This window comes from Tinamus guttatus, unplaced genomic scaffold (genome assembly GCF_059628265.1).
Source record: "Tinamus guttatus ecotype Peru unplaced genomic scaffold, ASM5962826v1 Tinamus_guttatus_pri_ptg000416l, whole genome shotgun sequence".
In the NCBI taxonomy this organism is placed as follows: Eukaryota; Metazoa; Chordata; class Aves; order Tinamiformes; family Tinamidae; genus Tinamus; species Tinamus guttatus.
This window is the reverse complement of record NW_028288950.1, coordinates 294,750-414,468: the sequence shown is the minus strand read 5'-3', so window position 1 is coordinate 414,468 and position 119,719 is coordinate 294,750. Positions and strand designations below refer to the sequence as shown.

The window sequence follows — 119,719 nt, the reverse complement described above, 5'->3', positions numbered from 1 at the left end:
TGGAACTTTTGGTGCTTCACTTTGTGCCCGTTACCTCTAGTTCTGTCGGTGGTCACCAGGGAAAAGAGGCCAGCACCATCCTCCTCACTCCCTCCCTTGAGGTACTTATAGACACTGATTAGATCCCCTCTCAGCCTTCTCTTCTCCAGGCTGATCAGGCCCAGCTCCCTCAGCCTCTCCTCATAGGGCAGATGTTCCAGGCCCCTGATCATCCTTGTAGCCTTGCGCTGGACTCTCTCCAGCAGTTACACATCCCTCTTGTAGTGTGGAGCCCAGAACTGGACACAATATTCCAGATGTGGCCTCGCCAGGGCTGAGCAGAGGGGCAGAATCACCTCCCTTGACCTGCTGGAGACACTCTTCTTAATGCACCCCAGGATCCCATTGGCCTTCCGGGCTACAAGGGCACAGTGCTGCCTCATGGTCAACTTGTCGTCCACCATGACACCCAGGTCTTTCTCTGCAGAGCTGCTCTCCAGAAGGTCGGTCCCCAGCCTCTACTGGTGTCTGGGGTTATTCCTCCCCAGGTGCAGGACTTTGCACTTGGCCTTGTTGAATTGCATGAGGTTTTTCACCGCCCAGTTGTCCAGTCTGTCCAGGTCCCTCTGGATGGCAGCACAGCCCTCTGGGGTATCAGCTACTCCTCCCAGTTTTGTACCATCAGCAAACTTGCTGAGGGAGCACTCTGTGCCTTCATGCAGGTCATTGATGAATAAATTGAACAGGACTGGACCAAGGACTGGCCCCTGGAGGACACGGCTAGCTACAGGCCTCCAACTAGACTCTGCACCACTGATCACACCCTTTGAGCTCTGCCATCCAGCCAGTTCCTAATCCACCTCACTGTGCACTCATCTATCCCACACTTCCGGAGCTTGCCCAAGAGGATGTAGTGAGGGACGGTGTCAAAAGCCTTGGTGAAGTCGAGATAGACAACATCCACGGCTCTCCCCTCATTTATCCAGTTGGTCATTCCATCACAGAAGGCTATCAATCGGGTTAGTCAAGGAGGATTTCCCCTTGGTGAATCCATGCTGACTACTCTTGAGCACCTTCTTGTCCTCCATGTGCCTGGAGATAATGGCCAGTATGATCCATTCCATCACTTTTCTGGGGATGGAGGTAAGGCTCACTGGCCTGTAGTTGCCTGGGTCCTCCTTCTTGCCTTTTTCGAAGACTGGCGTGACACTGGCTTTCTTCCAGTACTCTGGCACCTCCCCTGCTCTCCAGGATCTTTCAAAGATGATGGAGAGCGGCTTAGCTATGACATCTGCCAGCTCATGCAGAACTCTGGGATGCATCCCATCTGGGCCCATGGATTTGTGGATATCGAGTTTTCTTAGGTGCTCTCTGACCCAACCTTCCTCTACCCAGGGCAAGTCTTCCTCTCTCCAGGCTTCTTCTCTTGTCCCTAGGGCCTGAGGCTCTAAAGGGCTGCCCTTGGTAAACACCGAAGCAAAGAAGGCATTCAGCAACTCTGCTTTTTCCGTGTTATTTGTAACCAGGGTACCCACCCCATTCATCAGCAGGCCCACGTTTTCCCTGATCTTCCTTTTGCTGTTAATATATTTGAAGAAGTTTTTCTTGTTATTTTTAACATCCCTTGCCAGAGTGCGTTCCAAATGCGCCTTAGTTTTCCTTGTCACATCTCTGCATTCCCTGACTACGTTCCTGTATTTCTCCCAGGGGGCCTGTCCTTTTTTCCACATTCTGTATACCGCCTTCTTCTGCTTGAGCATTGCCACAAGCTCCTTGCTCATCCACGCAGGTCTCCTGCCCCCTCTGCCTGACTTCTTACGCACAGGGATGCACTGTTGCTGAGCGTGGAGGAACTGCCGCTTGAAAACTAACCAGCTCTCTTGGGCCCCCTTCCTTCTAGAGCTCTAGTCCATGGGATTCTTCCGAGGAGATCTCTGAAGACTCTGAAGTCAGCCCTCCTGAAGTCCATTGTTGCAAGGCTGTTTACAGCTCTGCCTCCTCCTTGTTGGATCCTGAACCCCACCAACTCATGGTCACTGCAGCCGAGGCTACCCTCCACCTTCATATCTCCTGCAAATCCCTCTCTATTTGTTAGCACGAGGTCCAGTAGCCCACCTCTCCTCATCGGCTCCTCCACAAACTGCGTCAAAAAGTTATCGGCAACGCTCTGCTGGAATCTCCAGGACTGTTTGCGCCTGGCCGTGTTGTCCTTCCTGTTGATGTTGGCGTAGTTGAAGTCCCCCATAAGAACCAGGGCCTGTGACCATGAGGCAATATCCAGTTGACTATAGAATGCCTCATCAACCTCCTCATCCTGGTCAGGTGGCCTGTAGCAGACACCCACCACAGTGTCTCCCACATTAGCCTGCTCTTTAACCCTTACCCACAAGCTCTCAACTCGCTCATCATCCACTCCCAGGTTGAGCTCCATGCATTCCAGTTCCAGTTCTCTCACATGAAGAGCAACTCCACCACTTTACCTTCCCAGCCTGTCCTTCCTAAAGAGCACACAGCCTTCCATGGCAGTGCTCCAGTCGTGCGAGCTATCCCACCACGTCTCTGTGATTCCAATGAGACCATGATGCTGGGACCGCACACAGAGCTCCACTTCATCCTGCTTGTTGCCCATGCTTCGCGTATTGGTGTACAGGCATTTCAGGGAAGCAACCAAGCCTGCAGATTTCCCAGGAGGGGTGAAAGAGCACCCTCTGTGATCATTTCCTATCCTCACTTCCCCACCAGCATACTCCCGCTGGAAGCCATCTGACCTTGGCTGTGTGGTACTGTTCACCATGTCTGTATGACACTCCCCTTCCCCCTTCTCATCTAGTTTAAAGCCCTCCTAACCAGGTTGGCCAGCCTTTTGGCGAAGTGACGTGTGCCCCTCTTGCTGAGACGGTTCCCATCATTCCCCACTAGCTGATGGTCATAAAACAGAGTCCCATGGTCAATTCTGATGGAATTAGAATGTCACTCTAGTCCAGGCCAGTCGCCTCCACCTACAACCCTGCAAACGTGATGTAGCAGATAGCCTTGGATGCCATTTCCAAGCATATGAAGGATACGAAGATCATCAAGAATAGTCAGCATGGATTCCCAAACAGGAAATCACATTTCCGCAACTTTCTATATTTAAATGTCCGCCTGGGTAGATGAGGGGGGAGCAGTGCACGTTGTCCACCTTGACTTCAGTAAGACTTTTAGCATGGTCTCCCATAACATCTTTGCAGTCACACTGAGGAAGTACAGGCTAGATGAGCAGGCAGCGAGGTGGTCCTTGTAGTTGCAGTAACTGCAGTACTGCAGTAAAGAAGTTTATTATCTGCTTGTTATCATTATTTAATCTCATTTCATTCCTTAGGGCCTCTAAGCTGGTATTTTTGAGTGAGTCAGCAAGTTCATCCCAGTTGCTGACCTGCAGCTCTGAACTTGGATCCATTCGGACCCCTTTATCTTGCCAGGGCATTTTATGGGAGATATGTGATATTAGGAAATCTCTGGACACGGAAAGCCGAGTTCATGAGAGTTTGCATCACGCTAGCAGATGCACAGGGGATTTAAAAGGATAAAAATGAAACATCAGGTGACTAGTCAGTCAGATCTCTACCTCTCTTTTCACATCCCAGTAGTGTCCAATGATTTTCTGCATCCTCATTTCTGTCTGCAGAAGCCCAGAGTAGGAAGGATGGCTTTATCCTATGTAGCCATGTGAAGGCCCAGGAAAGCTGAACTCAAAGTCCCTCTATCCATCTTCCCCGGGAACTTTCATTTTAAGTTCAACAGAGGCAGGTATTTTGGGTATTCAGAGAAAAGACTAACAGTGCTTAGCCTGAGAAATGTATTAGAGCATCTGCTTCACCTCTGTTCTTTTTCCAAACAAATGCCAAGCTTCAGAAAGTGCATCATCATCCTGTAGAATTTCCTGCCGGTTTGCTGTTTCCTTATTTTCTTTGGGGATTTTGTCTCAGTAGGTGACTGTGCCAAATGCTGCTCCTACCCCTCTGTGCAGCCAGCCCCATTCTTCTGAGAGACAGTTGGTGTGGGTATGTCTCCAGTTCACCAATCCTGCTGCGCTTCTGGGCTCAGTGTGTTGACTGAAGCACACATCTGTGTGCTGGCACTTTGCATCCCGTTGCCACATACCATGTATGGTACAAGCCAGGCGTAGAGGAGTCTTACGTGAAACACCTGTCAAAACAGGTATTGCTGTAGTGAATCTACACCGCTCTCAGTGTTGTTTGAAATAGAGTTATTCTTCTGGTACCTGTCGACATTTTTCCTATCAGCATATGCACTGTACCACTACGTTAAAGTGTAATGAAATGTCTCTCCCTAAAAACATAGTAGAGTATTTTATTTGTTTTTAATTACTCAGTAGACAACAGATATCAGTGAGTCAAAAGTAACATTCAGTGTCCCACCATGCCTGTGAGATTTGAGTAAACTCCCTTGACACAGTTCTCTCTTTCTACGGTCATACAGCCTCCCCGCGAAAGTCCAAACGTTTTCCCCAGTGCCTCTACTATGGTCTCCAAAGCCAAAGGGAGGAAAAAAACTAGCTTGTTTAGCATAGAAAATATTTAGTTGAGATTAGGGGAAATGGTGCATTAACTTCTTTTTCCTACAAATGTCAGGAATGGTTGCTGCAGCCTTGCATGGTTTTAAAGCAGACCGATAGTTACCTACAAAACTGTGCTTCTTGTGTGTGTGGAGAAGCAGGCAAGACTGTGCTTGTAACAAGGCTATGCAATAGCCTGAGCTGTGAGGAGCCCTGGCCCATTCCATCGGGGTTCCACTAGATCCTTGCAGGGAATGTTATTCCCTGTGCTGAGCTGGATCCTCCTGATGGACATTAGGTGCATGTGGTGATAAGGGGGAAGAAAGGAGGCAAAGTGAATTCTCTTTTCCCTTGTCTGGGAAGACTGCTATATTTAAGGGACAGCTACTTGGTACCTAGCAACAGGGAAAGGGCAGGAAATGCAGTGGGGCTGAGGTGCCCCTGTGAAGCACTATCTCAGGCAAAAGTCAGTAACCCTGAGAAGAGCCACCACCTCCATGAGGGTGCGCTAGTGCCTTTGACTGCCTCTTTGCACTGTGGTCCTCCCTCCTGCAAAACACTGCTCTGCTCTGTTTCCAGGCAATCTCCTGTCCCTTCCTCCTAGGCCTCTTTTCCACTTGCATGGGTCTTACTGACTTCCTATTCTACTTGTAATTCTGAGCTGGGTGTTTCCCTATGTCTGTTCCCGTAGCTCCCTTTTAATGGGATGACCTGTCATACTGGTTTGGCAACAGGGATGCTCAGCCTGTCACTAGGAGTGAGGTGATGGCAGTAGGTGTCCCGCTCTGGGAGCAGCTGCCAAATCAATCACCCAAATGTTGGGTCTCTGCCTTAGCCTCTTGTAGAAAGGGCTGTTGTGCAGTACTGCAGTGAATCCTAAATCTATGGAATACCTTTTAATTCTGCATGTGTGGGCACCCTTTTAAAGCGTTGGCTGTTGCCCCTTAGTGTCTGCTTGCTTTGAAGTCCAGGGACAGGGTTGTCCCACACAAACAGCCCCTGTCAGGCATGACCTGTGGCCCCCAGGTCAAGCATGCACCATCCTGTGGACATGGCAGCCTCCCAGGGCTCCTCAACCTCTAACTTAAAAGGGGGAATTCAAGCTTGGTCCCCTGAAGGATTAAAGGAGCAGCCTGCCAGAGCTGGAGACTGTCTCTGATGAACCTTCAGGTGTTTCAAGAGACCTACAGTGCCCCTGCTCTGCTTGCTCCCATGAGTCTGTCCTGCAGCCTGTTTTTGCACGGGGCAGAGCTGAAGTCAAAGAACCTTCACAGAAGAAGCAAAATCAGAAGCAAGAGGTGGAATTGGGAATGGCCTCTTAGGAGATCTTTGCTTCACGGCCTTATTTCTTCTGTTGGATGCCCCCCAGGACAGCAGCTGCTGTAGGTGTGAGCAGAGACTGCACCTCAAACCTCCTAATGGAGGAAGCAGTTTGTCCCATCAACTATTGCTGCCCTTCTCTGGCACTTCTCCAGGTACTGTTGTCTTCTGTAAACTTACTTCAGCTGGAGAAGACTTAACAGCTCCAAAAATCACTAACTTAAAAGCTTCATTAGTTCAGGTTGTTCAGTTCCTAATTCAGGGCAGAGAAAGAGTTGCCGAATCTTATTTAAGAGGCCATATTGGTTATGCTGTTTAAATCTTGACCAGAGTTTATTTTATTTTATTTTATTTTATTTTATTTTATTTTATTTTATTTTATTTTATTTTATTTTATTTTTGCTTTCAGTATATACACACACCTGAATATTGATCTTAATTGGATGCATATTGCAGGAGAAGCAGGTCTTGACCAGCCCTGGACATTGCACTATTGAAGAAATCGGGTAATAGATGTGGTCACTGAGCAATGAGTTAGTAAGGAAGGTGTAAGGGAAAAGCCAAGCTCAGGACACAGTGGAGAGAAGTTTTGAGTCCTTCAGCGAGGGACAGCGCAGAGCTGGTAAACGGGAGGTATGTTTCCTGCTCCACTCAATGTTGGAGTTATGCTGAGTTCCTTAGGATCGACAACAGGCTTCAAGGTAAAGTTCTGCAAGATGGTGGCTACAACTAAGAATATCTCCATGCGTGCCAGGCCCTCTCCAGGGCATATTCGCTTGCCTGAAATTAAAACAACAAATATTGCTGAGCAGATGTTGCAGAGTGGACTGGGATTTGTGCTATGCAACTGTGTTACACAGCATTGTTTATCAGATACAGCCATGGCAGTGAGGTGACTGTGAGGATTGTGGAGCATTTTTGCAAGGGAACAGTTTGCTGGGGAAAAACTAGACACGCTCTGGTAGTTTGCTAGGGTATGTGAAAGAAGAACGTGAGCAGGAGAAGCCTTGAGCACCAAGGAGGCACATTAGGAGGCAGGATGAGAGGGAGCAAGGTGGCATAAAGAGCAGGTGCAAAAGCAGCAGGTTGGGGATATTGCTGAGTGAGTGGTGGCACATAACGTGAGAGGTATTTAAGATGAACTTGGGAAAAGCGGAGTTACTGTACAAAGCACACAGATTTCTAACGTGAGAATGGGTATGATTCATGTCCTTCCATCAGGAGCTCCCAGAGTAAGGTTTGAGAAGCCCATGAGCCCTCTGCAAGATGGGAGGTGTGCTTGGAGAAAGGAGCACTTGGGAGTTATCCAAAGAGTATTGAGTTGTGAGGAAGCCATGGAGGGACCAAGTGGAGAGAGGGCAAGGAAAGTCTGTGTGTGTGTGTGTGTATGTGTGTGTGTGGGTGTGTGAAGGTAAAGGTGGGCTGCTTCCCAGAGGAGGAGGTCAGCAGCTCCTGAGAGAGGAATGAGAAGAGGAAGCACGTGCCTTACCTGCGGAGAAGGGCATGAAGAAGTCGCTCTTCTTAAAGGTGCCATTTCCGTTCAAGAAATGTGCGGGGTTGAACTCTTCTGGGTTTGCAAACTCTTTACTGTCATGGAGGACAGAGCTGAGAAGGGGGTAGATTGTTGTCCCCTGCGGTAACATAAGAAGAACAGAACATAACGTGGAGGTGAGTTACGTCTTGTAATCCGATTGCCTGCCGAGTTAAGGATGAAATTTCCTGCACGTTGTTGTTGGTACCAAAGGGAGAATATCAACTAACCTTGGGAATGACATAGCCTCTGAGGTGAGTGTCTTTGTTCACAGAATGAGGAAGACTCAAGGGGATGAGACTGATGAAGCGCTGGATTTCATGGACCACAGCATCTGTGTAGGGCAGCTGGGTCCGGTCAGCCACACAGGGTCTTCGTGATCGTCCCACCACCTGGTCGATCTCTTCCTGAACTTTCTCTGTCATGAAAGGCACAGACTATTAATAAGAGGGGTGAATAAAACCAAGCCTACTCAGCAAGATCATTCCAAATTGTCCTACTGTTTTACTAGGGCACCAGAGGCCCTAAGAAAACTGGTGCTGATTTTGCATCTCCACTGCAACCTATTGCAAAGAGTGCCCTCCAGCTAAATAGGAGTACTGGAAGATAGAGGTGTGCATGAGCCAAGTCTCAGACTCTCCAGGGGCCAGCTGTATATGCCTAGGAGGGCTGCAAGGTCCACTAAGGCCCACTCTGGGAAATGAGATTGCGAGGACTTTTCCTGTTTGGGTGGAGAATGAGAGAGAGAGGGTTGGGAGGGCGGAAAGCGCGTAGCAGAAAGTGGTGTTACACCTGAGACCAGCGCAGAGGAATGGCTGGAGGGGAGCAGGTCACAGACTGGTACCTTGTATTTTGGGGTGTTTGAGAAGCAGCAGAAGTCCATATCTTATGGTGGTGCTAGTTGTCTCAGTTCCACCAATGAACAAGTCAGAGGTGCTGGTTATCAAGTTCTTCAAGTGGAAATGGGAGTTGGCATTGTGCTTCTCCTAGGAAAACAAACAAAAAAAACAAAAAAAAAACCAAAAAACGCAGGTCAAAACAGCTCTATTTCCTGAGGAACATGCCTCTTTCTTGTATCAGTCCAGGCGTCCTTCTCCATCCCGAGCTGTTATGTTCCCCTGTTGAGGTGCAGCAGTTAGCTGCAACAATACAATTCAATGTCTATGCAGTAAGCTAGACCCCAGGGCAGCTTTCTTTCAAGCTGTGCACGGCATGGCAGCTAGCTGCCCACTTGCCCTTCCTGCGCCCACTGCTTTCTAGCCAAGGAACTGTGACACCAGAGTGCAAATATCTCTGGGCTTTGCGGAAAGCAGATGTGGGGCTTGATGTCCAAGGAGCTGCAGTTAGTGGCCAGTGAGTGGGCAGACCCAGAATGCTGTGCTCTAACAGACGTGGCACCCGTTTTGGGTGTTTTCTCAGTGCACGGACCAGCTTTCAGGGCAAAGCACAGGGAAGGGGTGAGTCCAATGTGTGTGTGACTTGGCAAAGGAAAGGGGCTCCGTGTAGGTGTGCTTGGGGAGGAGATGGGGCTACATGCTGTCTCCTTACCTCCTGCATTTTGTTGAGGAAGCAGTCAATGAAATCCCGAGGGGAGCTGGGGTCTATGGAAGCTTGGTGCGCCTTCAACTCCTCTGCCACGAAGGCTTTTAGAGTATCAAATTCTGTGAATATTCTGTTGTGAGGACCGGGCATGTAATCCAAGATCTTTGGGAACATCTGATAGAGCTGAAAAGACCAGGAAGTTCCTTAGTGTGATCATTTCCCCATCATTAGGAATTAGCAAAAGTCCACAACCTCTCAACAGAGCCAGTCAGAGGGGTGGTGAGGCCTGGACAGTCTGACAGAGAGATGAGGGTTTGCTTAGTAGTAGTAGTAGTATGAAACTCAGAAGCAGAGGTGAAGGGTGGTCAGGACTAGGGGTAGGCTGCACCTAGCCGGTAAAGCCAGCTTGGTTTGTGAGGGCTCCTCTTGCTCTAGAGTGAATTCCCTCCTGCGCAGTGGGATGAATATACTGTATATACTGTTGTGTCCTAGTGTGAAGACTGAAATGGTATTTCACTAGGAAATAAGCCCACTACTAGCTTGGAACTATATACTCCCTGTGAAATGGCTGCTGAATATACCTGTCCCCAGGGGGAGCTGACCATCTGAAAGATGTTGTTTATGTTTTTCATCAGGGCCAGAAATTTCTTATCTCTATACTCATATCTGTTCCCAAAGACGATGGAGCATATGATGTTGGAGACAGCACAGCTCACTATGTAGGTTGGGTCAAAAGGCATTCCTGCAAGGTCACAAAAGGTACACACACACAAATACACAATAAATAAATAAATAAAAAGATATGGCTTTTTCTGTAAAATGCTGAGCCCTGAGGAGGGTATACAGAAATACCACATCACAGTCTGAATGACACGGAATGCTCCTCCAATGGTAGTAGTAAGCAATCATGGAATTATTTTTTGCTTTATAATGAGGCAACGTTCATGCATGGGAACCTGAATTACAAGCTAAAAACATGTGTCACCTTAATTCCTGCATTGGACCAGCACCAACACTGCTTACTTCCTACAGGCTTTCTTAGCAAACATAAGGTGCGTTAAGAATAGACTGTACTGTTTGTTTTGGTGATCTCTTCCAACAGGTGCTCAGCTTCCTCTTGGATCCTCTCCTCAATGCTCCTCTTTCCCATCCCAAAGTTGCGCAGTGTGGCGAGAGCAAATCGGCGAACTTGTAGCCATTCCTCGTTGTTGCTGACAATGATGCCTGCAGAAGAGGAAGGAAAAGGGAAGGCCTGACTGAATGACATGGGCATGAGCTGTACTGAAGCTCACAGTGACAGTGAATCTCGTCGTCAGGAGAGCGCCTGCAGAGTAGCATCGTAGAGTCCTTCAGTGCGGAGGAGACCTTTGGAGGTCGTGTAGTTCAACATCCTCGTTTTGACCCTTTCCCTCACGTAGCCACCCTCACTGTGAACGCACCATTCTCTGTAAGCATGCAGGTCTTCCCTTGCTGCAGCCTGCGCCTGTTACCTTGCGCTTTCCCTGTCCGCCTCTAAAAGGAGCCTGGCTCCATTTCTCTGTTGCCCTCCCTAAGCAGGGAAAACTACCACCAACCCTTTGCTCTGCCTTCCCTTCTCCAGGCTAGATCCAGCCACTTCCCTCAGCCTGCCCCTGTGCACACCTCACTCCAGCCCCTGTCCCTGCCTGTCTGGTCCGCAACCCTTCTCTTCTCAAAAGCACCTCAGCCCGTAAATATACCTAGTCCGTTGTTAGCTCTGTCCCCGATCGGCCAGTGTCCTCTGGGAGCAAACTCGTCTGCGCGGTCTATCAAGGCTTCTTTCACCACTTCATGTCCATGGAGCACCACCACGGGGTCGGAGCCCAGGTGCACTGTGAACACTGGCCCATACTTCTTGCTGAGCTGCCAAAAGACAAAAGAAAACATGGCATGGAGGTGTGCAGGAGAAGTCAAAAAGTGGCCTTGTTGTTGTTATTATTCTGTGGGTAATGTGTTCTCAGAGATCAGGAATATCAAGATCTGGCCTTCCCACAACAAATACGGGTATGTAAAGGCCTTGCAGCCATCGTGCGCTCAAAACCAAGGATCAGAGCATTACAGAGCAGCAGCTGAGATACTCAAAGCTTTTCTCTCCCTCTAGGATTGACCTTCCTCAGGCTCTGGCCACAGGTTCTCCCAGTGCACTTGGCTCACGTATTCCAGACCGTGCAGAAGAAAGTGAATGAGCCAGAGCAAGTGACCTTACCTGCTCAAGGGTTTTGGACAAGTCCTTTGGTTTCACCTGCAGCATATTGCCTAGAATGGGAAGAGGAGCAGGTCCAGGAGGCATCTTCCTCTTTCCAAAGCTGCTTCTCCATGCTGTGAAGGAGAGCAGGCAAATAATGCAAACCAGTAGGACAGAACCTGTTGCTCCCAGGAGCTCCATTTTCCAGGTGGAGAGAGACTCTGGAATGAGTCTGTCCAGCTGTAGAGCTTATATACTCCAGAATTGTGTAATACAACACCCTATGGCTGACTTAGTATTATAGGTCAATCATTTGCTAGCTTGCCCTGTGTTATGAAACAAGAACTGAACTTATATCGGTGTTTATTAGGCATCAAAGCTGTCCCTGGTATCAAGCAATTGCATGGGTCAGTCGAGGTGGAAAACTTCATGGTGATTTAATAAAGTATAAAGAGTAAAGTACCCTTCATGAAAAGGCCTTTTGAAAAAAAGTTTGTTGTTTGAGATCAGCATTCCTCTTGGCAAGGGCTCTGAAAAAATCAGTGATGTTGAAATATCTTACACATACTTTGGTGCCATTTGGAGGTTCTGTCCTCCAAATGACCACAGTGGGAGTGCTGAGCACTGATATGATCAATACTGCATTATATTCTCTGTGGAGTGAGCCATCCCTGATTTTTTGGAAGACTTTCTGACACTGGTACTGATGTTCACAGCATTCACGATGGGCTGAATATATTGGCATGTTGTTTTGTATGCACAGCGATTGCTCGGTGCAACGCTACCTAGCTATATGCGGCCTCACAAGAGACAAAAGTACCAAATTTCCACCTGGTGAGGTGGAGAAAGGTCTCCAGATATGTCATTTTTCACTTATAATGGATAAGTAGCAGTGATAAATTTGGAGTAAGGAATTCTTGCCTTTAGTGGTGGAGGATTGGGTTAGGGATCACTTAAGCAAACAGGTCCATGGGCCCTGTTTGGATCTCTCCATGACTGTTGAGAGAGCTGGAAGACATCATTGCCAGCCCACTCTTCATCATCTTGGAAAGACTATGGAGATCAGATGTGGTGTCTGAGGACTGGAAGAAATTAAATGTCACTCCAGTCCTCAAGGAAGGTAAAAAAGAGACCCCAGGCCAGTCAGCCTCACCCACTTCCCTGCAAATGTGATGCAGCAGATAAACTTGGATGCCATTTCCAAGCACATGAAGGATAGAAAGATGATCAAGAGTAGTCAGCATGCATTCCCAAACAGGAATTCACAATTCCTGTTCCATTGGGTTCCATTCTGCAACCCAATAACCTTCTATATTTCAATGTCTGTCTGGGTAGATGAGGGGAGAGCAGTGCACGTTGTCTACCTTGACTTCAGTAAGACTTTCAACGTGGTCTCCCATACCATTCTTGCAGTCACGCTGAGGAAGTACAGGCTAGATGAGCAGCCAGCGAAGTGGACTGAAAACAGGCTGAAGGGCAGAGCTCAGAAGGTTGCGAGCAGTGGCACCAAGTCTGGTAGGAGGCCACAAGCTAGCAGTGTAACTCACCAGTCAGCCCAATCTTGTTCATCCTGTTCATCAGTTACCTAGATGAAGGGACAGAGTACACCCTTGGCAGACTTGCTGATGACACAAAAATGAATGGAGTAGTTGATGCACCAGAAGGCTGTGCTGCCACTGACAGGGACTTTGGCAGGCTGGAGAGAGAGGCAGAGAGGAACCACGTGAAGTCCAATGAAGGGAAGTATAGGGTCCTATTCCTCTGAGGGAGGAATAACCCCATGCACCATTTCAGGCTGGGGAAGGACCTATTGGAGAGCTGCTCTGATGAGAAGGACCTGAGAATCCTGGTGGACATCAAGTTGATTGCAATGCAACAACATACCCTATTGACAAAGAAAGCCTGGGCTGTGTTAGGCAGAGCATGGACAGTAGGTTGAGGGAGATGGTCCTTCCCCTCTACTTACCCTTGTTGAGGCTACAACTGGAGGCCTGTGCCAATTCTGTGTTTCCCAATAACACAGGGAAGATAGGAGAGATAGGGAGCTACTGAGTGAGTCCAGCATAAGGATACTAAGATTATTCAGGGACTGGAGCATCCCTCATATGAAGAAAGACTGAAAGCACAGGGACTGTTCACCCTCAAGAAGAGAATACTGAGGGAGGGCTCTTACCAATGTGCATAAATATCTTAAAGGGTGGTGTAAAGAAGATGGGGCCAGACTCCTCTCAGTCATGCCTAGTGACAGAATGAGAGGCAATGGGCACAAATTGAAATACAAGAACTACCCTTTGAACATAAGGAAAAACTTCCCAAGTTCCTCCTAGTTGATGACCTGCTGCTCTGAACTTGGATTTATTCAGAGCATTTGGCCTCAACTCAGGTCTGACTTAGATATTGCCAGGGCATTTTATGGGAGATATGAGATATTAGGGATCTCCGGACTCAGAAAGCAGAGTTCATGAGAGTTTGCACCAAACTGGCAGATGCACAGGGGATTTAAAACGCAGGAACATCATGCGACTAGTCAGACCTCTACCTGTGGGAATCTGTGGCTCTTTTCACGTCACAGTACTGTCCAATGATTTTCTACATGATGCATGGTAAATATACTCCACTCCCGGCGTTGTTTCAAATATAGTTATTTTTCTGGTACTTGTAGACATTTTTCCTATCAGCATATGCAAAGTATCACTTGGTTAAAGTGTAATGAAACCTCTCTTCCTAAAAAGACTCTAAAGTATTTTATTTTTTTGTATTTACTCGGTAGACAACAAATAGCAGTGAGTCAAAAGAAACACATGGTGTCCCACAATGGCTATGAGATTTGAATAAACTCCCTTGACACAGTTCTCTCTTTCTACGGTCATAGAGCCTCCCTGCCAAAGTCCAAACGTTTTCCCCAGTGCCTCTCCTCAAAGCTGCTGCCTGGTGCCAGGCAGGGTGTAGAAAAAGCATATTTGCTTCACAAGCTCTACTCAAACATCGGCCACAATAGGCTCTGGGGGGATGGAGTCCCACTGAGCATATGATCACATTCCTAGCAGCCGGGATGGCAAAAGATGAGCAACAGGGCTCCTGTGGTTATGTCCAAACAGCCTTGAATGCAAATAGACTTGTAGTTCACAACCTGAAATCGTAGAGGGGAACCACCTCCTTTTACATGTGCAAAGTCCCCTGGGCCCCCTTGTTCACTTCACTTGGAAGCAGCAGCACCTCTACAAAGGCAGAAAGAACACATAATGGATCTTCCCAGGGGAAGCACGTTCCCTTTTGTGCTTTTATTCTTCTCCTCTCACCATATCTTCCATGGACACACAGCTTTTTCTACTCATGTTGCTTCATGAGTGGTGAAAGTAGCCAAGGGGGTGCATGGGGAAAAAGCAGGTAGGTCTCCTCAATGCACCCTAGATGGGGAGAACCCTAGAAAAAAACAAGCCTTGAAGTCACTTCTACAGCTCCAACATAAATTGCACAAATAAGCTCCTCTCATCTCAGTACTATGAATATAAGCCCATCTCCTAGCATAAGCTCGCCTCCTGTGTTTTTTGTTAAAGGACACAAGAGGGCTGTGAGGGGTTCAGATCCAGGCGAAGGCAATGAAGGTGTTAAAATGGTTGGCTGGGACCACCTGGCCATCCAGGAGTTTCTACCTGGCCTCTTTCTGATGACAGGAGGCCACACAATGTAAAAGGGCTAGGTTAAGCAGAGCTGCTGTATGGTCCTTGGCAGGAGAAGAGGATGGGTGCAGTAGGGCAGGCTGGGACTTTGCTTGGTGCTGTATTCCTGTGGGGGTTTCTTGGCCCCCTTGCTTTGGTCCTGGAGGTCCAGGGTGGCTTTTTTTTTTTGCTGATCCCTCCATGCTGGCTTGTGGTCAAGGAGGCTTGCAGCTCACCCTGCCCCCAGGCTGGGAGGAAAATGCTTCCCTGGTACTGACTGCTTGGGGTAAGTGAGGGTGATGTCCAGAGTTTTCCTCACTGCTGTGTCTTTGCAGAGTGCCAGCTGTAACTGAAATGAGGAGGAAGGGTCTGCTTTAGCAGGGAAGTGCTTGTTGTCTAACCACTCCTGTGCCTGTGTAACTGGGGGCTGACTGTATGGCCAAGCATTTGGCTTGAGTGCTGCACCTGTGTCTGGATGGTCTTGGAAGCCTCATTCTGGCCCAGACCTGAGTGCTAGCTGGGACCCTGCCCCCTACAGAAGGGTCAGGGGTGGTGCTCCCTGCCCTCTCTGTGGGATCTTTAGGCTCTTCCTGCTGTCTCATCTACCCCTAGATACAGAGGGGAAGGCACATGCTGTGCAGAATGACTCCAGCTGTGGTCTCTGGGTGTCAGAGAGTCCAGATGGCTCCAGGAAAGTGTCCCTCTCCTATGCAGGCTGCTATGTCTTTGAATGGGTGAGTGACCTTAGGGGTCCAGCTGGGGCTGTGAGTACAGCTGCTGTGACTGCCCTGACCTGGGTGGTCCTTCCCCAGGAAGGCAACTACTACATGCTGGTGGGGATTGAAGGGACAGATGCTGCTGGGCAAGAGACTCTCCTTGAAGAGAAGCTGCTCAGGTGCCCTGTGGACCTCCCTGGTAAGGCTCTGATATCCCTTTAGACACCTGCCTGTGTCTGAATGCCCTTCCCTTTGGGTAGTTACTCCTAGACAGAGAGTGGCAAGGTTGGAAGGAAACCGGGCTTGGTACTGCATGGAGGGTTCCTGTCATGGAACGAGTGGTGGTGGGCACAAGCTACACAATGCACTTTACTCCTGTGAAAGAAATAGTAATAGGTTTTATTGATAATGACAATGGTTTTATGAGATTCTGTGCCAGGGCCACTTATTTACTGCACGGGGGCTCAAGATACCCGCAGAATTACCAAGTACATCCTCCAGTCAGGTCACTATAGATGCAAAAGATGCTCCAGTCTGGCTTCCAGGTTGTCTCCATGCTGTGTATTTGACCACTCACCTGCGTGAGTTCTCCATTGTGGTCTCTCGGGAGGTGACTCTGCCATCCCTTATTCTGGAGTCCGTTCATCTGGCCAGTGGGCCCAGTACTGGCTGCATTCCTGTAGTGAGGAACAATGCATTTGTTGTGTACAGATTCCCGCTCTCTGCCTGTGGCACTACTTTTCAGGTAAGAGCTGCAGTGGTCTGCAATAGCAGGAGCTTGCAGACCTGGGGCAACCTGCAGTTGTTTTGGTGTTGCAACTTGGAGACTTCCAGAGGCCCCATGCTCTTCTCTAGTATGACTCTTCTGGACCTTCGGTGCCGGGGAATGTCGTAACAATGACTGTTGTTGCAGGTAGCTTGTGATCATCTCATATATGAGAACGAGTTGGTGGCATCTACAGATGTGGAGACTGGGAACCTTGGCTCCATCACTAGGGACAGCATTTTCAGGTAATGTCTGGGGCTGATCTGGCCAGATGGTGCCCTGCCCAGGGTCTCTAGAGAAGCTCCTGCTTGTTGCAATTTATGAACCCACAGCACAGGTGCTGGAAGAGGCTAGGGAGTGGTATGTTCCTCCTTTAGTGGGAATAAACTGATGCTGCTCAGGTACACTTTGCAGACTCCAGTCCCCAATCTGGTGAGAAGCTGAAGTAGTTAAAAGCATGTGTGGGAGATGCTGTGGCAATATGATTAATCAAATGAGGTTGTGAGTTGTGGTGTTGGGGGAGAAAAAGGTCTGTCTGATCTTGGCTCATCTGCCTGACTCTCTCTTGTCTCATGAGGTTACACGTACGCTGTAGTTACTCCATCACTGGGAACTTCATCCCCTTGAGTGTTCAGGTGTTCACAGTGCCGCCTCTTCCTGCCGTGTCCCAACCTGGTCCTCTGTCCTTGGAGATGAGCATTCCTGCAGGTAGGACGGCCACAGGACTTGCTAAAATGTCTAGCGGCAGAGCTCTAACAACAATCTGGTGATAATGGGGCTCTGATGGGCAAATCCTGGCACTGCTTCTCTGCCCCATAGAGAACTTGCTGGCATGGCTGTCCTTAACCGCTCTTCTGGGTCTATAGTGACTCTTGTGTGTTTCTTGTGGTCCAGATGCAAGGTATAGATCCTGCTATGCAGGCAGTGACTATCCTGTGGTGAAGGCTCTGAGAGACCCCCTCTATGTGGACGTGCAGATCCTCCAGAGGAGGGACCCAGACCTGGTCCTTGTCCTGCACCACTGCTGGGCCACTCCCAGTAGTCACCCTCACCAACAGCTACAGTGGCCTGTCTTGGTGGATGGGTGAGTACTTTGGAGATAGATTTGTGGCTAGAGGAGGGCCTGACACCTCCTGACTGCTGGTCTTTTCCTCCCAGGTGTCCCCATAAAGGGGACAACTACCAGACACAGCTGGTGCCTCTCACTGGTGCCTCAGGACTACAGTTCCCCTCTCATTACCAGCGTTTCACCCTCTACACCTTCACATTTGTGGACTCTACTTCCCAAAGGATGCTTTCTGGGCTGGTAAGATCCTGTCCTGGCAGCCTAGGATGTTCTTGAGATCAAATAGCAAGTGGTGGCAGTAGTAAGTGCCAGTCTGCAGCCACTGTGAGCTGCTGTGTTGAGCTGGCTTAGGGAATGTGGTCTAGCCACACTGATAAGTATTTTCTAGGCATTTTTGGCCCAAGGTCTTTAGTAGCCCTTGTAAATTAGGGAGCATCTGGGCTGAAGCTCAAATTTCTGAGCGGGAGTCATGTAAAGTTCACCATGCCTGCCTTGCTTGCTCAGTAGTGCTGGGATCAGTCCTCAGAGCTCGTTCCAGCACTGCCTAGGCAGTGGTCACAGCAGTGGTGTTGGGACAGCTGTGCTAATCCCAGGTATTGGGAGAAGTGTAACTCCAGAGGGGACCCTAGTTTGAAGTCTGTGTGGTAGATATAAAAGCTGCCTGAGACCCCTCTGCTCTTTGTGCCAGGCTAAAGCTGTAGGTGAAGCAACCTAGAGCAACTTTCTTGCCTTCTCATTTTTGAGACCCGCACATCACCTGTCCAGATGCCTGATCCAAGGCCCCTGCCCTTTCTTTCTAGGTGTACCTGCACTGCACTGCCTCGGTGTGCCACCGGTCGGAACAGGAATCCTGCAGCATCGCAGCCTGTCTGGCTGGAGCCAGTATGTGCTCTATCCTTGCTGTCCCCTTGTGCAAAGGGACAACAGGGACCACGTAGTCCCCAGCTGAGGGGGAAGGGCATAAGGGATACAGATAGTACTGACTAGTTCTTTTGGTAGTGCTCTATGGGGGCTTGTTTCCTTCCTTCTTGCTGAGGAAGGGCTCTTGCCCTCATGCCAAGGAAGTGGAGGCCTTCATAGGCTCTTAATCCTATTCCTTGCTCACTTCTGGTATCTGTTGAGCAGCTGATTTGGACAAAATGTGGCAGCCCATGCAGTGCAATGGGAACACAAAACATCTGCTGTCTGTGCCAGAGTGAGTGTTGGCAAGGGTGTGTCTGCCTAACACAGTGTTTGAGGCCACAAGTCCCATTCCCTAAAATCCCTGCTGTTATGTAGGGAGCAAAAGGAGTGCTGAACATGGCCTTTAGCAGGGCGCCTCCCATGTCACCAGTGAAGGCCCCGTGATTCTCCTGCAGGATCAGCTAAGATGGGGGCCTGCCGTGGATGGCTTTGGTAAGTGTGTGGGCCTGCTGCCCTCCCTGTCTGGGGACAGAGGCTTGTGTAAGCCTTTCTCATGGAAAGGGAGTCTGGGGTGTTCCTGCCCCTCAGGGCCAGGGGCCCTCATGGGTGTCTCCCTCCCGCAGGAGTGGCCGTGCTCGCAGCAGCCCCCTGGGCTCTGGGTGTTGCTGCGGTGGCTGCTGGGGCTGTCCTGTGTGCGCTGCTTGTGGCTGCTGTGCTGTGGCGAAGGAAGACCCCTGTAATGCATGAAATCCATGTACTGCAATAAAGTGGCTCTTAAACCTACCTTGTCCCTGGGGGGCTCTTTCTACCTGACCTGGAACACCTGAGTGCAACAGGAGTGTGTTCCATGTCTCTGCCTGTAGGCCCTTGTCTGGGTTAGCCAGGCAAAAAACAACCCTGACAGCTGAGACAGCTTGGCCAATACTGACTTGTGGTCTTACATTGCCTGTTCTGAGGTTAGTGAGTATCTGCTGCTCTCTATTGGGAGCCCTTGCTGTTGCCTGGTCTGCTGGGAAGCTGCAGTGGGAAACATGAGAGCTGCTGTGTGGCGCCCCTGGCTAAGCTGCCTGCAGAAGCATTCCTCTATTCCTTACACTGCACTTCACATCACATTCAAAACTAGCTAAAGCTGACTGTCTGATCTGTTGTATCTGGGAGATGCAGTGCTGCTGTGGGGGCTGCCCTGAGAAGCTGCAGATGGGAGTTACATATGTCCTTGGGTTTTCCCTGATCAGCTGGAGCTGTGCTCTTGTGGCAGGATGTGAATGCAGGCATAGTATAGCATTCTGCTGCTGGGGCTGCCTAGTGTGCTCTAGTGTACAGGGTAACAAACCTGTCTGGCAAAGAGTCAGAGAATAAAAGGGCTTAGGTGATCCGAACTTCAGAAACAAACTGAGCTTAAGGATCGACTCTGAAGCGTTGTATTTGGCAAAACATGAGTTCATGAGCAGAGAGTTATGTGTAGTTCTCAGAGCTTTCAAATGGGTGCTTATTTGATACCACTATAGCCATAACAGTTCATGGAATTGCTTTTGAGATGAGAAATAACTCTTAGTGCTGATGGGGGCATCTTTGTCTAGTGTGCTCAGTTACAGTAGCTGAGCAGATGGAGAGTCATTTCATGTCTGGATTATTCCAAACTTCCTGATGTCCTATGGGAAAACCTGCTAACAAACTTCAGTCCTAGAAGGAAAGCTAGATGCTACTGTTTTCCCCTTCTTTCCAGGTCTGAGGAGTTGTCGTCCTTGTGCTTCAGGATTTTCCTTTTATTAATTGATATAGTAATTAAGTAAGGACATCTGAGTGGAGAAGAAAAAAAGAAAGACTTGTGTTTTTTTTGAGAAGGCTGATTAGAAACTCCCTCAAAAAGGTGGGGGAATCCCTTTAAATATACTGCTTATCTCCCTTTTAAAGAACAGCTACTATGCTCTCCAAAGCCTCTCCAAAGGGAGGAACAAAATCAAACTAGCTTGTTTAGCACAAGAAATCTTTAGTTGAGATTGTTGGAAACCGTGCCGTTAACTGTCAGGAATGGTTGCTGCAGCCTTGCATGGTTTTAAAGCAGACAGATACTTAGCTACAAAACTGTGCTTCTTGTGTGTGTGGAGAAGCAGGCAAGACCATGCTTGCATCAAGGCTGTGCAATAGCCTGAGCTGTGAGGAGCCCTGGCCCATTCCATTGGGATTCCACTAGATCCTTGCAGGGAATGTTATTCCCTGTGCTGAGCTGGATCTTCGTGATGGACAGTAGGTGCATGTGGTGATAAGGGGGAAGAAAGGAGGCAAAGTGAATTCTCTTTTCCCTTGTCTGGGAAGACTGCTATATTTAAGGCACAGCTACTTGGTACCTAGCAGCAGGGGAAGGGCAGGAAAAGCAGTGGGGCTAAGGTGCCCCTGTGAAGCGCCATCTCAGGCAAAAGTCAGTAACCCTGAGGTTTCTCCTTGGCTGATCATCCCCTGTTCCCACAGCCTCCACCTCCATCAGGGTGTGCTAGTGCCTTTGACTGCCTCTTTGCACTGTGGTCCTCCCTCCTGCAAAACACGATTTTCCCCCTGCTCTGTTTCCAGGCAGTCTCCTGTCCCTTCTTCCTGGACCTCTTCTCCTCTTGCATGGGTCTTACTGACTTCCTGTTCTACTTGTAGTTCTGAGCTGGGTGTTTCCCTATGTCTGTTCCCCTAGCTCCCTTTTAATGGGATGACCTCTCGTACTGGTTTGGCATCAGGGATGCTCAGCCTCTCACTAGGAGTGAGGCGATGGCAGTAGGCGCCCTGCTCTGTGAGCAGCTGCCAAATCAGTCACCCAAATGTTGGGTCTCTGCCTTAGCCTCTTGTAGAAAGGACTGTTGTGCAGTACTGCAGTGAATCCCAACTCTATGGAATTCCTTTTAATTCTCTGTGTGTGTGGGCACCTTTCACCCTTTCCAAGTGTTGTCTGTTGGCCCTTAGTGTCTGCTTGCTTTGAAGTCCAGGGACTGGGTTGTCCCACACAAACAGCCCCTGTCAGGCATGACCTGTGGCCTCCAGGTCAAGCATGCACCATCCCGTGTCCATGGCAGCCTCTCGGGGCTCCTCAACCTCTAACTTAATAGGAGAAATTCAAGCTTGGTCCCCTGAAGGATTAAAGGAGCCGCCTTCCAGAGCTGGAGACTGTCTCTGATGAACATTCAGGTGTTTCAAAAGACCTACAATGCCCCTGCTCTGCTGGGCTGCCATGAGTCTGCCCTGCAGCTTGTTTTTGCACAGGACAGTGCTGAATTCAAAGAACCTTCACAGAAGAAGCACCCTCGCTGAATGAGAAGCAAGAAGTGGAATTGGGAATGGCCTCTTAGAAGATCTTTGCTTCACAGCCTTCACAGCAGAGACTGCACCTCAAACCTCCTAAGGGAGGAAGCAGTTTGTCCCATCAACTATTGCTGCCCTTCTCTAGCACTTCTCCAGGTACTGTTGTCTTCTGTAAACTTACTTCAGCTGGAGAAGACTTAACAGCTCCAAAAATCACTAGCTTAAAAGCTTCGTTAGTTGAGGTTGTTCAGTTCCTAATCTAGGGCAGAGAAAGAGATGCCAAATATTATTTAAGAGGCCCCTATTGGTTATGCTGCTTAAATCCTGACCAGAGTTTCCTTTATTTTGTTGTTACTTTCAGTATATATACACACACCTGAATATTGATCTTCAGTGGATGCATATTGCAGGAGAAGCAGGTCTTGACGAGCCCTGGACATTGCACTATTGAAGAAATGAGGTGACTGATGTCACTGAGCAATGAGTTAGTAAGGAAGGTGTAAAGGAAAAACCAAGCTTAGGACACAGTGGAGAAAAGTTTTGAGTCCTTCAGCGAGGGACAGCACAGAGCTGGTAAACGGGAGGTACGTTTCCTGTTCCACTCAATGTTGGAGTTATGCTGAGTTCCTTGGGATCGACAACGGGCTTCAAGGTAAAGTTCTGCAAGATGGTGGCTACAACTAAGAATATCTCCATGCGTGCCAGGCCCTCTCCAGGGCATATTCGCTTGCCTGAAATTAAAATAACATGTATTGCTAAACAAATGTTGCAGAGTGGACTGGGATTTGTGCTATGCAACTGTGTTACACAGCATTGTTTATGAGATACAGCCATGGCAGTGAGGTGACTATGAGGATTGTGGAGCATTTTTGCAAGGGAACAGTTTGCTGGGGAAAAACTAGACACGCTCTGGTAGTTTGCTAGGGTATGTGAAAGAAGAACGTGAGCAGGAGAAGCCTTGAGCACCAAGGAGGCACATTAGGAGGCAGGATGAGAGGGAGCAAGGTGGCATAAAGAGCAGGTGCAAAAGCAGCAGGTTGGGGATATTGCTGAGTGAGTGGTGGCATATAGCGTGAGAGGTATTTAAGATGAATTTGGGAAAAGTGGAGTTACTGTGCAAAGCACACAGATTTCTAACGTGAGAATGGGTATGATTCATGTCCTTCCATCAGGAGCTCCCAGGGTGAGGTTTGAGAAGCCCCTGGGTCCTCTGCAAGATGGGAGGTGCGCTTGGAGAAAGGAGCACTTAGGAGTTATCCAAAGAGTATTGAGTTGTGAGGAAGCCATGGAGGGACCAAGCTGAGAGAGGGCAAGGAAAGTGTGTGTATGTGTGTCTGTGTGTGTGTGTGTGTGTGAGTGAAGGAAAAGGTGGGCTGGTTCCCAGAGGAGGAGGTTGGCAGCTCCTGAGAGAGGAATGAGAAGAGGAAGCACGTGCTTTACCTGCGGAGAAGGGCATGAAGAAGTCGCTCTTCTTAAAGGTGCCGTTTGCGTTCAAGAAATGTGCGGGGTTGAACTCTTCTGGGTTTGCAAACTCTTTACTGTCATGGAGGACAGAACTGAGAAGGGGGTAGATTGTTGTCCCCTGTGGTAACATAAGAAGAACAGAACATAACGTGGAGGTGAGTTACGTCTTGTAACCTGATTGCCTAACGAGTTAAGAATGAAATTTTCCGCACGTTGCTGTTGGTACCAAAGAGAGAATATCAACTAACCTTGGGAATGACATAGCCTCTGAGGTGAGTGTCTTTGTTCACAGAATGAGGAAGACTCAAGGGGATGAGACTGATGAAGCGCTGGATTTCATGGACCACAGCATCTGTGTAGGGCAGCTGGGTCCGGTCAGCCACACAGGGTCTTCGTGATCGTCCCACCACCTGGTCGATCTCTTCCTGAACTTTCTCTGTCGTGAAAGGAACAGACTATAAATAAGAGGGTGAATAAAACCAAGCCTACTCAGCAAGATCGTTCCAAGTTGTCCAGATTCCTACTGCTTTACCAAGACACCAGAGCCCCTAGAAAAACTGGTGCTGATTTTGCAGCTCCACTGCAACCTATTGCAAAGAGTCCCCTCCAGCTAAATAGGAGTACTGGAAGATAGAGATGTGCATGGGCTAAGTCTCAGACTCTCCAGGGGCCAGCTGTATATGCCTAGGAGGGCTGCAAGCCCCATTAAGACCCACTCTGGGAAATGAGATTGCGAGGACTTTTCCTCTTTGGATGGAGAATGAGAGAGAGAGAGAGCTGGAAGGGCAGAAAGTGCATAGCAGAAAGTGGTGTTACACCTGAGACCAGCACAGAGGAATGGCTGGAGGGGAGCAGGTCACAGACTGGTACCTTGTATTTTGGGGTGTTTGAGAAGCAGCAGAAGTCCATATCTTATGGTGGTGCTAGTTGTCTCAGTTCCAGCAGTGAACAAGTCAAAGGCACTGGTTATCAAGTTCTTCAAGTAGAAATGGGAATTGGCATTGTGCTTCTCCTAGGAAAACAAACAAACAGACAACAACAACAAAACACATGTCAAAACAAGTCTGTTTCCTCTTTCTTGTATCAGTCCAGGCCTCCTTCTCCATCCCGAGCTGTTATGTTCCCCTGTTGAGGTGCAGCAGTTAGCTGCAAAATTACAATTCCATGTGTGTGCAGTAAGCTAGACCCCCAGGGCAGCTTTCTTTCAAGCTGTGCACGGCATGGCAGCTAGCTGCCCACGTGCCCTTCCTGCGCCCACTGCTTTCCAGCCAAGGAACTGCAACATCAGACTGCAAATGTGTGTGTGACTTGGCAAAGGAAAGGGGCTCCGGGTAGGTGTGCTTGGGGAGGAGATGGGGCTACATGCTGTCTCCTTACCTCCTGCATTTTGTTGAGGAAGCAGTCAATGAAATCCCGAGGGGAGCTGGGATCTATGGAAGCTTGGTGCGCCTTCACCTCCTCTGCCACGAAGGCTTTTAGAGTATCAAATTCTGTGAATACTCTGTTGTGAGGACCGGGCATGTAATCCAAGATCTTTGGGAACATCTGATAAAGCTGAAAAAAACAGGAAGCTTCTTAGTGTGATCATTTCCCCATCATTAGGAATTAGCAAAAGGCCACAACCTCTCAACAGAGCCAGTCAGAGGGGTAGTGAGGCCTGGGCAGTCTGACAGAGAGATGAGGGTTTGCTTAGTAGTAGTACTGGTAGGAAACCAGGCGCAGAGGAGAAGGGTGGTCAGGAGTGTGTCCTGTTCTGAAGACTGAAATGGGAATTCACTAGGAAAGAAGCGTCCTGCTATCTTGGAACTACATACACCCTGTGAAATGGCTGCTGAATATACCTGTCCCCAGTGGGAGCTGATCATCTCAAAGATGTTGTTCATGTTTTTCATCAGGGCCAGAAACTTCTTGTCTCTATAGTCATATCGGTTCCCAAAGACAATGGAGCATATGATGTTGGAGACAGCACAGCTCAGTATGGAGGTCGGGTCAAAAGGCATTCCTGCAAGGTCACAAAAAGTACACATACAGAGAAAAAAATAAAAAAAAAATAAAAAAATAAAAAAAGGAAAAAGAAAAATATGGCTTCTGCTGTAAAATGCTAGATCTGTAGCTACCTGAGCTCTGAGGAGGGTTAACAGAAATACAACATCACAGTCTGAATGACATGGAATGCTCCTCCAACGGTAGTAATAAGCAATCATGGAATTATTTGTTGCTTTATAATGAGGCAACATTCATGCATGGGAACCTGAATTACAAGCTAAAAACATGTCACCTTAATTCCTGCATTGGACCAGCACCAACACTGCTTACTTAATACAGACCTTCTTAGCAAACATAAGGTGTGTTAAGAATAAACTGTACTGTTTGTTTTGGTGATCTCTTCCAGCAGGTGCCCAGCTTCCTCTTGGATCCTTTCCTCGATGCTCCTCTTTCCCATCCCAAAGTTACGCAGTGTGGTGAGAGCAAATCGGCGAACCTGTAGCCATTCCTCATTGTTGCTGAAAATGATGCCTGCAGAAGAGGAAGGAAAAGGGAAGGCCTGGCTGAATGACATGGGCATGAGCTTTACTGAAGCTCACAGTGACAGTGAATCCCGTCGTCAGGAGAATGCCTGCAGAGTAGCATCGTAGAGTCCTTCAGTGCGGAGGAGACCTTTGGAGGTCGTGTAGTTCAACATCCTCGTTTTGACCCTTTCCCTCACGTAGCCACCCTCACTGTGAACGCACCATTCTCTGTAAGCATGCAGGTCTTCCCTTGCTGCAGCCTGCGCCTGTTACCTTGCCCTTTCCCTGTCCGTCTCTAAAAGGAGCCTGGCTCCATTTCTCTGTTGCCCTCCCTAAGCAGGGAAAACCACCACCAACCCTTTGCTCTGCCTTCCCTTCTCCAGGTTAGATCCAGCCACTTCCCTCAGCCTGCCCCTGTGCACACCTCACTCCAGCCCCTGTCCCTGCCTGTCTGGTCCTCAACCCTTCTCTTCTCAAAAGCACCTCAGCCCGTAAATATACCTAGTCCGTTGTTAGCTCTGTCCCCGATCGGCCAGTGTCCTCTGGTAGCAAACTCGTCCGCACGGTCTATCAAGGCTTCTTTCACCACATCATATCCATGCAGCACCACCACGGGGTCGGAGCCCAGGTGCACTGTGAACACTGACCCGTACTTTTTGCTGAGCTGCCAAAAGACAAAAGAAAACACAGCCATGGATCAGGTGGGCAGAAGAAGTCAGAAAGTGGCCTTGTTGTTGTATTACCCAGTGGGTAATGTGTTCTCAGAGATCAGGAATATCAAGATCTGGCCTTCCCATAACAAATATGGATATGTAAAGGCCTTGCAGCCATCAGGCGCTCAAAACCAAGGATCACAGCAATATAGTTTGGCAGCTGAGATACTCAAAGCTTTTCTCCCCCTCTGGGGTTGGCCTTCCTCAGGCTCTGGCCACGGGTTCTCCCAGTGCACTTAGCTCATGTTTCCCAGAAGAAAGTGAATGAGCCAGAGCAAGTGACCTTACCTGCTCAAGGGTTTTGGACAAGTCCTTTGGTTTCACCTGCAGCATATTGCCTAGAATGGGAAGGGGAGCAGGTCCAGGAGGCATCTTCCCCTTTCCAAAGCTGCTTCTCCATGCTGTGAAGGAGAGCAGGCAAATAATGCAAACCAGTAGGACAGAACCTGTTGCTCCCAGGAGCTCCATTTTCAGGTGGAGAGAGAGACTCTGGAATGAATCCCTCTGGCTGCAGAGTTTATATACTGAAGAAATGCGTAACAAAACACCCTGTGCCTGAGTTGGTCAATATTATGAGTCAATCATTTACTAGCTTGCCCTGTGTTATGAAACAAGGAATGAACTTACATCAGTGTTTATTAGTCATCAAAGCTGTCCCTGGTATCAAGCAATTGGATGTGTCAATTGAGGTGGAGAACTTCATGGTGATTTAATAAAGTAAAAAGAGTAAAGTACCCTTCATGAAAAGGCCATATGAAAAAAGTTTGTTGTTTGAGATCAGCATTCCACTTGGCAAGGGCTCTCAGAAAAATCAGTGATGTTGAAATATCTTACACATACTTTGGTGCCATTTGTATGTTCTGTTCATTGGTGTTGATCTATCAGTGTCAGAGGGGGTGAGCCATCCCTGATTGCCCAGAAGGACTTCAGGAGCAATCAAAGACCACAGTGGGAGCACTGATATGATCAATAGTGCATTATATTCTCTGTGGAGTGAGCCATCCTTGATTTTTTGGAAGACTTTCTGACACTGTTACTGATGTTCACACCATTCACGATGGGCTGAATATATTGGCATGTTGTTTTGTATGCACAGCGATTGCTCAGTGCAACGCTACCTAGCTATATGCGGCCTCACAAGAGACAAAAGTACCAAATCTCCACCTGGTGAGGTGGAGAAAGGTCTCCAGGTATGTCATTCCTCACTTATAATAGATAAGTACCAGTGATAAATTTGGAGTAAGGAATTCTTGCCTTTAGTGTTGGAGGACTGGGTTAGGGATCACTTAAGCAAACAGGTCCATGGGCCCTGTTTGGATCTCTCCATGAGTGTTGAGAGAGCTGGAAGACATCATTGCCAGCCCACTCTTCATCATCTTGGAAAGGTTATGGAGATCAGATGAGATTTCTGAAGACTACAGGAAACGAAATGTCACTCCAGTCCTCAAATATAGAGAAATGCTGTGCTGAGGATCTGCACCACCTGCGCCTTGCTGATAATGTACAGGGGAATGTTAGCGAATTTTCCTTGGCTGGCTGGGAATGAGGAGCTAGCTGGGAAAGAGTAGCTAGCGATTTCGGGTAAACAACTTTGCAGAGCTGAGAAGAGCCTATGCGGCCAGGATCTAGCAACCCCCCTAGCAACCAATCATAGCTAGCCTGGAAATCCCTCAGATGCTTGTAGGTATAAATATACGTGCACTTCAGCTAATAAACGGAGCAAGACCTAACCTCATATTGAGTCCGTGTCTTGTAATCTGGCTCGGCTCCTGGAAGGCCTGTGCAGTTGTTCTGCGCTGGTTTCAACACTCAAAGAACATAAGAAAGAGACCCCCCAGCCATTCAGTCTCACCTCCTTTCCTGCAAACGTGATTCAGCAGATAAACTTGGATGCCATTTCCAAGCACATGAAGGATACAAAGATGATCAAGAGTAGTCAGCATGCATTCCCAAACAGGAATTCACATTTCTACAACCCAATAACCTTCTATATTTCAATGTCCGTCTGGGTAGATGAGGGAAGACCAGTGCAAGTTGTCTACCGTGACTTCAGTAAGAATTTCAACGTGGTCTCCCATAACATCCTTGCAGTCACGCTGAGGAAGTACAGGCTAGGTGAGCAGCCAGCGAAGTGGACCGAAAACTGGCTGAAGGGCAGAGCTCAGAAGGTTGCGAGCAGTGGCACCAAGTCTGGTAGGAGGCCACAAGATAGCAGTGTAACTCACCAGTCAGCCCAATCTTGTTCATCCTGTTCATCAGTTACCTAGATGAAGGGACAGAGTACACCCTTGGCAGACTTGCTGATGACACAAAAGTGAATGGAGTAGTTGATGCGCCAGAAGGCTGTGCTGCCACTGACAGGGACTTTGGCAGGCTGGAGAGAGAGGCAGAGAGGAACCACGTGAAGTCCAATGAAGGGAAGTATAGGGTCCTATTCCTCTGAGGGAGGAATAACCCCATGCACCATTTCAGGCTGGGGAAGGACCTATTGGAGAGCTGCTCTGATGAGAAGGACCTGGGAATCCTGGTGGACACCAAGTTGATCGCGATGCAACAACATACCCTATTGACAAAGAAAGCCTGGGCTGTGTTAGGCAGAGCATTGACAGTTGGTTGAAGGAGATGGTCCTTCCCCTCTACTTACCCCTGCTGAGGCCACAACTGGAGGCCTGTGTCCAATTCTGTGTTTCCCAGTAGCACAGGGAAGATAGGAGAGATAGGGAGCTACTGAGTGAGTCCAGCATAAGGATACTAAGATTATTCAGGGACTGGAGCATCCCTCATATGAAGAAAGACTGAAAGCACAGGGACTGTTCACCCTCAAGAAGAGAATACTGAGGGAAGGCTCTTACCAATGTGCATAAATATCTTAAAGGGTGGTGTAAAGAAGATGGGGCCAGACTCTTCTCAGTCATGCCTAGTGACAGAATGAGAGGCAATGGGCACAAATTGAAATACAAGAACTACCCTTTGAACATAAGGAAAAACTTCCCAAGTTCCTCCTAGATGATGACCTGCTGCTCTGAACTTGGATCTATTCAGAGCATTTGGTCTCAACTCAGGTCTGACTTAGATCTTGCCACGGCATTTTATGGGAGATATGAGATATTAGGGATCTCCGGACTCGGAAAGCAGAGTTCATGAGAGTTTGCACCAAATTGGCAGATGCACAGGGGATTTAAAACGCAGGAACATCATGCGACTAGTCAGACCTCTACCTGTGGGAATCTGTGGCTCTTTTCACGTCACAGTACTGTCCAATGATTTTCTACATGATGCATGGTAAATATACTCCACTCCCGGTGTTGTTTCAAATATAGTTATTCTTCTGGTACCTGTAGACATTATTCCTATCAGCATATGCAAAGTATCACTTGGTTAAAGTGTAACGAAACCTCTCTCCCTAAAAAGACTCTAAAGTATTTTATTTGTTTGTATTTACTCGGTAGACAACAAATAGCAGCGAGTCAAAAGAAACACATGGTGTCCCACAATGGCTATGAGATTTGAATAAACTCCCTTGACACAGTTCTCTCTTTCTACGGCCATAGAGCCTCCCTGCCAAAGTCCAAACGTTTTCCCCAGTGCCTCTCCTCAAAGCTGCTGCCTGGTGCCAGGCAGGGTGTAGAAAAAGCATATTTGCTTCACAAGCTCTACTCAAACATCGGCCACAATAGGCTCTGGGGGGATGGAGTCCCACTGAGCATATGATCACATTCCTAGCAGCTGGGATGGCAAAAGATGAGCAACAGGGCTCCTGTGGTTATGTCCAAACAGCCTTGAATGCAAATAGACTTGTAGTTCACAACCTGAAATGGTAGAGGGGAATCGTCTCCTTTTACATGTGCAAAGTCCCCTGGGCCCCCTTGTTCACTTGTGCGTGTGGAGGGGTAGCTGTGGCTATGTGACAGCATGCTGCTCAGCTTTGGAAGCAGCAGCACCTCTACAAAGGCAGAAAGAACATGTAATGGATCTTCCCAGGGGAAGCACGTTCCCTTTTGTGCTTTTATTCTTCTCTTCTCACCATATCTTACACGGACACAGAGCTTTTACTACTCATGCTGCTTCACGAGTGCTGAGAGTAGCCAGGAGGGTGCATGGGGAAAAAGGAGGCAGATCTCCTCAATGCGCCATAGATAGGGAGAACTCTAGAAAAAAAACGAGCCTTGAAGTCACTTCTACAGATCCAACATAAATTGCACAAATAAGCTCCTCTCATCTCAGTGATACAAATATGAGCCCATCTCCTGACATAAGCTCGCCTCCTATCTGTGTTTTTTTGCTAAAGGACACAAGAGGGCTGTGAGGGGTTCAGATCCAGGTGAAGGAAATGAAGGTGTTAAAATGGTTGGCTGGGACCACCTGGCCATCCAGGAGTTTCTACCTGGCCTCTTTCTGATGACAGGAGGCCACACAATTTAAAAGGGCTAGGTTAAGCAGAGCTGCTGTATGGTCCTTGGCAGGAGAAGAGGATGGGTGCAGTAGGGCAGGCTGGGACTTTGCTTGGTGCTGTATTCTTGTGGGGGTTTCTTGGCCCCCTTGCTTTGGTCCTGGAGGTCCAGGGTGGCTTTTTTTTTGCTGATCCCTCCATGCTGGCTTGTGGTCAAGGAGGCTTGCAGCTCACCCTGCCCCCAGGCTGGGAGGAAAATGCTTCCCTGGTACTGACTGCTTGGGGTAAGTGAGGGTGATGTCCAGAGTTTTCCTCACTGCTGTGTCTTTGCAGAGTGCCAGCTGTAACTGAAATGAGGAGGAAGGGTCTGCTTTAGCAGGGAAGTGCTTGTTGTCTAACCACTCCTGTGCCTGTGTAACTGGGGGCTGACTGTATGGCCAAGCATTTGGCTTGAGTGCTGCACCTGTGTCTGGATGGTCTTGGAAGCCTCATTCTGGCCCAGACCTGAGTGCTAGCTGGGACCCTGCCCCCTACAGAAGGGTCAGGGGTGGTGCTCCCTGCCCTCTCTGTGGGATCTTTAGGCTCTTCCTGCTGTCTCATCTACCCCTAGATACAGAGGGGAAGGCACATGCTGTGCAGAATGACTCCAGCTGTGGTCTCTGGGTGTCAGAGAGTCCAGATGGCTCCAGGAAAGTGTCCCTCTCCTATGCAGGCTGCTGTGTCTTTGAATGGGTGAGTGACCTTAGGGGTCCAGCTGGGGCTGTGAGTACAGCTGCTGTGACTGCCCTGACCTGGGTGGTCCTTCCCCAGGAAGGCAACTACTACATGCTGGTGGGGATTGAAGGGACAGATGCTGCTGGGCAAGAGACTCTCCTTGAAGAGAAGCTGCTCAGGTGCCCTGTGGACCTCCCTGGTAAGGCTCTGATATCCCTTTAGACACCTGCCTGTGTCTGAATGCCCTTCCCTTTGGGTAGTTACTCCTAGACAGAGAGTGGCAAGGTTGGAAGGAAACCGGGCTTGGTACTGCATGGAGGGTTCCTGTCATGGAACGAGTGGTGGTGGGCACAAGCGACACAATGCACTTTACTCCTGTGAAAGAAATAGTAATAGGCTTGATTCGTAATGACAATGTTTTTACGAGATTCTATGGCAAGGTCACTTATTTCCTGAATGGAGGCTCAAGATACCTGCAGAATTACCAAGTGCACCCTCCTGTCAGGTCACTATAGATGCAAAAGATGCTCCAGTCTGGCTTCCAGGCTGTCTCCATGCTGTGTGTTTGACCACTCACCTGCGTGTATGATCCTTCTCTTGAGATGTAGATAGTAGGGTGCTTTCCCACTGGGTGGCCTCTCTGTGTTCCTTCCCCCTACTCCTGAGCTCTTCCTGCCAGCTCCTGCTGTCTCTTCCAGCTCTGGATGCTCCAAGCGGTAGTGTCTGTTCTGCTGTTGAGAGCCAAGACCGGCTGCCCTGTGCCCCTATGCCTATAAGCTGGGCAGAGTGTGAAGAGCGAGGCTGTTGTTACAATCCTGGGGACAGGGTGAAGCCTTGTTACTATGGTAACACAGGTGAGTGGGTGTGACTGACTACCCTCATAGCTGCAGGAGAAGCTGGTGACTGGGGTGCCCTGCTCCACCAGGGAAGCAGGGTTGGTGTGTACCAGTAATGCAAGTGGTTTAGAGCTGCACTTCTCACTATGGAAAGTCTTCTGCCCAACTGAAGCGTCTAGCTTTGTAATCTCTATTGCAGTTGCAATGTGTATTTATGACCGGAATCAACAGTGCTAGTGCTGAATGCAGGTCAGAGCTGGCTGCACCCATGTCAAGCTGCGCACAACTTGTGGTTCTAGGGCTTAGAGGCAGGAGAGCTGGTGGAACTTGTTGCCTTGGCCTTTTCTGTAGTGCCTGAATCTTAACCTCCTTACTGCTCCTTTTCGCTAAGCTTGAGACTGAAATCTCTGTTTTCCTGCAGTCACAGCTCACTGCACACTGGATGGCCGGTTCTCCATTGTGGTCTCTCGGGATGTGACTCTGCCACCCCTTATTCTGGAGTCTGTTCATCTGGCCAGTGGGCCCAGTACTGGCTGCATTCCTGTAGTGAGGAACAATGCATTTGTTGTGTACAGCTTCCCATTCTCTACCTGTGGCACTACTTTTCAGGTAAGAGCTGCAGTGGTCTGCAATAGCAGGAGCTTGCAGACCTGGAGCAACCTGCAGTTGTTTTGGTGTTGCAACTTGGAGACTTCCAGAGGCCCCATGCTCTTCTCTAGTATGACTTTTCTGGACCTTCGGTGCCGGGGAATGTTGTAACAACAACTGTTGTTGCAGGTAGCTGGGGATCATGGCATATATGAGAACGAGTTGGTGGCATCTAGAGATGTGGAGACTGGGAACCTTGGCTCCATCACTAGGGACAGCATTTTCAGGTAATGTCTGGGGCTGGTCTGGCCAGATAGTGCCCTGCCCAGGGTCTCTAGAGAAGCTCCTGCTTGTTGCAAGTTCTGAACTCACAGCACAGGTGCTGGAAGAGGCTAGGGAGTGGTATGTTCCCCCTTTAGCTGGAATAAACTGATGCTGCTCAGGTACACTTTGCAGACTCCAGTCCCCACTCTGGAGAGAAGCTGAAGTAGTTAAAAGCATGTGTGGGAGATGCTGTGGCAATATGATTAACTAAATGAGGTTGTGAGTTGTGGTGCTAGGGGGAGGTGCGGGGGGAGGAAAAGGCATGTGTGATCTTGGCTCATCTGCCTGACTCTCTCTTGTCTCATGAGGTTACACGTACGCTGTAGTTACTCCATCACTGGGAACTTCATCCCCTTGAGTGTTCAGGTGTTCACAGTGCCGCCTCTTCCTGCCGTGTCCCAACCTGGTCCTCTGTCCTTGGAGATGCACATTGCTGCAGGTAGGAGGGCCACAGGACTCGCTAAAATGTCTAGCAGCAGAGCTCTAACAACAATCTGGTGATAATGGGGCTCTGATGAGCAATTCCTGGCACTGCTTCTCTGCCCCATAGAGGACTTGCTGGCATGGCTGTCCTTAACTGCTCTTCTGGGTCTAAAGTGACTCTTGTGTGTTTCTTGTGGTCCAGATGCAAGGTATAGATCCTACTATGCAGGCAGTGACTATCCTGTGGTGAAGGCTCTGAGAGACCCCCTCTATGTGGAAGTGCAGATCCTCCAGAGGAGGGACCCAGACCTGGTCCTTGTCCTGCACCACTGCTGGGCCACTCCCAGTAGTCACCCTCACCAACAGCTACAGTGGCCTGTCTTGGTGGATGGGTGAGTACTTTGGAGATAGATTTGTGGCTAGAGGAGGGCCTGACACCTCCTGGCTGCTGGTCTTTTCCTCCCAGGTGTCCCCATAAAGGGGACAACTACCAGACACAGCTGGTGCCTCTCACTGGTGCCTCAGGACTACAGTTCCCCTCTCATTACCAGCGTTTCACCCTCTACACCTTCACATTTGTGGACTCTACTTCCCAAGAGATGCTTTCTGGGCTGGTAAGATCCTGTCCTGGCAGCCTAGGATGTTCTTGAGATCAAACAACCAGTGGGGGCAGTAGTAAGTGCCAGTCTGCAGCCACTGTGAGCTGCTGTGTTGAGCTGGCTTAGGGAATGTGGTCTAGCCACACTGATAAGTATTTTCTAGGCCTTCTTGGCCCAAGGTCCTTAATAGCCCTTGTAAATTAGGGAGCATCTGGGCTGAAGCTCAAATTTCTGAGCGGGAGTCATGTAAAGTTCACCATGCCTGCCTTGCTTGCTCAGTAGTGCTGGGATCAGTCCTCAAAGCTCATTCCAGCGCTGCTTAGGCAGTGGTCACAGGAGTGGTGTTGGGACAGCTGTGCTATTCCCAGGTATTGGGAGAAGTGTAACTCCAGAGGGGACCCTAATTTGAAGTCTGTGTGGTAGATATAAAAGCTGCCTGAGGCCCCTCTGCTCTTTGTGCCAGGCTAAAGCTGTAGGTGAAGCAACCCAGAGCAACTTTCTTGCCTTCTCATCTTTTGAGACCCACACATCACCTGTCCAGATGCCTGACCCAAGGCCCTTGCCCCTTCTTTCTAGGTGTACCTGCACTGCACTGCCTCGGTGTGCCACCGGTCGGAACAGGAATCCTGCAGCATCGCAGCCTGTCCGGCTGGAGCCAGTATGTGCTCTATCCTTGCTGTCCCCTTGTGCAAAGGGACAACAGGGACCACCTAGTCCCCAGCTGAGGGGGAAGGGTGTAAGGGATACAGATAGAGCACTATGAACAGAACTAGTCAGTACTATGGGGGCTTGTTTCCTTCCTTCTTGCTGAGGAAGGGCCCTCATGCCAAGGAAGTGGAGGCCTTCATAGGCTCTTGATCCTGTTCCTTGCTCACTTCTGGTATCTGTTGAGCAGCTGATTTGGACAAAATGTGGCAGCCCATGCAGTGCAATGGGAACACAAAACATCTGCTGTCTGTGCCAGAGTGAGTGTTGGCAAGGGTGTGTCTGCCTAACACAGTGTTTGAGGCCACAAGTCCCATCCCCTAAAATCCCTGCTGTTATGTAGGGAGCAAAAGGAGTGCTGAACATGGCCTTCAGCAGGGCGCCTCCCATGTCACCAGTGAAGGCCCTGTGATTCTCCTGCAGGATCAGCTAAGACGGGGGCCTGCCATGGATGGCTTTGGTAAGTGTGTGGGCCTGCTGCCCTCCCTGTCTGGGGACAGAGGCTTGTGTAAGCCTTTCTCATGGAAAGGGAGTCTGGGGTGTTCCTGCCCCTCAGGGCCAGGGGCCCTCATGGGTGTCTCCCTCCCGCAGGAGCGGCCGTGCTCGCAGCAGCCCCCTGGGCTCTGGGTGTTGCTGCGGTGGCTGCTGGGGCTGTCCTGTGTGCGCTGCTTGTGGCTGCTGTGCTGTGGCGAAGGAAGACCCCTGTAATGCATGAAATCCATGTACTGCAATAAAGTGGCTCTTAAACCTACCTTGTCCCTGGGGGGCTCTTTCTACCTGACCTGGAACACCTGAGTGCAACAGGAGTGTGTGCAAAAATAACTCTGACAGTTGAGACATCTTTCCCAATACTGTCTTGTGGTCTTACATTGCCTGTTCTGAGGTTAGTGTCTGCTGCTCTCTACCGGGAGCCCTTGCTGTTGCCTGGTCTGCTAGGAAGCTGCAGTGTGAAAACAGGAGAGTTGCTGGGTGGTGCCCCTGGCTAAGCTACCTGCAAAAGCATTCCTCTTTATGCGTTATACAGCACTCGCAGTTGCTTTCAAAACTAACTAAAGCAAACTGTCTGATCTCTTGTATCTGGGAGATGCAGTGTTGGTATTTGGGCTGCCCAGGGTGAGCGAGAGACTGCTGGTGGGAATCACACTTGTGCCAGGACTTGAATGTAGCTCCAGCTGCAGAAAGCTTTACTGTGTTCCCCTATCTTGTGATGCTGTATGTGGACCTATTTCTCCTGCCCTGAAGAGTGCAGGGCAGACAACTTCTTGAAGCAGAGTACAGAGTAACAAACTTTCCTTACAGGGAAGTAAGAATTTCTGAGAGGAAGAAAAAGTTGTGCTGTCTTTACAGGCCTGACTAGAAACTCCTTAATCTAAATAGTAGGGGAATTCCTTCAAATATACTGCTTATCTCCATTTTGAAGAACAACTCCTCTATTCTCAAATGCAAGAAGGAAAAAAAAAATTGGCATAGCAAATACTTCATTTAAGTAGTTTTGGTTGTACTGAGATCTTTGGAAACTGCCTTTTAATGTCTTATTCCAACAAAATTCAGGAATGGTTGCTGGAGCCTTTGCATGACTCTAAAGCAGGCCTATTTACCTACAAAGGTTACCTGCTTGTGTGCATGGGGAAGCAGTCAGGACAATCCCTGTGACAAGGCTGTACAACCAGCATAGTAGTGGGGACCTCCTGGCCCATCCTCTTGGGGATCTACTAGATCCCTGCAGGGAATGTTACTGTTATTCCCTGTGCTGAGCTGGATCTTCCTGATGGACATTAGGTGTGTAAGTTGGGGCAGGAGGAGCAAGAAGGCCAAGTGAATTCTCTTTTTTCTTGCCTGGGAATACTTTTGTATTTAAGGTACTTTCTGCCTAGCAGCAGGAGAAGGGCATGAGCAAAGCAGGGAGGCTGAGTTGCCCTGGGAAGCACTCTCAGGCAAATGTTCCCCGCCCTGGGGTTTCTTCCTGGAGTGCCTTTCCCCACTTCTTAGAGTCTCTTTTCCTGACTCCATCAGGGTGTGCTAGTGCGTTTGACTGACTCTTAGCATCATGGTCTTCCCTCCTGCAAAATGCTCTTCTGACCTTGCTTTGTTCCCAGGTAAACCCCTGGTCTTCTTCCTAGGCCTTTTCTCCCTTTAGATGGGTCTTGCTGGCTTCCTGTTCTACCTGTAGTTCTGAGTAGGTGTGTTCTCTGGTGTCAGTACTGCTAGCTTCCTATTACTGGAATGACATGTCATACTGGCTTGGCCTCAGGAATGCTCTACCTCAGCTCTCTCTAGGAGCATCTGCCAAATCAGTCACTCAAATGTTGGGTTCCTGTCTTAGCTTTTTGTAGAAAGGGCTGTCATGCAGATCTGATAATGAAACCAGACTTTCAGAAATTCTACTTAATTCTTTGTGCACCTTGTGCCAGGTGCCTTCACCCTCTTCAAGTGTTAGGTGTTGCCTCTTAGTGTCTGCCTGCTCTGCAGCTTTGCAATGAAGTCTAGGAACTCCAGAAGCATGTCCTAGAGACAGAGCTTTCCCACACAAATGCCCCTGTGAGGCATTACCGGCAACCTCTCCAAAGGCTCTCTTCTTCCTCTGGCTTTCTGTGAGAAGAGCAGCAGTCTCAGAGGAACAGGTCTACTTCTTTACAGAGCTAAAGTCGTTTAAAAGCTTGGGGGTAACAACGTTCTTTTTGACCCACCATACTCACATGAAGCCTTTAAATGTGTAGTACATTGTACATTCCAGCATAGGTTCTGTTAGTAACAGCTGAAGCGAATTTATTTCATAACAGTGATGCTTTTTATTAAATTTTATGCTTGTATTACAATGCATTCTGGAGTAGAGAACTATACAGTATGTTACATGTTATAAATATATTTCTGGAAATAAATGAATATATTTCATATAATGTTGTAGTAAAAAAGCTAGTTCATTCTAGTTTAAAAATCTATATATAAGGGGAATGTAGTCATAAAAACATCAGTTTATCATGCTAGTCTTAGAATAGTTTAATCCAGTTCTGCACTGATTCACAGTCCTTACAGTCTCAAAGCTGGGGGGTAATGGAGGGTGTAAGATAATGTAGGATTTCAGCCCCCTGTATTTATGGAGATATGTTGACTATTCACAGAAAAATTAAGTTATAAATCTCTCTAGCTTTGGGTGAAGCTAGCTAGCAAGATAGACAGTGTATGTCTGAATCCTACAGCAGCTAAAACTAAACTGAAATACTGAACACAGCACCTCCATCAAGGTGCTAACTCTGAGACAGCACAAACTTTCTTGAGATGTTAACAACAGCCCTACTCAAGTTCCCTGAAAGTGCTCTGAGCACTGGGAGAAGGGGCCTAGCCTGCCTCCGGTCCCCCCATGAACTGCAGCCAAGCTGCCAGTGTGGCCTTTTACTCCAACTAGGAGTAGCTCTTTCACCTCATGCTGTTGCTTGCTACCAGAACTCAGATTGAGGCAATGTTCCTGGGACTGGGATATTCTGGATCTTGAGTCCTGTTTTCCTGGTTGGTGGACTTCAGGGGCTGATATGAGCACGGGGGAGGCAGCTGTTACTCGTGCCTGATCCTGCTGACTTCCCAAGACTCAGTTTCCAAGCAAGAAGGATCAGTCGGGGGGTTAAACTGCAGTTGCTTATTTTACAATTAAATTATAGTGTAATGGGTAGAATAGCCTTAGAACAAGAGGCAGAGCTGATTTGTCTAAATTTCTACCCCATGTGCATGAAAGTTAGTACCCATAAGAGATGGTGTACAGAGATCAGAGCAGCCACAGGACCTCAAGCATCTGCATGTGCTCCCTCTGGCCTGAGTCTGAAACTGGTGAACACAGGGCAAGAAGGTAATCACCAAACATGGCCTGAGTGTTATAAGGCCTCTTTGTTTGAGTCTTGGAGCCCTGCTCTCCCCCATGCCTTCCCCAGCAGGTCAAGCATGCACCATCCCGTGGCCATGGCAGCCTCCCAGGGCTCCTCAACCTCTAACTTAAAAGGGGGAATTCAAGCTCGGTCCCCTGAAGGACTAAAGGAGCAGCCTGCCAGAGCCTGAGACTGTCTCTGATGAACCTTCAGGTGTCTCAAAAAACTCACACTGCCCCTGCTCTGCTTGCTGCTGTGAGTCTGTCCTGCAGCCTGGTTTTACACAGGGCAGTGCTGAAGTCAAGGGACCTTCACAGAAGAAGCACTGCTGCAGAATCAGAAGCAAGAGGTGGAAGTGGGAATGGCCTCTTAGGAGATCTTTGCTTCACAGCCTTATTTCTTCTGTTAGATGCTCCCCAGGACAGCAGCTGCTGTAGGTGTGAGCAGAGACTGCACCTCAAACCTCCTAAGGGAGGAAGCAGCTTGTCCCATCAACTGTTGCTGCCCTTCTTTAGCACTTCTCCAGGTACTGTTGTCTCCTGTAAGTCTTTTCCAGGTGAAATAAATTTAAGATCTCCAAAAATCGCTAACTTAAAAGCTTCAGTAGTTCATGTTGTTCAGTTCCTAATCCAGAGCAGAGAAAGATTTGTCAAATATTATTTAAAAGGCCCTATTGGTTATGTTGCCGAAATGCTGACCAGAGTTTTCATGGGGTTTCATTTCTGTATGTATACTTCTGAGTTGGGAGTGAAGCCATGCGTAGTCAAGCACATGTCTTTCCACAGACCTCCATCCACCTCACTGCTCCTGCTTTTCTCTTTCAACATCAAACCAGAGTTGCCATCTCAACTGCTGTAGGATGCAGCTTGCACAAAGTAACCGGGGCATCTTCATTTCTGTGTCCATTGGTGCTCCTGCTCTTTCCTTCTGAAATGAGAACATGCAGTGAATGTGAGATTAGAAAGGGGTTCTTTATGTATAGCTAGCATCCTGAGTTTCCACTGTAGTAGAAGGATCTGTTTTTTTTTTTTCCCCATATAACTTTGATTAGTGCCAAATTGTCCATTCCCAAAGTAGATGGTTGGCTTATTAATAAAAGGCTTTTGATTAAGATCCCAGATAACTGAATTTTCTGTTGCATTTCCTAAGTGCAATGCAAATGCTTTATGTGGTGAAGCCTTAATGATTAGAGGCTTTAAAGTTACTGAATTAAAAAAAAAAAAAGGAGGAGAGGAGTTACTCAAAAGTTTGTGTGCCAGACTTTGGCTGGCAAAAGCCCATATAGCTTGAACATCAAAATCTGACCTATTCCAGTCTCTGTGTGTTGGAGCATGTCTGGATGAAGGACCAGGATTATGTTAGTTCTGAGGGCAGGCAAAACAAACAAACAAAACACAAGCAAAACCTCATTCTTTAATTATTTTACCTTGTGCCATTTGATTTGTGTTATCAGAAAGGCCATATGTTTTCATTCTTTGTATTTTGTCCCAGAACAATCATGGAGTTCCTCTCAGTTTTTCTCAGCTCTGAAGACATAATATCTGGCCTTAACAAATGGAAAAATACAATTAAATTTGACAGCAGTAAGAATACATGGCCCTTTTCTAGCATTAATATGCTGTGCATATGTCCCCAACATCCAAGCTGCACCCCCAGTAATAATTTCCCCCCATTTAGTCTGAAATTTCAAAACAGATACTGTCGAAATATTTGTGACAGTATCCAAAAAAGAAGCTATGAAATTCATGCTTGCCATGGAGTCATAACATAAGAAAAAAAAAATTGTGTTCATCGGTTGAGAACAGCCAGTATTTTCTGCTTAGCTGGAGGTAAGGGTGGGGAACAGGCTAGTGGGTAAATGTCACAGGGAAGTTTAAAGTTCTGGCTAAAGTAGTAAGTAGGAAATGAGACATTGTGAAGAACAAGACTAAACTCTAGACTACATCTAGCTTAATGTGTGTTTGTTTTGTTTTTTCCCTCTTCTCCTCACTGCATATCCCATGTATTTGAAATAAGTAATCTGTCCAGTGTGGTTTTAATAATTTGGTTAGGTCAGACCTCCAGACTCATGAGAGAAGAATCTTTTGGAACATATTTTTAAACAGTTACTGTTTTAAGAAAGAAAATTTGTTTTTGTTTTGCCTTTTTTAAAGGCAGTATTTCAAAGCTACTGATAACATTTTCAGATTGAAGGCATGTTTGATGTGATATGGTGCAGTTTTTCTCTTCTAGCCACTACTTGTTTTTCTTTCCAATGTCAATACAGCGCTTGTGTTTCATCAACTTATGCAATGAAATAACTGAGAATCTCCTTGGACTTCTATTCTCTCATTCTTTGGTTACCCTATAGCTCTGGCAAGTGGAGATGTCCCTTGGTAGTAAATTCCCAGTGAAGTGCAGTGCTCAGAGCTGCGCTTGAGCAGTGCTTAAGCTCTGCTTCTGGGTAACCTCTCAGCCTTTGTGCAAGACTGTTCCAGTATGGCAAAAGCCATGCTCAGAACTGCCCAACTTACTCTACCCCAGCCAAAACACAGCAGCCAGTTTTTGTGTGGCTGTCAAATTGAGACCATCATCCTACCAGTAAAACATATCCTAACTTCACATTAACTTATTACCGCACAGCTATGTTAAAGCTGCAGCTCCTATAGATATAATCCGAGCTGCATTTGAGCAAAAATGCCGGCCTATGATTTTCCAAAGCTTCCTTGTTCACCTCCCAATCTAGATGTGTCTCCCAATGTATTTTATAATGTCAGGTAGACTGGCAACAGATGGGCAATAAAATTATGCAGAACTGGCAGCCTCTTTTTCACAGGCTAGACTGGATTCCCTCCATACTACTCAAACTAGCATCTGCCTGTTTATGTGTTTATCTGGAACAATCTTGGCTTTTTGATGTTGAGCCATCATTTGAGAATAAATTTCAATTGCTGAAACAAAGTCTAAGTGTAAAAAAGGTCATGTCTTTGTGGCTATCTAGGAAGTGTTCCTTGCTCTGGGCAGAGGGATCATTCCCCAGTGATTTAGGGAAGAAATCTATTTCTCTGCCGTAAGTCAGGTTCAGGTCCATGTGCTCCTTAAGTTCAAAACACTGCAATTGGCTCATTCATTGGCCTGTACTTGCCCCCTTTGCACAAAATAAGACCTTCCTTTGTGGGAGTAAAAACATTACCAGGAAAAAGAAGAAAAAATGAAAAACTCAGCCTGTTAAGAACAATGTATGACAAACTGCTGAGTCTTGTGCTGTGTGTTTACCTTGGCAGGTCCCCCTTTCTCCTTCTGGAAGCACCACGTTCTCTCTACTATGAGAATTTCTTTTGTGGATGTTAAAAAAAAAGAAAAAAAGAAAAACAAAACAACCACCCTGGAGCAGATCATTCATCAGATGCAGAGTGGGACTACAAAAGGGGATTTGCTTTGACCTAGTTACAAAAATAAATCGCCTGAATGACTCAAATGGGAATGGGTGTCAAAAGAAAAACAAAACAAACAAACAAACAAACAACAACAACAAAAAAAATCTGTGCTTGCTTCAGAGCTATATGTTAATACAGGGCAACAGTCTCCAGCCTGTTCCAGGTCAAGACCTTGAGAGATGTCTCAGAAAGGAGGAAACTGGGTAAGCAAAATCCCATATGCTGCATGTACAAATGGGACCAGAGGCCAGGGCAAATTTGTTTCATAAACTATAACATAGGCAGTGGTAAATGCTGAGAGCTTTAATGTTTTTTCATGTTAAAAGAACTGCAGCCAAGCAAGAGCTTCATGGTATTGCTGGGGGGAAAGCCTGGCTTTCTATCTAGCAGCATTTGCAGGGCTTCACTGACCCCCTAAGGCCCAACTTTTTGTGTCAATGGAGCCTGAGGGCAGTTAGGTGCCCCAAATGCCATAGGAGGAGGGTGCCTGGCCTTTCTAGGCACCAGTGAAAAGCCCATGTAAATGTAATGTCACCCAAGGATGAGGGGTGAAGAAAGTGAGAGCAAATAAAAGTAGGGCTGGAGAAGAAGAGCTAAGAAGTGGGATAAGGAAGAGTAGAGGAGTCATAGGGCATGTGTATAGACAGCAGAATTATGCAGATATGTGGGAGGAAGAGTATTAGTAGTTGAAAAAGACAATTTTAGCAGCAACAGAAAGCAGTCTGGAAAAATGATCATGTGCGATTTCTGGGGCTTTCCAGTTCCAGCCTGGTCAGAAATTGCCCCTCAGGGGTCTCGTTCTCCAAAGTTTCCATGACGGTTGTAGCTGGGCCCAATGCACAGCCAAAAGTAGCAAAGTTATTTCTATTAGGAGTTATTGGGCTGGCCCTTCAGTGGAGCTATGCTGATTTATCTTAATGAGGATCTAGCCTGCAATTCTCATGCAGGGTGCACTAGCCATATCTTTAGTGCTACAGAGAAAAGGCCAAGCAGGAGATTACAGAGACAGAACTTTTCTGAAGCCTAAATAATGCTTGTGTCTGTTCAGATTTAGCAGGGAGGTTCAAGAGAGTTTGTATTTTTTCCCCAGCTGGGTCACTATCTGTTTTAGCTGGAACTGTTTGATCTCTTTCTGCTTTGTGTTTCTTTCAGGTTCCCAAACAATGGGAGGAAGCTTGCCTCTTACGTGTGCTTGGGCCCCAACGAGCTCTTCCCAGCTGGAAAAATCACTCCATGAATTATACAGGTTTTCCCAGCTGTAACTGCAAGATTCCTAGCTCCCTTTTGCATTTGGTAAGGTAGGGTAAAGGCTACCTGAGGGGAACAATGTGACATTCTTGACTGTTTGAACAACTGCTATTTCCCAGTCGTCACCCCCACTAAAATCTGGGGAGGTTGTAGTGGAGGGTTTAAGCAAGTTTGAGCTATTCCAGTCAAGATTACTAAGACCACAGCTGAAAAAACACAGGGGAGTACCCAGCTCCATGTGATACTTTTGCTCCATTGAGTAAGATACCCAGGCTCTTCCCATTACCTTGTTATATACACAGCCTCCACAAATTCAGTGGGCCAGCTGTGAGCACTTGGCAAGCATAAGGGAAATACCTGTGCAAGGGGTTGTCATCACCACAGGAAGAGACATGCACTGCACAGGCTGGTGCAGACTAGACTGATAGACAAACTAATCCAAGGGGCATCATGGACCTCCTGACAGAGGTGAGACATAGTGCTTTTCCCCCAGTACCATCCATAGAAATGAGCAGGATCCACTCAAGAGCACATGCTCAACAAATTATATCTCCTCTTCCTCTGAGGGGAAGCTTTCTAGCCAATCCTGATGCGTATGTTACTGTTCTCCTGGATGAAAGGTGTAAAGGAGCATGGGGGAAAGCATTAAACTTGACTGGAGTGCTCAGGAGGGACTGAAAAGAGTATATATTATGGTATGGAATGGTTTGGGGTGGTTGTGAGCTTCCCTTGGCCCTATAGGGTATAAGTACCTTCTTTGTAGGGAAGCACCTTAGTTTTCCCATTATTTCTCACATAGGTAACATCCTGCTGAGATCTTAAAACACCTAGACACTAAGGAAGCAAAAGGCAGTGCTAGCCAGAACGACTAAGATGCAATGAGAAGTACAAAGGGGTCTTCTGGCTCAGCAGGAACCACAAGTAACTCTCTCAACATCTTCTCCCAGTGATAAGTGAGAGGCTCCTAGAACGCTGCCTTACCTGTATAGCTGTGGGCAGGACCTCTTCAGAGCAGCGGAGGACAGCCCCAGCTTGCTCTGGTTTCTCAGCCGTGTCTTCCTCATAAGATCTCTCACTCTTCCCCAAGCATGACTTTCACTCTAGGGAGCAAAACCAAACCACAACTTGTAGGGGAAGAAGCTGATTACTGGCAGAGCTCACCTTGCCAACGTATGAAACTTTGGATACTCCAGGATGATGGGAAGACAGGTGCTTTCCACTCAAAATATTATTCTAGCAAGAGCTTCCATCCTGGTAGAGCTAATGCAGGACAGTGACTTCCCCACTGTTTTGCAGCTCCCCAGTCAATATGATGCCAACCGTTGTTTTGAATTTGTTTGTTTTGGACAGATTAGGAGGACTTTGTTTTTATTTACACAGTAAGATGGGTTGGATGGAATATCAGTAACACCTGCTCTCTTGCATTTTGTTCCTTATAACATTGCTATGTCCAGGACCCTGCTGTTCTTTTTTAGTTAATCTTTCAGAGAAGGAAAGCACTTTTCTGGTGAGTGCTGAGTAGCTGCCTAAGGGCACATTTTACCTTATTGTTACACTGTGTTACAGGAAAAGAAAACAGCAAAATTTGGTTTCCTACCGCCTCACATCAGTACAAGGAGGCATTTACAACAAAAACAACCGCCAAATAGTTTAACTCCCTTTTTCTTTCTGCTGGGGCATGAGTGTGTTGCTATCAGCTCTTTTCAAGGTGGCAGGGTTTTGTAGACTCTGAATTTAAAAAAGATCAAGGCTTTGTTTCCCTATCAGGTCTGTAAGCCATAGCTATTGGTCACTTGCATTTGAAATGCTACTAGTGATTTTTCAGAAGATCAGGAAGTCCCACAAGGCCTTCCCTAATGTTCCCTCCAGGACTAAACTCCAACTGGGGAGTTCAAAGGGGCCATGTGATGTTTTGTTGTTGTTGTTTTTTTTTTTTTAAGCTTTTTGCCACATTGTTATAAATTTCCTAAAGTAAGGGCTGAAGGAAAAGGACATTGCCCATGGCTAACTCAGTGGGCAGGAATTATGCCTGTGTTATGAAGCTCTTGGAGCCGTTGTCAGCTTTGTCACATCATTTTGTGCCTCCTGAGGTGCCTTCCTCACTGTGCCAGGCAGCAAGGGGATCGCTCTGAGTTGTGGCCACCTCAGGAGTGGAACCTGGTGGTTGCCCCGCAGCTCATGCATCCACCCAGGGAGAACATAAGGTGGTAACTTTTCTTCAGGCTCTACTAAGTTTTCAGCTGAAAACTTCAGATGAGTTTGTGGGCTCAGCTGAAAACTGCAGCACCATTTTCAGTGCTATTAATTGCTCCTAATGAGACTGTTTACTCATGAAAATATCAAACCCTTGTGTTTATTACTAAGAACAGTGCAAGCACTGTTAATACAGAAAGCCTGAGCGAGTGCTTGCTGCTGAAGGCCAGCTAGCCGTTCGGGATGTGAGAACAGCGGGTCAAACACAGTCAGGCACAATCAGAACAGCATATGTGGGGCTGGTATTTTGACATACACTGGGGGTCAGTGATCCTCTTTATTCGTGAATAATGCACATGTATATAGGGGCTTGGTCTACTACAACGCAGATATATAAATGAAATTAATTCATCAAAGGTGGTACATACCGAGATGTTCTTACTGATGTCCAGACCCTAAAAATGAAAAAATAAACTGATAAATAACATGCAAATGAGACCACCTCGCAATGTTGGGGAAAGACTAGGCTCTGTTCTCAGCTTTGCCTTGGTCAAGTCCTATATCCCTCTTTGGTTCAGTCTTCCACATGTGGATGATGATGCCCTTTCCACCACCATTGCCTCTCTTTTGTACTTAGATTGCCAGTTTACATATATAGCACTTATGTGAGTCCTACCACATATTCATACAGTATCTATGGTTGTAAAAATAAATAGGATAGTTCATGCTCTGAGTACATTGTGAAGGACAGACAGTATTAAGGTGTGGTATAATAAGACAGCAATAGGATTTCGGTTTATGACTTTGGAGTTTTGATTTTGCAGCCATGTGAAGTTGCCAGGGCTTCCCATGTGCTTAAAATAATGTTCGTACTCAAGAACTTTGCTGGATGTAAGCCAGAACAAAAAACACCTTTCAGGATTTGGCCTTGTCAGGCCTCTGAAGTTCATCCAAATACTTGCTACCCATTTGCAACTTTGGAAATTTCAAGAGAAGGTCTTTCCCGTGAGAGACCTACTCCTTCCCCTTTCCTGTAAGGCTGGGAATACTCCGATTACAGCCTCTGCCCTGGTATTTCAGCACTTCTCATCTCCACAGGAACCTGAAAATGCTGAAACAGCCACAAACAATGGGAAAGAGAGGGAGAGGAAAAGCATTAGCCCTGGCTTCCATGGATTTCAGTGATAGGGTTTCTCTGAAACAGGCTTTGGGGGTTGAAGTTAATTACACCGACACACTGCCAGTCCAGTCTAGTAACAAGTAGCCCCAGCTAAGGAACAACTCACTAAGATGTTCACTGTTGCTAATAAATGTACCTTGGCTTTAATCTCCCTAGCAGCAGTAGTGAAGATACTTTAGTCATCAGCTACCTGAAGTTAGCAAGGGATAAAGCAAATACTGCTGTTTGTGATGCTGTTTTCCACTGTGCCAAGCACGTGATATGGTATTGCCTTTCTTATCATATGGATATAGTAATCATTTTAATTTGAGGGTGGCTAGGGAGGCACAGGCAACCCCTGTCCTCGCTGCTCCTGCCTTGCTTGGGAGCAGACAGGGCCAGTTTGATCCCCTGGGAGCCCTGCTTTGTCCTGAGCAGAACATCTCCTTGCTTATTCTTCAGATCCCACTAGGGGTCTGGCTTTAAGCTTGTCACTCACCTTTCTTACTGTGGCATCCTTTGATGGAAAAGCTTGTCCCTCAGCTGTGCCACAGGCTTCTCTGAACTCGTTTTCCTTGTTGCTCCTATTGTTTGACGACTTCCTGAGCCCTGCCATCAGCTGGCTGTTTCCTGATTCCAGGTATCTCTCATTTCCTGCAATGAAACGCAAGGGCTTGCTCACATTTCTCGGCAGCGGCCTGCTAGGATGGCTTCTGGGCAGTGCCACCAGCAAGCTGTGACCTCAGATGGGATGAGACCTTCTAGGGATGAAAGTCTCCACACTGCACTCTGGTTTGGGCAGTGAGAAATCTTATGAAATTCAACAAAGACAAGTGCAAGGTCCTGCACTTAGGAAGCCAGACACCAGTACAGGCTGGGGACCGACCTTCTGGAGAGCAGCTCTGCAGAGAGGGACCTGGGCGTCATGGTGGACGACAAGTTGACCCTGAGGCAGCAGTGTGCCCTCGTGGCCAAGAAGGCCAATGGGGTCCTGGGGTGCATTAAGAAGAGTGTCTCCAGCAGGTCAAGGGAGGTGATCCTGCCCCTCTACTCAGCCCTGGTGAGGCCACATCTGGAGTATTGTGTCCAGTTCTGGGCTCCACGGTACAACAGGGATGTGGAGCTTCTGGAGAGAGTTCAGCGCAGGGCCACAAGGATGATCAGGGGCCTGGAACACCTGCCCTATGAGGAGAGGCTGAGGGAGCTGGGCCTGTTCAGCCTGGAGAAGAGAAGGCTGAGAGGGGATCTGATCAGTGTCTATAAGTACCTCAAGGGAGGGAGTGAGGAGGATGGTGCTGGCCTCTTTTCACTGGTGGCCACCGACAGAACTGACAAACTGAAGGACCAAAAGTTCCACAGGGACTTAAGGAAACATTTCTTAACAGTGAGGGTGACAGAGCACTGGAACAGGCTGCTCAGAGAGGTTTTGTAGTCTCCTTCTCTGGAGATCTTCAAAACCCACTTGAATGCAGTCCTGTGCCATGTGCTCTAGGTGACCCTGCGTGTGCAGGGGGGTTGGACTAGATGACCTCGAGAGGTCTCTTCCAACCTTAAGCATTCTATGATTCTACCTTGCCTTGGTACAAATAGGACAAAATAGTGTCTGACTAGTGCAGACTTTCTAATGGCTTCCTCATGGTCTGTCTTTGTTACACTGCTGTGCATTTCACCAGGTATTAGAGGTAGGCCCAGATCCAAGGTTCAAAATAAACTAATCAGCCTCATTTAGTGGGCTAGCTCACATCTAAGTTTGGATCCAGACACTTCAGCTGGCTTTAGTATCAGTAGGCTAAGTTCAGTCCTTCTCAACCTTCTGGAAAAGTTGGTCTCTGGATCCAAGCTTTGCAGCTGGGACTTATTTCCACTTGGCCTATAGAATAAGTCATCTTCCAGGAATGTGTTTCTTGCCTGCTTGAGATGGTAGGAGACTATTAATAGGCTTAAGGCATCCTACCTTAGAACAAATTGTATCTTGGTGGGGGGATCTCAACGTCCCATGGATAGGCTATGCTAACCCACTCATTTGGCCGCACCAAGTTTCCACCAGACAAACTTTTTTGATAAGGCATTCGTCTTAATCTCTGTAACCACTTCTTCACTAGGCCAAATGGCCTCCTTCACATGTGTGGAGAAGCAAGCCTTTAAAATCCTAGTATAACCAAAGCATTTTAAAATACATCTCTTAGTGGAATTAAACCTTCACTGGGAAGCTAACACCTTGCTTTGATTCCATCTGTCTTTCCTAGGGAAAAGGAAGTTGCTGGTCAGCTTATTTCACTTGTTGGTGACAAGCATGAGGGCAGATTGGAGGTATTTAAACTCACCACTGCAGCTGCTCAGCTTTTCAGTGTTCCCTCCTATTTCTGGAATGATGGAAAGATCTGAAGGGTTTCCAGTCTGAATCAAGAGGCTGTGAGGTCTGCTCCTCCCAGTAAAAAAAGGCTTCACCTCTTGGTACGAGTTGAGGAAGACGCTGGCAGCTCCACAGGAGCAATGTTGCAGAAGGTACTCCTACACCAAACAAGAAGAAAGTATGCAGACTGTTAGGCTGCAGCAGCCCAAGGTAACAGAGCAGCATGATAGTGCAGCAAGATTACCAGCATTCCAGCCCATGGATGCCCAGCTCCATCCCAAGACCTGTCAGGACCCAGAGAAATTATTTAACTTTGTAGATGGCTGAGCAGCCTGGAGGTGGTAACGTAGATGTTTCCATTGACTCATTTTAGGTTTTTTAAGCAAAATCCAAAGGTTGAGTTTCAGCATCAGAAGAGTTTTCTTAAAGCTATAAAGCTAGACCAGGAATATAGTAAAGCAGTTTCCTGTTTACCCATGTGATAGCTGTTCAACGGAGGAAAACATTTTAACAAGCTGAGCTCCATGTGGCCTTGAGCCTGTGTGAGTTCTCTGCCGATCACATATTTCTAATAGTGATATTCTGGAGCTCTGCTGATGTCAGAAAAATCAATGACTGTCCAACTTCTGAGAGCAACTGAGAATCTGGCACTAATGTTTCCAAATGATGTATTTTGAACAGAAACGAGCCAGAAGCAGATCTGTGTGCAAGTGGGCCCAAACATCAGAAGCGTTTCAACTCGAACTGAATCTGACAAATGAGCAGTTTCTTTCTAATGGGGTGACCCAAACATGAATGAATGCCATTTATGAAATCCAAGTGCTATAGTTCCACTCGAGCAGTAATTTCAGCATTGCTGTAGTAACACCCAAAATTCAAAAGAACGGGCTTTATTTCTCAGCTGCTAAACCCACTACTGCAAATATGAATTGTTCTGGTTCCTGTCCCCTTCTGGGTAGGGACGGTGCTTTTTGTAAGTGCCCAACTTCGGACACTGAGGTCCTTGGTGTGTAGAAAGGGGAGTAGCTCCAGTGATCTCAACTGGAAGATGTTAGTTTGTGTTGGCCACTTATAACTAAGTTATAACAGTCTTTGGCGGGGGGCGGAGGGGAGGGGGGCGTTAAGATTTCATATATTTGGGGTTCTGCAACAAGCCAGGTGGTCCCTAAAGGGTGGAGACTATATGGGGTGCTCTGAGGCCTGTGGTTCCTGCTAACAGCGGGGAAGCTGAACCACAGAGAACAGCGATATGTATCGGTGACCCACTAAAAACCCCTAGGTATTTAAATTAAATTGCCTGATATTTTGCATCTTTTGGATTTGTTCCTCAGAAGGAGTTGAATACAAGTTTCTAAACACACAGCTGCTCAACTGAGGCATCTGTGTAAATAAACAAAACTATTATAAGAGTGACTCATATTTTAAGATAATATTATTTGTTTAGGAAAGTGCACAGACAATAGTATTTTGTATTTTTATTGACAGGATACCACAGTCTGCTTATATGCTGTCAAACAGAGGCACTGTATGTGGTACTTCAGTTGTTTGCCAAAGCAGTGATGTTCCCTCTGTCAGTGTAAGGGCTTTTGGAATTGAATGAAGCTCTTAAATTTTATAAAATCTTTCCATTCTTTAGGGCTTATTAAAGAGTAGTGCTCTTATCTGAGTACATGACGACTTACTTCTGTAACTGGCATGATGTTAGAGGGCAGTTTTCTACCTCGCACCAGAGTTTAGGAAGGCAGGGAACGAGCAAGGCTTATTCAGTGGAAGTGGAAAGGAAATCAAACTCATTGGTGTTGGAGCCATGGCAAGCAAACACCAGTTTAGCACCTTTGGAGACTCACGAACAACTGACTTTGCAGTACCTATAGCTTTGGAGGTGCTTTGAAAATCTGATGACAGGTGATAAATTTTGGCCCAAGTCAGTGAAGATTTCCTTGCAAGGCAGTGGATATGCAATAACCATGACCTCATGTGTCCCAGGATCAGCACCACGTCCATCAACACCTTCTGTGTTAGTCTCTTTTTAAGCGTGGAAGAGGCCATTAAAAGGATGAGATTCACAGCAAAGGCAGTGCAGGCAAATAGATGTCTCCCACTTTTGGTGTGAGGTGGGGAATCTACGTGCCGTTGCCAAAAGTAGTGCTCTGCAATAGCACTGCATTTTGCCAAAGATTAAATACTTCTCTGAGAAGACTTGCCTAGAAAAATTATAATAAAAGAAGGCTTCCCAAATATTCAAGGTTTTTAGTCATCTCGCTTGAGCAAGGCCAGTCCTGTGAGTTATGGTGTGTGCTCAGCTTCTTGTGGTGTGAACTGCCTGGGGCCATATAGAGTCAGTCAGTATAGTCAGTCAGCTCTGTCGATTTCAAGAACCTGTATTACCTGAGTGCTTGTAGAAATGTTACCATTCCTCATGGGGACATCTGTAGTACTCCGACAAGCCATGCTGAGAGCATGGGCCACCTGCCACCCCTATACGTGCACGTGCGGTGATCTCAGAACCAGCTCTTAACGGCGCCCTAAGCCTTCCTCACTCTGTGTGTTCCCAAGCTGTGTCTGGGACATGGAAATCTTTCCATGCTCACAGTCTACTTAGTGCATGCAGTCTGGAAAGAGCCTTAGCAAAGGGGACAGTACCCTCCATATCTCTCAGCAGATGGGGAGAGCAGCATTTCTCTTGTACAGGGAGGGGTGGTGAGACTAAAGAGGAGAATGAGAGAAAGCTGCTCTCATACAGGAGATACAGGCACCACAGCAATGCCCGAGAGAGAGCGCCCTGTTCACAGAGTGCACTGGAAGTCCTGAGTGCTGAATGTAATGGCCTGGGCTAGGAGTCCCCACTGAAGAGTGTGAGACATGCAGCTGAAAAGGCTCTGCTGACACATCTTGAAAAATTCCAGGAAGATCAAAGTTTTAAATACTTAGATGAAGGCCCAATGCCTTTCATTTCAGTGGGAGCCAAGGAAGAGGGGGGCACATATACCAGATGAGGATTTGACCCTGAAATTGCAGTGTAGAAGAGTTGCTTTGAGCAATGACTCACAGTTGTTGAGTTTCAGGAAATGTGTTAACAATTCCCAGGCTCTATGTAGGAGGCTGCATTCCTCTGAGTGTGAGAGATGGGTACATGGAAATGACAGGCTCTGCTGTTTTGCAACCTGACTCACAACTTGGCTTTGGCTCTGAGAAGGAGTCAGTCACCTACTGCAGATCCAGTCCCAGCAGGTGGGAGAGCAGCACTGGCTGGGGGGAATGATGCTGTCGGGAAAATAAAAGCCTTGCCACAGCATGGTTGAGAAGAAACAGCTGAGTGTGACAAACCTATTCCTTTGGGGGGTGATAAAATAAATAAAAAGTAGACAGGAGAGAGGGAGGGGAAGCAAAGAGCTGGAAACCTGTGGTGGCAGCCAAAGAAAAGGACCTGAAAAACACAGGCTGGGTAGAATTGAGCAAAACATGGAGGGCTAAAAATGCTATTTGAAAGGAGACTGAAATGAATTATAAGTTTGAGTCAAATTTCACACTGTCTGTGTGAAAGCACTGTCTGATTTAATTTTTTTAAAAAAAAAAAGAGAGGAAAAAAAGGCAAATGAGCACACAGATATGTTTCGTTTTGGAGATTTTTCATTTGGCAGCTCACTTTGGAAAGACCGTAGGGGAAAGAGAAATGAGGACTGGCTAGTTGTACCGCAGCTTCTGTCCCCTGTTGGGTTTGTTTTCTGGGAATTCTGGGATTTTGATAGCTTGAAAGCAGAAGAAAGAGCTTTCAACTTGCCTCAAAATGGACTTCAATTCAAAATAGAACTGTTGAAGGCAGAGATGATCTCTCTTGTGCTTTCTGACATAAGTAAACATGTGGCAACAAGAACATTTGGGAAACAAAATTGAATAAGAATAGAAACATAAGCCCACCCTAAGGGAGGCTGAGGCTGCTATGGTGGACGAGGGCTCCCTAAACACCAGACCAGGCAGCCCAAGTGAGTACGGGGTCAAGTAAATTCTCATCTTTCCTACCTGGAACACTTTGACCTTTCCACTTGTGTTTTGAGTATCGTTTAATAAGGAATATGATGATGCCTGCTTACCTCCTTTATCTGGCTCATCTTCTGCTCTTTCTGCAAGCTGCACACCTGCTTTTGGAGCCGCAAATTGTGCTCCTGTAGCTGCCCAATCTTTTCAATCAGTTGGCAAATGTGCTCCAAGTATCCCAGGCCAGATCCCAGGGCTTTGCTGTTCCCCTGGTTCACCTGCAATGATAGTAAAGCTTAGACCACAAGGCAAGAGCAGAGCAATCCTCATTAGTAGCTGAAGCCCGGCCTGCCCCTTACATGAGCTATATTTAAAGCCACCAAAGCTTCCTCTCATGAGAAAAGTTGGTTATAACCAGAACCGAGATGGAACTTTTCTGCTCACAGCTTTTTTTTTCTTTCTTTCTTTTTTTTTCTGAAATCACTCAGCTAGATGCTCTATCAGAAGGACTCTTCTGCCTGCTCACAAGCTGGAGCAAAGGAAAAACAGACTGCTTGCAGTCCCACCTCCTAGCCCAAGGAGCAGAAGGAGTAATAGAGCAGATCAGGTCTTTTGCTGTGCAGTGGTTCTTTAAGACCATGTGTTGCTCATTTGAAAAAGCTCTGCTCAGCTTTATCCATCTGCTTGGAGGTTGTGCTCAAGAAACAGTAGCTATTTGGGAACTGGGCACTAGGAGATGATGCAGTTTTTTCCTGCCTTTGTGCTACCTGTGAACAAGTGCCCCAGTGTTTATGTATCAGCAAAATAACTTGGGTTACAACCAGACTGTACCGCTGATCTCCCCCCGTCCAGGTCCTACAGAGTCTTGCCACTGTGGCAACACATTTCCCATCTCCTGCTCTGCACCTCACAGTTTCTGACCCCAGGATGTTCCCATGCACGTTACACATATGCTCCTCTCTGCCCTGTGAATGGACTCGGTCAAACACCCAGCTAAATAATACACGCAGAGTCTCACTTCCACCTTGGCACTGCCTGCTGATGTGCATGTGATATCAGTAAGTAAAATAAACCTAGATCTTTACAAAGCAGTGCTCTAAGTTTATCTTACTTTAAAAAATAATTTCCCTCTACAAAAGCAGGAAGCTTACTCTGTCTCCTTTCCCACAACAATCGACATTTTTGGGGAAATGCCAGCTTTGGGACTCTTCCTGTCTTTTCATTATGTCAGAAAGCTCATGGTGTGTTCAAAAATAATCAACATTTGGATTTACTTCTTTTCAAACAAATGATGATAAAATGTTATTAATAGGTATTATTATGTCCAGATGCTTTTGTGCCTGATGTTGGGACATAGGTCGCATGAAATCATGAAAAACTACGATGACTCCAAGCCAATCAGTCATTCACATTCATGTTTTTCCTCCTGGGAGAGCAGAGTCCAAGTGCTGCTTCCTGGGAAGAGCTGGGATTTGTGCGCTACAGCTGACACGTCCAAAAGCAGCTAGTAATTTTAGTGTGTCCAGCTTCAGAAACATGATTTTCAGAACGTACCTGATTATCAGCTTCTGAAAATCAGGCCTTTCTAAACTATCGCAAAATAGGCAGTCAGAATGTCCTCGTTCTCCTTGAAAATGTAGGCTTTCTGTGACTTTATTCCCTCATTTTGTGCATTTAGCAAATTGCTGTTATGTCAGTTTGCTGTTGCAGCCACTGACAGCTAGCAGGTCTATACTGCCCTGTAGAGAGACCAACCCAGCCCTTGCAGAGCTGTGGAAACACAAGAAAAGAGCACAAGGGTGGTGAGTTCTTGTAAAAACAGATGCATTAAATATTTGGTTATAATCTCAGGAATGGGGGGAGAACATGAAGCATTTGACTGACTTTTTTGATGCAGGAACTGTCTTTCTGTTTCATGTTTGTCTGGCACCTATTACTCTAAGATGCTAGTTGATATTCAAGGCTGCTAGGTTTATAGGATGAAAAAGGCAGATGGAGGAGAACAGAAGGTAGCTCTGATTTCTCATAGTCTGTGCCTAGGGCTGAAGGCTCTTGGAAGCAAAGTCATGATTTGGGCGGGCATGAGGGAAATCTATCAAAAGTTAGAGAGAACTTCATAGTTCTCTCTAGAAGATAGTTGAATAGAGTGAAACAAAAGCCATGTACCCATTTTGAGCTGATGTTACCAACCATGCAGGAAAAACATCTCACTCATTGAAGGTGTGGATACAGAGGATCAAACAGATGCAATTTTAGAATAGACTGTTAAACTTACAGTCTGATAAAACTTGGTGTACAAACAGCTGGCAGATTTTGTTATCAGATACCTGATACTGAACAAGACCCTCAGTCTCAGAGGCCAGGGTCTGCACCTCTGCTGTGCTGTTCTGTGTCACTGAAGTTTTGTGCCTCTGCGGTTAAGGGGCACTAAGCTGCTTTTACATCAGTGTAACCAAGATCTCTGCCTGCGTGAGACCTGATCAAGTTTTGGGGACAGATTTTCAGTGCATGTACCCCTGTTCAGATAGCAATAAATAAGCAGTTTTGCTGGCCCATTGGTTTCTTAGGAAGCCTGAAAATGCAGGACTAGCATCTGCACTAGGAATTCAGCTCTTATCTAGAGCCCTTTTGTCAATATTTTGACTGGTGTAAAATCATGTTTTTCTCTGAAATCACCAGGGTTCCAGACCTGGGAATCTACCCCTCCGTACCTGTGTGTGTATAACAGTGTTGGCTCCAATATCTTGTATATCCAATACACAAAGGTTCAAAGTTCAGTGGGAGATGCAAGGACAGTCATTTTCAGGTCTGTTGGCCAACTGAGGTATAATCAAAATCAAAAAATCAAAATCTGCATTTCTTATCATCTATTGGGCATTTTGTCTTGCCTGATTTAAATTGTAAGCAATTACTTTGATGCGTGTGATGGACTCTTCTTCTGTTGGGCTCACTAGAAAACTGCTGGATGTGGGAGCAAAAGCCAAGGATAGCAGGCAGAATTAGCTTGGAAGAAAAGCTCTGCTTCGTCCGGACTACAGCTCTCCCGTATTCTTCGCAATGACTAAGATTTCTGCACTTATTGTCATGTTTTTCACTCTCTTGTGGATAGTGTTGAGTTATGCACTGCTCCATTCACAAATACATCCCTCGCTGCTCGTTCCTGCTGCCTTATAGCACGGCCAGGGAGGAGGCAGCGTGATAACCGTGCCAGCAACCGAGGGACGTAATTACACACCACGCATCATGGGCTTAGATTAACTGATCAGTGACATCATGGGCTGAGGGGGAAACATTTTTCAGTGGGGGCTGACAGCACCAAAAGTCTTGTGAATAACAGGAAAGAGAGGGATCGTGCTGCGTGTTTCTGAATTTCTGCTCCACCCTGCTGTCCAGGAATGGCCGTGCTGGCTGATAACTTCCAGTTTCCTCTGAGCAGCACGCACAGGGCACAGGCAGAGCGTCACAGGTTGCCATGTTCTTTCCCCCAAACCCTGCACTCTGTAGAAAAGTATTTTGACTGTGTTGGCCAAAGGTAATTAGCGCTATGTGAATAATGAGTTTTTTCATCTGATGGTGATGCTGCTTCTGCCCTCTCTTTTATTTTAGAAGTTTGGAGCTTGGATTAAATGTAAACTTTATAGAGCAAAGAAAAAGCATCAAAAAGTATATATTTTCAAACTGACCCAAAACATTTAATATAGTTTAAAAGGAAATGCTTCTATTTTGGCTTCAAAGTTCTTTCATGTGTTAAAAGCTTCCACTTACTTTCATCTTTTTAACTATAGGTAAATTTCAAAATAATGCCAGTTCAAAACAAAAGATCAGAAAGTTTTGTTTTAAGAAATGCCAGACTGAAATGAGGTGATGTGTGTTTTCAGCCAAAGCCTTCACCAAATGAATCCAGATTGTCCAAACATTTAGTCTTTGCAGACTCTCTTTTCCAGCTTTTAATTTTAACAGACTCCTGGTGTCTAGGACATGGGCTTGTTGGTGAAGGCGTCAAGGTCTGTCCTCATCCAGTGACTGAACCCCCCTCGGCTGCCAGAGCATCAGCAAGTACCACGGTGGCAACTGCACCCCAGTCAGCTGGGCTGGGAAACCCATGTGTCCTCTTGATATTTAGAAGTTGTACTTCCAAAGATAACAACGGAACTGAGGAAACTGCTATCAGCCATAATAAGCTTATCCTGGCATTAGAGTTACAAGAGTGCCTACTTTGGCACATTACTTTAATGTAACAGGAATTAATTTGATGGCTCAGCTTGGCTGGCCATGCTGCACAAACAGAGTGGGAATATGCTGGATTGGTCTGTGTCTTTTGAACAACATTTGAGTGTATTTCAGGGGCTATCTGAATCCTTGAGACCACATGAGGTCCGACAAGAGCGTAGCTCCTAAGGACCACATTGTAGCTAGGACAGGTTCCAGGAAAATGTTAAAGCCACAACATAAGCACGGAACACCACCTTGGCCATGGTGAACCGAGATGTATCCCTCAGCGGTAGGGCTAGAGGTCTGGGCCATGGTTTCTGAAATGACTGCATACCTTTCTGCCACTGCTGTGTGACGTTGAGGACACTTGTGTAGGTTCAGCAAGGGGACAAGGTTATGGGACTGCAACAAGCAGTAGCTGGTCCTCTCTGGCACGTAGGCTGGAGCTGCCACAAGGCTGTGCGACAGCCATGCGAGCTTGTTCCTGAAGCCAGCCTGGGCATTAACTGGCTTCACAGCAGCTTGAAAAGTGCTGCTCTTGACATATAGGCTTTGTTAAAGGGGCAGACTTCCCCAGTGTCCAGGCCCCAGCTGTATTTATACAGCTCGAAAAAACAAACAAAGAAAAGTGCTCCAGGGCACAGAGCTTTAGCACTCAGCCAGTGAGGATATTAAAAAGGAGGGGAGATAAGCAACTGGGAGCTTCATTTCCTCTTCAGCTTCTTTCTAATTTATCCTCTTGTTTATTTAAATGTTTTGCTTTGGGAAACTGAGGCTCCATTTCACAAAGGATTTAAAGGAATGTTATGGGCCGCCAGGGCTGCCAGGCAAGGTCAGTCTGGCTGCAAACCCCCCAGAGTGCAACCGGGAATTTAGGTAATTTCTTATAAAGTCTCCTTGTCCAAACTCTCTTGCTTCAGCCCTTTTCCCAACTATCTGCCAAAAGGGACCCACTGTCCAACACGTCTGTCTTCTGGCATGTGCAAGACAGCTCTGATTGATCACACAGGGATCCTAGATAGACGATCCTGCCTAGATATATAATGTTAACAGAGATGGGCCTGACTTGCAGGGTCTGTCTTTGACCTTCCTTGCTGCTCGGGAGGGTTTGGTGTGCTGGAGGGGAAGGCCGTCACTTGGTGGCTCATGGCCGGATGCAACGGTCATGGTGAAGCATGTTTATTTTACGGACAGCACACAGCACTTGTCACTTTGCTTCCTCCCTGGCTCCCAACCTAATTTATCACTATCACAGCAATGAAGGCCTGAGTGGGAAGTGATGGCAAAACAGCCCCAAGAACTGGTAACTTCAAGCTGCTCTTCCCCAGACTTGATTAGTGACTTGAGGTGACTCCCTCTGTGGCGTCTTTGAAGCGCCCTGCTTCTTGGGGACCAGCATTTTCTGGTAACTCCTCCCCATAGCACATTTCATGTTGAGCCACCAGAACTCACAGGTCAACCAAAACTCAGGCAATATTACCAGAAGTACCTCTTTAAGAGGTAATTTTCCTATAATTTTTCCTAAAACAAGGAGTAAATAGGATGCTTAAATAAATGTCTTTAAGGTACAAGGCTTCAATACACTTATCTTTCTGGCCTCTGGGAGTGGTAGGCCCCTCTGCTGTGATGACTAGAAGGATGAGCAATAAAGAGTAAAGCAGCACACTGATCTATGGAAAACAACTGCCCCTTATGCCTAGCTCAATGTGCTTCATGTGCCTGTGTGACAGCTCTAGCCTGCCTCATCCTTTCCCCTTGTTCATGAGGCTCTTTGGTCTGTCTGCTTGTCTCTCTCTCTCAAGAATTAATTTCCCTACTAGATCTTTTCATCTCTGGTTCTTGGAAGCTACTGCAGCAGGTAGGCAACTGAAGCAATCTGTCAGCAAGTCAGTGTGGGGCTTTGGGCAAATACTGGAGTGAGCGTTTGCCAGCATTCAGTGTGGGAGCAGGTGTACAGACGGGCTTTTTATTTGCCTGTCAGTGATTGAAGTGATTCTGTAGCTGCATGGCAGATTCAGCAGCTGCACAGTACACCGAGCAATGGAGAAACAGAGTAGGACAAGCTGTTGAAAATGATATGTCTTTGCAGATATGCAAGGCCTCTGCTTGTCAGCCTCAAAATATAGAGGTTTCCATCCAGTTGTGAGGGTGATTTAAAGTGGGAGCTCCAGCTCACCAAAGATAGGAGTTTGCCTATAAATTCCCTCTTATCCACTATTCAAGATTGAGGCCATTGAGCCAACTACAGGCAGGAACAGGAATCAGGTAGCCCGTAGACAAGTTCTTCCAAACTTCTTCCAACAACCATCCAACTATTTCCAGGAATAGAAATAACTTGGCCTTACAAAAAGGCACTACATTCTGATCCCTATCCCATGTATCAGAGGTGGTGCAACCCTACAAGATGTAGGGCCATCTACAGGGTCTAACTTGACAACTTTTGTGTTTAATAGCAGAAGTCATTACATCCACTAATCTAGGGCTCTATGAATCATCAGATCTTCATGAGTTGTTAGTCAACCTTGTCCAGCACAAATAAATGTAAATTACTTCAGAATTTCACTGCCATGAAAAGAGCTCTTAAAATCAATTACAACCATTTGCTGATCAGTACAGCATCAAGTGAGATTTTCTGGATAACTCATTGTGTCCTAATTTGCTGACAGACAATAGAACCTGAATGAGTTATTTGGAGAACTATAAGATACAGTTTACATGTCTTTCTTACCTCGCTCAGTCTACAGCATTCATCCATGTATTCATCCAGACTGTCACTTGTGGGGTACTTTTTCAGCTGATGTTCACAGACCTGAAGGTCTTGCACACTGCCAAAGGTCTCCGGGTAATGCTCAGCGATTGTCTTTGTCTCTTCTGAAGTTGCTGGGTTAGAAAGTGTGTTTTCCCTGGGAAGGTCCGTTTCTTGGGTAGGTTGTTTTTCCAGAGATTGCCTTTCACTTTGGTCAAAATGCTGTTTGGGACTTCCTCCTTCCTGAGGAACACAGAAGTCTTCAGGGGAAGTTGTAGGGACGTGCACAGCATCTACCTCCTGGCTGCAGTACTCAGCTTGCTTTTCACTCTCTGGGCCATGGTGACTAGCTTTTCTGACCCGCTCTTTACATGTTCGCATTATCAGATGGTCAATCTCTGGAGAAGAAGAGGTGCTAAGCACCCCAGAGTCACAAAATGAGTCTCTGCTGTGAAGCACAAAGCTCTTCTCTGAACCTGTTGGCGTTGATGGAGAATTAGCCCCACTAGGCAGTTCAACCCCCGAGTCCTCTGATTCAAATTTGGAAAATCTGTGAAGTCGACACTTGGGCTCAAAGGTGCTGAGGTCAGGCAGTGTGGCTACATAGTCTGTGCTCGCCTGGGTATCTGCATAATCCGGATTTGCTGGCGTGGCTGCTGCATTCAGGTTTCCCTGGCTGTCCGGTGGGAGGCTGACGCCAGAGAGAGAGGATTTTTCTGTGCAGTCTGTTTCATCTGGAGGCTCAGGGATTAACCCTGGATTTTGAATTCCTTCACTGCTCAATATCTTCATATGTGTTAGCACGACTGTGTCCTCAGCAGGTGGGTTCTTCTTACCTGCTTAAAAAGAAACAAATAGTTGTAAGAGACTGCAAAACTCAGCCTATTCTATCCGCACTAGGGAAACAGAATACGGGTCAGTCCCAATGTATTTTTCTCAAGCTATATGAACCAAACTATACAGACCCAGGCTACTTCAGAGGGAGCCATAAATGCACACAGAGTTCTGATTTATTACATAGGTAGAAAAAAAACTCATGTGCTAATGACTTTTCAGTGATTTAGTGTGTACAGACGAAGAAGAGTACATGTTATTTCAGCATGGTAAACATTAAATTAAGTCTAAAATATTTCCTCTGATTGCATTTATTGTAGGGCAGGATTGAATCTGGATTTCTGCAGACTTAAGTGAATTTTGGGTTGTACCAATTTGCAAACTTGTTAGCAATGTTCACTGCACACAGCCAGGTGATGAAAAGCAGGTACTCATAAGAAAATTAAACCAAGCGCTGTAATCTCTTTTGCTCTCTGTATGAAATCACTTCTTTGAATGAAGTCCTACCTAACTTGTAAATAGGAAGTTTATAAGAGCAGCTTTGTTCATGAGTCTTTTTGCATATGGACAAAGTAGATCTGTTTACACATCACAGTTGTTTCAGACAGTGATATAGATCATCTGTAGAACAGTTTCTAGCTGAAAGGTTGATTTACATGAGTTGAAGATCAGACATCAGGTTTTGCTGAATCCAGCATCTCACTTGGTGAGGTTTTTTTTTTTTTTTTTTTGAATCCAGAATTTCACAACCCAGACTTTTGGTTCATAGAGGGCCAGTGTGTAAGCCCTATATCCATCCCTTAGCAAAATGCAAATCTCAGATCCAATCCATCTTTTCAAGGACTTGGGACCATGAATTGCTGCTATACAAAACTTCTGTTGCTCTAATATCTTTGTCTTCTGTACTGCATGACTCAGAGCATATGAAATGGCTACAGTGCATTTGCTTTTCAGGATATCTTACTTCCTTCTTTATTTCCTTTCATTCTCTTCCTCTTACGTTCCTTCCTTTTTGCCTGACATCAAAAGAGCAGCTGCTTCAGAAATTCATTCCTGGAAACATAACTGCTGGCAAGTCAGTAGAGAGGACACCTGCAGCTGGAAGTAAAGCAAAGGGAGCTCTGTCGCACCGCCCTCCTTCGCTGAATCCACAAAACATCATTTCTGAAATATCCTCTTTCTCTGCCTTCCCTCCTTCAGATTTCTAACTCATTACAATGTCCACAGCCAAGGGAGTGTTTTTTGGCTCATTAAAGTCAAGCTATTACAATCATTTTCTACTTCATTTAAAATCCTTCTATCTTATGTTAAGGTCTTCTTAGGATACCATTGAAAGATGCCCTTCACCGTTCACAAGCAGCCATAGGTTTATTTTTTTACACTGGAATTTGCAATGGGCCTGAAGGAGATAAAGAATCCTACGTGATGGACTTTTGATGGGACTTGTAGCCCTCTATCTGCTTAAAGAATTGTACCTTCTTCCCCTGGCAGCATTCACAGCATCTCTCCACCGTGAGGAGCCGCATGTGGGACAGAGTGGCAGCAGGTAGCAATACAATGGCAGTGCATGACTGCGATGAGGACAGGAGAAAGACTTTGCACTGTGGAAATGCCAGGGGAAACTCTGCTTCTACAGGGCTAGGCAGCCCCCTTTCGTCCTTTTGGAATGAAGGTGCTGGTCCCTGAACTGTGGACAAGCAGTTGGGTACCTGTCTTGCTGCTTTACACACAGCAGAACACCCTCAGTGATGCAAGTGCCCTAGTGGAGAAGGTAAAGTGGCATCTTTACTGATCTGCAGTGAAAGAGATCACCTCCTCAGCCTCAAACACCTTCTCCAACACCTCTGCAGCTAGAGACAAAACATTGTAATTGTGTGAAAATATAAAACCCTAACCGGCTATTTGAATGGCCTCACCATCCCAAATGGTACAATAGAGCTAACTAAACCACTATGTGCCAGCTAGAAAGCAGCTATTGTGCTGCCTTTTCTTTTCAAGAACAAATGATGCAGCTGTCATTCTCACCCAAAATTACTACATGCAGCAGTAGTCCTTTCCCACAGACATCTGGTGGCCTTCGTTTATTAATCACGCCATGCTTGCATTTCATTGGAGATTCTCTCGCTGTCTTTCAATCTGCCTCTTTTTTTCTTGCTTAACCGGTTTCACCCTGGCCTACACAAATATTTCTTTGTCTGAAATCAGGAAGCAACATTTTAAAATGAGGTCTTACTGGTTACAGATGATGTTAGGTACTTTAATTCTAATGACTTCAAAAGCCAAGAAGTGTACCAAAAAGTTTGGTGGGAGGAAGAAAAATAAACAAATTAGGAGATTTAATCTCTGACTCCTCATGTGAGGGTTTCTCAGATGCCACTGACCCCAACACTGAGAAAGTTTTGTGCTGTGAAATCATGGTCCTTTACTCTGCCAGCCTCCTTGGCCACTAGCAATAGAGAGCACTTTCACAGTAGTTGGTTGCACATCAGTTACAGTCTGCAAACCACTGAGCTGGGCAGTGACAGGTCCTGGTAAACACCAGTGTTTGAGCATTTCTGGGGATTCTGTAACAACGCAAAATATTATCATCTCCCTACCACAGGTTTGGAATTAACACAAAAGACAACAGGGTCTTGAAGCACATTTGTTCAATGACACTTTCCCAGGGTGAGTGAGGTCACCTATACTTCAGCTCAGAGATCTCCAATTATTAAGAACATGAAATTCAAGTTCTTCTTTCCTCACCCCTCTAAAAGAATAGTCTCTCCTTCCTTCTTACCAACTGGGTAATGGACTCTAAACTATGGTTCTTCCAACAAGCTGCTCAGATCTGTTACAGATCTCAAGAGATGCACACATAAATGCTCTGCTCTTTCATGCACATTACCAACAAGCACTAGAAGGGTGCAATTAGAGCTCCTCTGGGCAACTACAGAAACAAGTGGGCCAGACCAGACCTTCAGCTGCTATAAATTAGCTCACTTCCAGAGAACCTACTAGAGTTGTGTCAGCTAGTTCCAGCTGATGGAGGCTTGTTAAGTGCATTGTGTAACAACACTGGAAGATCCCTGGCAAAGCAGGAAAGGTGGTGTGAGTGCCTTGTGCAGGTAAGGTAATGGGGCTGTGGGGAGGCTTCTGAAAGAAGCTCTGAAGAACTTCAGTGAGCTGAAGAGTGGTGTTAAGGTTGGTAGGATGTATTTACTGGTGCTGTAGGCTTGCTAGGCTTGATACCACTACTTCTTGGGAAATCAGAGAGTTTGTGCTTTGTTTTTCTCTCTGCCCCCTCCCCTCCTTTTTCCTTCTCCTGAGCTGACTTCCTGCATCTTTCTTCCTTAAAAAAAAAAAAAAAAATCTAAAAGAGGCAGCTTTTTGATAGCTGGTTTGGACCTTGGTGTGGTTGTACTGGAGGGATAGGAGCTGTGTGCACCAAGGAGCCACTATTGCTTCTTGCAGTATCTCTGGAAATGTGTGCCAGGACAAGTGTTGTTGCAGGTCAACTTGTGCTACCTGCTTAGTAGCTGTCTCAAAGGTTATGGTTCTGTAATCACAGAGAGAGCAGCGATGAGTGGATTCCCTGAGCTGTCATGTAGGCTTCTAACAAACTGTTACAGAAGTGTGTATCTCTAGGCAAGTTGCTGCTCTTCCTGTACCTGGAGAGTTGGAGGGTAAGACCCCCTCCTGTCTCATGGGGAGGTGATGACAGGAATGTAGTTCATAGGTAAAGGTAACAAATAGGGAGCAGATGTGTCTCAGCTCAATTTCCAGAACCTTCTTTTGCTTCACTTCCAAACTGCTTTCTAGGATACTTCTCTGTTGGCAGTTAGCAAAAGCTGGCAGAGATGCTTACGTCATTCAAAGGTATCCTCACATCAGCTGCAGTCCTAAGGCTTCCCTCCCTGTCCTTGAAGTTTTGTCTTAAAATCAAAAATGTTCTTTTCTAAGTGCATTTTTCCTGTTACACAATAACTACTAACTGCCAGAGCAGTCTAGCGCATTATATAGAGAGCCCTAACCTAAGGAAGGAGGATGGATGTGAAAGAGCTGAATGTCAAGCAATTTCTTTCTTCCAAATAAACTGTGCGCAAGGGAGACACTTAACCAAACTCCCAGGCATTCCCAGTTCTGTCGAGATCTAATTCCTGCAACAACTCCTGCCCTTCCAGTGAAGAAAGCCAAGGTCCATACTCAGGTCCCCAGGCCCCAGAGCATTCAAAATTCAGGCCTAGCTTCTTGCTCTGTAGCTGTGTTGCGAGGGCAGGCAGGAAGGAAGGAAGCCTGAAGCAGCATTTCACTTCTTCTTCTTCACTTCTTTCTGTGCAAGCTCTGGTGGGCTCTGTGTGAGCCTGAAGAGTTGGCCTTGGCCTCTGATGGGCCGACTGGAGGGTGCATTGCTGCACTTGAGTGTATCGGTGCGGGTCATGGGATGAGGCTGGGTCAGCAGGGGCATGGCAGGACAGCCAGTAGCAGCACAGTGCTTTGCATAGTACAAATCCTGCTAATCGTCTCATCAGTCATACTGCCCTTTGCTGCTCTCCCAGCTTTGGTCCCATGTGCCCGCCTGTTTTCTCAATGTTCATCCTGATTTGGGAATTTTGTGTGTCAAACGTGTACGTGTGTGTGGAGGATGGCGCAGTGGGAGACCAACCTCTGCTCATCTCCATCTGTCTTGGTGATGCCAGTGTGTGATGGCAGTGTTCGACCCATGACAGCCCCCTACTTGTTGCCAGGGCTGCTGAAAAGATCATGCATGCAGCAAACTGTTGTGTGGTGTTAGCAGGGTTATCAAGGGCTGCATCCAAAAATGCTCAGAGAGCCCATTCCTTGCTCATGTGCAGCATGGGAGATGCAGCCCCTCTGAACTGATCTTCAATACTCTAAAACGGTGGCCCAGGGACAGAGAACAAAACAGCAGGCATCCCAGTGACTTGGGTCACTGCAGTACTAGCAACTTTGCTAGACAAAAATGTCTAGGCAAGCACAGCTGCCCTGCAAGGGCAATCATTCCTGCTAGTGCTCTCGGTCTCTTGCATGGGAGCTAGGTGCACTAGCCAAGCCACAGGAGGATTTTTTTTCATGATGCTGCAGAGGACAGGCCTACGCTGTCTGGCTCTGGCTGCATGAAGGATTCAATTCTATGCTGACAGGACTGAGCACAGTAAGACATGGTCATCCTATTCAGACTCTTGAAGAGCTATTAGGCAGCAGTGACTAGTGTGCTGGAGTCAAGCCGATGGCCTAGAACTGAAAGACCACTTCTGCCATTCAGTCCTTGCAGTCCCTCGTTTGCCTTCCTTCCTTTACAAAGCATCTCCCTTTATTTCTGTCGCCTGCTAAGTGCTGTCTAATACTGTTGGAAATACAGCTCAGGTGGTATTTCCCTTTCACTGCAAAGGAGAGATATTTTTTTTTTTTCTTGACAATGATGAGGTCTCGATTTCCCACCATTTAAGAGAAAAAGGGTCACTTCCTTTCTGAAACAATAGGCATTTTTTGCTGCTGACTCTTCCACCATATGTGCTGGGGGGTGTGGTGGGGCTGCATTAGCACCTTGTTCTCGGCCCCAGCCCCTCAGCTGCCCCATGCAGTGTGCAGGAGCCCCTCTATTTCCGTAGGGGGCATTGGTTGGGCCTTGCATAGCCCCATGGGCACAGGGAGCTGAATGGACAGTATCCCTCATACTTGTGAGAATCAAATCCCTCTTAAATCACCAAAGAAACCAGCAACCACCCCAGATCCCTCCTCTGGGAGGGGAACTTAGCTCCAAAGAGCTTTGCCATTGGCTTCCTGTGGTGAGGATTTCCCTATCTCCTGATGTTTTTTATGGGCCTGCTGAAGACCAGATCCTGGTAATGCCAGGGAGTTGCTTGTCTGGCATCAAGGATCTGCAGACAGGCTGCTTTCTCAACACCATGCCAGTCTGCCTCAGCGTACAGGGGTTCCTCAGCTGCCCCATCTGAACCAGGACTTCTCCTAAACAGGACAACTTTGAGACCAGTATGTTTCTGTGGAAGGTTATGGAAAGGTCTTGTGGCCCCATTTCAGTGCAGCAATTACAGCCACCATCTAGAAGGGCAAAACCTTGTGAAGATATTAAAATCACTGTCCTAGAAAATGGGTTTTACTGGAACTGCCATTTTAAACCTCATATCTTTAGAGGAACACATTCCCATGTGGAGGCTGTGAATATTTACACAAGAGGCCTGATTCTCAGAATTTCAGTTTTTCCAGTTGGGGAACTGAAAAACATTTGGATTTCATGGGAGTGCATATATGGCCTGATTCACTGGAAAGTTGAATGAAAATGAGTAATTATGATAAAGCTTTTTATCTCATATAGTCTGTAAACAGAAAGCACAAAATTCTCAGGTCTTTTGGTTAAAAGGTGCTCTCCAGTCTTTCTAGTGGAAAATGTGTGAAGTTCCTATGGATGATGGTTTGATAATATAATGGGCCTAGAAATGGCATAGACCTACAGCTGCAGTGGGTGATGAGAAACCCATATAAAATAGGTGCTGAACAATACTGAGTTCAAGGACTCTTCAGAAGAGTCATTTATTGCTTAAATATGTACATTTTTAGAAGAAGAGATAGTAATAGATGTTTTCGGGTGTTTTAGGCCGCAATGAGTGGATGACAGGGAGATTGATTGTTTACAAATGGATATAGTTGGGTGACTAAAGAGGAAATGGTTTTCCAAGTAGAGAGACCACTTGACACTTTTACCGCTTGCTTCCATTTAGTCCAAGTGACCTGCGAAGCTTTTGAAACAGAGTGACAAGTCTGATAGATTAGTGACCTTTGGCAGAAAGTCCTTGGGGAACACCAGGTCCCCACTGATCACCTGGTTTATCCTGGTTACTTATGTATGCTGGAACTCACCAGTTTTAAAACACCTTAACCTTGAGCATAGCGCTAGCTAAAGAACTGCACTCCTTTCTGTACATACTGTACAACTTATTTCTTTAGATATATAACTATGAAGGAAAACATGACTGGGGGCCATTTCAGCACATTAGGATCATGTCTAAGTCCTGACAGCTTTGCAACAAATTATTCCCAGGGCCTATGCCAAGCACCTACTAAGCTTCTTTGTAAGACTAGTGAGAGTTGTCATCTTTGACAATGTTCTTCACAACCAATTCTCTGGGGAAGAAATTCCTTGAGGATAAAGCTTCAAAATAATAACTAAAGGAAACAGTGGCCAAGTGGTTGTTGCATCTGCCACCCTGCCCTGTGGGATCTGCTGGGGTAGGTGCTGTAATAATCACAAGTTCAGAGATAGTTGTAGTTCTTTCTAGATGGAACGACAAGAAATAAATTTAGAAAAGTGTTCTGGCCTCCTTGCCTAGGACTGCTACAGAAATATACCCTAATCCAGAACTCTTCTTCCCAGTGCTGTAGTTGCCCTCCCTTTATGGAAACAGAAGCGGTTTGGTTAACAGTGAATTTGGAAACTCTGTTTTTCCCACAAACCCAGCTTCACCAGAAAAATACTGGACTCTTTGGCTTAAAGAGAGCCCAGGAAAGATGAAGCCCTGCAGTGGAAGTGGATATTTGGCAGCAAACATTATAATCTAGGGGAGAGATCTTCACTGGTTGTCACTACTTTTGTCCCATTGACTTTGGAGACTTGGGACAACTATTGATATATTCCTTCAAGTGGGAGTGTGGCAGAAGTAAATATAGCCTAGTTGAATCTATGTAGCAAGAATCAATATAGTTATTTCTCTTTTTCTGTAATTCATTATCAGCCCTGTATAATAGCATAGATGTTAACAGCATAGGCTGGGGACCGACGTTCTGGAGAGCAGCTCTGCAGAGAGGGACCTGGGCGTCATGGTGGACGACAAGTTGACCCTGAGGCAGCACTGTGCCCTCGTGGCCAAGAAGGCCAATGGGATCCTCGGGTGCATTAAGAAGAGCGTCTCCAGCAGGTCGGGGGAGGTGATCCTGCCCCTCTACTCAGCCCTGGTGAGGCTGCATCTGGAGTATTGTGTCCAGTTCTGGGCTCCACAGTACAAGAGGGATGTGGAACTGCTGGAGAGAGTCCAGCGCAGGGCCACAAGGATGATCAGGGGCCTGGAACATCTGTCCTATGAGGAGAGGCTGAGGGAGCTGGGCCTGTTCAGCCTGGAGAAGAGAAGGCTGAGAGGGGATCTGATCAGTGTATATAAATACCTCAAGGTTGGGAGTGAGGAGGATGGTGCTGGCCTCTTTTCACTGGTGGCCACCGACAGAACTAGAGGTAATGGCCACAAAGTGAAGCACCAAAAGTTCCACAGGAACTTAAGAAAAAAATTCTTAACAGTGAGGGTGACAGAGCACTGGAACAGGCTGCCCAGAGAGGTTGTGGAGTCTCCTTCTCTGGAGACATGCCTGGATGCAGTCCTGTGCCATAGCTCTAGGTGACCCTGTGTGTACAGGAGGGTTGGACTAGATGACCTCTAGAGGTCCCTTCCAACCTTAAGCATTCTATGATTCTATGTCACTTGGTATACAGCTTGCTAATGCATCTGAGCAGAAAGTGATGGAAGTAAATATTCCACACCTTTGCAAAAATGTCGAAGTTGAAAGACCTTTCCCTGATGGTATGATTTGCAAGTAGTGTCATATCACACAGGAATATTCAGCCAGAAATGTATAAGCAGACAGGAGGCACTCTGCAGGGGTGGGACTTGCCCCCCAGGGATGACAGCTATGCAGTAATTCAGGTTTTATTGCCTATAATAAGCTTGGATAAACAGTTGTCCTGCAGCCCTACAGACCGGGGTGGTTAAGCCCCCATGCTTCTGCTGAAGTTAAAGGAACTCATGAATCCTGTCAGAGAGGTCACTCAAGCTCCTAACCTGTTTGATATGTGCAGTCTTTGCTGTCCCCAGGCAAAACCCTAGAGAACCTCCAGCTCGCATGGGGTGGCAGTGAGCAGGTGGTGGTCCCAGTGGGGAGGTCTGAAATAATTCCTGGTGGCAGTGAGAGCAGGGAGGGTTCTGCTCTTTGTGGCCCTCCCCATGGCTGTACAAGGAGCTTGGTAGGACAACATGCAAGGAGAGGAGATGGAGTTCTGCTGCTACAGTAGGCCGAACTTGCTGATGCAAGGTGTCCTGCCACCCCAAAACATTCTGTTCCAACAACTCTAAGAAAAGAAGGGCCAGATCCAGTCTACTCTCCTGACTAAAATCTGCCACTCCAAAAATGTTTGTTTGCTATATGGCAGCTGTTTTGCCATTGATATCCACTTAAAGGGGGACACCAACATTGCTGGACCAGTCTATACTTATTCTCCAGGGCCTCATTATATCTCATGGTAGGAGAAGGTAAAAGGGAACACATGAGTGCCTGCTTTTGCTCCTCTTGGTTTAGCACCCAAATTTCCTTTCTGTCTCTCTTCAGCACTGGATTCTTGCCCTGTGCTGCTGGGCTATGTTCCCTGTTCTCTCTTATTCTTCATTTGCTTTCTCGCAGCCTGCAATGCCTGGCTGCTGAGCTGCTCATTAGCAAGGCAGCAATGACACAAGGAGCTAAGGAGGCATCTGGTTTGCATTCTCCCTCCCAAGCTGTATTTGGAGATGCAGCTTTAAAGTCCTTACCATGAAACTGGCAAGAAAAAGCAAGTTATTGGCTCTTTTTGAGCCCAAGATATGGCCCAAGCCAGAACACGGTATTTGATGTTTCTTTGCAGCTAAGATTTAGGAAGCTCCCTCCTGGTCTCTTGCTTGGAGAAAATCTAGCTTAATTTCTCTCTCCCAATTCTTTAATGCCCTGTGTGATGTGCCTGTTCTCCTGACATGGCCTCTAGGGCTGAGGGATGGTGCCGTGTGACACAGCAAGCCTTAAGTTTCAGCTCCCCTCCTGCCTGGCCCTGCTGTAAGTCTTGTGCTGTATAGTCTGGGGGGAACAAGTTCAGAGCTGAGTCCTTCCTCAGGAGGAGGAGGAAAAAAAAAATAAAGGCCATTTCTACCGTATTGAAGGTAGCATCTCTTCAAACACACATCCCGCCCCCTGCCCTGCAACAAGATTCGGGTGCTCCCCTGGCCACATTAGTGTGGCTTTGCAAGCCAACACTTTGTGCTGTTGGTGAATGCAGTCTCCAGACCAAGCCCAGGCACAGCCATGTGCTTCAGCAGCCCTTGCTAGCAGGGCACCTGGGAGTTGCACACAAGGCACATGAGAGGCTTTAGCGTGCACTGAGCTAAACCTCTGGAGTAGGAGAGCCTGGAAGAGCCCTCCTGGCAGGGAGGGAGTGAGCACATGCCCATGGACAGGACAGTCTGCGCTGCCTCAAGGAGCTGCTCGCGCTGCAGTGGTCCAGAGACACAGGGGTCAGATCACAAGTAGGACAATGAGACTCTGGGCAGAACAAAGTGCTCCCCAGTAGATGTTTTATGGCTAAGATGCTGCAAAAACTGTTGCCCAGCTTTATCTGCTGAGTCTGGCAAACTCCATCTGTAGCCACCTCTGGGCTAAGCAAACTGATCCAGTGCAATGTTGTCAATAGGCACAGCCACTGCAGAGTGTTTCCAGCTGGTGCAAGCCAAGCTGCTCATAGATGAGGTTCTGCTATGTGGGCTCGGAGGCTACACAACTTGCTAAGGTGTAAGACGCACCAAACCCGTCAGAACTGAAAAGGGCAGACTCAGCAAAGATTCAGGCAGGTGGGGCCACCCCAATTGCTTTGATGACAAACTTCCAAAGTGGCACCTAATCTACTGCAAATTCAAAGCTGTCCTCCCTGCCTCCCTTGTCTCAGCTTCACTGAACAGGAGGGAGAGGGACAAAAACCTCTCAAAGTGAGGATAGCTTCTGTTTCTTGGGGATGTACCAGCCTAGGGAAGGTGGTATTATATCCTTGCCGGTATGGGGCACACTTGCAGGGTTGAAGGGCAGTGCTGATCCACCTCACGCAAGCCAGAACCAGGGCACGATCCTGGGAGCCAGGGATCGCGGGTGGTGCGCTGACATCTGCTCGTTCCCCGGAGCTCTCACCCCGACGTGCCCCTCTGCCTCCGCGGCGCTCGCTCGGGGAGCGCGGCTGCCCCGACCCCCGTTTTGCCGCCGCCGAACGAGCCTGTCCCCCCGAGAGCCGCTCGGTGCCGCGGGCCGCGCGGAGCCGCCGCCGGCGCTTACCTGGGTGCGCGCAGAGGCAGCCGGCGAGCAGCGAGCGCAGCATTGAGCCGGGGCGGGCGCGGAGCGCGGCCGCGGGGCCGCCGGCGCCGAGCGAGAGGCCGCGGGGAGCGGGCGGGGGCCGCGCCGGGACTCACCTCGGGCGCGGAGCGCGAAGGTCCCGCGCCGGGGCAGCATCGCCGCCCTCAGCGGCGCGGCGCGGCCATCGCGGCGGCCTCGCGGCGGCCGCTGCCCGCGCGAGCGGGCGGCTCTGGGCGGCGCCGGGGCGCGGGCGGGCGGGAGGCGGCGGTGATGGGCGCCTGGCCAGCGGGGACTACGGAGGGAGCAGCCCTGAGGAATGCGTCTCCTTGGGCTGATAAGGCGAGCTGGCGGGAGGGGTTTGCGCTACCTTTGCAACCCCCGCGAGAGAGAGAGAGAGAGAGAGAGAGTAGGCAGGCGCGAAGAAAAAAGAAAAATACTTCGGCACTTGCATAATGCCAATAAACATCCCCCCCCTCCCCTCAAGTGGCAGGAAAAGGAAGGCTGGAATGTTTTGGGTGGGGAGCAGAGCATGGAGCAATTCTGTTTCTTGATTTCTTTCTGCCTTTCCCTGGTTAAATCCCAAGTAGGGTGCTTGCAATGCAAAACTCTGCCTCGATTGTAACAGGTCTGCAGGCTATGGTAGGAAGGGTGAGGGGGAAGTGCTGTGCAGAACCCAAGCTCCCACGGGAGCATCTGTGGTGCTGCCCCACGCGAATGAGCTGGGAGCACACGGGCCAGGCACCCAGGGCCTGGCATGTTCACAGCGCATCCGCAAGGCCTGCGCCCTGCGTACGTGCCTCCCTGCACACGAGTGAGGATCGCCCCTCGGGCTAGGTTTAAGCAATCCACCCCCCAGCCCGATAGCCTATCCAGGGTCTCTCCGGTTGTGTTTGCCAAGGGATTGCCAGTCCCTCCCTGCCTTTCTCCCATCCAGGCTCCTGCTGACTCCAGCACTGTCAGGAGAAAATGGGCTGTTCCACCGGTTAAACCAGCCCAGCTCTATGGGCTCCAGCTGCCCCCAGGATCAGGGGCCCAGAGGAGACCACAAGCAGGTGCTGGGTGCTGCCCAGGGTCAGATCTGTTCAGAGCTGGCCCTAGAGTGACCTAGTCCTGCTACAAACTCAAGAGAAAAGCGGAGGGAAGGGGAGCTGTTGCTGGAGAGCCAACCCACCTGTCCGTAGATCAGCTCCCCAGGATGCTAGTCCTTGTCCCCCACCTCCAAACCAAACGCCTCAGGTCAGAGGTCCACTGGGGCAAATTGCCTTCTTGTGGTAAAGCCCCTGCAGCTTGCCATTTGCACCAGCTACAGTTAAAAAAAAATGTTATATATATATATATATATATATATATATATAAAAAGGCAATTTAATTTACCCTTCCACAGTTGCTTTGCTATTTAATTGTTATTTGATTGTTCCCAAGCTCTTGTCATGCAAGAGAAGGCATCCTTCCTTCCTCCCAATGCGGGAAGATTTATTGTGCTGTCCCCATTGCTTCCCGCTGCGCTGGGACAGTGTGTCTGCGGGCAGCACTGAAACGCTGCCCTGGCAGCACCTGAGGTGCTCAGCAGGCACTGAGTGTTTGTGGGAAAGCCAAGGAGGACAATGTCCAGGGCCAGCCCAACCCAGAGACCATAAACGCCCTCAGGGAGGGAAGAAAACGCACCAAGGGGCCTGCAGCCTGTTTCTCTAACACCAAGTCAGCCTCAGGCCAGGGAAGAGGTGACCTGTGGACCCCTACCCCAGCACATGGCTGCTTTTCCTTGCTCTCTTGTCACCTTGTTGCTTCCTGGGATGTTCCCAGTGAACGGCAGGGCCATCTGTAGGCCCAAGCTCTGCTCCCACACAGGGGCAGGACAGCGAGTGCTTGGGTTGAAGAGCTGGGGCAGCCCAAGTGTTGGGGGGAGGGATGGAGCTGGTCCTGCTCTCCCTAACCTCCTCTGCCCTGCACTGGGGTGCTCCTAGATTAGAGACCATTTTATAGGAGCAAGGGAAGACAGGCCATTCCTTCTGAGGAGCTGTGGGTGGATGTGCTAAAAACTGGTCTAGAAGACCTGGAAGGGCTCAATTTGTAAAATGTCTGTTGCTTTACAGTGTTTTCAACAAGTTTCCCAAAGGCCCCACGCTGCAAACGGCACCAGATTTCATATGGTGGGAGATGTTGGGCAACCTGTTGTTGCAGGTGTCTTAGTATGAATTCAATAGCATTGCGAGCAACCAGAGGTGTTCTGGGGACAAAGTATTGTCATCTCAGCCCTAGCCCTGCTGCTGTCAGACGCTACTCCAGTCCTGGTGTGGTTTGTGCCTTCCTCTCCTCCTAACATAGAACTCAGTGGTTTTGAGCACTGTTCAGCATACTCTTGTATCGCCCAGCGGCTGTTTGTTTTGTTTTGTTTTTTCTTTCTTATTTTTTGTAAGTAGCTTGGAGCGGGGTGGGGGGGAAGCTACAGTGCTGATGTCTGTGTACAGCTGCAATTCCAAGTGCTCTGGGCAAGACTAATTATAGACATAATTATGGCATGGCACAGTCCCCTTTTAATCATTACACAGACCATTTTCCCCTCTTGTTAGGGCTTCTCCTCTATATCCTTCCTGAGGAGACATTCCTTTAAGTCACTTTCAGCTCAGACCAAGAGGTAATCAGAGTTGTAGCCAGCATTTTCAGATGTGTCTTGGGCTTTGGGTGCTGTGGTTTCAAGGTCCAGAGGAATGACTCTAATTTGCAATGAGGGAAATGTTTAATACCACCTGAAAACTCCGTTCTTAAACAAAGTCTCAAACTGGCCATTTCTAAGCTCAGTTTATCTCTTTGTGTTCAACAAATGCTTGGGGCCAATAGAAATGACTGTTACCAAAATGTAAGAAATAAAAACAACCAGTGACAGTAAGCTTTTGAAGAAGAAGAAAATCCCCTGGAAAGCACTCAAACCAACTGTTCAAGCCCTAGGCTAGGGCAAAACTTGGAATGCAAATAACTGGAAGTTAATACAAGATTTCAATACTCTAGGTGCAAGAGAATGTGCTTGTATGTATATAACCGATAATTAATTTTACAAGTGCCTGGTGTTGACACAATATGTGGCTGCTCAGAGTCCAGAGGGCCCTACAAAGCTGTTGTTAGACGCTGCTGTATGCTTACAAAGCTGTTGTGTGGTTATTTTTGTCTGCACTTGAAAAGTTTTAGAGGCATAACTACACTATTTTTAAAAAACTACATTTTTGTTTTTCAACTCGTGTTTATTGTCTGTATTAGCATTGAAGTTTTATACCTAATTAGCTTAGTACTGGAACAGGTAAATGTTACCATTTTCTTAGGTCTTTTATTCCAATATGAAAGCATCTATTTGAAGCTTCCCCCCCTCCTTTTTTTTTTCCTTCACCCCTCTTTGTGCTCATAATTCTGAGCAGCAAACAGCACTGATTCCAGCCCCCAAGTAAGAAACAAGTGACATTTGTTTTGGGTGTCCAAAACCGAGGAAAGTGCAGAAAAGGAAACTGAAAATTAATGTTCTCTGCTCTAAACCTTATGAGCCCTCTGGAAAGGTCCTGTCCCCTCTACACAAACATCTCGCTGTCGCAGGCCATCGAGAAAGGACGGACGTTTCTATTCCGCAGCTTCTCCCCTCGTCTGGCAGCCATAATTCTGCTGCTTCTCAGCATTCACTGGGGAGCCTTGAGAAACACTGGGTTACTTTTCTCAAAGTCTCCATTTCAGTTGTTCTTTTTTTAGTGGGGCTGGATGGCCAGCACCTTGCAAGGATGCCCTGGGTCACGGTGTGTACTGCACGAGCCTTTTGGTCTCGGCTGCTGGCAGTGTGCACCCAGATGTGGGCTCAGCTCTTGTGTTAGGGCTCTTCCCCTCTCATCTCTGCATCCCACTGTGCAACGGGCTTCTCTAGGTTGCATTTGAGGCAGGAAATTCCCTCTCGACTTGCAGAGGATGTAACAAAAAGAGAGAGGAGAAAAAAAAAAACTCATAGTCAGCATCAGTTTCATTTCTGGTAGATGTATCAGTTTCCTTAGCTGTAAGAAAAATTTTCACTGCAAGAAGACTCCAAGTGTGGAAAGCTGAAGCATCGCTGGATCCCCAGGGGCACAGCTGCGTCCTACCCTTCTTGTCACCCTGGTGAGCCTTGGGCTGAAGGGAAGTGGATGTCAGAGCCAGCAGCCTGTGCTCCCAGGGGGAGGACAAGGGCTCACGAGAGCTACCTTGGCACATCAGTCCCTGTGCTGCAGTGGCCGTGAGTTTGGTGTTTAGCTGCTGTGGTCCCAAAAGTGCAGACTGGGAGTCTTATGTTCCTGAAAGTCCCAGAACTGAAACAAGGAGGGGAGAGCTGTAAATGCCTGAAATAACATTTCCTTTTCCTCACCTTTTTTCACCTTGTCTAGTCAAATTGTAAGCTTCTAGGGCAAGTGCTGTTTATAGTGTGATATATTCCTAAATTAGGCAGCTGGAAAGCAAGACATCTACTTTAGCAGTTACTGTCCAGGCCATGCTGTGATTGCTCCATGCTCGGTTACTAATGTGCACTGCCATGGTTGAAATCGCCCCTGAATCTTCCCCCCAAAGCGATTACTTTGTGTCCAAAGTGCCCAAAGTGTCCACTAAGATCCCCAAGTGCAAAGAAAACAGCCTGCTTTGAAAAACTCCTTGAGAGGCAAATTATGCCGTGGCTTTGCTCAGGCGAGCTCTCAGGCTGGGGCAGGTGTTCCCCTGCTGTTTTGCTTTAGGCAGGTCCCCTGCACAAATAACTTTACCTCCTGCTGCTGCAGCTTGTCTGGTAGAACAGGATTTTTGTGTGTCGTTTCAGGACCATCTTCTTCGAGGTGTGCAGCCCCCAAATTGCAGGATTCCTCATGCACTGAGAGGGCCCCTCCACCTGGCGTGAATTATTTGTGGTGAAGGAAAACATGTTCCAGTATGGCTGTCTTTGTGGTTTTCTCACTGAAGTACACAATGAAATAACTGTCAATCTTTCATCGTACATGTATATTAGACTTCACTTTCCACCTTGTTCTCTGACCCTGCACTTAGAGGCCGGATCTGGGCAGGCTGCTTGACTACATACTGGGTTGTTTTTTACACCTGCAAAGTGCCACAAAAGGACCCCATGCAAAGCAGTCAACCCCTTAACTTGAACCCATTTTCTCTCATGCTGATCCAAGCAAGGTTTTGGGGTTTCTCTAGCAGTGAGATATTGGATCCATGTGATAACTGATGTGGGGAGGAGAGGGCAATAAAGACAGTGATAATGTCATGTCATGGACATGCAGGGCAGGGGGCACTGGTGGGGGCTGCGCTCAGCTCCAGCCCTGCTGCGAGGTCCTGGGAAGCCCTCTGCTCCCTGGCTGCCTTCCTCTTCCTTCCTCTTCTTGCTCTGCTGAGCCCAGGACTTCTCAGGGCCAAGGTGGTCTCTCCCCTCAGGGGGGCACCTTAGTGCCCCCGGATGTTGCACGGCAGGCAGGAGGAAAAAAAAAAAAAAAAGAAGTTTGAACAGGAAAAAGAGGAAATACATGACACTTGCCTTCCTGTAAACAGAGGTTTCCAGAAGACGCACATTTCCCGTGGAATGATCCTCCTGCTAGCTTGGCAGTGGCCTGCACATGTATGATTTGTCCAGGTGAAGGTTTGGGGTCAGAAAAGAGGAAACTGTTTTACTGCAATTCCCTTACAATGCGAAAAATAGCCTGCTGGGATAGCAAGAGGCTCTCAAGTCTGTGTCATGGCATGTTAACCCCTGCAAGTCTTGTGCATTGCTGCAGACACTTGTCTCAGTCTAGATACATTGCAGTTTTCTCTCTTCTCAAGGAATCTAATAAATGCAGTAAGTGCAACTAGTAAAGCCTGTCTGCACGGGTAAAGTCCCCTTGAGCCCTTTCTACCTTGCACCCAGATGCTGCTGCTCCAAGTGGTGCGCGGGGAGAGCCGCCACCAGCTGAACACCTCGGCCTCCCTTCTGGTTGCTGACATGTTCACCAGCCTCTCCAGGGTGGGGATGGCTCAAACTGCAGGAGCACTTTGGACTCCAGCGCAGCTGAGCGCTCTCAGCCCTTCACTGCTGCTGCAGGGCCCCATGAGAAGCAGTGGCCTGATGCTTTGGCTTGGGAGCCTGAGGCCAGCAGGCTTACAGGGCACAACCTGTCCTTGTGTGTGTGTGCTGACACTTTTGCACTCAGTGTGATGGGCTGAAGGCTCTTTGCCTTCAGGAGCTATTGCATCCAGTGGTGACAATCAGGTCACAGCTCTGTGGCTCTCCAGAGCTGGGCAGCGCAAAGCAGCACAGTTCTCCCTGCTTTCCCGAGGACTCACACCTTGCAAAGGCTGACTGCTTTTTTGGTTATCTTATGGATCAAGTCCTCCACAGTTTCCTTTTGCTCTCCTACAGGTTTCCTCCTCTTTCTGCCACCACTGGACAATGTATGGGTAGTGAGGGCTCCCTGGAGAGCAATCAGCTGTTTCTCCTCTCCCTGCACTGGTGTGCGCAGGCATCTATCCACTGCCACTCTTCTGCCTGGCCCCCCAAATGTCCTGTCCCCCACCAGTGCCAGGACAAGCTTCCTGCTGCACTGGGAGAGCTTAGGGGGAAGAAGGAGGGTGCTCAACTGCTCCCATGCTACTGTGGTAGATCACACGCTTCCATGTACCAGGGAGGTGCCTGGGAGGTAGGCTAGGCACAAGGCCAGGGATGCTGCCAGGAGACACTCTGGGGAGCTGGTGAAGGATAGGAAAAGCCTCCGAGGTATCCGAGGAGGAGGGCAGCCCCTCAGGAAGGAAGGAAGGAAGGAAGGGTGGAGCCTGAGACGAGGCAGAGGGAGGTGTCTTGTTTATCTGTGGGACCCGAGTGTCCTGGGAGGCACAGTGGGGATCAGTGCCCCAGGTGGCAGGGTGAGCCGTGGTGATGGGCACATTGGTCCTGGGCATTGCTGGGGTAGTTGCTGTCCCCGCTGGGAAGAGACTGGAGCCAGGACAGGCAATGAGTGTGTGGCCCCAAGCTGGAGCCGGAGAACTGGTGCTCACACATCGTCTTCAGCCTCTGGAGCACTCAGTAGTCATGGAGAAGGGTATTTTTTTAGTTTAGGAATAACTTCACCTCAGCAATCCCCTCCCTTGACAGTGGCTGTGTCAGCTTGGAGTGGGACCCAAGCTTAGAGGCTGGATCGGGAGCTCTGCTGTGGTGCCCTGGGGCTAGGGATGGAGGGGATCCTCTGTGGGTCCTCAGGTGTCTCCTGTCTGTGAGACAGCCCATGTCTGTGACTAGGTTTTCTGATTACATCTATTTGCTCTTTGAGGAAAGGATAGGATTTGTGTAGGAAATTAAGAACAAACTTCCCTGGCAGGTGACCAGAGATAGAGAAAAGCAAATGTCACCCCCAGCCCATTCACATAGACAGAGGGCTGCAAATGGCACAGAGATACCTTGTTTTGGACAAAACAGTAGTTTCTAAGCTTAAAATAAAACTTGGCACTTGGTGAAGGATATGCTGTGCCTGTGTCCTGCTACCAGCTTGGAGTTTGATTCCCTTCTGGAACCATGTTTGGGGTCAGGACTCGGGGACCAGGATGTCTCCTTTCCACACAGAGCAAGTGCTTGGGCTGGGTTTTGGCAGGGGGAAGGTGACGCTAATGGATGAAACCCTCTGAGACCAACTGAGCTGGCCTCAGCAGGTGGGATATTTCAGAAAGGATAAAAGACCAGTGTCCCCAAGACCTGGGTTAAGCTCCTGCAGGTTCCTTTACAAAGACCATCCCATGGGACCAAGTAGTGTTTTATCCAACCCCATATTTGTGTGTATGCACACTGTCTGGAAATACGCAGATGGAACAGGGTAAGGTGAGGGTCAGGGCATGGGGGCATAGCTCAGTAGGGCTAGAGCAAGACTCGTTCCTCTCTGCAAAGCCTTGGTGGAGCACACTGGAAGTGCTGCATAGTTTCATGCTCTGCTTTGTCAAGAAGGGACTGGTAAAACTGGACAGAAATCCAGGGAACCGTGACAGAAAAGATCAGAGGGCGTCAGGGAGTTTTCCACCATGAAACTGAGGGAAAAGCTGACAAGGAAAAACTGCCAGGGCTCAGAGGAGAGGTGTTGTTGCCAGGGCCTCCCTTTTCTCCCTCTGGGGTTCTTGTAGCCCCCTTTTCCCTGCTGCCAACACTGAGGAGAAGCAGAGAGTTGGGTGCCAGTCCGCACGTGTCCACGCTGCAGGCCGGGCACAGCTCTTAGGGCCTTGCTGTGAAGCCTGTTTCTCTGTCTTATGACTCTTTCCCTGTGTGGAACTGGGGGCACCTCAATCCCAGGGAGGATCTGCCAGGCTCGCTGCAGCACGGCGTCGTGCCAGGAGCTGTGGGTCGTGCAATCTGGGAGCATCTCTCCACCTCTGCTTATTGGCTTTTTAGCCCTGGAGAATCCCAGCTGTTATGAAAGCGCAGCTTAAACGTCACGATTAACAGCACCAAGGGTTTGGCAATGTTTGCCTCCTCTACCTTGCTATAAACGCTGCATTGCTTCAGTTTGGGAATGCTCTCATTTTAGAGCAACCTGTTTCAGTGTAGTGCAAGAGAAGAGTTAGACGTGCTAAATACATCATCAGAGTTTAGAGCAGTGCAAATAACAGTTAACGAAATCCCTGGCAATTTGCATTGCTTTCCCTTGAGTACATACAGGCACATCAGTAGAAATAAACATTTTTCTTGTATAGCAATTTAATTAGAACCGATTAAACACATCCTGAAGGTTTGAATACGATAGAGGCATTGCATCATGCATGTCATTTTGATTAAATAATGGTTTCTTTCCTTGAAAAGGAGAATTAACCATCTGAAACACAGAGGTGAAACTTTAGTTAATAATAAAGCTCCCACCAACTTCAATAGACTATATTTTACCTTAATTGTGTTCATAACTGTGCTCACACAATTTAATTACAGAATTGACTGTTTCCCACTTAGAGGGGGCATACATTGTTGGGTTTTCTTTTTTCTTTTCTTTTCTTTTTTTTTTTTTCTTCTTCTGTGGAAAAAAAAAACGGGGACTAGTGGCTGTTGATATGCATTAAATGAGCCCAGCTTCAGGACTTTGATAATTTACATGAGAATTTGTACCGGTGAAGTTCAGCAACATGGTGGAGTACACATGCCCTTGGATGCTGCATGAGCACTGAGAGTTGCCAGGTGGAGGCTTTTCTTACAGAAAACACCAGAAAGGTTAGTGTGGGGCAGTGGTTGCTGGTTCCTGTGGACTCCAGTATTCAGATGAAGTAACTTGGGAAAACAGCTTTGTAGGTGTTTAAGGCTGCTCACAGTAGGTTTAATGTGCTACATAAGACATTACTTTCACTATAAAATTTTACAGGGGGTTTCCAGACAGGAAAAAATGAAAACCAGTGTCGTTGATGACAGGATAGTATCCTGTAGCCAAGGACCTGTTTGGACAAACCACAGAGTCACTTTACAAATAGCATCTGTTTCTGCAAACCTGCTATTTTAGAAATCGCTTGCTGAAGCCAAATCAATGCTCTTTCATTTGTGCACAACTCTGATATCCAGTTCTTGGGTGTGTATTTCCTCTGGACATCCCAGAGGATATCTCTGGCTCCACTGCTTGTGAATTCGTGTTGGTAACGTGCCTGTGGACCGTGGGCCACACTCTGCATGCGTGGCTGTGTAAATGCAGCAGGTGTGGGCTGTTGCTTGGCCCTACCTCTGGCACCTCTTTCACTTGGCAGGGAGGGCACAGGAGCTCAGATCTGACACCAGCATTAGGGAGGTCTGCGTTCCCAGTCAAGCCAGTTCATTCCTTTGTGCTTTCCATTTCCTTACCTGTAAAAAGTAGGTAAAACCGTGTTCCTTTGTAAGACCTGCCTGGGCAGTAAGTCTGTATGCACAACGAGTAACAACTGCTGTCCAGAATAGCAAAAGTGAGTTCATCGTGAAGTGCTATATTTTTTTTTTCTTCTTCAAACTAATGTAAAAGTGGAGCTGTTCTAGCTTCAGATGTGAAGTGCTGATGTCACCTTCAAATCCCACCCTGTCCTGTTATGATCCAAGCCCACTGAAGAAAATGAAATGCTACCAAGCATTTTTTGGAGGTTTGGGGGTAGGCCCTCTGTGGCTTCTATTCCAACCACATTACTGCTGATTTATTTTTCTATAAAATACTTCGTATTCTTGTTTACTGTGGGATGCATGGAGACAAGTCTGCTATTCTACTGCAGACTTCCCTGTGCCTTCTAATTTAGAACTGCCATTCAGACTGAAATTTCCCGTTTGGCTGATGATGAATCAATGGTCTATAGGCAGCGCCTGAGTGATATTTCCGTATCCTCAAATAACAGGAGATTTCTGATGCATCATCTCACGACTCTGCAGTGCTCTGTGGCTCATGGGACAGAGGACTGCTGTCACCAACGTGTCCTACACCTGAACAGTCACTGTAACAGACTTGTTGTGCAATGATCCTTCATTTAAGGCCAATAAGACTGAACTGAGTTATGACAGGCTGGCTTCTATGCCAACTTAAAATAATGGGCATATGTATTTTTAGTGGATTTATATAATGACAGCTTTCTTTGGTGCTTTCCAAAATGTTCCTGGCAGTGCTCTTAAAAAAAAAAAAAAAAAAAAAAAAAAAGAAGGACAGAGAGGAGTGCAAAAGAGCAGATACTGACCTCCAAATGACCCAGCTTTGGATCTCAGTGATTTGCAGTCATGCAGCACAATTTACCTACTCCTGGGTTAGGCCAAATACAAAGCAAAGGCAAAGAGACAATAAATACTGTTTCAGGTTTGGAAACTCAATTGCTCAGGTTCTATAAAAGTCAAAAACAGATGAGGCCAGATCTCCATTTGTCCCAACAAATCCTATTCTTGCAGGCTCAGAGGGAGGCCCTGAGCAAGGCTGTGGCAGGCTGCAGAGCAGATGTCAGGTAAGCTTGACTGCTAGGGGGGCACCTGCCCCAAGTCTCTCTCTTTTTTTTTCTCTCCAACAGAAGCTACACATCTAAATATTGCAGGGGTATTTGAAGTCATGTTTTCAAAGTAAACCACCCCACAGAGCCCCCTGGGACAAGCTGGCTGCTCATTTGAGTGCCACAAAAACGCAGGCGAGGCTGTTGTGAAGATCTTGCTCTGTTTGCAGCTGTCCAACTGTTTTGAAAGCCAAACCCTTTTTCGTATAAACACTAAACTGCCTGATGTGGAGTCAGGTTTGCAAGATAAGATAAGCATGATCCAGGACAGTGAGGAATAGATGGAGGAGACCTAGTTAAGATAGATAGATGGCGTCAATCGGAAGCTGTTTTTTAATGCAGCGTTAAGACCAGCGAAGGCGGTGGGAGGGTGCCCCTAGCCCTTGGGGCTATGGGAGAAGCGGGGTGTCTGCCCCACCACTGCGGTGCAGCTCCTGCAGACCCAAATGCCCCAGGCCCACGTTACGGAAGCTTAACGCGCCGGCATGGCTGCGGGACGCGCACAGGGTGAGCTTAGCGCTCTCGAGGCGATGCGAGGAATGGGGAGAATGCGATAAGGGAAGGGGAGGTGCAGCCAGCGAAGGGAAGGAGCCACCAGGGGAAAGGCAGAGGCGTGAGGAGCTCAGGAGTTCCCCCTTCCACAATCTCTCTGCCCTTATTGGAGGCAGTTCGGGTACCTCCACAGAGCCATCACGGTTTTCACAGAATCAGAGAATAATTGTTGTTGAAAGGGACCTCTAGAGATCATCTACTCCAACCCCCATCACCTTGATCAACACAACAGCTCCCCCAGGATTCAGTGCTTTTTTGCCACCGAAAGGTGTCCCAGTACTTGTCCTAACCAGCCCGCTACTACAACTGGCCTCTCCTCAGCCACCCGCAATGGGCAGCATAGGGGAGGGAGCGCTGCCCACAGCCCCTCATCCCGGGCGCCCGCAGCCTCACAAGGAGCAGCCTGTGTTGTCTTTGTCCTCATCTTTGTAGAGGACTTGGCCCAAGCAAGAGTGCAAGCTAGTGGAAACATGAAAATTGCTGGCCTCCTACCTGGATGTGCCTATGATGATGCATAGGTTTGTGGGACCACACTTGAGACTTTTTTTAAGGGAGAGTTCTTCTTTTCTAAAAGAGTCCTTCAGAACCACTTTTTTTTTTCTCTCTCTCTCTCTCTATTGCTCTCACTGACTGTAGTAACAGTTAATATCTGTAATAACTTGAACTAGAAATCTTGTCATTATGCTTATTTGAGTAGTGGCTGTTTCAAGGCAGGAATTAGTACTTCCTTAAAGGATCTTGTTTAAATGACATAGGTGTAGCAGTCTAAGTCCATAATGGAGAAAAACAAAGCAAATAAAAAAATAAAAATAAAAAAGGGATTTGCAGCCTGCAGCCCTGCCAGTGCCTGGAAGCTGCGTCAGCTGCGCAGAGCACTGCAGCGCTGCTGGAGCCCAAAAGCTGTGCAGCTGTGGCGGCAGCACGGCTCCTGCTCAGACCTGGTGTAATGTTTCTGGCTCCAGTGCTAGCTCAAGTGTCTGCAGATTTTCTTATCTGCAAGCCTTGCAGGTAGCGTTACGTGTTTGTGCACTTGAAATAGAAATATTCCTTAGCTCTGAACCTTCCTGGCCTCTCTGTTCATAGTCTAGTCTGTCTTGGTGGCTGAAGTGCAGTGTAGATTGATACACCTCCTGGCTGTAACCATTCAGCTTGCAAAGATTTGCAATCTTGGGAATTAGGAAAAAGAAAAAAAGATGATGAGAGAAAATTCATGATGTTGCAGATGTACAAATGAATCTGTAATCATCCTGAATCCCTACATAGGTGAGCTGATGATCAGGTTGTTCTGAGATACAAACTTAACCAAAGGCCTGTATTTGAACTTCTGGGCTTTTATTGAGATTTGACAGAAAGTGGGCCTTAGTGGCTCACATTTTGAGAAAGCTCTACGAGAAGCAAAGGCGATCTTTAAAACCAGAGGTAGAACAAGACCCTGGGATATAAGACAAGTAGAGCTAGACGGTTGGAGTTAGTACCTGACTGCAGTTCTCCTGGAATGTTTAGAGGCATCTTCAGCATCGGTTTTTATTATTATTGTTATTTTTTTATTGGTCAGTTTTAACTCTCAGTTCTTGAAACCATCATATGTTCATCTGGAAGTGCTAGAAGACAATGCGTTATAGATTTTCCTGGCCTCTCATATTACATTTCATTTCTGACACAGAACATGCTCTGTGGAAAGACTTGTGGTGAGGAAAGGATTTTGCAATGTCAGCAGTACCCAAGTGGGGGATGAGGTGAAGTTTGTTGCCAGCAGGTCTGACTATCTCAGAGTAAAGCTAAGATTGCATTCTGGTATTTGGGTGAAGATCTGGCCTACCACAAGCTGGCTGTGGCCACCTTGTTTTCCCCTCACCAAAAAGGAGTCCCCTCCCTTGCCATGGGATGATGAGCTGCTGCAAAGGGAAGGGTCACCTCTACGCTCTCGCACCATCCAACTGGACCAATTCCCCTGAATGTTGTGGGTTTGCTTCCCAAGTGCCTTCCCTATATTTAGCTGACACATCTGGGTAGTCTCTGACTGTCCCAACTCTCCCCCTTCCCCGCAAACCAGATCACCACCAGACACACACGCACACACACATACTACTGGTGTTGTCTGCTATGAAGTGCAGTAACAAGGGCTCGAAGCAGCAAGGTGGGTTCCCAAACGCCATCCATGCCTGCATGAGAAGGCTGTTCAAGTTGCCGATTAAGCATCCACATCCCTTCTGCTTGTCTTTAGCAGAAATTCCTGTTCTTTCCAGAGACACTGACTTGGCCTCGTCACTTCATGGGGAGGCAGCTGAACGCTGCCTCTTGTTCAGTGAAGGGCTGTATAGGTGGATTTCAGGGAGATATTTTGATCTTGTGGTAGTACAATGTGCCATGGAGAAAGATGTGTGATCAGCGCGCTGCTGTTTTGAGCTGGAGGAGAAAATGGCAAGAAGCCTGCATTAATTGATATTAAACCACTTTTGGCAGATGCTGACTCCTTCACAAAGTACCTGTTGCTAGAGGGCACAAAAACGGATCTGTTTGGGTGGATAGGTGGGGTGCCAAGACAGTACCAGGAAGCAGGACTGGAGCAGAGACAGTGCAGAAAACAGCATGATGTCCTTGGGTGAAGAATTAACAGGAAGCAGCTATGTCCATGAGCTACATCTCCCTTTCACTTGAACAGTGAAATCTACTGATGTTAGAGGAAAAATAACTGGTGTGTTCTAGCCAGGAAATCACTAACGTGAGTGCTGTCAACTGTTGGAGAGCTCTGTGGGTTGGAGAGGGAAGAAATATCCCAGTACATGTGAATGGGAATATGTATCTACAGGTGTTTGAGTGCTAGATCTCAATGTGCTCTGCATAGGGAGGCAATATGGTTGTTTCCATTTTTCTGGATAATGAAATGTCCCTTCAGCTTTTCTCCCCACAAATCCTTGGTTTCTCCACTACCACCCTAAAAAAAAAAAAAAAAAAAAAAAAAGCTCCTCCAGTGAACACAGTGGATTTTTAAACCTAAACCAATGTTTTTAGCATTATTGGATTGCAAATTCAGAAAATTTCAACACAACATTAAAAATGTATCACCTTCACCATGGCATTGTAGGGGAACTAACACTGTAGAGGAACACTGTAACATTGTAGGAGAATTCTTATTTTGTTTGCCCATGGAAAAGAACTGTCATTTTCATTGCTAAAATATTTGTTCACTGGATGGAAATAATTACAAATGGAACAAAACAAAATGTTTTGATTAAATGCAGGGTTGGACTTGTTTTTCTTCCAGTAAATGTTTGCTGTTTTCAATTCTCTCCTCCATCTCCTGGGGATAATATAATGGACAGTTATAGATCACCTTTCATCTCAAAAGATCCCAGATTGTGTTGGGATTGCTTCCCCTGTCACTGATATATTGCTACCCATGGGGCAAAACAGCACGTAATAATTAAGCCCTGCAGAATACCGTAGTGAAAGCTGGTCAGCTTCCACAGAGCAGGTAAATTTTCAGGAGGCTGATTCCACTTTGTAATTTGCGACCGTGTAAGTGCTATCTCTGGACTTGGCACATCTGGCAACCCTGCAATGGAGCAATGGAGACCAGCAGTTGTCTATATCCCCAGAAGGGTTCTGGAAACAGCTGAAGGGAAATTAAGTCCCACCAACTTTGATTTGGGGTCTCCCATGTAGAACTAAGTGGAAACTAAGTTAGGCCTAAGGCAAAGCATTTGGGGAAGTCACAGGAGGAGTTTTTGCTGGACTTGCTGGGCATATGAGGATAAAAAAGAGATCATGAGATTCTTTCAGCTGCGAGCGTTTGGGGTCTCTGCAGGATCTCAGCAGGGACATTGGTGGACTCGAGGTGTGCTCTGCAAACTGCCTTTGTCTTGGTTGAAGACATGACACTGCCCTGGGTCAGCTCTGCAAGAAAAGATTTGTTCATACAGATCCAAACACCTTCCTCATTCCTCCTGCTTTTCTCCCAAGTTTGATGTGATCGCTTCATTTAACTGTCACCTCCCTGGAATAAGAGCGGTTGCCAGAACCCCCCTGGCTGCTGTCAGTCCGGCTCAAGACACCTTTGCTGCAGTGGCCCAAACAGATGAGCACGCTGTCTACACAGACACAGCATTATATCTCTACTGGTGTCAGAGAGAAGAATCATGTCTCCCACACCCCTGCCCTCTGGCTAAGAAAAGGCAAACATATCATAAAGGTACTGTAATAAGTCTGCTAGAGATGTCTTTGCAACCCCTTTCTCCTCCCCAAACTGGAATGTGCCTAAGCTCCTTCTGGTCTGCTTATTTCTTCTTTTTTTTCTGGCAGCCCTTGGGGAAGGCACCTAATACCTCTTAGCAAACATTATTTATGGACTCAGAATGCCAGGAGCATGTCTTTACAAACAGTCTGTACAACATGTCCTGAGCTCTTATGTCTGGCGCCTAGTTATGTTAGTCCACGATGCTCACATTTCTTTGGCTTTTTGCTGTAAGACAGATTTACTGATCCTGGGTCACTTGCACATGAGCAGAGGTCTGTGATGACCCCTTTTCTGTGCTTGTGTGATTCCACCGATGCCCTAGCACCAGCCCTTCGTGCTCTAGGAAAGGAGAAAGGTCAGTGCTGGCCCATAGTACCAGTGCTGCTCTGCACAGCACCTGGGATGCTACGGCCTGCCCCATGGAGGGGGAACTTGCTTGATCTGCACTGGAGCACCTTTCACACAGCATTGCCCCCTTCTGCCAAGTTGGTGTTAATTTTGTGCATCTATAGGTCCTTGTGAGAGCTCTGCTGAGCTGAGATGAATGCTGAGGTGAAAGAGGGGCCGTTGTAGATGCACTTTGTATCAAAACTATCTCAAGACCTTCCTCTGAGATGAAAACCACGGACTTTGTAATCATCTCTGCCAAATCAGATCAAGATCTGAACACAAAATCTTCTGAGAGAAGCTTGGTGAGTTCTGTTTCTTCTCTCACCTAAAAGACAATGGGAAAGGCTGGGCTTTCATATTAAAGCAACTTAATATTGCTTCCAATTCCCTGTGAATTTGGAATGTTTTCTAAGTTATGTAGCTCTAGGTCTCGATGGAACAGCATTAAAGGAAATACCTCACTCCCAGTCAAGGGTTTGAGGCAAAGTGAAGAACAGTGTATCCACATGAAACCATAGGGCAAGCTGTGATCGAAGACGGAATTTGGTCTGCAAATATTAACATCTCTTTTATTCTGTGACTGCTATCTGAACCTTAATGGCTGCAAGTGCATTAAAATTCCATAATACATTTAAATCCCAAATCAGTATGGAGGCATCAGCACAGAACCTGTAGTTTATCCTGTGTTGTTTCCACCTTCAGATAGTGTTGTAATGCTTTGTGTGACTTCGGAGCTAAGAAGGAAGAGCATCACTAAGCTGCTTATGATGGCTTGTCTTCTGCTCGTGCCTTTATGTTGACTCAGTCATTCTTGGGCTGGGCAGCATATCAGGATCCCAGCAGAAGCTTTCATGAACAGCAGGCTCTGGAAGTGCAGAAAATAAGCCTCTGCAGGGGCTCACAAATGGCCACTAAACTCTTTGGGTTGTTTTCAAGGAAAGTTCTAGCATGGTGCTTTCAGTATGCTGGTAGAGAGGATGGGACTTGCTGACTTCAGACACGATGCCAAAGCACGCAGAGGGGACTCTACTATAAACACTCTGGTAAAATTCATTTTCAAAAGGGAAAGGGATGAGGGGAGGAAAAACAAAATAGTTAGAGATGCTGACTTGCCCTCTATGCTCATCCTCCCTCGCTGGTGATTAATCATTTCCCCTTTGAGCCCAACAGATGAGCTACATCACATTCCTTCTTTCTTTCCTTCTTTCCTTTTTTTTTTTCCCTTGGTTAGCAAAAAAAATGCTTTTTGTAGGATTCAAAGTGCCTTTGTGTTGTGGTAGTGTGAGGGACGGGAGTTTCAGTTCTCAGATGATGTGCTAAAAGCATATATTATGGTTTGGGTTCTCCACCCCACCCAGGGGTGGGGGAGAGGAGCTGCAGGGAGCCAACTGTGGCTGCTGGATCCTGTGCCTGTGGCACCTGGTAGACTTGAGGGGTTGGAGACTCTGGATCTGTGCATATTCCTGGCTCTTGCTGGAGATCGATGTATTTGCAGGCGCAAATCCCTCCTGAGTCATCAAAAAGCCTGCGTGGGGAGGGAATCAGAAGGAATGGTATCTGCAATGAGATAGTAACTTTTCCTTACTGTCTGCATACTTGTGTGGGTCCTGCCTATATTGCAAAATCTAAATTAAGTTCATAGTTCGTAAGTACAGATACTGGTAAACCAGTGCAATGTAGATTTCCTAGTTGAAGCACAGTAAATAGTGTTGACTATGCCTAGGGCAGGTTCTCCATGGCACCAAAAGGTCCCTTTCCACACGCTTGTAATGTGGGTCCTTCAAGAGAGTAATGTGGATAGTAATTTGGCCGTCTATACTGCTGAGATTAAGTCCATGGTCTTTAAAAAAAAAAAAGATCCCCGAAGTCTCAGCATTTCCTGGTGTTGCCAACACACCAGAGGTGTTTGGCAGGACTATTGAACAGGCAAAGAAACTTTTCCTGGTGATAAAGCTTGTACGTTAATCCATTTCTGGAGGAGTTACAAAAAAACAAAGTTGATTATCTCATGCAAACCATCTGTCCCACAGTCTGGCTAAATCACAGTGATCAAAAGCCACAGAAGAAGGACCTGATTTACTACTATGGACATGGTTTTACGGACACCGTGCATCTTGGAATGCACTTACAACATAAATTGAGAGTAAATATATGTCTGTAAATATGATTCTTCTTGGTGGCTGTAAATACATGGCTATAAATACACACATTCTCTCTGTGCTTTCAAAACAAGATGATCTGCATGTTTAGAGAATCTAATTTACAGATATCTGTGTTCCCCTTTACCCACCAGCAGAATTTCACAAAAGTTTTCCTTTAGCATGACTTAGAGGTCAATGCCTCATGTGACAGCTCAAAAACATAGTAATTGCTGGTTAGAGTTGATTCTGACTACAAGGGAGTAGCAGAGGGTTGATGTGTTCAAAGGTAGACGAAGACCCTTTCTGAATCCCCACTTCTGTGGGTTGCTGTGTGCCAAGTGTGAAGTTGCTTCACTTGTTCAGCTTTTGCAGATCCCTTAGAAACAGTCTGTGAAGTCCCAGCACTAGCAGATCACAGGCTGCACATTGATCAGTCAGCGACCTCCAGACTTCGTGGTCCATGGACAAGAGCGCTGAGCAAGTAGCAAGCTGCAGCACAGCCTGATTTGTGTGCTCCCTCTCTGCTTCACTCCTCAGGTTTTCAGAGATTTGGTTAGGGACCATGGCTCCATCCCCAGAATTGGCTGCCTTTTGGTGTTTAGAACCGCCCTGCCTTCCTTGGATGACTGGAAATGAAGCCATAAACTCTGATCCCAGGTTGTATCCATGTCAAGCAATAGCAGCTCTGGAGCAAAAGGTTTTCAAGTGGTTCTGCTTCTCACAATGTCATGCATGGACTGGTGCCTGGCTGAACGCAGTACACTGCATTCACTGCAAAGACACAGGCAGTTATGGTCAGAGAAGCTAGGAAAGGATGTTCTCACAGTTACCTGGATGTAACTCAGGAAACTCACTGCTGACAGAATTTATGCTTGAAAGGTTTGTATCAGCAGGCAAGGTGGATAAAACTGTCATTTCTTAGCAGCAGCTGTTGTATTCTTAGTTACAAGAGAAAGTGCTATAACATTCAGACCTAAGCACAGTGAAAAAATACCAGCAATACTTCAATATCATATAAGCACAACATGAATAAAAGGTTTGTATTCAAACACCAGGCTAACGGCTCACTGTAATAATCATGCTAATGTGAAGATTTTGTTCCCACTTTTACAGCAGCTTTTTAAGGAAGGTTCCTGACCCTCGAGAGAACTGCTCACCTGCTGAAGCATAACAACCCGTGATCAATCCTTCCCCCTGACAGCCTTATCCTGCTCTGGCTTGTCTGGGCTGTGTGTTTCAGCAGGAGCTGGAAAATTGAAGCACTGGGCGCTAAGAAGCCCTGGGATACTGCGATACAGAATGGTGGGCGGTGTAACTAGATGTCTTTGTAAATAAACAAGTATGGCTGATGGAAGGGAGATGGCCAAAGAAGTTTCTGCCTCTCTCGCCACACCCCACCATTTTCTAGGCAGTTATGGGGATTTCGGAGTACTTAAAATGCCAGGTTGGAAGTGGGTGCACAGCTGCTGCACATGTGGCTCAGCTCCTGCCGATGGAGCCATCACAGCTCTGGAGGGAGGGCGCACTGCCGCAGCACGAGATTCCTGCTCTTTGGCAGGGTGTTTCAGCCCGGGCACCAGCGATGCCTTTCCCTGGAGCGTCCTTACCCTCGCGGAGCAGCGGGCAGGTGAGCTCCGGCCTCGCTCGTCAGCACCACTCACCGCACAGAGTTGAAGCCTACAAGCTGCACACTGGACCCCGAAGGCAAAAGCAGTTTCTTGGAGGCTGTGCAGCCATCTAGCGTTGTTACGGATACACAGCACATTTTGGAAGCTCTCCCTCAGCCCTAGCCCGCAACCGCCAACACCGGCTAACTACTGAGATCCAAATCACTTTAAAGCTTTTTCTGCTCTTACAGTTTGGACTTTATTAGTTAGAAAAGCAGTGAGCAAGGAGCATGATGAAATGCTGCATGTTCCTGTGTTGCATACCACAGCAGCAAGTAAATTTCAAAGGTGACAACTCAGGCTTACTGCAACTTCGTGGCAGCCACTTGGCCAAACCGAGAACAGAACTGTCTTTGTTTACAGTGCTCGTTTTCCTAACTCTTATCTGCTCTCCTTCCCTCTAATTTCCCCCTGCCCTCTCTGTGTCACCATGTTCATCTTTCTCTGCAGCTTGTATTATATTGTTTAAATGCGCAGGTGTGTTATGAGGGACTTTCGTCTTCTGCAACAGAAGGTAACGGGCTAGCGACTTTCTGCACCACAGTAACAAGTTACTGACTAGAGAGGGAAAAGAAATTGCCTCTGGACAGAAGCTGCACATTACAATTTCCTTGCTTGGACTAAACAGTGAATGGAGATTTATGCCATGAAGACACACCACTTTCTGCATCCTGGCACGTTCATGGAGGTGCTAATAGCTCTGCCTGTGCAATGTTTTTGCTGATGGAAATACCCCTACTCTTACTCCCTAATTGATCTGCCCCATGTGTGGTTTCAACACTCCCCAATTCCCCTTGTTAGATCATTAAAATTTCAGGAGCAAGGGAGCAGTGACAAGCAGCCTTTACTCATTGCACACTGATAGCTGGCTCTGGAGGAGGGTATTTGTCGACACTGCCTTGCTCACGTGCGCTAAGCCAGCCTAAGTGCACTTGTCTACTGACTGGACATAAATCTTTTGCATTCTCCCCTTATAAGTGTCCATCTGTGGCATGCAAAAAACATACTGTGGTAGGTATGCAAGAGGCTCCAGCCGCAAATGGTTATCTTGTAGCATTTACTTGGGGCTCATTTTTGAGAGGTCTGCTTTAAAACAGCTCTTTCACTGCAGCCAGTGCTGTGGGATTGGGGCATCTGAACAACACCAGAAGTATCTAACTAATTACCATGTTGTTTTTTTTCTGCTCACTTTTATAGACTAATGGGGAAAAAAAAAACTATACTACACCCTTGAAGGTCTAGTTGCACCTTTTTCCTTGCTTCCTGCCTAGAAGTGGCCCTGGGAGCCACCATCATATTCTAGCTCAGATGTTGGCAGCTTTCAGTTGTAGTCTCTACTCCGTGCCACTTGGAAAGCACGTTAGTATCTTACAGAATGAAAGATGTCTGACAAAGTAAGAGGCTTTCTTCTTTATTTATTGTGATGCCTTGAGATCAGTAGGGAGTGAAACAGAAGAAAGACTTGAAAAAGCTGCATTCAGTTGCCACAAAGGTATTAAAATATCTATATTAGGAGGTTGGTAATGTTCCTATTCAGGAACATCATGCACATAGATGCACAACCACCTCATGTTAGGCTCCAAACTACGTCTTGCCAAACTGAGTCACTTTTCCTTAAAGCATGTTACAAGATCCAGAATCAGCCTGTGAGGCTCTGGGAATGAGAAGAATGCCCTCAGCCTCCCGTACCACAGGACTTGCTTGTCCTGCTGCTGCTCCTTTTCTCCCCCTCCTCTCTTCCCAGGTCTCTTTCCAGAGCCAGGAGTTCTGGTTCCTACATGTGCAGTGAGAGTTTAAAATAGCAATGTGTTTGACAGCCAGGTACAAAAAACCAGCACAGCATTTTTAATAGATGTGAGGTGACAAGATGAGCCCAAATGTGTTTTGACAGCATGGGTTGTTTAGATTAAGTCAAAGTGTTTGTTTTCTGGACACCAGAAATATTTACTTTCAGGTACGCTGTTTTGGGAAAGCAAGCCTTTCCATGCGTGGAGGGAGGTTTAGCGCTTGCTTCACTTCCAAGTGTCCCTCTGCCCTCTTGCGGCCCAGCCGCACACGTTGGAGCGCAGGTTCTGGTCCTGGCGCAAAGGCAGACGATGGATGAGCCCTGGGTCTGCTCGCACTCTGCACAGAGGCCCAGTGCCGGTGCTGCTCCCGGTGACAGGGGCACGGGGCCAGGGAAGCCCACGCACAGATCTGTGCCACCGGGCCTGCCCGGGGCACCGCTGCTGCAGGAGGCTCGGAGAGCTCGAGGCAGCAAGGAGAGGCACGGGGTTTGGCCAGAGGGCGCGCACAGGCAGGGGAGGGTGCTCCAGCCCCACACACAACCGCCACGGGCAGCCGAGGTGCTGGGGTGGCACAAGGCTCCGCATCCCACAGGGAGCAGGGACACCCTGGAGAGCAGTCGGCAAAGGGGTGCTGGCCGGGGCAGAGCCAGGGCCCTCCAGGCCGCGCGATCTCGCTTCGTTGCCTCAGGGCTCAGAGCAGTCCCAGCGCCCGAGGGCGGCCCGCGAGGGAAATGGCGGCGCGCGGCACGGCACCGCCTGCCAGCAACCAAGATGGCCGCCGTGGGCGGCCGTACAGGGGCCGGGCTGGGGCGGTGGGAGGGCTCTCTCGCGAGAGCGCCGCGGGCTCTCGCGCGGCTGCGGCAGCGCGCGGTTTTTGGTCTCGCGAGGCGGGCGGGCGCGCGGCAGCTCGCGGGGATGCCGGCGCGGAGCGCGGCCAGCAGCGGCGGTGAGGGGCGGCGCGCGGCGGCACGGGCCCGGGCACGGGCCCCTCTCGGGGATGGCGCTCCCGGGACGGCGGCAGGGCGGTGGGGTGGGCCCCGCCGCCGGGGCTGCCGCCAACGGTGTCGTGTCTGTTGCAGAGCCGCCGGGCGCGGAGATGGGCGAGCAGGCGGAGGCGGCGGTGATCACGCCGGCCATGCTGGCCGAGGAACAGCAGCTGGAGGCGGCGGGGCGCGAGCAGGAGCGCCAGATGCTGGAGAAGGTGAGGGGCAGTGCGAGGGGTGAGCGCCAGGCTGGGCGGTTCTGTCCGCCCCGCCCCTAACGGCTCCTAACGGATGAAACCGCCGGGCTCGGGAAGGGGGGTCGCTCCCGGTGCCGCTACTCAGCGCGTCTGGAAGGTGATGGCACCGAACTTTGAATTTTCACGTGAACTATAAAAAGCCAGCGTTGGGTTGGTTGTGCTTCGTGTGCGTCCCCCTAACTTGTTGTTTCCACTCCTCACTGCCTATTTGGTTAAGAAATAACCAAACAATCAAGGACCCTGCTAGCGCCCTTTGTGGTGCTTCTGCAACCTTGTTGTCCGCGCTGGAAACGCGCCCAGTTCTCTCCCCCCACACCGGTAGCAGAGGGGGGCTCCAGCAGCTGCTACCACTAGCTGCTGCTCTCCTTGCAGTGTGTCTGCAGCCTCGCCAAGCCGAAGCGAGGAAGTGCTGTGGTGCAGAAAGCCTCCGCAGAGAGAGTGCTGCTACCCCTGCCTGCTGCCCTATCCCCACTCCTGCTTGCCCCTGGCAGCAGCTGCACAAGCACAGCTAAGCAGAGGGGAACAGGAGCTGCTTAAATGCCACCACACCAAAGTTGTGTGTAATCATCCCAAGAACTGGTGCTGGGCTTGTCTACCTCCTGCTTATGTTGCAGGAAATAAGCAGGTTTTGGAAACTCTCTTAAGGAAGTCTTACAGCCTGAACACAAACAACGTGGTCATTACAATGTTCCATTTTTCTGGAGGAATTGTAGGAGTTAAAACTCTTTACATCTGAGTTTTCCTATTTTTCTTTTGAAATTTTCTTGATCACAGGAAAAATTCTTCTGATGGACTAATCATTGGAAGGAATCTGTGTTCCAGTGTAGCAAAACATGTGCAACAGCAATTAGCTGGATGGAGTAGCTTAGTTTTAGTTAGTTTCACTTTTGGCTTTGCCAGAAAAGATCAGTCTTACTGAGTTGAGGTACTTTGCATGAGAAGGAAGAAAACTGAAACAAGGAAAGCATAAGCAAATACATTTCGCCCTTGTGACTCCTCACAATCTAGTCCACAAATAATGGATAGAATTTTTCCTTCTAAAAGAATGTGTGAAAAGCTAGGGTGGCTCCTGCTATTTGGTGAGGATGACCTTGATAGTTATTTTGTGAAAATAAAGGTGTGTTTTCTGGGAGAGAGGAACAAGTTTTCCCCTTTTCTATGTCATTATTCAGATAATACTCCATTTCCCTCCCCTCTATTTAGTTTGAGAAAATTCTCTGTCTTTTCCGTTTCAATGTGCCCTTCCCCCAGTGTTTCTTCTGAAGGCAGTGGCACAGATAAGCATCTTGTAAATCTCTGCATCTTGCTTTTCTAGGGTTTCTCTTGAAGATGCTAATTTACCCCTTTTCACTTGTTCAATATCTCCATCTACCAGGCAATGCTAGAGGCTAAATACTACTTTACCTTTGGGGGAGTCATGATTTGAGTTTTAATGAGTAATTTGAAAATCCTAAATTGCAGTTTTACTGTAATTCTACTACAGATGTTACTCTCGTAGAAAATAAAACAACATTCATTTTAAGGACCTGCACAGATGTTTTGTAAGTTAAAGTGGCAGAAACTTCTGTTTTCATATTGGAACTTGAGTAGACCACTGTAAATTAGTCCTACTGACTTTTGTAGTTGTCTGAATGACTTGCTCATGATAAAAATTTGTGATGAAAGGATGGAGGTGTCTCTGTAGTATTTCGGAAACTTTTGTATTTTTCAGTACTTGGGAAACTGTGTACTGAAATTGCTAGATACGTTTCTTCTTAATTTAGCAGGCTTTAGTCAAACTGAAATTGCTTTTTAATCTGAATATATAAATATGAGTTTAGATACCTTGAACCTTTGAATCTCTTCTGCTGCGGTAGAAGTTGTCAAACAGCAGAGCTGCTATTTACATGTGCAAGCAAATCCAGAGTTGCATTTGTCTCAGCACTTCAGAGATATGTATGGGTTGTTATACCCACAGATCATTGGTATATGGAAGGGAAGTGCTTGTGAATGTAGAAGAATCCTTATTTTAAAAGGATTAACATTGAAGCATCCATAGATACTTAATATCTTTTCCTACTTGCCAGGCCCGCACTTCTTGGGACAGGGAGTCAAGTGAAATGCGTTACAAGAGGCTTCAACACTTGCTTGAAAAAAGTAACATCTATTCCAAGTTCTTGCTTACCAAAATGGAACAGCAGCAACAGGAGGTGGGTGGATTTCTGTCTGCAGTGGGGATTCTTGAGATAAGTATAGCTCTGTCACCTCTGTTTGTGGGTGTGGTTTTTTTTTTTTTTTTTTTTTTTTGCCGTCCACTTGTTTGAAATGAATTAAAAATCTACTGAAGACCTTGCACAGGAATGCAGTGGTGTTTTACCTAATATTCAGAATTTGTCCTGTACATTTTATAAGCATGACTTCTAATGGAAAAATCATAACATTAAAATGGCACCAATAGGTTTTCAGCTCTTCTTCTCTCTACAAGAGAGAGGAAAAATGCTTCAAATAAGGCACAAAATTTGAAGAAAATCTAAAGTCTGGAAGGACAGTAGAAGAAGGCAAGATTTAGCAGGTAGGAGTGGTGCAACCTGTTGTGCTCATTGCCAAAGGCTGGATGAAGCCTGTCTTCAAAAAGATAACGTAGGACTCAATTTATTAATTTACTGTGATCTGAGGCAATGTTGCTCCTAAATAAGAACTTTCATAAAATGATTTGATGTGTGTGGGTTGTTTTGTTCTTGTTTTTTATCCATGAGCTGCTGAGTTCACACCTAGCTTAATCTTTGCTTCAACTGTCCCAGTCTGAGCAAGCTGCAAGAGTTGGGGCTTGAGAGGCCACTGAGGAATCTCAGAAAGCAGTTCAGTCCGTGATATTATCAGGAAAGTGACACTGGCAGACTGCCTGGGCTTTTTTCTGAAACATTAATCTAGCTTTAAATGTCAGCTCAGACTCATGATTGCTACATTGATAGAGTGCCTGTTTCAATATTGTCTTTTATTGCTCCTTTTGATAAGTACCAGGATCTACTTTTTGTTGTTCTTTTCTAAGATATTATTGCTTTCAGCAACTAAATAAAGTGGATGCAATTAAAATCTTAAGATTTCTCAAGACATTAAAACATTTCTTTCTTAAAGGCATTATAGGCTGTTTATATTGCTTTCTCTTCTAAGCAGAACACAAACAGTAACATGTAGAAATTAGGTGGGGGTTGCACACACGCAAAACCTAACTGCAATAAATATCTTCTTCAGTAGTGTGTTACTGGGAATATTTTTTTGCCAGAGCTTTTCTGAATTGGTATCTTTCCCTGAAAGTGTTTGAAGTATTCACTAACAAGCAATTCAGAGGAATAATAATGTCTTTGACCAGGTCTTGCTTTATGTTTTTAACAATGTCAGAATGAAGGCTTTTAGTGGTATTGCAGAAACAAATAAAGTCCGTGGAGTATGCACAACTCTATTTGAACAATGTAACCTGTTATTTCCATAAAAGATAGTTCTCTTGTGGGTGTTCCTTAAAGATAAGAAATGTGTTTTTTAGGAGCAGAAAAGAAAAGAGAAGTTAGAAAAAAAGAGAGAGATGTTGTTAAAATCTGCCAAGGTAAGATTACTTCATCGAAACTCTTTCTAAATAAAATTCTCACAAATCACCATGTTGATTTTGATCATCTGGTAAACTAAACAAGCTGTAAGTTGAAAAACTATATAATTTCTAATCTATCTATATACTGTATCTAGTGTTAACCATAATAAGACTATGAGAAGGACTTAAAAAATCATAGCATGTTTGTCTCTTTAAGGAGACCTTTTCTGGCTTATTTTGATTTGATGAAATAAATGTCATTTGTTGTGAGGTTTGTTTGTTTGTTTGTTTGTTTTCCTTCAGAAGTAGAAATTATTTCTGCTATGATTTTATAAACTGTTTAATTGTGAGATGTTTCAAAAAGCTTTCAAAGATAACAGCCTGGGAGTAACTGCATCTTCCCTCCATGTATTTCCTAGGGTCAGAATTCAGCTGATAACAAAGAAGAGAAATCAGGTAATGTATTGGAATTTGCAGCCACTCTTCTTCTTTTCAATTTCCTTAACATTTGATGTGCTGTATAATCTTAAATATTATCCTACAGCTGCAAAAAAGAAGCGAGGGAGAGAAGATGGAACATATAACATCTCAGAAATTATGTCCAAAGAGGTAGGCCATAATTGTAAATGGACTTGTTTAGTCCATTTTTTTTTGTAACACTATTTTTGTCTAGTGAGACGGTTCACTGCTGACACATCTGCATTTCTTGGAGCAGTAAAATTTTATATGTGATTATAAGAGACATGTCTTGCAACAAAGATCTACATAACAAAAAGTCTTTCAAGACCTGCACTTTTGCGTGTGTGTGTGAGTGAAAGAAGTTCTGAAGTTCGCCAGAAGATACTTTTTCTACTTGTAGTGTGTTTGCTGATTTGTGGCCTTGTATAGTCACTTGTCTGATTCATGATGTGGTATGGAAAGTCACTTGTAGTATGTCCAGATTTTTTAATTAGTATCTCATGGTTTTCCTGAAATGCAAATTATAATGGCCTTTAAGGTTCAAATGCACATAAGTATTTTTTTTCTCTTTGTTTTCAGGAAATCTTATCAGTGGCAAAAAAAAGTAAAGTGGAAAATCAGGTATGTTGGCACGTTATTGCAGCTTGAATGTGTTAATTCCTAGGAAGAAAAGGCTTTTTATACTTAAGAGCGTATCTTTAAACTTTTTCTGTAAATAAACAGCTTTCTGCTACATACTGAAATCCTAAATTAGAAGTCTCATGAAGCATCGAGAATTTGCACATTGATATTTGCTATATGGCAGTATCATTCCTGAAAAGAGATTCTACTCTTGAGTTGAGAGTTGTTCAAAAAAGTCTCTGTGTCGGGGTCTGGCATACTTCATTGCACAGTAAATAACTGCTGCAACTTGGCCAAAAGTGCATCATGTGCTTGTAGTGCTCCTTCTAGAAGTGTGTTAGCTGCGCTTTGATGTGTATGCTACTTGTTATGTATTCTCTAAACTCTCTTCTGTAGGATGAAGGCTCTTCTGACGACGTGTGTCCAGAAGACTTGCAAAAAAATGGAGACTCGAATAGTGTAATTAAAGATAGATTGTGTCAAGCTGTACGGCACAGTGCTAAGCAATTCCTCGATCCAGTGCGGAAATTTAATGGACAGCCAGTGCCTTTTCAGCAGCCAAAGATTTTTACTGGAGGCGTCATGAGGTGGTACCAAGTGGAAGGCATGGAGTGGCTCAGGGTATGGAGCAATGGATTAAGTGTTTAATTCCAGTCACTGTCTGGAGACAGAGAAATGAACAGGGGAAACCACCAGGAATCTGTTCATAGCTAATACGGAGGAGATGAAGAAAAAACAGGCAGTTCATTATGTTTTCTCCTAATATAAGAATTTGGTATTATGAAACAAAGTCATCAAGAAGCAGATGCAAATTTACAGGGTGGGGAGGATATTTTGTTTTATAAAGGCTTTCTTTATCTTCCCTATCTACATCTCTTTTCTTGTTCAACTCAACTGTATTCTCAACCCTCCTTTACAGAACTTTTCGATAGTGTTAGATCTATGCATACTTATTTTGAGTCTTCCTATTTTCCTCCCTTGGAAGATTTGAATACCTAGCACTGTGTGTCTTTAAAGACTTGTTACCTTGCAAGTCTGACATGGATAAAACGTTTTCATTGCCTTTTGGAATCTATGGCTATTGGCATCAATGTTTTGTGTTTAGCATTTGAAAGCAAAAGGCAAAGAAATTTGTTTTTAAACTGCCCATGTATGTATTATTACTATCTTCCTGTCTTTGCATTCCAGACAAATTAGAACCGCTTTCCTTTTTAACTGTAGAATCCAAGCAGAGCTAATTTACATTCTGCTACCAATCCCGTGGTTTCCCTCTCCTTTTATTTATTTATTTTTTAGTCCTCCCCTCCTACAAGTGGATGTATCCTCTTTTACCAGGCTTAAGCTCATCTCAAGTAATTTTTTTTGGTGGGGCGGGGAGGGAGCAGGGCAAACCTGGTTACGTAGCTGGACCATAGGGTGTAAGATCCTTATTTCCTTATTTATGGTTAGTAGGTTGATATTTTGCCAGAGCAGCTGGCTGGACTGCTCATTAATTGTACCTTTTACCTATACTAAAGTGGTTGTGCCAAGCAGCTACTTGAATAGGTGTAACTCAAACATCACAAATGCAATAATTTGGTTTGGGAAGGAGTTAAGGGGAATTATTTGGAACTGGCATTAAAACTTGGATAGTATGAACTGTACTTGCTGTTGATGTGCTGTTTTGGTATTATGTTATTCTTATGTTTCCCTCTAATACTTAACTGGCTAAAAGCACATACACTCACATGTGTCTTGTATGTACTTTGGCCATGAAGAAATCTTTCTCATTTAAGTTAAAATGCCCTCATTAAAGAAAGTTGCCATAGGAATCTTTTATTCTTAATGTGTTTTGGCTATTTTGCATTTACCTATCCTCTTCTGTGTGTCCAGATGCTCTGGGAAAATGGTATCAATGGCATTTTAGCTGATGAAATGGGACTGGGAAAGACAATCCAATGCATTGCAACAATAGCACTGATGGTGGAGCGAGGAGTCCCAGGTCCATTCTTAGTATGTGGTCCCCTGTCTACTCTTCCAAACTGGATGTCTGAATTCAAGAGATTTACTCCAGAGGTAAAAGAAAAAAAAAAAAGAATTTTCTTTCCTTCATTTTCTAAAAGCACAAAATATTTAATTTTTACTGTAATTCTCTGCCTTGTTTTTTTTTTTTCCAATGTCGAACATCAGTTTAATTGTGACTGTTCATGTCATTACTGTAAACTATGTCTAGTTATACAACTATCACTGTATATTTACAGTCTTCCTGTAAATAAATCAGCTCTTCTGTTATCCATTTAGTTTTACAGTTTAGCGTGAGCTTAACTGACCTGACTTCTAAATCTCTTTTCTCTTAGATTCCAATAATGCTGTATCATGGAGCTCAACAGGAACGTCGTAAACTGGTTCGTAAAATCCATGGGCGTCAAGGATCACTGCAAATTCATCCTGTCGTCATTACCTCATTTGAAATAGCCATGCGAGACAGAAATGCCCTACAGGTACCTAAGTTCTCCTGAAAATCCTGTGACAGTTGGAACGCCTCATCACTGTTAATAGCAATGCTTTCGAATGTAGTAAAAAACTGCTTGCTACTTATCCAATGTGATATTGCAGGACTTATGTTGGCATCCACTTTGCTGTTTCCTAGCTAGCAGTAGCTCTGGATTTTTATGCTTAAGAAGCTCTTAAAATAGAACAATTCATGCTCAAAGTGAAGTAAACAAATAATTACAACACATTTTCTTTTCACTACTTCCTAATAGGTAGAACAAAACCTCTTTGCTTGTATAATTCCTTTTTTTTTCTCCATGTCTGTCTTTTTGTAGTGTAGAAGTTATATTGAGTGAATAAATATCCTGATTAACATTGTAGTGATTGTTTCAGGAGAGATATTTTTGTACAGCATTTACTGACTACCAAAGAAGCAGAATTGCTGATGCAGTGCCTTTTCTTGTTTACATTTTGGTATAAGTTTCGAATCCATACTTCTGAGTATTTTTATAGAGTGTTTTATAGAGTGTAAGCTGCAAAATAACCTTAAAACAGTATTAAGGAAAAGTGCATTCAGGGAAATCCTGGAATGTGTTAATTGTCATGAAAGGTCTGTGCAACGTTAATTTAGTTTTTGGGCATGTTTGCATTGAAGACACTAACTGAATATTCACATTCTAATTTTTATGCAAAACCCGTGTCTCTACTTCATAAAATGCATTTTTACTTGTACAGCAAAGCAACAGCACCGTAATCACCTCAACTTCTTAAATGCATTCGCCACCAAGGAAATGTGAGGTTTTAACTTGGATTAATCTATTCTAGTCTGGGAAAGAGAAACAACACTAAATAGCATCTTTCTGATGAAAATCGTCATACAGTCTTAACCATTTGTGCTGCTCATCTGGTGCATGTTTTGATGCAGTAAATATAAGATTTCTTGAAATATCCTGTGTTTTGCAGCACTGCTTCTGGAAGTATCTGATAGTGGATGAGGGTCACAGAATTAAAAATATGAACTGCCGTCTTATCAGAGAACTAAAACGATTTAATGCAGACAATAAACTCCTTTTGACTGGTACTCCCCTGCAAAACAACTTGGCAGAGCTGTGGTCCTTGCTTAACTTCCTGTTGCCAGATGTGTTTGATGATTTGAAAAGGTAAGTTCCAATAGCCACAAGCTATTCCCATTTTTCTCTTTGGGCGTTGCTGTGATTCTTTAAGTGTTAAACTTGTATGAACACTTTAAGAATTGTTTATAGTATGACTATAACTCATTGGGACTTTCTTGTGTGCTGTAGAGGCATTTTGTTTTCCCCTCTTTGCACCTGTAAGTGCTTCAGAAAGGAAGTGTCAGCTCATGCTTGGGTTGTGGAAACTTAAATCCAAGCTAACCCCAAGCACTGAGGATGTAGCAATCTAATCATGTCTGAGATTCTGTAATGTATTAGGCACATCTGTATGAGACTAATGGACAGGTCTCGTGGGAGACCTGTGCTTTTCTGAAGCAGTAGATAAAGCTCAGGTGAAAGAAAAGGATCAAAAAGGTTTTGAATTTAGTCTATGTTTGAAAAACAATATAGGTTATAATGAACACAATAGAGCCTAATCAATATTTCCCTTAATACCTGTAACTTTCTTGATCAGTTTAAAACTTTAACCTCTGCATAGACAGATGTATTTCAGAAACATCTTATGCGTAGAGAAAGGGTGTGGGGTTTTTGTTTATTTTTGTTTTTTTATCGCAGGATAAGAGTAGGATAGGATACTTAAGTTGCAAAGAATAATAGCCATAAAGTAAGCTATTCCTTTTTTTTCTTTCTTATTCTGTTTTTATAGTTTTGAATCCTGGTTTGATATTACCAGCATTACAGAAACTGCCGAAGATATAATTGCTAAAGAAAGGGAGCAAAACATCTTGCATATGCTGCATCAGGTTTTCCCTTACTCTTTGTATTGTTTTTCATGATTTGTTTCTAACATTATGCATTATAAACTGTGTTGAAATTTTGGGTTTTTTTTGAGCTAACTTTAGGTCTATGGCTTTTATTGTAGAACTTTTGGATTTCTTTAGGCTTGGGGCTTAGTTCAGTCTTGCCAGCATATGTAGATGCTGAAAAGGACCTACATCTTCAGCAATGACTCAGTTTTGTTCTCAGAACTGAGCTGAGATTAGTCAAACTTAATTGCACTTCCTTGCCTCTTTTGCCAAGAGACTAAATTGGTCTATTTATCTTGTTGAAGGGTAAATTTGAAGGGAAGTAGGTAACTTGAAGACATTGGAAATAAAACCTTGTGGAAAACCTAGTTGTATAATTTACCTATTTTCAAAAGCAAAATCTTTTCCTTGGGGAGGGGGAGGGGGCAGTTTGTTATTGTTTTCCCACTTTAAGTTGGTGGTGGAAGATAGAAATTGTATTTCATAGACATAACTTGACAAAAGTTTGTTCTTTGCAGTGAAGAGTTTGTCAAGGCCTAACCTTGCAACAACATGGTTTAAGAAATGTGGCAAACAAAATGAGACTATTTCATAAAAATGAGGTCACTTTAATGAATTTGAAATGAATTCAAATCTGACATGTAGTAATGGCTGCACCTTTATTAATGACTTCAAAATACTTTTTAAAAAGCCACGGAATGGATTGTTTGAAAATATATGTTACCAATATTTGTGTAAAACCTTTCAAATATGAGTTCATATTAAAAAATGAAATATGAAACTGATGATTAAGTTCCTTAGTTTAAATTGGCAAAATAACGCTGTATCAGTAGATCATTTTATTGCTTTGGAATTAGCTTTGAGTCATTATAGCATATGTTCAACATTTCAGATTCTGACACCTTTCTTACTGAGAAGACTGAAATCTGATGTTGCTCTTGAGGTTCCTCCTAAACGAGAAGTTGTGGTATATGCACCCCTGGCAAAGAAGCAAGAAACGTTCTATACTGCCATTGTAAACCGCACCATTAGGAAACTGCTTGGCAATAGTGAGGTATCTACTGAGATAAATGTTAGAAAATTACTTGCTGTTAAGGAATTGTGAGCAAAAATAATAGGCATTTTTTTCATTGCTGGTATAACCAAAGTCATTTTTTGCTTAAATTTTGGATTTAATCCTTTGTTAATTATTTTAGTGGTAATTATTGTAAGTGACGTCAGTGTGCACACTGAGAACTATGTAATATGCAAGTGAGAACAGCTTCTTGGCTAGCCTTAAATTAGGAGGGGGAAAAAAGACAATTTTCAGTAGCCTGGCTGTTTCTCTTTTTTATTTTTATTTTATTTTAATTAGTAAAGTACTCATGCAGCTCTTAAAAATCAGACAGAAGCTTTCAGATTCTACTGTTGTGAGCCTTTAGGTTGTGGGCCAGGTTTTACTAATATCCAATACATTTGCAGTATTGAGGATCCTTGGATCAGTATAGGCACTTCATCTGAAACTATCTGCTGCTGATAGTAACATTATCATTTTCTGCAGGAAGAAGTAGTTGAATTGAGTCCTACAGGTCGACCAAAACGCCGCAGTCGAAAACTGGTTGATTATTGTGAAGTACATAATGATTCAGCCGATGACTTGGAAAAACTGATCAGCAAAATGCAAGAGGAAGTGGAAAGAGAGAGGTGCTCTTTAAAAATAAATAAATATGTATATTTCAATATCAAAAATATTCCTTTTATTTTAACTTACCCTGAAACTTTGCTTATCAGAAATTATCAGGAATGGCAGGTGTTTTATAGTGCACTATTCTTGTGGCTTGATGCTTTGCTTTTTTGGTTTTACCTAAGATTTGCTATTTTGTGATTGCAATGACTGTCTTGCACCATAACTCACTACCTCATTAACAATGATGGAGCTACAGACTTCCTAGGCCTTTGAAGGGGAAGAACTGCTTCATCTTAGTTCTTTGGTGATTGAAGTTCTTGGTAATATCTTAAGGCCCTGGGATAGGGTTAGCAGTGAGGACAGAAAGCTGAAGAGCTTAAGTTGTTGCTGCATATGGCAAGGTTCAGGTAAACTGTTTGTCTCTTAACAGTTGGCTGTGTCTTTTAGTGACTCAAAAGACAAGACAAGGGGTAATGCTGGTGTGCTAATTACAGTTAGCTCTTAAGTTTGGGGTGGGTATCTCTGGAATACTTGAAGAAAAGTTTGATCTCCAGTCTGGAGGAGAGGCAGAAGTAGTTTCCTTGCTGAATTTTGAAGGGATGAAGAGGCTTAAGGTGAGTCCTGGAACCCAAATGTTTAGCAAGGTTATTGTTGGTTTGGTGACAGGTTTTGGTCCACTTGCTCAGCAGCAAGTGGACCAAAAAAAGCTCAGCTTTTGATCAGCACTTGATTTTGGAGGACTGCAAGACCTGAAGAGTCATGCTCGTGTAGGGTTTTGTATGTAGTCCATTTTCATCTCTTAAATTGTTTGGATGTCTTTTGGGCGTAAGGAAAACTGTTTAAGCTTCAAGGCTGAAGAAAATTTTTTATCCTACTTGATTTTACAAGATTTTTACAAGAACTGAAACAAAATATGTTTCTGCTACTTTAATGGTGTGCATGGATCCCTTAAGTTGAAGAGAGTGCTTAGATCTGGAAAAGCTGAAGAGCTGCACTTGCTGTAGAATCCTGCAAGCTGTACATGTGGCTGAAATGAGAGCAGTGAAAACTGTGTGGCTGTTTTTGATGAGGAGGTGCCTTGCTAGATTAAAGTCACAGTTTAGAGAAGTTCTGTTTCAAGAACAAGAGTTTGTGCTAGAGCTGAAGAGCTTTCGCCGTGTTGAATCTCCTCCTAGTAGCTGCAGCATAATTTCTGGTTACTGATAGAGTAAAGGTTGGTTTGGGGCCTGGAAGGCCCGGACCACTGCACTAGCTGCTGGATGTGTAGTTAATGATGAGGATCGGAACTAAAGGAAATGTTTGTTCCTGAATTGTATGAAGTTTGGTTGTGATAAGAGAAAATAATTTTTGATTATTTACTAATATGCAATTATTTAGTAGGGACCTTTGATTGTTTTTAATGATAGCATTAGGCCCTGAAACCAGAACTGTTAGAGAGCAAACTTGATACCGGCTGCTTTTAAGACTGCCCTAGACTGGGGACTGAGTCAGATGACAGTGATGGCTGTATTTAATTGCAACATAGGTGCCTGCATAACATAGGTCTGTCTGCAGAATCGGGTAGGGCGTTGATTTTTTTGAATGGTGTATGAGTTGTTCTGCAGGAACTCTGACCATTTGTTGGTAGAGGGACTTGCTTTTATCCCCTTTTCTTGTAGGTGACTTGCACAAGTTGTTTTTGTTGCTTTATATTTGTTTTTTGACTTCTGCTTGCTATTTGATACCCTTTCCTATCTTAAACTGATGGTGGAAAAAAATCTTCTTGTTGGACTAGTAACAACCCTGCTAACTGTGAAGGATTTTGAGGAAATTTGGCACTCCATGTGAATTTGTTGCTTGACTTTTATTTTCCTTTTGCAGTATCTGTAACATAAAAAGTGCCACCTTTCTATAATAATATGACATGTCTTTTCAAGGCCAGTGGTAGAAGTGAGCATTCCCTTGGATTCAGAGGTGAACCTTAAACTGCAGAATATTATGATGCTACTGAGAAAATGCTGTAATCACCCCTATCTTATTGAATACCCACTGGACCCTGCTACACAGCAGTTCAAGGTATGTATTTGTAAAGCATTACCAGGAGAATTAGCCTAGACATTAGAAGCAATAGGCCAAATTGACAACAGTGAAGGATTGCCTTGTCAATGTATTAAGGAAAGTCCTCCCAGTTGAATTCCAGCAGTGCAATGAAATCTTTATTTGAAACTTTAAGCAGGTGTATGTGTGGGCAGATTAGTTGTAAAAATTGTCTTAAACAAGAGAGGCGTCTAAGAGAATATTAAGAATTTGCTTTATCAATTTTTGCCCCTTGAATATCTTGTTCAGCAAGCACTATTTTTTCCCAGTAGATGGAAACCTTGCACACTAGTTACCATTGCTGAAAGCTGGGAAGGAAACAGCTATGCTGTTCTATTACTGAAAAATTAAAAATCCTCAGGCTTCTCCTTTCAGAAATGTCATTAAAACTAATTTATTTTTTAAAACACTTGGGTATATAAAATGATTGGTTTGTTTAAACCTAATCTTGATTAAACTGTGTCAGTATATTTTGTTAAAACAAGTGTTGTCTCCAGCTTTTAAAAATGGTACATTGCCACCTTTTGTTGTTGCTTTTAAATGATTAAAAATCTCTGAATCCTTCCTTCAAATATGCGACTTGCCTTCTTTTCCCCTGCCACATTTTCCTAAGGTGGATGAAGATCTAGTAAAGAATTCAGGCAAGTTTCTACTCTTGGACCGGATGCTTCCAGAGCTGAAAAAGAGAGGTCATAAGGTAAATTTGTAAGGGTAATAGGGTTTTTTGTTTGGTGTTTTTTCTAGCATAACTGTCTCCTTACAACAAAAACAAAGATGCTAAGGAATTTTCCTGGTTCTGTAGGTCTTGGTATTCTCACAAATGACAATGATGTTGGACATTTTGATGGATTACTGCTATCTGCGAGACTTCAAATTTAGTCGATTAGATGGCTCTATGTCCTATTCGGAGAGAGAAGAAAATGTAAGTGGATGCCCATACCCTTTGAGTCTGTTCAGGAAAATTTCTGCCAGTTCCTGTGACATTGGGTACAGTTCTGCACAGCATTTAGTCTTGAATGTGCAAAAGCCATGCATGTGAACTGATGTCCTTGTTGCTGCTTTAATAGCTACTGCTCAAAAATCCTAAAGTGGTGAAGTGTGTGATTAACCAATATCTTGCAGTCTGCCTAGATTGATGACTACTCACGTGCTCTGTGGCCCAGATGTGACATGCATAATATATCCAGATTGTAACAGATGCTAATCCCAGTTTTTCTCCTGCCCATATTGTTTCCAGAATCCAGGATATGATGGTGCACCTGTAGTAGCATACTGCCCATTTAATTCCAGATAGACTATTTTCTAGGAAGTCTATTCTATCTAGTGTAGTAGTAGTATGGTAGTAGTATACCAGTATCTGTAATTTTAGTCTAAGAGAGCACATGGGTTTGGTCTTGTGTAGGCCTTTGTTCTTGCATTTCTGTTAGTCTGAAGCAAGCATCTGTGTCCAGCAAAGGAAGGAGGAACTTTGGAGGAATAAGGCAGTGCTGTTCTTCAGCTCGCTTGGGTGTCAGCTTTTGCAGCCTATCAAGTGCTTTGAAGCTAGAGGAGATTATTTAGACAGAGAATGAAACCTGAATGCAGGCAGGTTCGTCATGCACACAGCTAGAAAGATTCTTAGGAAGCACAGCCGGCCCAAGGGATAAATGAGAAATGGAAAATGTGCAATGTGTCCAAGACTATGCCAGATGTAAAACAGTAGCGAGCACTTGCATGCAAACCTGCCTGTCTAGTAGATGGTGAGGCATGGCTTTGATTTGTTCTTTGTTTACAAATTGTACATATTATCTTTTATGAGGAAGCAGGTAAGCTAGGGCTTCCTTTGTCCATTCATCAAAGTATCCATATTAAACATATTTTGGCCTTTTTTTTTTTAAGTACATAGTTAAAACAATTTTGGCATAGCTGCAGTTTTCATGTTGAATGAGTGAATGAGTAGCTCAGAAGAATGCTAGCATTTTAATAAATGTTCATCTATATAAAGAAATAATAAAGAATATAGTCAGAATGTTCAGGCCCTAACAGTGTTAATATCTTTATTACAAAAAAGAATCCAAACCCACTGCACAATAACTGAAGTGAATCTCCAGCAAACTATGTGAACAAGGGATAAATGCAGCAAACCTTCAAGGGTGTAGCACTAGCTGCCCAATATTTTCCTCTGTCCCTGACTTCTGTACCTACTACTGCATGGCATGAGTGCTGGCTGAGAGAACTTCCAGGTCACTAGGTCACAAGGCTCTTCCCACCTTTATGACCTTCTGTCAGTGGTGGAGATGCTGCTGGTGTCCAGGAAAGCCCAGAGAAGCTGAGGTTTGCAGATTTTTGTAGGGCACTTGGGTAGCTATGTCAGGCTGGCAGAGTGGTCATGGTTTCTCTTACTGCTGGGGTTAAAATTCTAAAAATAACTGTAGTATTCCAATTTTCTGACAGCAGAATGGTAGTCAAAGCAAGCTAGGACTTAATTGATATTGTAGACCAGGTATAGGAACTGTGCTGGCAGTTGAGAGCATCTTACAGTAAAAATAGGCTTAGATGGTGAGCAGGAAGCCAGAGTTTCACAGGTTTTCAAGTAAGAGGAAGAGGTATGCAGTGTAGCTGGAAGTAATAGTCAAGTTGGCTGCTTTTTTTTTTTTTTTTTTTTTTTTGGCAGTTTACTGCTTTGTTGAGATGTGGGTATGTGTTTAGGCTCTGCCAGCTTGGAATGTGCTCCAGGAGAAGAAAATGTAATTGGATGGTAGACTTTATGGAGATGCATGTGATTTGGACCACATGTCATTTAATAGTCTTCTCTCTGGACAATTCATTGACTGTAAACATCAGATAATAAAATACAACTGCCTCACTTTATGGTCTTGTTCTGTCCTAAATGAATACAATGTTTCTTTAATTTGACCTCTGACTGTATATTTTGCTCTGTATATTTCTTGTTCTTTTTACATTTTTAAATTAAGGTTTTTATTCTTATTTAAATAAAACATTTGCTATCTTCTGTTTGTTCTGCCTGCTGTTTTGTAATAAATAAATTTTCTTCCAGATGCATCAGTTTAATACTGATCCTGAAGTCTTCCTATTCTTAGTGAGTACAAGAGCTGGAGGCTTGGGCATTAACCTAACTGCAGCAGATACAGTCATCATCTACGACAGTGACTGGGTATGTTGATGGTGTTTACCTCATGATGCTCGTCATGAAATACTTTCTCTTTTGCTGGTTTTGATTGTCATCATCGAGTAACTCATTATAGTATAGAGCACTTCTGTAATTTACTACAATGAAAAGTTATCTCTGCAGTCCAGGGTGAAAATGTCCTAGCTTGTTGAAAACAAAGCTAAAGCTGCTTTGCAGGGCCAACTTAATTGTCTTCTGAATTATACCAAAAGCAGGAGGGTTTTTTTCTATTACTTCTTAAAATGAGGGGAAAAAAAAAAAAAAAAGAAATGCATCTCCAGAAGTTTGAAAGCTGCTGGTAGTCTGCAACTTCCCCCAGTTCAACAGCAGGGTTGTTAGCACCAGGCCTTCAAGTCTCTTCCTATGAGTTGCCATCCAGGTTTTAGCTAGCTAAGATCCCGCTGCTCTTGCAAGTGTGGTGACAGATGGGAAAGAGGTATGTCAGTAGACATACGCTTTTTCACTTTCTTGTCGTAGATAGCTCTGCTGATTGCACAACTCTATTTCCTTTCAAGGAAGCTAAAGGAACTTTAAGAAGGGCCCTTGAAAAAAACCATCATCTATTTCCCATTCTCCTACAAAAAGAAGCTAACAACCTCAGACAAATTCGTAATGCAGAAGATGTTTATCTGCCTCATATAGTGCCTAAGCAGCCAAGCTAGTTGGGTTACCCCATCTGTGTAGCTACAGCAGCAGAGCTCAGCATGGGCTAGTCTAAATGCAAGGAGCCGTGGAGCCGAGTTGTACCATAGCTTCCCTGCTGTTCCCTTCCGTTCTGTCCGACCCTTCAAGAGTTCACTGATTAAAAATGGTCCGTGTCGTACAATTCTTAAAGAAACCAGGTTAGCTGCATTATTAACTCTTTTTAATCTACTCAGAACCCCCAGTCAGACTTGCAGGCCCAAGACAGATGTCACAGAATTGGCCAGACAAAGCCAGTAGTTGTATATCGTCTTGTGACAGCAAATACTATTGACCAGAAGATTGTGGAGAGAGCTGCTGCCAAGAGAAAACTGGAGAAGCTGATTATACACAAAAGTTAGTATTTTTCTCTTTATAACTTCCTGTTTTTTTTTTTAAAAAAAATCTACTTTAAATCTCAAGAGAGAATTCTGTTTGAGACTATTTAATGTTTCTTCTTAAATACTAATAGCTTCATCTCTCCAACAAGCAGCTATATAGTATCACTTCCTTACTTGCATTCTTCAACATGTTACAGATCATCCTTCAGGAAATGAAGGAGAGAAGGGCTTATAGTACCTTGGGAATTAGCATGTCTTATTTGTAGGCAGAAAAAAGGGATGATAGCCCAATGAGCCCACCTGGAGTGAGGGAGGTGGGAGAAATGAAGCCAGGCTGTCAGAGGACAAAGTTCTGGGCTTTTAAGTGGTTTGATGGCAAAGTGACAATTTGTTCAACCCAAATATTTTTAGACTTCAGAGAAGGAAAATGTCTAGGATGGAGGTAGATGACAAGTCTAACTTGATTATTCTTTTATTTTTCTTATTATTTTTAATCAAATTGAATGAAGCAGAAGATAAGGTGGATATACTAAACTGCTAGCAGTAACATTTTGTCACAATTCTTTATTTGAAGCCATATGCTTAGCCAGTAGAGCTGTGTTTCATGATACAAAGCTTCAAGATAGGCTTTCCAGTTATACTGGTAAACTTGTGCTAGTAGAGAGCATATGCTTACTAACATTGGTAAAACAAGTAGAGACTATTGAAGGTTGCTTTCTGGAGCTTTCTACTTAACTTGGTCCAGATGGCAAACCCTAGAGTTGTGGAACTGCTACGTGAACTTTTGCGGCGCAAAAATTTTGCCTCCATCTGTTCTGAGTTTGCATACAGCGATAACCATGTTTTTGTTTTTTTTTTTTTTTTTTTTTTTAAAAAGTCCTTTTTGGGCCATTGACTAACCAGCAGTGAATTGAACAATAGTCTTTTTATTTTGCATGCAGCACAATGGTGGCTCTTGTTGCATTATTGATTATCTAGCTGGGCACGCTTAAAGTCTTAAGAAAACAATGGTGTCGAAGCTGCTTGTTTTAGATAAAATTCTATTGTTGGGTGCTGTAGGAAGGTCTCTGCTTCCAATACCTTGTTCTGTTTGCTGTATTCAAACACTAGTTTGCTATAGCATTACCAAGTGCTAAACTCATTTAAATATAGTAATCCTAGAAATTTCATACAGGTCTCTGACAGTAGTTATCATTATATTAAATGTTAAGGTATATAGGAACTTCCCTTAATATACCCATATTAAATATGTGTGTGTATATATATATATATATATAAATAATGTATGCATTTTGAGGGCACATAAAATGTTACTCTGGCTTATGGATAGCGCACAATTTCATGAGTTTGAACTGTGGATTGCCTCTGTTTTTTGAATTAGGTTGGCTGATCTTTTCTTCCTTTATCCTAGTTTTAGCCTTTTCTTTGTAGTATGTTTAACACTGCTATCTTGGTGTGACTTCCTATAAATTAACGTGTGTGGGTTTTTTGTTTGTTTCTTTTCCCTGAGGCTTTAATTACCATTTTAAGTAGAAGGCGCATGAATTTCTATGAATTTGCTTAAGAGCTAATTTGAAGATAAAACTGAAGTGGAAAGATCAGCACAAAAAACAGAATGGACTCAAACAATAAATGACATAATGGGAACTAGAACTAGTCAGTATACAGAAAGAAAGTGAAGTGGCAAGGGTCATGCCTACAGTTTTGCTATAAGTTGAATATTAAGAGCTCCTGCAGCCTAAGTGGAGGTTCCCTCCAAGAGCCCTTAGTCCATTGTGTAACTCTCTGTGAAGTTGGTGTAGCGGTTTGTGTAATCCTGAATAACTGAAAGGACCAAAAATTTGGAGTGTATGAGGAAGAGATGTATCAAAGCCCATGTGCCTGAATCAGGCCTTCCAGTGTTGTCTGACTATACAGGGCGAGTACAGTAGAAATACTTGGGAACTGAAATTTGTGAGGAAAGGACATGATGAAAACTCACTAATAAAATTAACACACTTAATGTGTTGATAAAAAGAGAAGTGTCTGAGCAGAGGACACTCTTAAGACTTGCCTGTCACCTTGGAACATGCATGGCAGAGCTTGGCTTTGTTCCTCTTCATCTTTAGGTAATAATCTTGTATTAGTTCTTGGATATTTGGGCAGACATCCATGTTTGTGTGTAGATAGATGCTGGTATGATTTCTTAAAGAAACCGGCCCATGTTGGGTGTGTTCATGTCTGCCTAAACTATTAAATTGAGGTATGTTCTACAAAGCAACAATGTGTTTTTCCCATATTTCCTATCCTCTAATGGTTAATGCTGCTTACTTTGTTTCAACCAGCCTACATTATAAAAGGAGCAATCTCCAACATCCACCATCTAACTTTATTTGCAATATTTTTACTGTAAGTAGAACTAATGGCTTTTCTGCTCTGTGTGTGCACGTGCCTGCATGTTGAAGTGGTGTTTCGATCAGCTCCTCTGCATACAACAGCTAGGAAAGTGGAAGGCCTGCATGTAAACTCTTCATGCACCTTTTTAACCATTTAGCCTAAAAACTTAAGTTGTGTTTAGCTGAGATCTGAAAGAGTGAAATGTTACACTAGTTAAAGGAGTTAGTCTGGATGTGCAAGAATAGATAATTTCTCTCTGTGCATCCAGCATTGTAGTGGTGTTACAGAGAATTTATTAATATTTCTGCCTCTGTATACTTTTTTTTTCCCCCTTCTCCCCACACAGATCAGTTTAAAGGTGGTAAATCTGGTCTGGCACAATCAAAGAGCTGCTTGGACTCTCAGGAATTATTAGAATTACTGAAATCCAGAGACTATGAGAGGTATGCAGATTTTCATTTTTCTTAAACCACAGATTTATAACTTGCAGCTTGCAAATAACTATTAAGAGATGGCTTTGTTGTCTAGCAAAGTGGTATGTGGGTCTTAATAGTGGAAAGAATGTCCTAGAGATTCTGCTGTGCAGAAAACTTCTGTGCAATATTACTGTAACAGGCTCTTATCTGTATTAAGAGATTATTTCTTCTTCAACAGAGAGGTTAAAGGATCTAAAGAAAAAGTTATCAGTGATAAAGATCTAGAGTTGCTCTTGGATAGAAGTGATCTTATTGGTAAGTTACAATTTTCATCCTTTTTTTTCTCTTTGATACTTAAATCATATTTTATATCAAATGTACTTTACTAGAACCTTTAGAGTCATTAGAGTCTTTATGTGGAGAAAACTGCCACACCATTATTGTATTAGTGTGTGTGTAGCACATTTTATAATGGTTGTTTATTCATATTTTCTTTATAACAAGAATCAGTGTATTAAAACTGTTGTAAAAGATACTAGTCTAGCATTGCGTCCTGACTTTACTATAACTAGCTGCAGTGAATGCTTTAGAAATTGAAATACCGCCTCCTGTCCCTGTAAACCATAAATAAGTTTGACAGAAACCCAATACTTTTTTTCTTTGTTTGTTTTAATATTCACTGGGATGGCAAGATAGTGACTGCAAAAGCTTGAAAACAAGATGCAGACCTGCTAATTTTTCAAAAGAACATAGCTAGCAGGGCTATAGCTTTCTGTGTGTGTGTGTGTGTGTGTGTGTGTGTGTGTTTTTTTTTTTTTTTTTTTTTTTTTCTCCAATGACTTCCATCTCTAGGTTTACCCTTTTTTGCCTTTATTTCCTATTTTTTCCCCTTTTTTGTGGGTGATTTTTTTTTTCTTCCTTCTTGAGAAAGACAGAATGGATACTTAAAGCCACTTATCTTCATTCAGATCTAGTCAGAGATGTTGGCTGTGGTGCTTGTTTGTTTAAGGGGCTGAGAAATAACCTCCAAGTACAATCTTCTAGTTGACAACTGTTTATAGATAAGCGTCATGAAACAAGGAACTTGCCTTTCAAATCCAGTTAAAACAAAAAAGTGTTGCTTCTCCCTGACAGATAATTTTTTTCTCTCTGCATTGTCATACTTGAATAGAAGATTGCAGATGATTTTCTATTACTATTCATCTTTTTTTTTTATCCTAGATCAAATGAAAGCTTCCGAAACAGTTAAAAAGGAAAAAATGGGTGTCTTCAAGGTCCTAGAAGAATCGTCAGGTTCCAATGCAGAATGTGTATTTTAATGTGCAAATAGCCTGCAGCCTTACAGGACAAGGGTATGTCTGACACCAGTTCTTAGAAAGATACCATTTATACATACCCATCCTTTATACTGACTTTCAAGTCCTTGTTCAAGTCCTTCATGTTCTTTGAGTGAATTTTACTACGTTCTACAATGTAACTTGCATGAAAATTTCATGTTTGTAGCTTTAGCTTCTGATAAAGAATTAAGGAAACAAGCATTTCACATTTTCAGCTATTTTTTTTTTTGTGATCAATGGTAGAAACTGCCAAAATTGTTTAAAATCTTCCTGTGGAAGCCCTAAAATACCTTTTTTTTATTTTTTTTTTTTAAGATGTCAATTATGGTTTCTTTGGGAAGGGAACGAACATGTGCCTTTGTTATAGCCACTTGTGTAACTTCTGTTTTAACTTCTGCAAATTATTTTGATAAATAAATGTCTTGCTTACCCTAACGTTGAGGGTTGGTCATTATTTTACCATAGCTTCCTAAATAACATGTTAACCCATGACAAACACATTTGACAAAACAGGCAGCTGCAAGGAGGAGATGAGCTAACGTCTGCGCTTGCAAAGGCTACAGTTCTGTTCTGGCCTGGTGGCTGCCACACCATGGTGCCAGTTGGCAGATAACTTGGGCTCTCTGTTGAAAGCATGTGGAGGGGGCTGAGGGCACTCAAGGGCCAGGTGGAGGTCTGAACATGTGCAAGACACATTTCTGAGTGCAGCAGTGGAGCAGAAGAGATGTCTAAGGATGCAAAGGCCAAATCAGCAGGAAGGTTGGATTTATACTTGAGCAAGGTAGAGATGGAGGAGAGGAAGTCTTCACTATTCCTCCAAGGAACTGGGTAGTAAGGCAGGTAAGGGCCAGCTGAGGCATCGTTTAGCTTCCACGCTCTGGATTCCAGTTTGTGAAATGTCATGGAAGTCAGATCAGAGGCTTAATCAGAGGCCCCTGTTTGGAATTCCAGCTGGAGCTGTCACACATGTGGCCATGCTGGTTGTGCCAATGTGTGGGTAATGTGGAATAAAAGCCTGCCTAAGTCATCACACCTTCACAAATGGGTTCCTAAGTTGCTTGGCCTGTGGAGGAGTACCTCCATGTAAACCCAGATTTGGTGAGCACAGGACCGTGCTCTTTCTGGATTTTTTTTCTCACAAGGATAAAATTCTTCCTCTCCACAAAGTATAATCTGTTGGCCTGAGTTGAAAACGCTTGTGTTAGTAACAGGTATTTGTTTATCCTTGTTGCGAAGTAATGAACAGGCTGGCTTTGCCCTTTGCCCATTGAAGGCCCTATCTTGTTTCTAATTTCCAAAGATACAAGTTTCCAACTTTTTTGTTCTTCAGTTGCATATTAACCTAACTATTGCAAAGTCCAACTTGCTGTTTTCATTTCCTACTTACCTGTTCAGTCATTATACTTTTCTCATTTATCTGTTCTATTGTGTCTAACCACCACCTCCTCATGAGATTTAAGAACAAATGAGAGTTCTACAGTGAAGAGTATGTAAGTGGAATCACTGCAGTATAACGGTACGAGTGCAGTAACTGACAGGCAGCTGAGCAGCCTTACCTGATTTTTTTTTTCTCTCCCCAAAGACTCAATTTCTCAACCTGCACAACTCTATGAATGCCACCTCAGGGCAGCATGGTAGAAAATAGAACTGAGCAAGTGCTGCTACCTCAAGAGCACTGTGTGCACTTGCTGTGAAGGATGTCCCTGTTACACTTTGGAGCAGTCCGGTCTTGCACAGTTAATGCCTGTGGCCAAAGGCTGGGCTTTGAAAATTGTCTTACCTTTTTGTAGATGGGGAAGATCCTCATTTAAACAGAGCAAGGGTATTGGAAGGAAAGGATAGGGCTTTAGGGGGAAACAAGGACCTAAGTGTTTATAGTTGTTTTAAAGGAAATAATGTGCCCCCTGCTTGCTCATCAGGGGGAAAATTATTTCTGTCTGCTCTTAGAAGCCAAGTTCTTGAAACATGATTGTTCTGGTAACTTGGGAACAGTGCTGTTCTCTCGCATGTTGTACCCAATACATGCCCAAGTATGTGCAACTATCTTCCTTCTCGTCCAGAGGAAAAAGAAATGTTTGAGTTGTTGACACCAAATGCAGCTTCAGAAAGATGAGGCATCAGTTTGCTCCTAGGTCTCTACTTGCACATCTACTTGTAGCTTTTTTTAACTTATTATTTTAACTAGGGAGTAACTCATTATTTGCCAGGAAGAGGTTTTTAGGAGAAGGAATGTGTGTTTTTTTCCAGGTGATGACACAATAATGTAGTTATGGAGGATAAATTTAATCTCACGTGGCATGTCACCAGCACTTGAATAAGTCACACACATGTTGTCATCTGGGTCTTTTTACTCACCTGCCCAGAGAAGATGATGTATGAGCCATCAAGACTGTGCCCCGACAGCCCTCTGAGGTCCCTGGGAAACCATTAGTAAATTAAAAACTTACAGGCACAGGGGCACAGGTCAAGCAAATGACATTTTTTTTTTTCCCCTGTGCATGTAGAGAGCATAAGGTCAAGAAAATGAGGGGGTTTCTCGATTATACCATTTGCTGCTTTTCAATCCTTTCCTAGCTGCTTTCTTTATCACCTTGGTGCAGGGGATCCTTACAGGGCAGCACGATAGGGTCAGAGGCAGCAATTGGGCATTTTTATCTGTGTAACCAGGTTAGAAGAGGGAGCCCACAACCCAATTTCTTTGCTTTAAAAAGGCATGATGCTTCTGTGAGCCCCTCCCTTCCTGGGAGCGTGCTACCTCAGTTACAAACTGCCAGACACTGCTCCTTAGTAACCTTTTGCTTATTTCTTATATGATTTCGAACTTCTTGAGTAGGTGGCTCTCCAGTGTCAGAGGCCTGACCCCACTTTCCCCATGCTGCTCTTGCTGTGGGCAAGCGCCAGATAAAGATGGGAGGAATTTGGAAAGTCAGACTGCAGTGAACACAGCTGCCAACTATTTTCTCCTGCATCATAAAATCCCATTCCTTCCTTTTTTTTTTTCCAACCAACTGCAGCAGAGGATGAGCACTGGCTATGGCCAGCCCGCTCCCACAGCCCTGCCCGGCGCCAGCGCTGCCCTCTGCGCTACAAAGCTTCCTGCTAAACCAGGAAAGTCACCCAGCCTTTCCTGGCGAATGCCGTGCGCAGGGAAGCTGAGCTGGGCACCTGCAGCACTGCTCTGCTGCGCTCCTGTCCAGCCGCACCTGCGCTGCGGAGGGGAGAACATTCACCTTAAAAAAAAATATCACAACCAAGAGCTGCCCTGTAGAGCTGGTGGTGTGAGCATCCTGTCTGTGCTGTGCTGCAGGGCATTCCCGCTGTGCCCCATCCCCTCGGGCTGGCAGCTCCCTGGGGATGAGGCAGGAGCGGGTGCTGGTGGAGCTCGTCCGGCCGTCTGTCGCTCGCTGCTGCCCATAGAAGGAGACGAGCTAAATTTAGTCAGGTTTGCAAATTATACCCCCTTTCCAGCCCTCCAAAAAGCTGCACAGCTGGAGGCTTGTGATATTTCAGCCTTACCTCAGATGCGAATATCTTCAGCAAGGCAGCAGGCACTAAAGGACTGGCAACTGTGCGGTACTGCTGATGTTAGATGGAGATTTTGTTAGGAGGGTGAGGAAACGACCCTTCCCATAGCTATTGCCGGCAGGGACCCACAGAAAGCAGGGTGACCCCCCCCCCCCCCCCCGAGTCCCCAGGCTTATTAGG

General features: G+C 45.7%; 5 protein-coding genes and 1 pseudogene across 8 annotated transcripts; 3 read left to right on the top strand and 3 right to left on the bottom strand.

The window, feature by feature from the left end:
* Positions 1–6,434: 6,434 nt before the first annotated feature.
* Positions 6,435–11,340, bottom strand: LOC148593326 (cytochrome P450 2C19-like). The gene is made up of 9 exons (XM_088531413.1): positions 11,155–11,340; positions 10,649–10,811; positions 10,005–10,154; positions 9,512–9,672; positions 8,937–9,113; positions 8,233–8,374; positions 7,619–7,806; positions 7,347–7,488; positions 6,435–6,637 (listed from the first exon to the last, which is right to left on the bottom strand). The coding sequence occupies exons 1-9, from the start codon at positions 11,332–11,334 to the stop codon at positions 6,456–6,458; spliced, it is 1,485 nt and encodes a 494-aa protein (XP_088387539.1). The 5' UTR covers positions 11,335–11,340; the 3' UTR covers positions 6,435–6,455.
* A 3,523-nt stretch (positions 11,341–14,863) lies between these two features.
* On the top strand, positions 14,864–19,009 carry LOC148593325 (zona pellucida sperm-binding protein 4-like; annotated as a pseudogene).
* Positions 19,010–22,060: 3,051 nt separating this feature from the next.
* Positions 22,061–26,680, bottom strand: LOC148593324 (cytochrome P450 2C19-like). Its single transcript, XM_088531412.1, has 9 exons — positions 26,501–26,680; positions 26,001–26,163; positions 25,357–25,506; positions 24,831–24,991; positions 24,367–24,543; positions 23,860–24,001; positions 23,238–23,425; positions 22,966–23,107; positions 22,061–22,256 (listed from the first exon to the last, which is right to left on the bottom strand). Exons 1-9 carry the CDS (start codon positions 26,678–26,680, stop codon positions 22,075–22,077), a joined length of 1,485 nt encoding a protein of 494 aa, XP_088387538.1. The 3' UTR covers positions 22,061–22,074.
* A 4,004-nt stretch (positions 26,681–30,684) lies between these two features.
* Positions 30,685–35,525, top strand: LOC148593323 (zona pellucida sperm-binding protein 4-like). The gene is made up of 12 exons (XM_088531411.1): positions 30,685–30,886; positions 31,213–31,334; positions 31,413–31,515; positions 32,015–32,170; positions 32,574–32,761; positions 32,930–33,027; positions 33,373–33,503; positions 33,690–33,879; positions 33,954–34,101; positions 34,663–34,744; positions 35,135–35,251; positions 35,383–35,525. The coding sequence occupies exons 1-12, from the start codon at positions 30,685–30,687 to the stop codon at positions 35,523–35,525; spliced, it is 1,680 nt and encodes a 559-aa protein (XP_088387537.1).
* A 3,758-nt stretch (positions 35,526–39,283) lies between these two features.
* LOC104577472 (uncharacterized) lies at positions 39,284–72,118 on the bottom strand. 3 transcript variants are annotated; one of them, XM_088531410.1, is made up of 9 exons: positions 72,040–72,118; positions 59,930–60,783; positions 53,106–53,267; positions 48,986–49,172; positions 47,161–47,315; positions 45,931–45,957; positions 44,291–44,409; positions 40,072–40,191; positions 39,284–39,572 (listed from the first exon to the last, which is right to left on the bottom strand). In XM_088531410.1, exons 1-8 carry the CDS (start codon positions 72,077–72,079, stop codon positions 40,095–40,097), a joined length of 1,641 nt encoding a protein of 546 aa, XP_088387536.1. In that variant the 5' UTR covers positions 72,080–72,118; the 3' UTR covers positions 39,284–39,572; positions 40,072–40,094. The 3 variants fall into 3 exon arrangements, with proteins under 3 accessions (XP_088387536.1, XP_088387535.1, XP_088387534.1); XM_088531409.1 differs by having other exon boundaries at positions 59,930–60,786; positions 72,040–72,109; XM_088531408.1 differs by lacking the exon at positions 72,040–72,118 and adding an exon at positions 71,906–71,975.
* A 22,417-nt stretch (positions 72,119–94,535) lies between these two features.
* Positions 94,536–116,449, top strand: HELLS (helicase, lymphoid specific). Of its 2 annotated transcripts, XM_088531406.1 has the most exons (22): positions 94,536–94,605; positions 94,739–94,860; positions 96,966–97,088; positions 98,420–98,479; positions 98,881–98,917; positions 99,006–99,070; positions 99,500–99,541; positions 99,938–100,162; positions 101,414–101,596; positions 101,878–102,021; positions 102,977–103,173; positions 103,853–103,949; positions 104,845–105,006; positions 105,493–105,635; positions 107,535–107,673; positions 108,308–108,391; positions 108,497–108,616; positions 110,732–110,848; positions 111,742–111,901; positions 114,608–114,704; positions 114,916–114,992; positions 115,899–116,449. In XM_088531406.1, exons 1-22 carry the CDS (start codon positions 94,575–94,577, stop codon positions 115,994–115,996), a joined length of 2,523 nt encoding a protein of 840 aa, XP_088387532.1. In that variant the 5' UTR covers positions 94,536–94,574; the 3' UTR covers positions 115,997–116,449. The 2 variants fall into 2 exon arrangements, with proteins under 2 accessions (XP_088387532.1, XP_088387533.1); XM_088531407.1 differs by lacking the exons at positions 114,608–114,704; positions 114,916–114,992; positions 115,899–116,449 and adding an exon at positions 114,210–114,513.
* The last annotated feature ends 3,270 nt before the right edge of the window (positions 116,450–119,719 follow it).

Excerpts from the sequence above, each read along its gene's own strand:
- LOC104577472 (XM_088531409.1), bottom strand. The coding sequence starts at position 72,079 with ATGCTGCCCCGGCGCGGGACCTTCGCGCTCCGCGCCCGAG. Across the intron at positions 47,316-48,985 it reads AAAGCTGAGCAGCTGCAGTG|GAAATGAGAGATACCTGGAA; the intron begins GTGAGTTTAAAT and ends GTTTCATTGCAG. Across the intron at positions 44,410-45,930 it reads ACATCAGTAAGAACATCTCG|AGTGAAAGTCATGCTTGGGG; the intron begins GTATGTACCACC and ends TTTGCTCCCTAG.
- LOC148593324 (XM_088531412.1), bottom strand. The coding sequence starts at position 26,680 with ATGGAGCTCCTGGGAGCAACAGGTTCTGTCCTACTGGTTTGCATTATT. Across the intron at positions 24,992-25,356 it reads AGAGATCACCAAAACAAACA|GAATGCCTTTTGACCCGACC; the intron begins GTACAGTTTATT and ends GTGACCTTGCAG. Across the intron at positions 22,257-22,965 it reads CTTCATGCCCTTCTCCGCAG|GCAAGCGAATATGCCCTGGA; the intron begins GTAAAGCACGTG and ends TTTTAATTTCAG.
- LOC148593323 (XM_088531411.1), top strand. The coding sequence starts at position 30,685 with ATGGGTGCAGTAGGGCAGGCTGGGACTTTGCTTGGTGCTGTATTCTTG. Across the intron at positions 32,171-32,573 it reads TTGTTACTATGGTAACACAG|TCACAGCTCACTGCACACTG; the intron begins GTGAGTGGGTGT and ends GTTTTCCTGCAG. Across the intron at positions 34,102-34,662 it reads AAGAGATGCTTTCTGGGCTG|GTGTACCTGCACTGCACTGC; the intron begins GTAAGATCCTGT and ends CCTTCTTTCTAG.
- HELLS (XM_088531406.1), top strand. The coding sequence starts at position 94,575 with ATGCCGGCGCGGAGCGCGGCCAGCAGCGGCG. Across the intron at positions 105,636-107,534 it reads GAGGAAGTGGAAAGAGAGAG|GCCAGTGGTAGAAGTGAGCA; the intron begins GTGCTCTTTAAA and ends TGTCTTTTCAAG. Across the intron at positions 108,617-110,731 it reads ATTCGGAGAGAGAAGAAAAT|ATGCATCAGTTTAATACTGA; the intron begins GTAAGTGGATGC and ends ATTTTCTTCCAG.
- LOC148593326 (XM_088531413.1), bottom strand. The coding sequence starts at position 11,334 with ATGGAGCTCCTGGGAGCAACAGGTTCTGTCCTACTGGTTTGCATTATT. Across the intron at positions 10,155-10,648 it reads CAGAGCTAACAACGGACTAG|GCATCATTGTCAGCAACAAC; the intron begins GTATATTTACGG and ends CCTCTTCTGCAG. Across the intron at positions 7,807-8,232 it reads CAAACACCCCAAAATACAAG|AGAAAGTTCAGGAAGAGATC; the intron begins GTACCAGTCTGT and ends CTTTCATGACAG.